The sequence below is a fragment of the Chlorocebus sabaeus genome, chromosome 25 (genome assembly GCF_047675955.1).
Source record: "Chlorocebus sabaeus isolate Y175 chromosome 25, mChlSab1.0.hap1, whole genome shotgun sequence".
Lineage (NCBI taxonomy): Eukaryota > Metazoa > Chordata > Mammalia > Primates > Cercopithecidae > Chlorocebus > Chlorocebus sabaeus.
The window spans coordinates 47,174,378-47,312,400 of record NC_132928.1 but is presented as its reverse complement, the minus strand read 5'-3'; the positions used below and the strand labels follow the sequence as shown (position 1 = coordinate 47,312,400).

General features: G+C 40.3%; 2 protein-coding genes across 3 annotated transcripts; both read left to right on the top strand.

The window, feature by feature from the left end:
- Nucleotides 1–13,653: 13,653 nt before the first annotated feature.
- Nucleotides 13,654–14,828, top strand: LOC103230469 (transmembrane epididymal protein 1-like). Its single transcript, XM_007989278.3, has one exon. The coding sequence runs from the start codon at nt 13,654–13,656 to the stop codon at nt 14,434–14,436; it is 783 nt and encodes a 260-aa protein (XP_007987469.1). The 3' UTR covers nt 14,437–14,828.
- Nucleotides 14,829–21,804: 6,976 nt separating this feature from the next.
- Nucleotides 21,805–122,914, top strand: RGSL1 (regulator of G protein signaling like 1). 2 transcript variants are annotated; one of them, XM_037985854.2, is made up of 22 exons: nt 21,805–21,817; nt 25,575–25,657; nt 30,436–30,510; nt 35,597–35,726; nt 43,921–44,025; nt 45,034–45,195; nt 46,222–47,189; nt 56,237–56,299; nt 56,718–56,940; nt 60,716–60,823; nt 87,398–87,503; nt 92,926–93,119; nt 95,564–95,681; nt 96,106–96,226; nt 97,995–98,124; nt 107,347–107,521; nt 115,470–115,608; nt 115,853–115,977; nt 118,262–118,371; nt 120,306–120,392; nt 121,478–121,544; nt 122,878–122,914. In XM_037985854.2, the coding sequence occupies exons 1-22, from the start codon at nt 21,805–21,807 to the stop codon at nt 122,912–122,914; spliced, it is 3,339 nt and encodes a 1,112-aa protein (XP_037841782.2). The 2 variants fall into 2 exon arrangements, with proteins under 2 accessions (XP_037841782.2, XP_072867532.1); XM_073011431.1 differs by lacking the exon at nt 43,921–44,025.
- The last annotated feature ends 15,109 nt before the right edge of the window (nt 122,915–138,023 follow it).

The following is a 138,023-nucleotide window of genomic DNA, read 5'->3' as shown; positions in this document are numbered from 1 at the left end:
TATGTGACTTTCCAAGTTTATGTAGTGAGAAAAATTAGGAATTCAACTGGATGGCCCAACTTTGAAAGCCAATTTTTTCGTTACAATATGCTGCCAGTATGAATGCTTAGAGAGGAGAGGACAGGGCAATATTCGATGTCACACAAGAAGGAAATGTGAAAGGGTGCCCAGATTGACACTTTTGTGCATGGAATTAGGTGTTATTGTGGAATCACTGAGAATCCATATTCAGTTGCACTCCACTATCTTTTAAAAAATCATATCTAAGAAACTTCAATTACCCAAAATATAGAGAATGTTCAAGAAAGGACAGGCCAGACGTAGTGGCTCATGCCTGTAATCCCAGCACTTTGGGAGGCCAAGGCGGGCGGATCACCTGAGGTCAGGAGTTCAAGACCAGTGTGGTCAACATGGTGGAACTCCATCTCTACTAAATTCGCTGGGCGTGGTGGTATGCACCTGTAATTTCAGCTACTGGGGAGGCTGAGGCGGGAGAATCGATTGAACCTGGAAGGCAGAGGTTGTAGTTTGCCGAGATCACGCCACTACACTCCAGCCTGGGCGACAGAGCAAGACTCTGTCTCAAAAAAAAAAAAAAAAAAAAGAACAAAAGATTATCCTTAAAAACTTCAGCTAGATTCAATGTTCTAAAGTTTCAGGCAGTGAAAATTATGCAGAAAGCCACTTTACTCAGAGCCAATTTACTTTCTTTAGACACAGTGTTAACCAGTTTGCCTAACTGACTCATTCCCTACATAATAGGAGATTGTAAGAAACATACTAATGGAAGGAGAAATTTGGCAATGACAGCGGACAGAACTAGACAGCAGTCTGACGAGAGAGTAAACTCTGACAAGCAGAACAGAATCCTAAAAAATCTTAACAGTTTGGGGGTAAGTGTAAATAATCACAGCACTCACCCTACATCCTCCTCCCACCGCTCATCATGCTTCTGTATGATGTGGGACAGGACAAGTAAGTGAGAAATAAACAATTAAAAGTTAAGTAAATTCGGCCGGGCGCGGTGGCTCACGCCTGTAATCCCAGCACTTTGGGAGGCCGAGGCGGGCGGATCACAAGGTCAGGAGATTGAGACCATGGTGAAACCCTGTCTCTACAAAAAATAGAAAAAATTAGCCGGGCGAGGTGGCGGGCGCCTGTAGTCCCAGCTACTCAAGAGGCTGAGGCAGGAGAATGGCGTGAACCCGGGAGGCGGAGCTTGCAGTGAGCCGAGCTCGCGCCACTGCACTCCAGCCTGGGCAACAAAGCGAGACTCCGTCTCAAAAAAAAAAAAAAAAAAAAAAAAAAAAGTTAAGTAAATTCAAAATACTTTATCAAAGATGGCAGAGATGGCTCACACACTTTAACAATATTAATGTCTAAAATGGTTTTAAGACTAAAAAAACAAAAACTATTTTCATTCCAGATTCCTAAACAATTTGATGGAAGGTAAATTGAGGTTTCACTGTCACTAAAAAGTGATTCGTGTGCATAGCCATTATTAAGCTCAGAGGACTAGCAGAAGACTCAAATCTCAAAGTCATCACACCTCATCTTCTGGTGTAATAAAGTGAATCACCAAAAACTTAACTTTAAATCAATAAGATATTTCAAAAATAAATAAATAAAAATTTAGCAGAAATGGTTTTTATGCCATCAAAGCATAAGTGGCACAGTATATGATATTTGATTTTTTTTTTTTTTTTTTTTGAGACAGAGTCTTGCGCTATCAGCCAGGCTGGTGGGCAGTGGAACAATCACAGCTCACTGCAGTCATGACTTCCCAGACTCAAGCTATGCTCCCACCTCAGCCTCCTAAGTTGGTGGGACTACAGGCATGCACCACCACACCCAGCTAATTTTTTATTTTTTGTAGAGATGGGGTCTTGCCATGTTGCCCAGGCTAGTCTTGAACTTCTGGGCTGAAGAAGCCATCCTCCCATCTTGGCTTCCCAGAGTGCTGGGATTAAAGGTGTGAGCAACCATGCCTGGCCTATGTATGATACTTAAAAAATTTTTTTTTTCTTTTTTGAGACAGTCTCCCTCTGTCACCCAGGCTGGAGTGGAGCACTTGTCTTGCAACCTCTGCCTCCTGGGTTCAAGCGATTCTCCTGCCTCAGCCTCCTGAGTAGCTGGATTATAGGCGCCTGCCACTACACCTGGCTAATTTTTGTATTTTTGGTAGAGACAGGGTTTCACCATGTTGGCCAGGCTGGTCTTGAACTCCTGACCTCAGGTGATCCACCTACCTTGACCTCCCAAAGTGCTGGGATTACAGGCATGAGCTACCGCGGCCGGCCAAAAAAAATTAATTAAAAAAAACTGAAAAACTGAAAAACAAAAAGAAAGAAGGAATGAAAGGTCTTGTCCTGGGTATACCAAAAGGGTGGCAAATAGGCCTTTGTGTTCCTGAAGTCTGGATCCTTCTAGCCACCCAGTAGAGAAGACAGATTTTTTTGTTTTGTTTTGTTTTTTGTTTTTTCCCTAAAATGCAAGCCCCTTCTGGTGGTACAGTACTCAAACTATTGAAGAAGGGTCAAGATGGACCTTTTGGGTTTTAGGAGGTTAAAAAGCAAACAGCAGTCTGCCCTGCAAGAAATCCCAGGGATTGGGAAGGCCACAAGACTGTGGGTTTGACTGACAGTAGATGCACTCACTCATTCTGAGCAAGACCTCAGAGGAAACAGCAAGAGCTGATGGGATCCAGTGGGACCGAAGGCCCTGAGGCCCACGCAAGGAGCACTGGTGTCAGAGGTGGCCCAGGGTGAATGTGGTCACTCAGAGAGCTGTCCTCCTTCAAAAGCTCCGGCTGGCTTGAGCAGGGACCAAGCTGTGGCAGTCCCTTTATTTCAGTGGGCTACATCACTAGGGAGCTATGGAGTCAGTGCCCTGTGGTAGATGAGGGTGAGAGGTGGAGGGGAAATGGGGTGGGGGCTTGTTACCGTAGCAACAACAAGAGCACTATTCATGCCTCTCCCTTTTCTGAGAATGACTGGCTATTCAACAGATTTTGAGACTGTATTAGCCGTGGGTTTCTTAGAGAAAAGGGGAAATCGAGGTGGGATGATGAAGGGTCCATTTCCTGACAGTCTTGGGGGCTAAAGCCAGTTTTTTCATTTCAGAATTGAGTGACATGGCCAGACACCATGGCTCACGCTTGTAATCTCAGTACTTTGCGAGGCTGAGCATGGCCAACATGGTGAAACCCCATCTCCACCAAAAATGCAAAACAAATTAGCCAGGCATGGTGGCACACACCTGTAACCCCAGTTACTCAGGAAGCTGAGGCATGATAATCACTTGAACCTGAGAGGCAGAGGTTATAGTGAGCCGAGATTGTGCCACTGCATTCCAGCTTTGGTGACAGAGTGAGGCCCCACCTCAAAAAAAAAAAAAAAAAAAAGTGACATTACTTCTGCTCAGAGAGTGTGAAAATGTTTATGTATGTTTTACATCTGCATAGGCAGAAAATCAGGAAAAACGGCTATGTCCTCTCTTGCCTGATATTCACATAGCCAAGCTGCTGATTCTTATGACCATTCAAATGATGAGAGTTATTTTGATGCACCTGAGTCAGCTTTCAGAATGGCCCCAGTAACTACAAATTGTTGCTCTGGGTAATATGGAAGTTCTCACTTCTCTTGATGGGAAACTCAAGCAAGTTTCCTCTTGCAATTGCGTATTCAGGGCCCAGGCCTGATTTTCAATGTGGTGTGGCACAAGGCTGTTCTGGAACATCTTGGGCTGGGTAACTATTAATACTTGGCTAAAGCATCACAGTACCGAATCTTGTTGATGCAGGGGAACTGGTAAGACCACCTAGGAGGGACTTCAGGTTCTCAGAGGCCTTAAAGTAGCACACCCTCATCTGTTTCCCTCACCTGAGAAACTGGGCTGTGTCGTATGGGTAAGTCCGTGGTGGAAATAATGCTAAGGAGAGTGGGCAGGTAATCTTACTTTTGATCTGAAAAGGGTTTAGCGGGCTAAACCTTACACTGAAAAGGGTTTAGCGGGCGATTTCTCGTGCTCTAACCTTGACTTAAGTAGTTTGGATTTTCTGTACCTGGCTCTCTTATGTCTCTCCTTCTAAGGAGAGGAGAAATGGAAATCCTTTCCAGGTGGTCCAGGAGTCCATTCCAGTCCAGCAATGTTCTCCGATTTGTCCTGAGTGTTAAAGGTTCCTGATGAGAATGGACAGGAGGAAAGAAAGTCACACTAAGGACCCTCCTGTGGGAGGAAACTTAGCCTCCAGGAGTAGCTCTTTCCATATTGTGGAACACGCCCTCCCCACCACATGCTCACAATGGCTTGACTGGACCATGCTCTAAGAAGAAAGCAAAGCACCCACGTAGATATGAGAGCTGCCCTGACTCAAACGCCCTTACTTTCTCTAGAAAACAGACTTTTCTGTAATACCTACTCCAAGGACTTCCATTTTCGGCAACATGGCTGGCTGATTTAGTCCCCTACCTCCCACCCCTGCAGGAAAAGACATACTGCATAAAATAAATAAGACGGTTTTAGTCAAGATCTAAAGAAGAAAACCAAACTCCCCAGGTGATGAACTATAACATGTGACTCATAGCTAGAAGACAAGTTCATGAGTTGATCCTGTGACTGGCAGGGTGAGACTGGCCCCAGATGTAAGTCCTAATAGCTGGGGTTTCCATGCAAAAATGGGGACGGGCAGGAGATATGGTCTTAGGGAACTAAATCTCAGATTCCTGCATAACAGCTGGATTAGGAAATTTGGAAATGGGGCCCCTTCTTCGTAAGGGGAGACTGGATGAACTCCTGTCACCAGCTCAAGAGATAGAAGAGAAACTGCTCTCTGCTAAGAGCTCCAGGTGGAAAATAAAACAAAGCTTGCATGAGAATCTGAAACCTCTCTGAATTCATACTCCATGTACAGGGAGTGCATACATCCTAAACTAAGATATCAATGTAAAATCTGATACTGGATTAGTAAAATCCAGTGGTGTCCAGCACAAGCAGATGAGGCTCCCAAAGGACAAAGCAATCCTGACTGAAGTGCGTTCAAAACTGCATTGACAGCCCCCTGCCTAAGGAGACTATATTAGCTTGCCAGGACTGCTGTCACAAAGCACCTCAAATGGAGTGGCTTAAACAGCAGAAAGTTATCGTCTCATGTTGTAGAAGCTAGCATTCTGAGGTCAAGGTGGCAGTGGAATTGGTTCCTTCTGAAGGCTGTGAGGGAGAATCTGTTCCAGGACTCTTCCTCCTTTTCTAGTGCTTTGTGGGCAATCTTTGACATTCCTTGGCTTGTAAGCATTATATATATCTCTGCCTTCATTCCATATAACCTGTGTTACAGCTATAACCTGTGTTATAGCTATAGCAATCTACCTGTGTTATGTCTACATTCTAAATTTTCCATTTTTATAAAGATACCAGTTGCATTGGATTAGGGGCCCACCTACTTCAGTATGCCCTCATCTTAACTTAATTACATTTGCAGTGATACTTTTTCCAAATAGGGTTATATTCTGAGGTACTACAGGGTTCAACATACGGATTTGGGAGGAACACAATTGAACCCGTAACAGAGGCAATTCCAACAAGAAGGGTCAGCAACACACAAACATGGTAGGAGAGTAGCACCCCAGGAAGTGACAGAACAGTCTGAAAGAGGCAAGGCTCTGAAACTCACTCAGACTCAGTTGCCCCAGTAGTCACAGGTGGAGAGCATCCTTCATCTAACACGGCTTTTATAAGGATCAGACTAGATAGTGTACTTGCAAGCACCTTGCAAACTGCAACATACTATGCTAACATTAGTTTTCATTTTTATTACTTTAGTTAATTAAAGATACTGTAATAACTCTTATTTATTCAGGGCTATGCTAAACTCACATTATCTCATTCAATTCTCACCCATAACCCTGTGTGGTAAATATCTTCATTTTGTGGATAACAAGATTACAGTTTAGATAAATTAAGTCATTTGCCTGAAGCCATATGGCTAGTCAGTGGCAGGGCTAGAATTGAAACTTTGGCCTGTCAGGGTCCAAAGTCTCAGCCCTTCTTTATTCTGAATCTTTTCCAGGTGCTGAGGCTAAGTTTTAGGCAGTGGCCAGGGTGAGGAAGAGGCAAAAGAAAGGAGATGTACTCTATCCTGAGAAGGAAAATCCAGTGAGGAGGGTAGATGGAGACTTATTTAAAAAGCAAGTAAGTATGATGTTGGGGACACGGGGCAAACAGAAAGAGAACGATGAATGAGACCCAGTCCCTGCCCTGGATGGGCAAACAGTAGATGTGCATGAGTGCTCAAGGGGGCAGGCGAGCCTTGTGACCCTGGAATGAAGAATGGCTTGGAGGTGCGGGTCAGGAGAGCTGCAGGATGAGGTGATGTTGGACCTGATCTGGAATATTCCAGGGTATGGGCTTGTTATGAATCCCAACTCTACTGTTTACAAGTTGTACGACCCTGAACAAGTTACTTAAATACTCAAAACCGCAGTTTCTTGAGCTGTAAAATGAAAATAATTATTGGTCTTCTTAATAGCCACGTGCCTCTTCTTTCTTCTTATAGAATCCCCATTTTGGTTTTTTGTTTTGTTTTGGTTTGAGACAGGGTTACCCATACTAGAGTGCAGTAGAACCACCTTGGCTTCCTGCAGCCTTGAACTCCTAGGCTCAAGCGATCCTCCCACCTCAGCCTCCCAAGTAGCTGGAACTACAAGTGTGTGCCACCATGGTTTGCTATTTAAAAAAATTTTTTTAAGAGATGGGGTCTCATTCTGTTGCCCAGGCTTGTCTCAAACCCCTGGCCTCAAGCTATCCTCTTGTCTTGGGCTCCCAAAATGCAGGGATTACACCGTGCCTGGCTTATTTATTTATTTATTTATTTATTTATTTATTTATTTAGGTATCTATTCTCCTTCCTCTCCTGTGCCTCAGAGGAGGTGGCCTGGATGCCTGTGTGGCTGCAGAGCCTGAAGCAGATGGAGCGCAGTCAATCATGGAGACTCCCCTTTCCTCCCGTGGTGATACACTGAGGTGTGGGTGGGAAATCCAGGTCTAGTTAGGGAGATGTGAGAAGGGTTCTGCGGCAGGGTCTCTGGATGAAGTCCTCCCTTGTCATAAATGTGAAGAATATAAAGAAATATACTATCTAGTATATAGATACAGATATATATTTATAGACTAAAGCTCTCTTTTCTGCCCCTGGACGTCTGCGAGGATGAGGTAACGGGAAGTGTGGCAGCCATCTTGAAACCACGTTGTTTGCTAATCTGAAGATAAGGTCAATGAGAATGACAGAGAGAAAGCCTCAAAGTAACCTGGATCGCTGACGACTTTGTTCAGCCGCTGAATTTAGCAGCTCAGGCTCTGTACTACCTCTAGAGTTCTTGATACATGAGAAAATAAATGTTTTACTGCTTAAGGTCCTCTATTATTTATAGCCAAAAACATCCTAAATGATTTACCTCATATATCTGTAGGGAGTAAATGAAGTAATCCATATAAAGTGTTCAGCACTGTGAAATGTTAACAATGATCATTAATAGAATATTTTATTATGAAATTATATACTGCTTTCTTCTTTACTAACTTTGGGGCTGGGAACCTGATATCCTACAATATGGCACTTTGACATGCTGAACTGAAGAAGCCTCAAGGTCTCTGCGTTCTTCTCCCCACCCTGCTGTCTTTCCCAAAACCTTTTATCTGCCTGAGATCCAGACCCAAGAGAAACGATTGTTTCTCCTTCCCCTCCCTGTAAGACCAAGAATACACCTGAACAGACTTTTTCACAAGATAATGTACAAGTTAATCTTTGTTCACTGATCCATTCATTCACCTTAGTAATCCCCTCAACGGATCACTCTTCTCTCTGCTCGCATAACCTGTTTTGCCAGGATGGTATATAGGCTTCTGAACCCCGCTGGGAGGTGGACAGTCGCTCTGCGATTCTCACCATGTATACACGGTGAATAAATTTGTATGCCCTTCTATTAATCTGCATCTTGTCAGTGGTTTTTCAGCGAACCTTCAGAGGGCCGTAAGGAACATATTCCTTGCTCCTACACTAATATGTGTCCTATTTCTCCAAATATATGTGAGATTATTTTTGGCCAGAACCCAAGCGGCTGCTTCTTTGCTATCCCACTCAGCTGACAAGCAAAATGCACAGTTGATGTTTAATATTTATTTCATCATTAATCACTACATGTATATTTTCCCTAAGTAGTAAAACTCTGATGGACAATCCAACCCAGATGCTGCCCAATTTTTTTTTTTTTTTTTTTTTTTTTGCAACGGAGTCTCGCTCTGTCGCCTAGGCTGGAGTGCAGTGGTGCGATCTCAGCTCATTGCAAGCTCTGCCTCTGGGGTTCACGACATTCTCCTGCCTCAGCCTCCCAAGTAGCTGGGATTACAGCTGCCTGCCACCCACCATGCCTGGCTAATTTTTTTGATTGTGTCCCCAAGATTGTTTTATTTTGCCACAGAGAAGTGAATTCCAAGAGAATCAAAGTAGTTTGAAAAAGGGGGAAATGGCAGACCTGTCTTAAACTGGAAGTTGCCAGAATCTCAGGCTATCAGGGCTAGAAAGGACTTGGGAATCATTTGGTCCATCCTCATTTTATAGTGGAGGCCCAAAGACTTCCTTAAAGACACAGCAAGGTGCCAGCCTGGGACTCCTAACCCAAACCCTTTTCATTATTTTTCATAACTTCTCTAATTTCTCCAGAGTCAACTTTCCTCACAATCCAAATGAAAGGGAAGCCCTCTCCCCAGAGTCTGTTTGGGCTGCCGGGAATCCGTGGGAATCCGTGCATCTACTTCTTACCAAGGTCGCTCTGCAGAGTTACTGCCAGGGACCAGGTGGCCTGGCATGAGATCTGAGATTCGGCATCCTTTGCTGAGTGCAAACATCAGCCCCTCATGCCTGAGGGGTCACTGAGGGCGAGGAGCTGGGAAGAGCCCTCTCCCTGTCCACAAACTGATCAGCTCCTAGTGTATTCTGGTGACAAGGATCATGAGAGACTCCCCAGCCTCGTCTGTATCAGTGCTAAGGGGAGCGTGGCACTGATAGGCTGGGTGTGACCATCCATCCCTGAGTGAGATCTTGCTCCCTCTGTCCTAGGTTGGCTCTTCAGGGGGCCTATCTCCCACCTCACAACCAGAATACTCCTATGCTCACCCGCTCCCCACCCCCAAGTTCTTGGCCTGTTCCACTTAAATTTCAATGCAAATGTCTACTGTTGCATAAGGATTTCCCTAACTTTCCCCCACCAAAATTAACCACATCCTCCTCTGTGTTCCCATTGCACTTTTTAAAAATACCACCATTATAAAATTAAATTCAAGATGATTTTAGTTCAGTCTTTTCTGCTAATCAGTCCTTTTCAAACTTTATATGCATACAAATCAACTAGGGATTTGGTAAAATGCAAATTCAGATTCTGTAGGTCTGGAATGGGGCCTGGGATTCTACATTTTTAACAAGTTCCCAGGTGATACTGGTAGCCTATGGACCATACCTTGGAAGCTGCTATTACAAAGATACGTAAAATATGTTACTTAGCCTTAAAGAATTCAAAAGGTACTGTTCTTGAATTCCTTAAGAATATGGGTAACATATTTTATGTATCTTTTTAATGCCAGCTTTTAGTACAGGATCGGGCTGATTATAGTTGGTTAAGAAATATTCGATGAATTGCAGTGGAGTAGGTTAAGGTTTCTGGGGTGTTCCTTTTATACACAAATAAGTAATTTCTTTTCTTTCAAATTAGTTTATCTTTATCTTTATTATTTATTTATTTATTGAGACTGGGTTTGGGTGTCACCTAGGCTGGAGTGCAGTGGCAGGATCATGGCTCACTGCAGCCTTGAACTCCTAGACTCAAGGGATCCTCCTACCTCAGCCTCCTAGGACTACAGGCTAGTGTAACCATGCCTGGCTAATTTTTAATTTGTTTTTTGCAGAGATGGGGTTTTGCTTTTTTGTCCAGGCTGATCTTGAACTACTGGCTTCAAGCAATCCTCCCACTTCACACTCCCAAAGTGCTGGAATTACAGGTACGAGCCACTGCACCAGACCCATTTTATCTTTAATAACCTGGTATTGATTTAAAATATGAAGAAAAGAGTCAAACTTGTTCCCTTCATGGGAGATGCTACCATGATTGCCTCACACAAGCATGATCAAAGACCTTGATAAGAATGAATTCCAAAGGGCACGACTGGTAAAAAGGCTTCATGCCTCACAGATTGAAGACTTTGTTTACAGAGTTTCTGAGGGGTAGCAGGCATCAGAAGAAACAGGAAATTTAAGAGATCCTCAGAGGAGAGGTCACAATTATTAGGTCAGGAGCACCTTAAAGTGTTTCTTTTTCTTTTCTTTTCTTTTCTTTTCTTTTCTTTTTTTTTTTTTTGAGACGGAATCGCCCAGGCTGAAGTGCAGTGGCGCCATCTTGGCTCACTGCAACCTCTGCCTCCTGGGTCGGAGCAATTCTCCTGCCTCAGTCTCTTGAGTAGCTGGGATTACAGGTGTGCGCCACCACACCCGGCTAACTTTTGTATTTTTAGTAGAAACGGGGTTTTGCCATGTTGGCCAGGCTGGTCTTGAACTCCTGACCTCAGGTGATCCACCCACCTCAGCCTCTCAGTGTACTGGGATTACAGGCGTGAGCCACTGTGCCCAGCTGAAGCATTTCTTAATGGTGCCTCGGTGTCATCCACAAGCATACCTGGAGGGTTGTCTCAGGTCAGGTAGAGGCCATGTGTAAAGGTTGTGCAACATCAGTTGGTAAGTTTGACCACTTGCTGCATCCCCATCCTAGGTGTCAGTGGTACATCTGGCTCAATAGCAACAACTCCCTGCTCCTGCCACCTTTGGACACGCAGAGTGATGTTAAGTCTTCATAGGGAGAATGTGGTGAGTAGAAACATGTTGAAAAGGCTTCTTAGGGGCACAAATATGAAAAAAAAAGTGTTAGAAAACACTGGTTTATGCAAAAAGGTCTGTGTCTCTGGCTGAGAAGTTATAATTAAGCCAAGTGTTCCACATCTTTTCATTCTGCAACTCTGTGCCCAAAGACAAAGGAGTCAAGGTTTGAACTCTCATATCATAGACTCTTCATCTTGTTAACTAAGAATGATCATATATGCCCTGATTCTGCAGTTGGAGTGAGCACTCTTCTTTAATTGCATAGCTCTGGTCATTTTTTCCACTCATTTGGCACTTAGCACTTAGCAAACAGTGACCTGACATTGTTTGTATGTATCTGTTCTGTCTTCATAACTAGATTATAAAGCCTTTTATGGTAGAGACTACATGATAATTTGATAGTTTACTCACTTATTCATCCATCAAACATTTATTGAGCACTTCCAGGCATGGGGCTAGATACTAAAGAGGCAAAGATGACAAGACATAGTCTCTGACTTTATAGACATCTCCATAAATAAACAGTTATGAAATGGCATAACCAGCACAATGATACAGATATGTACAAGTTGCAGACAGAAGTATTCTGCCCGGCTGGGAGGAGGCAGTGCTTAAGCTGAACCTTGAAGGAAAAAGGAAGAAGAGGAGTTCTCCAGATATAGATGGTGTAGAGGATAGAAAGAGGATTCCAGGTTGAACTAGAAGCTTCTGATAAGCCTGGGGCAATGGCACATATGGGAAGGGACTGGAAATGAGACCAGGCCAAAGCATAAGGCTCCTTGAAGCTTATTCTAAAGGCATGGATTTTATCTACAAGGCCATGAGATTCCACTGGATAACTTAAATTAGTCAATATCGTGATTAGCTCTCAATTCCCAAAGCTCATCTATCTGTTATTTGGAAAGGAACAGATGAGTATTCGAACCTGATTAGACATGTTTCAATAACTCAGAGTTGGTGATACCTGAACACGGGCAGTGGGTGGAGATGGAGTGGAAAGAACTGCCTGGAAAGCTTACTTGTTGTAAACTTAAAGTATTTATTTATTTATTCTTATTTATTTACTTATTCTGTTTTCTGTTGCTATAATAGAATATCACAGACTGGGTAATTTATAAAGAACAAAAGCTTATTTGACTCACAGCTCTGGAGGCTTGGAAGTCCAAGAGCATGGCACCAGCATCTGGTGAGTGAGGGGCATCACAGAAGGCATCACATGGTGAGTGAGTGCATGAGAGAGAGAGAGAGAGAGGAAATTGGGCAGAACTCATTCTGTGTATGAGGGACCCACTAAGTATCCACTCCTGTGATAATGGCATTAATCCATTCTTGAGAGTGGAACCCTCATTACCTAATTACCCCTTAAAGGTCCTACCTTTTAATACCGTCACTATGGCAATATTACATTCCAGCATGAGTCTTGGAGTGGGTATTCAAATCACAGTGAAACTGCCTTTGAAAAAATTACAACGGTGAGAGAAATCTAACCTAACTGACTCCATCTTGCATCTAGACTCACAGGCTGACTGTCCTTGCTCATTCCTGGGTATAGGCCAAGCTAACCCGTGGGAGGAATTTAGTTTACAGTGTAACTTTGAAGCAAGAAAGATAACAGTCCCTCCCTAAAACTGACTCCCTCCTTGTCTGGAGACTGAAACTACCTTTGTTTTTCTTGTTGTTTTTTTGTTTGTTTGTTTGTCTGAGACAGAGTCTCACTCTATAGCCCAGGCTGCACTGCAGTAGTGCAGTCTCTGCTCACTGCAACCTCCGCCTCCTGGGTTCAGGTGATTCTCCTGCCTCAGCCTCCTGAGTAGCTGGGATTACAGGCATGCACCACCATGCTCAGCTAATTTTTGTACTTTTAGTAGAGATGGGGTTTCACCATGTTGGCCAGGCTGGTCTTGAACTCTGGATCTTAAGTAATCCACCTACCACGGCCTCCCCAGGTGTTGGGATTATAGGCGTAAGCCACCATACCCAGCCTGAAACTACCTTTGTAAGACTAATGAAAGGCCACAAGATTAGGTGATCATGGCTCTCTGCAGGCTTGACCTCCTGGGCTAAAGGGATCCTCCTGCCTCAGCCTCCAGAATAGCTGAGGCTACAGGTGCACACCACTGCACCCAGCTAATTTTAAAATAATTTTTTTGTTTTTTTATTGGGTAGAGATGAGGTCTCACCATGTTGCCCAGGCTGGTCTCAAACTCCTGGGCTCAAGCAATCCTCCCACCTCAGCTTCCCAAAATGCTGGAATTACAGGCATGAGTCACTGCATTTAGCCAAATTTCTGGTGTTTATAAGTTACAAGTTTATAGTATTTTGTTATAGTAGCCTGAACAGACTAGTACAGGAGTGAGGTAAGGAAGGTATTGATGTGGTCAAGGGTTAGCGGGAGGAGAGGCAAGAGGGGGCCCCTCTAAACATGATCTCTGAGAATGGCAGACACCCAAGCATTATGCTGGAGAATATGCTTATTTCATTGTTTGTCAACGGTTTGCTGATTACCAATGAACCAGAGCAGAAGACCAGACGGAAACCATGATACCCACCCCACCATAGGTTTGGGCCTCCTCCAAAACCATTTCCTTTCTGTATGTGGATTCAGTGGGCTGGATAGAGAATATAAGTAAGCCGCAGGAGGCTCCCTCCACATTCTAGAGCCTGAGGTGGCCCTGCGTGAATGGTCATTCCTGAGCCTTTTGCTTCTGCCTTTGATCAGACCTACTTTCAGTTCAATGGGAGGCTTTGAGGGTCATCTGTACCCAGGGCTGTCTTTCTTCTTCTACGGACTTTATCATGCACAACTTGTCTCCAGAGCCTTGATATGCAATGCCCCTGTCCAGTATCCACCACGCCATCCCTGGAGCAAAGGAAGATGGGCAAGGCTATGGCAAATATACTACATTGGGTTGCTGAAGATACTGAGTGCCTGCATTTTAGTAGCCCAAGAGTTGCACAGCATTCCTAGACAGTTTGTACTTATCAGCAAGATGTATCATCAGAGGAACTTTATGTTCCGCAAACAGTGGCAGCATCTCACTCTCTATATGACTTTCTTGCTGAGTGGGTGTGTAGACATGGTGAGCCAGAACCTGCTGCCTAAGAGATGTGCTGCTCTGGAGCAAGGTGCCCAAGCTCTGGGCATGTTCATATTTCTGCCCCTGATGGTGTCTCACCTGCAGGACACAGAAGGAGTGGAGCTTCAGTCTCACGTGCTGCTCACCCAGGCCATGTTCCTGCTGACTCTGATGGTGACCGCAGAGCTATGGGCTCCCAACATGCTGCTGCTCTGGATCCTGAAGGCCTTTTTGTATATGATCACAGGCTCTTGGCTGATGCACATAGGCTTTATGCTGTTCAAACCAATCTCTGGCTATCAATGGATGGATGATGACAGAAATGACATTATGTTTGTCACCACCTTCTTCTGCTGGCATGTGATCTTCAGTGCCATTTTGATGATCTGGATCTATGGCTTCTCCTTTTGGTGGTATTGCTACATTTTTGTTAAGGCCTGAACCTGGATGTGCCACAATTGGTTCTCATTGCCTGCATACTCCAGGACATCTGCATGAGAAGTTGTGGGAGATGGAGCTGCCAGAGAGGAGAATCCTGCATCCTTCTTTCAGAGGTGTCTCATCCTGAGGCATCAGACTTCTCTGGGACAGGCATACCCTCCTTCCCCTTCTGGTTTCTCTCAGTCTCATTTCCTGAGCAGTGTGCAGAGGACAGGAGAATGAAACAAGGCATGCAACTGTGACCCTCACTCTTAGATCCCCAAGTATTTCCTTCCCCTCCCCTCTCTCCTCAATTCTAGCAACAGTAATCTGTGTGCCCTGCACGTCTCTGCATCCCTCATTCTCCTCCCATGAGGACATTAAAATAAATTCATGATATCCTGCCTTTGGGCCTTTTTATAAATATCCTTCACCCAGCACATAGAATTCCTACTACTAGTCATATTTAGTACATAATAATCTACCCATTACAATAACCACCTCTTCATTCTTTCTTGTTCTGGACCTCTTCAATTCTCATATTGAAGAGACTGTTTTTGACTTTACAAAAGTCCTAGAATGTTCTTGAGGTCTTTCCTTTGATTACTTTGTGATTTATCAAATGAAACATTGAACCCTTGAAGGTAACTTCTTCTGCAGGATTTTTTGTTTTTGTTTTTGTTTAGACAGGGTCTCACTCAATTGTCCAGTTGGAGTGCAGTGATGCAATCACCACTCACTGCAGCCTCAATCTCCTGGGCTCAAGCAATTCTCCCCTCTCGGCCTCCCCAGTAGCTGGGTCTGCAGGTGCAAACCATCATGCCATGCCCAGCTAATTTTTTATTTTTGTAGAGATGAGTTTTCCCTACGTTGTCCTGGCTGGTCTCGAACTCCTGGGCTCAAGTGATCTGCCTGCCGCTACCTCCCAAAATGCTGGGATTACAGATGTGAGCAGCCATGCCCGGCCCTCTGCAGGGTTTAATAGAGCAAAGCAACACCCTGCATGTAGTGAGAGCTCAGAGGCTCGTCTGCTTCCAGACTTTCTTCAGCCCAGTCTCCCCATGTGTAGAGTCTGGAAAATTCTTCTTCCAGGCCTTTCAGCCCATTGCTCTGTACATATCTCATTGATTCCCAAGCAGTAGACTCTTCTGGAACCACTCCTTTCTGGTTCTCATGTATAATAAAGTTCAATGGCTTGTTTATGCTGCATATTTTTCTTCTTAATCCTCACAAATGTCTTATCAGAGAGGTTTAGAGCTGAGTAATCTGAAACTCAAAAGGGTTAAGAAAGTGGCTTAAGGTAGCTAGATATTTAACTATGTCACATAATGCTATAGCTGGGTGTCAAGGAGGGTAGAACTCCAAATAGAGTTTAATTATTGGGGACTTGCAAAGAGTGCCTTCATGCCTCCACTTCTGCTTCTCCTCTGCTTTTTTTTTTTTTTTTTTTTTTTTTTTTTTTTTTTTTTTTTTTAGGCAGAGTCTCACCAGGCTGGAGTGCAGTGGCACAGTCTCAGCTCATTGTAACCTCTACCTCCTGGGTTCAAGCGATTCTCCTGCCTCAGCCTCCCAAGTAGCTGGGATTACAGGCTCCCGCCACCAGGCCCGGCTAATCTTTGTATTTTTAGTAGAGGTGGGGTTTCACCATGTTGGCCAGGCTGGTCTTCAACTCCTGACCTCGTGATCCACCTGCTTCGACCTCCCAAAGTGCTGGGATTACAGGCATGAGCCACTGTGCCCGGCCACTCCCCTGCTTTCTCCAGAACATGAAGAATCTGTCAAGCTTCCCACACTACTGACAAAACTAAAGCATCCAGTTAGGACAGAGGAGGGTGAGAGCAGGGACTCTCGAGTATTATCATCCTTCTTGTTTCCTTTTTTTTTCTAGTTCCTAGAGCAAATGCATCCTTTGGTTCTGGCCCTACTCTTCCTTTTTAATTTTCTCAGCCAAAAGCGAAGGTGCAGCAGGAATGAGTTGTTTGATTGTCAGGGACCTTCACCCCCTGGTTTTGGGGGTTGGTGGGCATTCTGAGTTATTGTGGGGGTGGAGGGTGCTTCCCAATGTCGTTGAGAGGTGGGGACTCAGCCACGTCTCAGAATATGGGATGGCATGCGTGTGCTGGATGTTCGGCATGTGACCAGCAGGCAGCTTCCACAGAAGGCTGACACTTGCGTCGTTGGAACGATCAGGCAACAACGCTGCTCCCCGCTGGAGATGAACAGCGGTCCCTGGTGTGGAAATAAAATATGCCTCAGGTGCCGTTCAGCTTCCGTGCTTCTCTCTGGTCCTGGGGACCAGTGGAGCTCTGCAGCATCCCCTGTAGGTTCTGCCCTTTTCCTGGTTGTCACCTCTGGCTCCCAGCCCCTTGCTTCTCCCCCACAACCTTGGATATATTTGCCTTGGCCAAGCCTTGCAGCTCCTTCTTCCTCTAGCTTTGTTGAACCTCCTCTAGTACCCTTGAGGCTGAGGGGGCAGGGAATCTGCTCCTCTGTACCTGCTTTCCCATTGATATGGTAAAGTTGGTTTCTACTTCACTCAGGCCTCCCCCTGACTTTTTTTTTTTTTTTTTAGAGAGGGTTTTGCTCTATCACCCAGGCTGAAATGCAGTGGCACCATCTCAGCTCACTGTAGCCTCGACCTCCTGGCTCAAGCAGTTCTCCTGCCTCAGCTCCCACACAACCCACAAGTCACCCCCAGTAGCTGGGATTACAGGTGGCACCACCACACCCAGCGAATTGTTTTTTCTTTTTGATTTTTGTAAAGACTGGGTCTTGTCATGTTGCACAGGCTGGTTTCAAACTCCTGGGCTCAAGTGATCTTCCAGCCTTGGCCTCCCAAAATGCTATGAGCCACCACGCCAGGCGACACCTCCCCTTTTTGATATTAAGAGCATATTTTAGATTTTTTAACCTAAAATTGACTTCTTGTTTTTTGCTATTATAATCTGACCTAATCTTGATGCAATATCTTTGACTAAATAGAGGAAAAGTCATCTGTAAGGGTTGGGAAGCAAAACCCAAGTATTAGTATTTTAAAATATTATTTCTCCACAAAGATGAAAGTTGAAGAAATACCAAAACCACGTGTTAACCCTTAGACCCGTTCCATTTTGAGTACTTTTGAAGCCTTGTTAAATACTAACAAATTCATCTCTTGTAGTAAATGATTGCCTCCAAATATTATATCTCACAACATGTGTCTTCCAGGTAAAATAATATTAGCAGGGGCCTGCAAAGCCACAAAGAATTATAGTTAAGGCCAGATACGATGGTGGAATAAGCAGATCTACTATTTGTATGATAAGGGCCTTTCTGTACTCCTCATGTCACAGCAGGTGTGAGCACTCTGACAGTGATCCTAATTACTTTGGAAAGTAAAACGAACTGAAGATTATGTCTGGGGAAAAACAAAAACAAAACCTTCAAATTCCAGAGTGGAGTTTTGAAAAGAAAAGTGTAATGTTCAACACCATGCACCAGAGGGCACCATATTTACATGAGCCTGGAAGGGCACTTGCTCTCCATTTGGTATTGAATGACCCATTTAAACGAAGTGGTAGAGGGATAGAGAGAAGAGCAGGAAAAGTATATAAGTATTGTCCAAGCACCCAGTAAACATCATGTAGTTCTTCTTCCTGTTAAACTTAGATGCATGTGACTCAGCACAGAATTCAGTTAACATAGAGATATGTGTATATATCTCAAAAAACTTTTGGTCACTCACTCTCTGACCATTTGTTTTATTTGGAGTGAAAATTTATTGCGTGAGTCTTGGAGGGACTGTCTCCCACTATGGATGACAGAGGGGACCAGACAGTCCCTCTCTTGGCCCTGGCAGTAAGGACATGGATACCCTGTCCTAGACTCAGCAGTCAGACCCTCCACCCAGAACTTTTCTTTATGTATATACATTTATATTTATAAATTCATATTTAATTATATATAATGCATATTTAATTTTTAAAATTAAATATATGATATATAAATGTAATTTTTAAAATTAAGTATATGATATATGCATTTAATTTTTATTTTATTTTATTTTATTTTTTTTGAGACAGAGTCTTACTCTGTCGCCCAGGCTGGAGTGCAGTGGCGCGATCTCGGCTCACTGCAAGCTCCACCTCCAGGGTTCACGCTGTTCTCCTGCCTCAGCCTCCCAAGTAGCTGGGACTACAGGTGCCTGCCGCCACGCCCGGCTAATTTTTTGCATTTTTAGTAGACATGGGGTTTCACCGTGTTAGCCAGGATGGTCTCGATCTCCTGACCTCGTGATCCACCTGCCTCAGCCTCCCAAAGTGCTGGGATTACAGGCGTGAGCCACCGCACCCGGCCTGCATTTAATTTTTAAAATTAAATATATAATATATAATTAAATATAGAATATATACACATTTAATTTTAAAAATCATTTTTTAATAGAGGTGGGGTCTTACTATGTTGCCCAGGCTGGTCTCAAACTCCTGGACTCAAGTGATCCACCAGCCTCAGCCTCCCAAAATGCTGGGATTACAGGCGTGAGTTACCATGACCAGCCCAAAACTTTTCATCTTGAAGGAAGACTCAGAAGCTCAGGAGCAATGAGAGGTTATGCACGGCAGTGCCTATGACAACAAACACTCAATAGTGGTGGTACTAGCAGTAGTGGCACAATGGGGATAACCACAGATGCTGAAAAAGATGTGTTGTAGTTGAAATTGGCTCTGATTTCTACTGGAGATCGTATTAACCATCAAAAACAAAATAAGAGTAGTTATCATAATAGGCAGTTGAGCCCGTGCAGATATCCAAATGATCTAACCCATAGATTCTTTGTGGTGGTTATTGGTCATGGGGTTCCTTAAAAAAATGTGTGGTCATTCAATAAGATTCTACCGGAGAGTATAAGGTCTGTGATGGCAAGGATTTTAGACTGTTTATTCAGTGATGCATCCCAAACACCTAGAACAGTTTGTGTCACATAGACATGCCCAATAAATACTTGTTGAGTGAATGAATGAATGAACAGGAGCTTAAAATGAGCCATCGTGGCAGAGAATCAGGCCCCTCATCCAATTTTCAGCCCTGAGTCAGACCTAGAAGCTCTGAAATGAAAAAAACATTTTACCCATTAGGAAGAATCTTGAAATATTTTGCAAGTGTTTACTGTGAATATTCTTCCTAATCTTTGCCAAAGAGACCTGCTGTCATTTCCAGGGTAACTGTGCACTTGGGAAAAGGAGATGCCCAGAGTTTTGCATACCAGATCAGATCTAGTAAATATCAGATCTGAGATGTGAATGCAGCTTTGTTTCATTTAGAAACCACTTTTTTTTTGTTGTTGTTGAGACACAGTCTGGTTCTGTTGCCTGGGCTGGAGTGCAGTGGCGTCATCTCAGCTCACTGCAGCCTCTGCCTTCCAGATTCAAGCAATTCTTGTGCCTCAGCCTTCTGCGTAGCTGGGATTACAGGTGCGCACCACCATACCTGGCTAATTTTTTTGTATTTTTAGGAAAGAAGGGGCTTCCCCATGTTGGCCAGTCTGGTCTCAAACTCCTGTCCTCAACTGATCCACCCACCTTGGCCTCCCAAAGTGCTGGGATTATAGACGTGAGCCACTGCATCTGGCCCCAATATTTTCTATATTTGCCTGATGATAATAATTATCTGCGGCACTTGGAAAATATACAGACTCCTGAGCTCCAGCCCTTCTCAATCAGAATTGCCAGGGGAAGGTCCTGGCAGTTTAGGTTTTTAACAACAACCCTATCAATAAGATAACTCTTATTACCGCACATTTGGGAGACATCTGGTGCCCTTTTCTTTTGGGAACTAGAAGGTTATGAAAGGGTCGGGATCTAACCATTATGCATTTCAAGTTTTAGCCAGTGATACTGGCTTTTCCTCTTTACTGATTTTAGAGTGACCCCATTTGGTTGTCAATGGCTCCAATAGTCAGCCTTTTTGAGCAGTGGGAAAGATGGTGGGGCAGCAATTAGGACTTAAGAGTAGGTGCACACAGCTTGATTGAAAACATGCTGAAAGCATTCCGTCTTAAGGAATGTGAGCATATGTTACTACTGTATATGCCATTATTTTAGGAGGAGACCATGACTCTATTTATTTTGCAAAAGAATTGATAATTCATGGAATTATCCTAAACCTAAACTGCCGGGACCTTCCCCTGGCAATTCTGATTGAGAAGGGGTGGAGTTCAGGAATCTGTATATTTTCCAAGTGCCCCAGATAATTATTATCATCAGGCAATATGATGATATGTAGAATCCATATGTACTGTATGGAATCCGATATTGTAGAACCATGCAGTGCTTCACACTGAACTCTCTTAAGATGTGTGCATGTTAAACTGACTAATGAATAAGGTAACTGATAACAGACTGAAGAAGTATGGTAAGCTACAAACTCATCTTGCAATACATAAAACATCAAGATGTAAAGCAAGAATCTCTTCTCACTAAAATCACTGTAGAATACAGTATTTGGTCTTTATATATTCTAAAGAAAGTATAGCACTTTTTCAAATGTAAGTGATATTTTATTGATGATTCATTACTAACAATAATCCTTCCAGTTTTCAGTTTTCCCCCCACCCCCCATGGGAAGGCCTTTTGGACATTATATAAGCTTCCCTACAATCCCAAGACTTTCAAATTCTTTAAACCCTCTCTGGTTGAAGAATTCTATTCTCAGTAATTCTTGGCTAAATTTTGAAGAGTTATAGGGCTTTTAGTCTTTCATCTTAATATTTACTTCCTATTAGGGAAGAACAGGAAAAATGAAGAGTTGTTTAATGAGAAAACCAAGTGCCTGAAGAGCCTTCAGAGAAAGGGAATTCAAGCCTCTTGGAAGCTGATGTTTTAATTTTAATTTTTTAAAGATGAGGTTTCACTCTGTTGCCCAAGCTGAAGTTCAGTGGTGTGATCATAGCTCACAGCAGCCTTAAACTCCTGGGCTCAAACAATGGAGGTTGATGTTTTAAATGGGCAGAATATCCAGGAGATACTGCTTATTAAAATTACATCAAATGTAATCGTTTACAAGACCCTTAGGAGCTGAGTTTAGCAATGCAAAAGTCACCTTAGCATGGGAGAGGTTGGAACAGACAAGAGATCTTGGGCACAATTATAAAGAACTTGTCAAATAAAATATTATGAACTAAAGGCTTAAGTATAGGAAGAGTCTTGTATGTCCAAGGGGATTCAGCAGATTAGGTAAGATAAAGACTTATCTTCAGATTAAGGCCTACACCAGAAGTAAGTAGGTCACGCCAGATAGAATCTGGAATCCCTTAGAGAAGGCATCATTACCTGTTCACAATGGATAAAGTTCTGTTGACTGGGGGATAATTCTGCCCCTAACAAATTACTGTGTCAGGAAAAGCATGGCAACATGAGCAGTGCTGGTGAGTCTCTGCGAGGGATGTCTCCAAGACCTTGAGTCTCTCAAATAAGGCAAACCATTCATCTTCCCAGTGGTTAATATATCTGAGCCATTCAGGGGCACCATGGGTGACTTTTGTGTTATTCATGCCTTTGTTTTCCTTCTCTTTCTCCTTCGTCCCCTTCCTCCTACCTTCTGCCACCAAATCTTTGAGGGTAGGTCAGGGCCTTATTCATAAGACAACTAAGAGGGAGGAAGTAAAATGTGGATTGGGCCACCTCTCCTCCAGAGAGAAGACTGGTATGGGGTTTGAGATTATGCAGTGATTTAATTTGTTGCCAAGTCAATATTATTATGGTGTGGAATGGGTGCTAAAAGCCTTCTCAAATTATTAGGAAGTTTGAAGGCAGAACAGGTAAGAAGGAAAAACAAGAATGGAGAAATGAGAGGATGAGGAAGGGAAGGATGTACAGAGTTTTGTTTCTATATCTCCTTAAGACTGTCTTGTCAGTGGCAAGCCCTAGCATGGTCAAGCCCCTTGCCACCAGCAGTGTGTGTAGCTATGAAAAGCAATCACTGGGGAATTTCTGCCAAATCCCACTTTTCTGCATTCAGATGAGCTCAGTAATGTACTCATTTAACAAATCCATGTTAGACTCTATGAATGATAAACAAACAAAAGTCCAAAAGATTGAAAATCATTGACTGGGAGCATTGGCTCATCCCTGTAATCCCAGCACTTTGGGAGGCTGAGGCAGGTGGATTGCCTGAGGTCAGGAGTTCAAGACCAGCCTGGCCAACATGGTGAAAGTCATCTCTACTGAAAATACAGAAATTAGCCAGGTATGGTGGCAGGCACCTATAATCCCAGTTACTCGAGAGGTTGAGACACAAGAATCACTTGAATCTGGGAGGCAGAGGTTGCGGTGAGCCAAGATCATGCCACTGCGTTCCAGACTGGGTGACAGAGCGAGACTTTGGCAAAAAAAAAAAAAAAAAAAAAAAAAAAAAAAAATTGAAGATTATCTTTTGAAAGAACAATTTATTCTACATTTACAGAACTTAGACATTGTGGAAACACTTTTAGAGCCTAGAAAAAGGAAGGTGAAAAAACAAAATCCCTCCTCTCTCATGCTCAGTTTGATGAGGAAGACAGATAAATCAATGAATGAAAACAGTAAGACTTGTTAATTGTAATAATGGAGGATATACGTGATCGTGTAGGGAGATAGTCATTGTGGTAGATTCTACCATTCTTGGTTCACCAAGAAGATTATATGTAAACCAGTTCTTAATGGATGACTATTAATTTGTGAGCTGACTGTGCTTGAGAAAACATTTTAAGCAATGGGAATATGGGAACAAAGATGTGGAGGTTTCAAGTGAGAGTACCTAGCACATGCAGAAAATAGCAATGCCTTGGCTTAGCTTGCAAACAGGAGGCAGAGTGTGTGGAGAGGCAGGAAATGAGGCTGGGAGGAAACTCAAAAGCCAGATGGGGTGAAGCCTCAGATACTATACTAGAAAGTTTGAATTTTACCTTCTAGGACATCGAGGAGATTTTGAAAGACTTTAACAATAATATCAACAGATTATGGTGGCAGTATGTGGAGGGTGGTTGGAAGGACAAGAAATGGGAGCTAGGGAGACCATTTAAGAAGCTGATGCGATAGTCTAGGTGAGAGAGCATAGAGACCTATAATGGAAGAGTAACTTTATGGATGGAAATGAGGAGACAGATTCCAGAGATAGGTACAAAGAGAAATCATATAGCATGGTCCTCCATTGCATGTGGGGGGCGTGAAGGGGAGAGAGAGAGAACAAGAGAGCAAGAGTGAGAGAGATTGAGAGTGAGAGTGAGACAGGGACAGAGACAGAGAGAAGAGTCTCAGTTTTCTGGATTAGATCATTTATAGAATGATGATTCCAGTAACTGGGACTGGGAATGTAGGAAAAGAAGCAGGTGGGAGGTCTGGACACATTGAACAAGTTGGGATGAAAGTGCCTGCTGGATGTGCACGCAGATCTGGCCCATAGCTCATGTATATTTAAAACCAGAGTCAAGAAGAGAAGTCTGGACTGAAAACACAGATTTTGGAATCATCCATATGGAATAGATTAAATAAATCAAGGACTGCTTATAAAAAGAAGAGCAGAGGGGAAGGGTACAGATAAAACACACATAACACTTAACAGCAAGAAAAAAGATGTATGTGAACAGAGGGCAAGTGCTGATACCAGCTCTGTCACTCACAATAGTGTTTGTCTGGGTTTCCTTTTTTTTTTTTTTTTTGAGACAGAGTCTCACTCTGTCGCTCAGGCTGGAGTGCAGTGGTGTGATCTCAGCTCACAGCAAACCTCCACTTCCTGGCTTTAAGCAATTATCCTGCCTCAGCCTCCCAAGTAGCTGGGATTACAGGCTCCCGCCACTACGCCTGGCTAATTTTTGTATTTTTAGTAGAGACAGGGTTTCATGTTGGTCAGGCTGGTCTTGAACTCCTGGCCTCAAGCAATCCACCAGCCTCAGCCTCCCAAAGATTACAGGGATAAGCCGCCGTGCCTGACCAGGAGTTTCTAATTCTATTTCTATTATATGAAGCCAACAACCACCCAGTGTCATCAGGAAAAATGATCATTTAGTTTTCTTATGTTATCGTAACTACATGTTTGTGACTGTGCATGGCACTTACTGTCCTCATCAGATGCTATCCTCATCAGATGCTTAGATTGAGAGATGAGCTTAGGGCATAATATTCGGACCCATTTTTCAGTCTTTCATTATGAACTTTGGGTATGACTGAGTAATATCGGGCCATTGATCAAACAATTGGTTTATTATTCACTAGTTGACCATTGTCCTCTAAGGAGCATAGACAGTAAATTAAAGGAAGGAGTTAGTTGCTTTGTTCACCTGGGGTCTCCGTGTTTGGCTTTATGACGTTCAACATTCATCTCCTTGACTTAACTTGGGCAGCACGATGATCACACCTGAGAGAAGTAGTATGTTGCACGATGAAATTAACATTCAAGAAAGCTCTTGTCAGGCTGTAATGCTGGACCAAACCTACCAAGCTGAAATTTGACTGGAATAAATGTACATTCCTGCCCCTGGTTTCTGAAATGTGACTGCATAAGTAAAAGCATAATGGAGTTAATAGTGTAATATGAGAGCCCCCAAAGCTAACTGCATTTTAGGCCCCATTACATTAGCATCAGATGCAACCTAGGCAAGAGTTCTCTTATGTTCTGCTCTGGGAAGCATTTGAAGTGTTTCAGTTGTGAGTGCCACTCCAGCCAATGACAGAACCAGACGGAGAGAAGGCTGTGTGATGAATGGGTTGAAGAACTGCTTGGTGACTAGCCCGTGGGGTTGGTGGTAAGCAGACGTCTGTGGTGTCTTTAGAAATACTGGAAGCACTGTCTCTTTTAAGGGGACTTAAGTGAATTCTGTCAAGCTTCAGAGGGCATAATCTTTACATATAGAAGGTAAAGGATTATAGTCACAGTAGGAAAGAAGAAATCTACCACTTCGCCTTCTTCATAAACGGAATGGGCATACCTGTGAGTGAGTGAGCTCCCCACAGCTGGAAGTGTTTAAGCAGAACGATATTGAAAAACAGAGTCCAGGAGAAGGGGAGAAATTGAATTGGATGACCCTAAAGGCTGTCATCATGGTGAGATTTGGCAATGTGAAATGATCCATTCGATTGCTTCATTTTCTGAACCTGAATGCAATTCTGATTCACGTTTTGGTTTTTTATTTCTCTCTCTCCATGTAGAGATAATCGGTTCTACAAATCTTATAATTCTGCTAGAGGATGAAATCTTTGCCGATTTTTTCAACACATTTCTTTCCCTCCCGGTAAGCATTCTCAGCTTTAAATACAAATATTTCATTAGCAGCTGAATAGTGAATCTCACAGAACTGAGTGACTTTTTTGTTTGCTTATGGTTATTTGGGGTTTTACTAAATTTCTTCTTAAATAAAAAAACTCTTTTAATTTGAGCAAATAAACATGAACCAGAACCACCTTTAAAATCTCCAAAAGCTTCCCATTGTTGATGTCGTCAGATCCTAAATCCCCAGCCTCCTTACTTGCTTTTACCTGTCCAAAGTTACTTCCCATCACACCCTCTGCTGATTCTCAGTGCTCTGGTGACAGAGGCTCTACCCTCACTGGGTATACCTGGCATTCACCCACCTCTGAATCTCTGCTTGGGCTATGTTTGTTTTCTGCCAGGAATACCTTTCCCATAGTTCCACCTATGAAAATCTTAAATATTCTTCAAATACCTGCTTAAATTCCATTCTCCTTAAGGAATTCCTAGGTCCTCAGCATTGAAACCTCCTGATGGGAACTTCTCTGCTTCTGAGCCCCTTGGCACTTTGCAACTCTCTTGAGTTGCGTGTGTGTGTGTGTAGCCCAGTAGATTATGAGACAGTGAATTCCTGCAGGACAAGGACTGAGGATTATTTATTCTGCTCTACTCCCTTTACTAGGTGTTTAGCACATAGCAATGGTTGTTGACTGGAACAAGCCTATCTATTTCCTTAATCTATGCAACTAAAACAAACCTCAAATATCCAAGTATTCTTAAACCCAAACCTGGACTTATCCTGAATCTGTTTTGGTTTAAATGCTCGGTGACATTTTAACACTGGTGCCTTTTGAATTGTGGCCCATCTTGATGCACCATTTCCCATGAGAGGGTATATAGTAAAAGGCGAAATTTCAGTCAAGTGGGAAAAACGCCCTCTATATCCCACAAGTGGTTATCGGGTGGTAACTTTGTGCCAGCCCCTGGGCTGGGCTTAGTATTGGAGAGGCACATATTAATGACACCATCCCTGCATCCCTGTCCTCATGGAATTCCCAGTCTAGTGGGAGAGATATTTAGAAGGTCTGGGTGACATGACAGAAGTTTTCAGGAGGCAGTGAGAGTACAGTACTCACGAGACAGAGAGATCATCCCTACCTGGAAGAGTCAGGAAAAGCTGACACAAGCCAAATATTGAAAGACAAGGAGGTACTTGACAGTTAACTGGAAGCAGAAGGTGAGGAGGAAAGGATGAATAAAGAAATAGGAGGAGGCCGGGCACGGCGGCTCACGCCTGTAGTCCCAGCAATTTGGGAGGCCAAGGTCAGGGGATCACCTGAGTTCGGGAGTTTGAGACCAGCCTGGCCAACATGGTGAAACCCGTCTCTACTAAAAATACAAAAATTAGCCAGGCGTGGTGACGGGAGCCTGTAATCCCAGCTACTTGGGAAGCTGAGGCACGAGAATCACCCGAGCCCAGGAGGTGGAGGTTGTAGTGAGCCGAGATCGCACCATTGCACTCCAGCCTAAGTGAGAGCAAGACTCCACCTCAAAAAAATAAAAAATAAATAAAATAAATAAAAACAGGACGAAAAGACTACGGAGTGAGTAGCAAGAAAAGCAAAAGCCTTATAGACAGAACAGAAAGTAAAGGCACCAAAGAATACAATCCTTTGATACTTTGGGGCAAATCGTAAGTAACTCAGAAAGGCTGAAGAACAGTTGTGAGGGTGAGACACCACAAGAGATCACAAGACACCACAAGCTGCACAGGCAGGCTGCGCCAAGCCCTGGAGATCAGGCAAACTATGCCTAGGAGTTTGGACACTACCCTAAGGCGTTAGAGAGCCATCGAAGGATTTGAAGTAAAGGAGTAACATGTTCAGGCTTTCATTTGAGAAAACTACTCTGCAGAGGTCTGGCCAATGGGTGGGCAGGAGACCTTAAAGGAGGAAGGGAAAGTGGTTAGGAGGTTGTTTCAATCATCTAGGTGGCAAGTAATGAGGGTCTAAAGGGAAAGGGGAGAGGAGGATGGGATAAGTAGAGGAGACTGTTAACAAAACAAAATATAGGACCATGTCACTGTTTAAATATTGGGCGAGGTGGTAACAGGAAGAAAGGAAGCAAGGGTAATAGGTTTGGGTGCTTCGATGGATGGTGGTGTCAGGCAACAGGATTAAAATCAGGATAAGGAAGAGGCCTCTCTGAGAGTGGGCCTTTCCTGTGTTTCTCACTCTTACTATTGTCTCTGCCACTGTCTTAATGAAGGTTTCAGAAGTAATCTTTTTTTTTTTTTTTTTGAGACAGATTTTGCTCTTGTTGCCCAAGCTGAAGTACAGTGGCACAATCCTGGCTCACTGCAAACTCTGCCTTCCAGGTTCAAGTGATTCTCCCACCTCGGCCTCCCAAGTAGCTGGGACTACAAGCGTGCACCATCACGCCCAGCTAATTTTTTGTGTTTTTAGTAGAGATGAGGTTTCTCCATGTTGGTCAGGCTGATTTCAAACTCCTGGCCTCAGATGATCTGCCTGCCTCGGCCTCCCAAAGTGCTGGGATTACAGGCGAGAGCCACCACGCCCAGTCAAGAAGTAATCTTAAGACCTGTTAATCAGTCAATTCACCAACACAATTAAAACAGCTCACAATAATGTTCTAGAAATAGAGAGTGATGTGGGGAGGGAGTTCCAGCCAAGAGTATAAGAAAGTCCTGGCCACTTAGGCAGCTATGGCCTATAAAGAGAGACAGCAGTAGTAGTTCATATTGAATACTCCTTAAGTTTACAAATTTCTACCACTTAATTCCCATAGTCACCGTGTGAAGTAGGAAGTATTTTCCCTTTTTACCAGTGGATCTCAGAAGTTAAATGATTTGCTGTAATCCTAGCATTTTGGGAGGGCAAGGCAGGTGGATCACTTGAGGTCAAGAGTTCGAGACCAGCCTGGCCAACATGGTGAAACCCCATCTCTAATAAAAATATGAAAATTAGCTAGGCATGGTGGCACATGCCTGTAATCCCAGCTACTAGGGAGGCTGAGGTAGGAGAATCACTTGAACCCGGGAGGCGGAGGTTGCAGTGAGCCAAGATTGTGCCACTGCACTCCAGCCCAGGTGACAGAGCGAGACTCCATCAAAAAAAAAAAAAAAAAAGTTAAATGATATGCCTAAGATCACACACTGAATCTGGGGCAGTTCTAGGAGCTGACCAGGTCTGCTGGCTCCAGGACTGATGTGTTTTCCACTGTAGCCTCTGCCCTCTGTGGTATAAATGTCGGGTAGTGAAACTGCTTCCAAACCCCATTCCCACATAATCTCACAACTTCACAGTCCTACGGCCACTCCTGAAAGGTAGCTTAACATACCAGTCAGGGTGTATTGTGTTACTGAGTGCAGAGCAGAGAGAGATCCCTAAGGACTGAGTCTCCTTTACAGACTTTTAACTGTAAAATGCAGACAGCAACATCACCTTTCTTCAGCACTTCACAGTCAGGGACAAGGGACAAATGGGATTGAGGGAAGAGGGCCATACACTAACAAAAGTGTGGGGCTGTTTACTTGGGGAGATAGTCAGACTGATATGATGTGCTGAGAGTTCAGTTAGGAATTGGAGCTTCAGCCCCTCTAGTTTTCTGCAAATACTTCTGGGACACTTTGAAGACATTTTGTTGTCCATGGTGAGACTGCTTAAGTTTACATACCTGTAAACATTGAAGTCCTTTCCCATCTATTTCAAAGGTGGTTGCCTAGGTGACAGTCTCTTTTCCATGACAAAGGGGGATGGTATACTAGAATTAACGTCATCAATTTTGGACACTCTCAATGCCTCCCTGCCAAGACCAGCTCAGTCAGGGAGACCCTAACCCAGTGGTGCTGGAGGAATTAAAGACACACACATAGAAATATAGAGGTGTGAAGTGGGAAATCAGGGGTCTCGCAGCCTTCAGAGCTGAGAGCCCTGAACAGAGATTTACCCAGATATTTATTAACAGCAAACCAGTCATTAGCATTGTTTCTATAGATATTAAATTAACTAAAATATCCCTCAGGGGAAACGAAGGGATGGGCCGAATTAAAGGAATAGGTTGGGCTAGTTAACTGCAGCAGGAGCATGTCCTTAAGGCACAGATGGCTCATGCTATTGTTTGTGGCTTAAGAATGCCTTTAAGCGATTTCCACCCTGGGCAGACCAGGTGTTCCTTGCCCTCATTCCGGTATACCCACAACCTTCCAGCATGGGCGTTATAGGGCCATTATGAACATGTGACAGTGCTGCAGAGATTTGATTTATGGCCAGTTTTAGGGCCAGTTTATGTCCAGATTTTGGGGGGCTTGCTCCCAACACCTCCCTATGTAATCTCTATCCCCAGTCTCCACATCTTTAGTCCTCTCTGTCTTCTCCAGTTTAGGTAAATCCAAAGCTATTTTTCACTGGGAAAACATTTTAGACATTTGCTTTAACTCTCTAAATCCAGGGAGAAAAGTGAATACTGAATACACAAAGTAAATACATTCTAATATCATGGGCCTTGGCCTTTGCACACAAGCAAATAGCTCTCAGGTTGGCTCAGGCTCCACAAGAAAGACAAGTCCCAGGTTGGGGCATGGTGGAGCCAAAAGATAAATGAATCTTGCAATTCAGTCTGTTTAGAGCTTTTTTGCATGTGTGCAGGGCAAGATGATGCAGTAGAATAAATTTAAGAATTAATGTCCCTTGAAAGAAAAGAGCTGTGGAACCTCCCTTCCTCTGTGGCTGCAGATGGACTGTGTCATATACATGAAGAGAAGCTCTACTCCCTTGACTGTTTCCTAGCTTTCTTTTGCAGGTTTTTGGTCAGACACCATTTTATACTGTTGAAACTTCACAGTGGAGCTTGTGGCCAGAAATACCTTGTAACTTGGTGAGTAAAATTCTTTAGAGGTACAGGGTTTAGGGTGGAGGATACAGGAACTATATTTTTGTTGTTAATTTGTTTTTGTTTTTGAGATGGGAGTCTATTCGGTCATCCAGGCTGCAGTGCAGTGGTGTGATCTTGGTTCACTGCAACCTTTGCCTCCCTGGCTCAAACAATCCTCCCACCTAAGCCTCCCAAGTAGCTGGGACCACACAGGCATATGTCACCATGTCTGGCTAATTTTTTGTATTTTTGGTAGAGACGGAGGGCTGGTCTCAAGCTACTGAGCTCGAGCAATCCACCCGCTTCGGCCTCCCAAATTGCTGGGGTTACAGGCATGAGCCACTGTGCCTGGCCTGAGGGAACTATTTGATATGTGAATTGGGAGAGGGAGAAAAAGAGGAAGTCCAGAGGGTAACTATAGGAGAAACTGTAAAGCAGGTGAGTAGAACTAACAACATCAATCCAGGTCGACATTTCTTCTTTTTACATTTTTTACTTCTTATCCAAGGAATTGCTGGTGAATTCTTTCCATTATATTCTAGTCCATAGTTAGCAAATGCAATTCTCACATCTACCGTGATAGGTTAGACACTTGGGAAACTGTTCTAAGAAGAACTTTAAGGGCACATCTAAGCAAGAAAGAGTCTGGGAATTGACTGGCAATGTCTGCAATGGGTGTGGGATGGAAAGTGGCAGCCTATGGGCCACATAATTATTATCAGTATGCATTATCAGATGTAGATTAAGATAAGATGCTTCTCTGCAATTTCTTTTTTTTTTTTTTTGTCTAAATAGTTTAGCATCTTTTTTTTTATTATTCTACTTTATGTTCTAGGGTACATGTGCACAATGTGCAGGTTTGTTACATATCTATACATGTGCCATGTTGGTGTGCTGCACCCATCAACTCATCATTTACATTAGGTATATCTCCTAATGCTATCCCTCCCCTCTCCTCCCACCCCACAACAGGCCCTGGTGTGTGATGTTCCCCTTCCTGTGTCCAAGTGATCTCATTGTTCAATTCCCACCTATGAGTGAGAACATGCGGTGTTTGGTTTTCTGATCTTGCAATAGTTTGCTGAGAATGATAGTTTCCAGCTGCATCCATATCCCTACAAAGGACATGAACTCATCCTTTTTTATGGCTGCATAGTATTCCACGGTGTATATGTGCCACTTGTTTTAATCCAGTCTGTCAGTAACGGACATTTGGGTTGGTTCCAAGTCTTAGCTATTGTGAATAGTGCCGCAATAAACATATGTATGCATGTGTCTTTATAGCAGCATGATTTATAATCCTTTGGGTATATCCCCAGTAATGGAATGGCTGGGTCAAATGGTATTTCTAGTTCTAGATCCCTGAGGAATCGCCACACTGTCTTCCACAATGGTTGAACTAGTTTACAGTCTCCCCAACAGTGTAAAACTGTTCCTATTTCTCCACATCCTCTCCAGCACCTGTTGTTTCCTGACTTTTTAACGACCGCCATTCTAACTAGTGTGAGATGGTATCTCATTGTGGTTTTGATTTGCATTTCTCTGATGGCTAGTGATGAGGAGCATTTTTTCATGTATCTGTTGGCCGCATAAACGTCTTCTTTTGAGAAGTGTCTGTTCATATCCTTCACCCACTTTTTGATGGGGTTGTTTGGTTTTTTCTTGTAAATTTGAGTTCTTTGTAGGTTCTGGATATTAACCCTTTGTCAGATGAGTAGATTGCAAAAATTTTCTCCCATTCTGTAGGTTGCCTGTTCACTCTGATGGTAGTTTCTTTTGCTGTGCAGAAGTTCTTTAGTTTAATTAGATCCTATTTGTCAATTTTGGCTTGTGTTGCCATTGCTTCTGGTGTTTTAGACATGAAGTCCTTGCCCACACCTATGTCCTGAATGGTATTGCCTAGGTTTTCTTCTAGGGTTTTTATGGCTTTAGGTCTAACATTTAAGTCTCTAATCCATCTTGAATTAATTTTTGTATAAGGTGTAAAGAAGAGATCTAGTTTCAGGTTTCTACTTATGGCTAACCAGTTTTCCTGGCACCATTTTTTAAATAGGGAATCCTTTCCCCATTTCTTGTTTTTGTCAGGTTTGTCAAAGATCAGATGGTTGTAGATATGTGGTATTATTTCTGAGGGCTCTGTTCTGTTCCGTTGGTCACTATCTCTGTTTTGGTACCAGTACCATGCTGTTTTGGTTACTGTAGCCTTGTAGTATAGTTTGAAATCAGGTAGTGTGATGCCTCCAGCTTTGTTCTTTTGGCTTAGGATTGACTTGGCAATGCGGGCTCTTTTTTGGTTCCATATGAACTTTAAAGTAGTTTTTTCCAATTCTGTGAAGAAAGTCATTGGTAGCTTAATGGGGATGGCATTGAATCTATAAATTACCTTGGACAGTATGGCCATTTTCATGATATTGATTCTTCCTATCCATGAGCATGGAATATTCTTCCATTTGTTTGTGTCCTCTTTTATTTCATTGAGCAGTGGTTTGTAGTTCTCTTTGAAGAGGTCTTTCACATCCCTTGTAAGTTGGATTCCTTGGTATTTTATTCTCTTTGAAGCAATTGTGAATGGGAGCTCATTCATGATTTGGCTCTCTGTTTGTCTGTTATTGGTGTATAATAATGCTTGTGAGTTTTGCACATTGATTTTATATCCTGAGACTTTGCTGAAATTGCTTATCAGCTTAAGGAGATTTTGGACTGAGATGATGGGGTTTTCTAAATATACAATCATGTCATCTGCAAACAGGAGCAATTTGACTTCCTCTTTTCTGAATTGAATACCCTTTATATCTTTCTCTTGCCTGATTGCCCTGGCCAGAACTTCCAACACTATGTTGAATAGGAGTGATGAGAGAGGGTATCCCTGTCTTGTGCCAGTTTTCAAGGGGAATGCTTCCAGTTTTTGCCCATTCAGTATGATATTGGCTGTGGGTTTGTCATAAATAGCTCTTATTATTTTGAGATACATTCCATCAATACCGAATTTATTGAGGGTTTTTAGCATGAAGGGCTGTTGAATTTTGTCAAAGGCCTTTCCTGCATCTATTGAGATAATCATGTGGTTTTTGTCTTTGGTTCTGCTTATATGCTGGATTACATTTGTTGATTTGCATATGTTGAACCAGCCTTGCATCCCAGGGATGAAGCCCACTTGCTCATGGTGGATAAGCTTTTTGATGTGCTGCTGGATTCAGTTTGCCAGTATTTTATTAAGGATTTTTGCGTTGATGTTCATCAGGGATATTGGTCTAAAATTCTCTTTTTTTGTTGTGTCTCTGCCAGGCTTTGGTATCAGGATGATGTTGGCCTCATAAAATGAGTTAGGGAGGATTCCCTGTTTTTCTGTTGATTGGAATAGTTTCAGAAGGAATGGTACCAGCTCCTTCTTGTACCTCTGGTAGAATTTGGCTGTGAATCAGTCTGGTCCTGGACTTTTTTTGGTTGTTAGGCTATTAATTATCACCTCAATTTCAGAGCTTGTTATTGGTCTCTTCAGGGATTCAACTTCTTCCTGGTTTAGTCTTGGGAGAGTGTATGTGTCCAGGAATTTATCCATTTCTTCTAGGTTTTCTAGTTTGTTTGTGTAGAAGTGTTTATAGTATTCTCTGATGGTAGTTTGTATTTCTGTGGGGTCAGTGGTGATATCCCCTTTATCATTTTTTATTGCATCTATTTGATTCTTCCCTCTTCTTTATTAGTCTTGCTAGCGGTCTATCAATTTTGTTGATCTTTTCAAAAAAACAGCTCCTGGATTCATTGATTTTTTTTGAAGGGTTTTTTATGTCTCTATCTCAGTTCTGCTCTGATCTTAGTTATTTCTTGCCTTCTGCTAGCTTTTGAATGTGTTTGCTCTTGCTTCTCTAGTTCTTTTAATTGTGATGTTAGGGTGTCAATTTTAGATCTTTCCTACTTTCTCTTGTGGGCATTTAGTGCTATAAATTTCCCTCTACACACTGCTTTAAATGTGTCCCAGAGATTCTGGTATGTTGTATCTTTATTCTCATTGGTTTCAAAGAACATCTTTATTTCTGCCTTCATTTTGTTATGTACCCAGTAGTCATTCAGGGGCAAGTTGTTCAGTTTCCACGTAGTTGAGCGGTTTTGATTGAGTTTCTTAGTCCTGAGTTCTAGTTTGATTGCACTGTGGTCTGAGAGACAGTTTGTTATAATTTCTGTTCTTGTACATTTGCTGAGGAGTGCTTTACTTCCAACTATGTAGTCAATTTTGGAATAAGTGCGATGTGGTGCTGGTTTCTCTGCAATTTCTAATGACTACTCGACTATTCTCCAGAGGCATATTTTTCTCCCAATTTTTTTTCTTTATGGCCTTTTTCTTTTTTCTTATTTTTCCCCTTGTCCCCACTCCTGTTTTCCTTTTCCACTATGTAGACCTTAGACTTACCAGTGGCTTCCACATCCCGTACAAGGGGCATATAGGATCAGAAAGACCACTCTAAACCCTGATAACAACAAGGTTTTGCTTTCCATGAGTTCTGGAGAGTTGAGAAGAGACATTCTATGCTGATGCTTACATTTGATTTCCCAAGGATAACCCTGAAAACTGAAAAAAAAATTACCTCCTTTCTCTGCGGCTTGATCCCTCAGGAATACATCCTGTGTTCTAAATGATGATATGTGTGAGTCTTTGTTTTTGTACATGTTGTGCAATTGATAGGGGTTATGAGCTTGTTAGAAATTATGAGTGTGTTTACAAAGAAGCAAGCTGAATAAAGTTGTGATCTGACACCACAGACCCAAATCTTTTCTGCTTTTCTTCTGTCAAGCAAGACTTAGATTTTTGCTTTAACAACTTCACTCAGGAATAAGAAATAATTTTTTCATGAAAGATGAAGCTTTTTATTTTCTACCGATCCATTTACTTCTTTGCAAATCTCTGCTCCTTTTTGATATTACTTTTTTTTAAGTCCAGGTTCTAGGTTTATAGAAATTATTTTTAATCAACGCACCTCTCCTTCTGGCCAGACACTGCAAGTGTGAGACGATTAGTTGCCCCTTACTAAGTTGTATTTTTTTTTAGCAATTCAGTTTCATTAGCATTTTTGTTTCTATTTTGCTTCGACTCTAGATTGCCAAATACAAAGGGTTATTGACCTGGTTGGAAAAACACCGATTGCCTTTCTTCTGTAAAACAAACTTGTGTTTCCATTACATTCTCTGTCAGGAGCTCATCAGTTTCATCAAGTCCCCAGAAGGAGGTAAGCATTGGTGTGCATGTGTGTGTGTTTGTGTGTGTAGAAATATAGGAAGTCACATTTCAAAATGATCTTATGCCTGTCAGTACTATAGTAAGGTATAAATATTGGCTGAATTTATAGATATGTGCATAGCTCAGCCCATGTTATGGCAATAGGTAAACTCTTAGCTGGAAATATTGGTATCTAGAGAAATATGCAGTAATCTGATGGACTGGGCTGTTTATCTCACTGTAGTCAGAAATGAGAAAATTAATGGTGGCCACAGAACATAGTAAAATTGCCTAATCTAGAACTAACAGATTTCACCACTTTCATTACACCATCTGGTTTAAGCCACCAGAATTTCTTACCTAGTTAATGAAATCATCTCTTAATTTGTCTCCTTGCTTTTACTCTTGCTCTCTTGCTCATAGAAGCCATAGTGAGCCTCTTAAAAATTAATTGGTGGTGGTGCTGGAGGGACTCCTAGGAAGATGATGAAATAGGAAGCACTAGGAATCTATTTCCTCATCTAGACAACAATTGCACTGGCAGAATCTATATGATGTCAATATTTTGAAACTAGAGTCTATTGAAGCTTGAAACTTTCAGGGGGAAAGTTTAGACAGTAAATTGTAGTTGATCTCATTCAATTTCAGCTCTTTGCACAGTAGTAGCTACTTACGCTCAACCCCAGCCCCATGGCACAGAGTTGTGCACATGTTCCTGGGGCAGCTTACAGGAGCTAGGGTGGGCAAAAAGAACCTTGTCTTCCAAATATTAAGGATCTGTGATTTGATTGCTACTTCTGATCACAGAAGTCCAGGCAAAGATGTTGGCAGTCATTACTGTTGGACTTTCCCATTGTTGTAAGCCCCTCTCCCTCTAGCTGAAATGATTTTTAGGGGATTTACAGAGCTGACATCTTCCCCTTTCTTCGTTTTTCTCTTTTTTCTTTACTTTTGGGAGGCAGATCTTAAGGATTAGGGCATTCAAAAACAACTGCATATATGGAGAAAATTAGAAAGTAACTGCCTATGCTTAAAGAAAGTTGCAGGCTCGGAAAAGATATAAGAAGACAAGTTTACACCTCAGGCCAATTCTTGGCACAGAGATATCCTACAATAATAATAAAAAATTAATAAAAATAACAACAACAACAAAACCCCAGCAAACTCTGTGAAAAGGAGGGAATCTGATTTCCAGAGTTAACACATCATTAGGTTCAAATACTGAGTTTTTAACAATAACAACAACAACAACGAAAATCAGAAGGCACACAAAGAGGAAAGTATGGCTAATTTAAAGAAAATAAAGATAAACCTAAAGAAGTTGTCCTTAAGAGAGTTCTGATGGTAGATCTACTAGATAAAGACTTTAAAACAACTGCCGTAAATATGGTCAAAGAGAAAGTCGGGAAAGTGATAAATGAACAAAATGGAAATACTAATACAGATAAAAACCTTAAAAAAAAAGTAATTCTGTAGCTGAAAAGCATGACTAAAATGAAAAATCTAGAAAGATTTAAAGGCAGATTAGAGCAGGCAAAAGAAAGAATCAGTAAACCTGAAGATAGGACAGTAGAAACTATTAAATATGACAAACAGAAAGAAAAAGGTTTAAAGAAAATTGAACAAAGCCCTTTGATGGGACTTGTGGGGCACCATCAAGCAGGTCAACACTCACACATTATGGAAGTCTAGAAAAAGAGTAGAGAAAGAAAGGTGCAAAGAGAATATTTGAATATATAATGACTAAAAACCTCTCAAACTTGATGGAAGACATGAATATAGACATCAAAGAGCCCAATGAACTCCAAGTAAGATGAAAGCTGAGGGAGCTTTCCTGCAAGAAATGCTCAAGAGAGTCCTACAGGGTGAAATAAAAGAACACTAGACAGTAACTTGAAGCCATATGTAGTAAAGATCTCAATAAAAATAAATTTAATACCAACACCATAAAATAATAAAAATAATATTTAAAAGCTATCATCATTATAATATTTATAACTGTACTTTTTTTAAGATTTAAGAGATTAATATATGTTTTAAAAGAATACTCGTCTAAAAGATAGTATTATTGTAACTTTGGTTGGTAACTCCACATTAAATTTTGTTTTCCACATAATTTAGGATGTTAATGCATGTTAATGAATTATTAGTTTATATTTTGGGGAACACAATGTAATTTTGTGACATTGACAACCAAAAGAGGTGGAGTTAGAGCTGTCAAAGAAGCAAAGTTTTTTTATGTGACTGAAATTAAGCTGGTATAAATCAACTTAGAATGTTATAAACTTAAAATGTTAAATGTAATCTTCATGATAACTGCAAGGAAAATAGCTACAGAATTTACACAAAAGGAAATGACAAAGGAATTTAAGTGTTTCACCAAAAAATCAATTAAACACAAAGGAAGACAATAATCCTGGTAATGCAGAACAAAAGAGCTATAAGGTGTATAGAAAGCAAATAGCAGCATGACGTAAGTTTCTTAATAGTAAATTACTTTAACTGTAAATGGATTAAACTCTCCAATAAAAAGACAGAGATTAGCAGAATAAATTTTAAAGCAAGATCCAATTACATATTGTCTGTAAGAGACTTTACAGTCAGAGACATAGATTGAAAGTGAATGGACAGAAAAAATATTCCATGTAAATAGTAACCAAAAGAAAGCAGGGGTGCCTATAATGTTATCAAACAAAACAGACTTTATTTAATTTATTTTTATCCTTCAAAAAATAGACTCCCCTTCCAAAGTAGACTTTAAATTTTTAAAAAAAGTTTACAAGAGACAAAGAAGGATATTACTTGTTAATGCAAGGTTCAACATATCAAGATGTAACAACTATAAACATCTACACACCTAATGACAGACTCTCAAAATATATGAAGCAAAAATGGACAGAACTGAAGAGAAAATAGACAATCCTAAAATAATCATTGGAGACTTCAATACCCCACTCTTAATAATGAATAGAATAGTAAGAAGATAGGTAAGGAAATAGACACTTAAACAATACATTAAACTAGCTAGATCTAAGACATATACAGGACACTCCACTCAACAACAACAGCATACACATTCTTCTCAAGTGCACATGGAACATTTTCCTGGATAAATTCTATATTAGGCCAGAAATTCTCAACAGATTTTAAAAGATAGCATGCAAAGTATCTTCTCTGACCACAAACGGATGAAATTAGAAATAAATAACAGAAGTTAAAGTAGAAAATTCACAAAATTGTGGAAATTAACACAGTCTTAAACAATGGATCAAAGAAAAAATTACAAGAGAAATTAGAAAATACTTAGAGATAAATGGAAATGAAAATATAACAAAACTTGTGGGATAAAATAAAAGCAGTACTAATGGGAAAATTTATAGCTATAAATGTTTACATTTTAAAAAGAAAAATCTCAAATAACACAACTTTACAACTTAAGGCTCTAGAAAAAGAACAGCAAATTAAACCCAGAGCTAGCAGAAGAAAAGAAATAAAGATTAGAGCAAATAATGAAATAGAGAAAATCAATGAGATCAAAAATTGGTCCTTTGAAAAAGTCAGCAAAATAAACCTTTAGTTAAGTGGATTAAGAAAAAGAGAAGACTGGCCCAGTGTGGTGGCTCATACCTATAATCCCAGCACTTTGGGAGGCCGCAGGGGGACCAGCCTGACCAACATAGTGAAACCCTGTCTCTACTAAAAATACAAAAATTAGCCAGGCATGATGGCGGGGTCCTTTAATCCCAGCTACTCATGAGGTTGAGGCAGGAGAATCACTTGAACCTGGGAGGCAGAGGTTGCAGTGAGCCGTGGTCATGCCACTGCACTCCAGCCTAGGTGACAGAGCAGGACTCCCTCAGAAGAAGAAGAAGGAAAAAAAAAGACTATAAATCACTAAATTCAAAATGAGTCTGGCCATGGTGGTTCATGCCTATGATCCCAGAACTCTACAAAGCCAGGGTGAGAGGATTGCTTGAGGCCACAAGTTCAAGAGCAGCTTGGGCAACATAATGAGACCCAGTATCCACAAAAAATGAAAATAAAAAATCCAGACAGGTGTCATGCGCCTGTAGTTCTAGCTAATTGGGAAGCTGAGGCAGGAGGATTGCTTGAGCCCAGGAGTTTGAGACTGTAATGAGGAGTTTGATCATGCCACTAGACTCCAGCCTACGTAACAGAGCAAGACCGTATCTTAAAATGAAAATAAAATGAAAGTGGGGACATTACTATCAATTCTACAGAAATAAAAAGGATTATAGAAGAGTACTCTGAACAACTGCACACCAATAAATGTGGTAGCCTAGATGAAATAGAAGGATTCCTAGAAACACAAAATCTACCAATGCTCAATCAAAAGATATAGAAAATCTGAGTAGACCTATAACTAGCAAAGAGATTTAAATGGTAATCTAAAATCTCCTGACAAAGAAAAGTCCTGGACCTGATGGTTTTACTGGTGAGTTTTACCCTAAACACTTAAAGAAGAATTAATACTAAACTATTCCTAAACTGTTCCAAAAGATTGAAGAGGCAGGACCACTTTCTGACTCATTCTTTGAGGCCAGCATTACCCTGATACTAAAGTCAAACAAGGCATTATAAGAAAAGAAAAGTATCGGCCAATATTCCTGATGACCATCCATGCAAAAGTCTGCAATGAAATACTAGCAAATCACATTCAACAGTATATTAAAAGGATTAAACACCATGACCAAAAGGAATTTTTTGTACCTGGAATGCAAGGACACCTCAGTATATGAAAATGAATGAATGTAATATACCACATTAACAGAATGAAAGAAGAAAACTACATAATCATCTCAATAGGTGCAGGAAAAGCATTTGACAAAATCCAACACCTTTTCATTTAAAAAAAAAATCCAATAAACTAGGATTAAGAGGAAACTATCTAAACATAATAAAAGCTACATATGAAAAACCCATAGTGAACATCATACTCAATGACAAAAAACTGAAAGCTTTTCCTCTAAGATCAGGAATAGGAAATGCCTGCTTTCACTACTTCTATTTCACACCATACTGGAAACTCTCACCAGAGCAATTTGGCCAAAAGAAGAAGGAAAAATAAGAGACATTGTAATTGGAAAGAAAAAGGTCAAATGATCTTCATTTGCAGATAATTTAGTATTTTATAGAGAAATCCAAAGATCTCACACACACACACACACAACTGTTAGAACTAAGAAATGAATCCAGCAAAGTAGCAGGATACAAAGTCGACAAAAAAGAAAAAAAAATCAGTTGCACTTCCATACACTTACAATGAACAATCTGAAAGGAAAATTATAGGAATAATTTCATTAACAATAGCATTAAAAAGAATAAAATACTTAGGAATTCACTTAAGGAGGTGAAAGACTTGCACAATAAAAACTACAAAACATTGCTGAAAGAAATTAAAGAAGACATTTAAAAAATGCCTCCCATGTTTATTTATGGATTGGAAAACTTAATATTGTTAACATGCCAATACTACCCAAAACAATCTACAGATTCACGCAATCTCTGTCAAAATCCCAATGACATATTTTGCAGAAATAGAAACGTCAATCCTAAAATTTCCAAGAAACTCCAAACAGCCATAACAGTTTTGAAAAAAAGAACAAAACTGGACGACTCACCTTCTGATTTCAAAACTTACTACAAGTTTATAGCAATCAAAACAATGTGGTGGCATAAACACAGACATACGAAAAGATGGAATAGAATAAAAAGCCCGGAAATAAACCCTCACATGTATGGTAAAATGATTTTTGACAAGGGTGCCAAGACCATTGCACGGGAAAAGGACCATCTTTTCAACAAATGGTCCTGGGTAAACTGGATGTCCACATGTGAAATAGTGAAATTGGACCTTTACATAACACCATATATGAAAATTTACTCAAAATGGATCAAAGACCTAAATTTAAGGCATAAACTGCAAAACTCATGAAAAAACATACGGAGGGCAAAATCTTCACAACATTGGAATTGGCAGTGATGTCTTGGATATGATAGGAAAGGAAGAAACAACAAAAAAGAATTGGGTTTCATAAAAAATTAAAAAATTTGTGCATCAAAAGATACTATCAAAAGTAAAAAGGCAGCCTAAATAATGGAAGAAAATCTTCAAAATCATATATCTGAGAAAGTATTGATATCCAGAATATACGGAGAACACCTAAAACCAACAACAACAAAGAGCAACATGATTCAAAACTAGGGAAAATACTTAATTAAACAACACATTCCTCCAAAGACGATATACAGATAGCCAATAGCACATGAAAAGATGCTCTACAGGACTAATAATTAGGGAAACATAAATCAAAACTATAATGAGATACCATCATACACCCATTGTGTACCAAGAAAAATAAGATAACAAGCATTGGGGAGGATGTAGAGAAATTGGAACTCTTTTGCATTTGTTGGTGGGACTGTAAAATGGTACAAATTGTGGAAAATAGCATGGAGGTTTCTCAAAAATTAAAAATAGAATTACCATATGGTCTGGCAATTTAACTGCTGAGTATATACTCAAAAGAATTGAAAGCAAGGTCTGGAGAGATATTTGTACATTCATGTACATAGGAGCATTATTTGCAATAGTTAAGTGTGGAAACAGTCCAAGTAACCATCAATGGATGAATGGATAAGCAAAATGTGAGAGAGAGAGAGAGATATATGCAATGGAATATTATTCAGCCATAAAATAGAAATTATGACAGACTATGACATGAATAAAACCTGCAGACATTATGCTTATTGAAGTAAGCCAGTCACAGAAAGACAAATACTGTATGATTTTACTTATATGAGGTACTTAGGATAGTCAAAGTCATAGAAAAAGGAAGTAGAATGGTGATTGTCAGCAGCTGGGAGGAGGGGGGATGGGGAATAGGGAGTTACTGTTTAATGAGTAAAGGAGTTTCAGTTTTGCAAGATGAAAAGAATTTTGGAGGTGGATGGTCATGATGGTTGTACAAAATTATTAATACACTTAATGCCACTAAACCATACATTTAAAAATAGTTAAGATGGTAAACTTTATGTTATATGTATTCTCCCACAATAAAAATATTGGAAAAAATGTATTTCAGATCACATTATTTCCTCACTGTCTGCACTACTTCTCAACACCTCCAATACTACCAATGACTCCTGTGTCAATGAGAAATTCAGCACCCCTACAGTGATCTTCAAGATCCTAGAGAGCGGGCCCTATTTCCTCTCTTACCTCGTCTCCTCCTACTTCCCTCCTCTCACTCATTCCATTCCAGTCACATTGGCCTCCTTGCAGTTCCTCAAACATGCTGGACACATTTCCACTTAAAGGCTTTGCACTGGCTTTTTCCCCTACCTGGAATGCTGTTTCTGTAGATACTCACATGGCTCCTTCTCTCACCTCCTCAACTCTTTGTACAAATCTTGTCTCATCATTGAAGCACTACCAATTTCTTTTATCCTGCTCCACCTTTTTTCTATTCTGATTATAACCTTCAACCTCACTAGATAATGTTCTTATTTATTATGCTTATTGTGTGCCTGTCTCCTTCACAAGAATACAGCCTCCTTGGAGGCAGGGATTTTTTGTTCTGTTTGCTGATGTATATCAAGCACCTATATTGGTGCCTGATACTTAGTAGGCATTTAATAAACATGTATTGAAAGAATGGATGAATAAAATTTTCACCTAAAGTTGAATTAGTCACTTTTGGCTCACTAGCCAAAGGAAACTGAATATATTTCACCCCAGGCAAATTTAAGATTCAGGAGTATTCACAGAGTAAAATGTTGTAAGAAATCACCTGCTATATTCAACTAACCCCCATATATATATATATATATATATACATATATATATATATATATATATATGTAAAGTTGGATTAAAATGCACACTAAGGGCAAAGTCCCTGTCAGGTTGAGACTGTAGAAGGGAAGGGGCTTTGGTTGGAGGGTGTTTATGAGCTGTGAATTGTGCGCATGCTTGTGCGTCCCTCCCATGAACCTTAACATGTGTCACCGGATGGTGCCCAGCTTCAAAAGCACCACATAATCTGGACCCTATTCATCTAACTGGTCACAATTTGTCCTCACCACACTAAACAAATGGGGGTCTGGCAGTGTGCAAGGCTGGGAGCGGGGCCAGGGGATGAGTTCATTCTTTCTCTCTTATGATGGAATTTTCCTGGCAGCCAAGATGATGAGATGGAAAAAGGCAGACCAGTGGCTACTCCAGAAATGCATTGGCGGGGTCAGAGGGATGTGGCGCTTCTATTCCTACCTCACAGGCAGTGCAGGTGGGTTCTTGGGGTTGTTCCTGGGGCTTTTGCAAGTTCTTAATGGTTTTCAGGTTGCCCTAAGCCCCAGTTAACAGTTATGTGTGTCTATGGTGAATATAAAAATGTTTAATAATGCAGTTTGGATAATAATCTTTGAAAACTGAAGTCCATAGTGTAGGTTAAGGGAAAAGCAGTCAGAGTCCCTTTTACTCTTTTATTCATTCATTCATTTAACAATATCATTGGGCACTGCTATGTGGCAGCCACTGCGCTGGTAGCTTGGGTTACAAAGTTGAACAAGAGCCATAAGTCCTTGCTTCACAAAGCTGCTATTTTGGTGGGGAGACAGACAAGGAACAAGTAAACAAATCCCGGTAATGGGAGTGATGGGAACACTGGCTTCTGTGCTATTGAGTCCAGTAGTTTCTGAGTTCTGGGAGACTGGTAGCTGGCCCTGGCTGACACTCCAGCTCAACAACATTAAGTTTTATCCAGGCCTTAGCCCTAATTTTGAGGGTGAAATCCTGGATTTCCAGGGAGCAGGTAGGGAAGATATAGATGGACTACATCTTTCACTTTGCCACTCAGAGTTCAGGCCTTACCAAGGTTTAACAAAAGGGGATGTAGTCTTTGACATCTTTTGGCTCCAGTGTCCTTCTGCAGGCCATTCTCAGTCCATGATCTAGGAAATGTGTTTGTTTTCCCCCATCTTCATTTTTTTGGACAAAATTTAATTATTTCATAATCCACCCCCAGAGTCTTGCAGTTTTCCCTCCAGTGATGGTTTTTCTAACACCAGCAACAAAAAGTCAAAGGATTCCCATGCATTAAGCCTCTTCTCCCCATGCCTCCAATTCTCCCCCACAGTAGAACTTTTCTAGAGATGATACCTTGAACCAATCACCAGGAATGATGATTGATGCAGTGGAACAGGCTGGTGGGGGATGTCAGATGATTCACCCAGATGCAACCACCAAAGGGGCAAAACTGGGGTATAGCTCTGTGCCTCTTCTGTCTCACCTGTAGGTGAAGAATTGGTGGATTTCTGGATTCTTGCTGAGAAGATCCTGAGCATAGATGAGATGGACCTGGAAGTGAGAGACTACTATCTGTCCCTCCTCCTCATGCTGAGGGCCACCCATCTGCAGGAGGGCTCCAGGGTGGTAACCCTCTGCAACATGAACATCAGTAAGAATTATAAAGCATATTTTGGGGGGGATGCAACAAAAAAGTAAATCCAGTGTCTGATAATCCTCAGTCTCCTTCTTTGCAGGAAACCCCACCTTCTTTCCATCTTTGATGTATCAGAGATGCTAGTGGCAACGCCAACCCTTAACCAGGAAAGTGTTGAAAGACACCAGTTGTCTTTAAACTGGCACTTGCCTTTCTGTGAGATATTACCTGCCAATGAAGGTTGATTGGAAGAAAGGAGGAGGAATTGGGGCAGGATACTTGAAAAGCACCTGTAACATTTAAGCCTACATACTTTTGTATTTTATTTTTTTAATTGGGATTCTCTAGAACAAACTGCAACCCACCAGCCAAATGCAGTGTACGTGGCCTGTGAGCTAAGACCATTTTTACATTTTTATAGGGCTTTTAAAAAAAGAAGGAAATTTTATGTGATTTACAGAGCCAAAATATTTACCAGCTGGCCCTTTACATAAAATTTTGTCAACTTCTTCTATAGAACATAAGATTTATTTATATTTGTTTGTTCGTTGATTAACTGAGGAGGCATTCCTAACTGGAATACAGATATGTTCCAAAAGATGTGCAGTTTGGGATTATTCACACTCCTCTCTACTCACATAGGTAATTGAGAATTGACAACATTAAAATCAGGGCGAGTTCTACTTATCCAAACCTCTTCATCAAAAATCCTGTTCAGACATAGATGTCTCTTGTTCTTAATCATTTTTCTTGTGCTTTTGCTCTTCTTTGAAGTAACATTTAATAGTCTAAAAAGCAACTAGAAGAATCCCGTAACATGGCTTATTTCTATGGAGAATAAGATAAAGGGATCACTGTGTGCCGAGAAAACCATAAAAATGTGTCGGCTCTATATTTTAACTCTTCATACTCCAGGATTGTGTGAGGAACTAATAAAATGCTATACAAAGACATGTGAACAAATTTAAAAACCTCTCCAACATCATCATCACTGCCATCATCACATCATTTTCACCCATCATTTCTCTGTATTATTTCCAGAGTCACTCCTGAGCATCTCCATCTGGCATCCCAACCAGTCAACCACTAGGAGGGAGATCCTGAGCCACATGCAGAAAGTGGCTCTGTTCAAACTCCAGAGCTACTGGCTTCCCAACTTTTACACCCACACCAAGATGACCATGGCCAAGGAGGAAGCATGCCATGGTCTGATGCAGGAGTACGAGACTCGCTTATACAGCGTTTGCTACACCCACGTAGGAGGGCTCCCTCTGAACATGAGCATCCAGAAGTGCCACCACTCTCATAAACGGTACTCAAGCAGGAAAGCCAAGAGGAAGATGTGGCAATTGGTAGATCCTGATTCTTGGTCTCTGGAAATGGACCTCAAGCCAGATACTATTGGTACGCCCCTACAGGAGACATGTCCTCAAGAGAAAGTGGTTATACAAATGCCTTTCCTGAAAATGGCTTCTTCAAAGGAAACAAGAATCAGTTCCCTGGAAAAGGATATGCATTATGCAAAAAAATCCAGCATGAAGAATAAAGCCAAGAGCCACCTCCACATGGAAGGCCTCTTTGAGTCAAAGGTCTCTACTCACCTGAGGACCATAACCCCCATCATCCATCACTCCTCCAAGATGACAATTCAGAAGGCCATCAAGCAAAGCTTCTCTTTAGGATACATCCACTTGGCCTTGTGTGCTGACTCCTATGCAGGGAACCCTTTCCGGGACCACCTGAAGAAGCTGAATTTGAAAGTGGAGATCCAACTTCTTGACCTTTGGCAGGACCTGCACCATTTCCTCAGTGTCCTTGTGAATAACAAGAACAATGGGAATGCAATCTTTCGTCACTTGCTGGGTGACAGAATCTGCGAGCTCTACCTGAATGAGCAGATTGGTCCACGCTTGCCACTCAAATCCCAAACCATTCAGGGCCTGAAGGAACTGTTGCCTTCTGGAGATGTGATCCCCTGGATTCCCAAAGCCCAGAAGGAGATTTGCAAGGTAGGCCATGCCTCACAGAAATGAGTTAGTATCTGGCAAATTAGGACAAAACTGACTAAAAATCCCATCTGGTCACCTATACTGGCTAAGTAACTACATAATTACCCACATAAACCTTCACATATTGAAGAGTTGGTTGTTCTGTTAAGACAGGGGTCCCTAGACCCTGGGCCACAAATCTGTATCAGTCCGGGCCTGCTAGGAATTGGGCCGCACAGCAGAAGGTGAGCAGCAGGTAAGCAAGCATTACTGCCTGAGCTCCATCTTCTGTCAGATCAGTGGCAGCATGAGAGTGCAAACAGTATTGTGAACTGTGCATATGAGGGATCCGGGTTGCATGCTTCTTGTGAGAATCTAATGCCTGATTATCTGAGGTGGAACAGTTTCATTCTGAAATCATCCCCCCAGCCCCCAGTTGACGGAAAAAAAACTGTCTTCCACAAAGCTAGTCCCTGTGTCAAAAAGGTTAGGGACCACTGTCTTAAGGCACACATTTTGCAACTTTCCCCAAATCGGCCAAAAACTCTAAAGTACAGTGGAGGTAGGGAGTGGTTGATGTCCATTCCTTCTTCACTTTCTTGTTTTATGAAGCCTCCCCAAACCATGAACCTCAGAGTATTCTATGAGGAAAGTTTTAAATTTCTGTTATAAACATAATGTATTGAAAACAAGGTCTCCTTTTACTAGACTAGCCATCAAGGAAAAGTCCAATTAGGATGAGTTTATTCTCCACAATAGATCATGTGCTAAGTCACAAAAAGGTCTTAACAAATTTAAGGTTAAAAATATTCCATAGCCAAATGTGGTGGCACATGTTTGTAGTCTTAACTGCTTAGGAGGCTGAGGTGGGAGGATCACTTAAGCCCAGGAGTTCAAGGTTACATCTATGATCACACCACTTCACTCCAGCCTGGGTGAAAGAATGAAACTCTGTCTCTAAAATAATAAAATGAAATAACATTACAAGTTTTTTTTTTTTTTTTTTTTGAGACAAAGTCGCACTCTGTCACTCAGGCTGGAGTGCAGTGGCGCAATCTTGGCTCACTGCCACCTCCCTCTCCTGGGTTCAAGCAATTCTCCTACCTCAGCCTCCCGAGTAGCAGGAATTACAGGTGCCCACCACCATGCCCACCTAATTTTTGCATTTTTCTTAGAGACGGGGTTTCACCACATTGGCCAGGCTGGTCTCAAACTCCTGACCTCAGGCAATCCACCCCCATCAGCCTCCCAAAGTGCTGAAATTACAGGTGTGAGCCACCGCACTTGGCCACAAGTAATTTTTTTTTTTTATCATCAAGTGCAATGGAGTGAAACTAGAAATCAAGAATAGAAAATGGGAAAATTTATAAATACACAGAATTAAACAACACACTTTTAAACAACTAGTAGCTCAAAAAAAAATCAAAAAGGGCATTTGAAAATACTTGAGACTAATGAAAATAAAAACAACATACTAAAACTTATGGGATGTAGCAAAAGCAGTACTAAGATGGATGTTTATGGCAATAAATGCCTACATTAAAAAAGAAAAATCTCAAATAAACCACCTAACTTTACACTTCACAGAACCAGAAAAAGAAGAACTAAACCTAAACTTATCAGAAGGAAGAAGAGGATAAAGATTAGAGAAGAAATAAATGAAATGGAGACTAGAAACTCAATTTTTAAAAACATAAAACTAAGTTTGTTTTCTTAAGCAATAAATGAAATCAACAAATCCTTAGCTAGGCTTAAAAAAAGAGAAGATTAAATAAATAAAATTGTAAATGAAAGAAGAGACATTACAATTTATTCCCACAGAAATAAAAAGGATAATAAAAGACTATTATTAATAATTATACACCAACAAATTGGACAACCCACAAGAAATAAATTTCTAGAAACATACAACTTACCATGACTAAGTCGAGAAGAAATTGAAAGCCTGAACAGACCAGTAACAGTTAAAGAGACTGAAGAAATAATAATAAACTTCCCAAAAAAGAAAAACCAGGGACAAGATGGCATCACTGGTGAATTCTCTCAAATATTTTAATAATTAATACTAATCCTTCTTAAACTCTTCCCAAAAATATAAGAAGAGAGAACATTTTCAAAGTAATTTTATGAGGCTAGAGCCACCCTGACACCAAAGCCAGACAAAGACACAAGAAGAAAAGTAAACCACGGGTCAATATCCCTGAGGAAAACAGATGCAAATATTCACAAGAAAATACTAGCGTGGCCAGGTGCAGTGGTTCATGCCTGTAACCCCAGCCCTTTGGGAAGCAGAGCTGGGAGGACTGCTTGAGCCCAGGAGTTCGAGATCAGCCTGGGCAACATGACAAAACCCTGTCTTTATAAAAAATAAAAATATTATCTGGGCATGGTGGTGTGTGCCTGTGGTCCCAGCTACTTGGGATGCTGAGAAGGGAGGATTTCTGGAAGAATTTGAGGCTGCAATGAGCCATGTTCATGACACTGCATGTCAGCCTGGTGACAGGCAAGATGCTGTCTTTAAAAAGAAAAGCAAAAAATACTAGCAAACCAAATACAACAGCATATTAAAAGAATTATACACAATTACCAGGTAGGATTTATCCCTGGGTTATAAGGATGGTTTGACCTATGCAAATCAATCACTGTGATGCAACACATTAACAGAATTAAAGATAAAAATCACATCATCAACTCAACAGACACCAAAAAATTACTTGACAAATTTCAAAATATTTTTCTCTCAAAAATTACATATATAAGGAAGGTACTGCCACACAATAAAGGCCATTTATGAAAAGCTTGCTGCAACATCATACTCAATGGCGAAAAGCTGAAATCATTTCCTCTAACATCCAGAACAAGCTAAGGATCCTCATTCTTGCCCCTCCTGGTCAACAGAATACTGGTAGTCCTAGCCAGAGCAAGTAGACAAGAAAAATAAAAAATAAAAGGCATCCAAATATAAAAGGAAGAAGTGAAACTATATAGAAAAAGTAAAACTATCATGCCTCTGTTTGCAGATGACATGATCTTATATGTAGATAACCCTAAAATTACCAAAAAAAACCTGTTAAAACTAATAAGCAAATTCAGTAAAGTTGCAGGATAAAATCAATATTCAAAAACAGTTGTGATTCTATACACTGACACTAAACCTGCATACTATTTTTCACGCTGGATGCCCAAATTTATATTCCTGTTTGTGGGAGTGTAAATTGGTGTGACCAGTATGGAAAACAGTATGCAGGTTTCTCAAAAAATGAAAAGTAGAATCACCTTTTGATCCAGCAATCCCACTTCTGGGGATATATCCAAAGGAATTAAAATCTGGATCTTGAAGAGATATCTGCACAATCATGTTCATTGCAGAATTATTCACAGTAGCCAAGATATGAAAACAACTGAAATGTGCATCAAAAGATGAATGTATAAAGAAAATGTGGTGTATATGATGCAGTACTATTCAGTCTTTAAAAAGAAGGAAGTCCTGCCATTTGCAACAACACAGATGAGACCTGGAGGACATCATGCTAATTAAAATAAATAAGACACAGAAAGACAAATACTGCATAATCTCACTTATGTGCTGAATCTAAATGAGATAAATTCATAGAAGCAGAACTATCACAAGAACAGAAAACCAAACACCGCATGTTCTCACTCATAGGTGGGAACTGAACAATGAGATCACTTGGACTCGGGAAGGGGAACATCACACACCGGGGCCTATCATGGGGAGGGGGGAGGGGGGGAGGGGGGAGGGATTGCATTGGGAGTTATACCTGATGTAAATGACGAGTTGATGGGTGCTGACAAGTTGATGGGTGCAGCACAGCAACATGGCACAAGTATACATATGTAACAAACCTGCACGTTATGCACATGTACCCTAGAACTTGAAAGTATAATAATAATAAAAAATAAATTAAAAAAAAAAAAGAAAAAAGAATGACAGTTGCCAGCGGCTTCAGGGAGGTGTTGATTAAACTGTACTATGCTTCAGTTATGAGAGATAAATTTACTGTACAACATATCATTTAACAATTCTATATTGTACACTTAAAATTCACTGAGAGAATAGGTCTTGTGTTAAGTGTTTTTACCACAAAAGAAAAAAGAAACACAAATAAAACCAAAGGGAACAGGAAGAAATTTTTGGAGGATAGGTTTGTGGTATTGATTGTGATGACAGTTTAATGGGTGTATACTTATCTTCAAAGACATTAAGTTGTATACATTAAATTTCTACAGGTTTTTGTATGTCAATTATACCTTAATAAAGGGCTTAAAAATAATTTTTAAAATACATACATAATATATGTGTGTGTATATATAATAAATGTATAATTCTCATACTGTATATGAATACATATATGCATATAATGTACATCTATTATGTATACATAAAATATACTAGTATTATATTTCAAATGAGACATAATGTGCATATGTAATATTTATAGACATGTATTTCTATTGTTTTGCTTGTTTTCACTTTTTAGCTTTTATTTTAGGTTCGGGGGTACCTGTTCTGGTTTGTTACATAGGTAAACTTATGTCACAGGAATTTGTTGTACAGATTAGTAGCGCTTGGGTCTTGGGGTACACGTTCACTTATGTAGAATGGTTGGATGTAGGCTGCCCACAGAGCCAGGATATGTGACTCTGCAGCACTGCCTAGTAGCTCAAGCCCAGGGGTTCGGTTGTAACTGTGATTCTACCCTGAGGGACAGAGCACAGCCCTGGCCCAGCGTTGGGGAAGAAGGGGTACCCTGGAGGTTTGGGCCCACAGAGTGGGTTTGGGAACCTGAGCCAATAGGGCTCAGTGGCAACTCAGGTCCTTAGGGATGAGGCACCATGTAGTGGTGACTCTGGACCCTGGGATGGTGGGGCTCAGACGTATCCCATACTGTGAAGCCAGCTACAGTGGCACCAACTATCCTAGAATACTTGGGATACAGTGAAAGGGATGTCTTAGCAGCTAGGACTCTGGAGGGCTAGTTCAGCTCCAGGGAAGCACAATACAATAATTCTTTTGGCCTGTAGTGTGGGGTTCCTCAGCTCAGCCACTGTTCTGTTTCCCTGGGACCCGGGGTACTATGCCATCTTAGCCCTGGAATGCACAGCTGCTCAGTGCCACTTCAGCTTAGGGCCAGGGGTGTGACTATTCCAGGTAGCCCAGGCACTATTTCCCTGGGATGTAAGATGCCACTCAGCTTAGGTATTGGTGTACATGACCACTCTTCTGGGAGGCAGGACACTGTTTTAAATCAGGCACTGAGAAGATGTGACTGCTCTGAACAGCCAAGGTTCTGTTCTCCCAGGGGCCAGGGTACAGTAGCAACTGGGAGAGGTAGATGGAGGAGTTCCACCAACGCATCATTTTCCCAGGAGGGTGTGTGAAACTTTGGCTTCAGTTCACAGGTTCCGGGCTCAGCAGTGACTGGGAGAGAAATATGGCGCAGTTGCACCAAGGCGCTGTTTCCTCAGGAGGAAGTATGCCGTTTCAGTTCAGGCCCCTAGGGGCAGAGTGCAGCTGCGGCTGAAAGTGGTAGATGAAGCAATTCTACCAAAGTGCCATTTCCCCAGGAGAGAGTGTAGAGCTTAATGTTCAGCCTGAAGGAGTTGGGTAGAAGTGGGCAGAGCAGTTCCACTTGTGGTTGGCCCCAAGGGAAAGAGTGTGACAGCTGCCTGCAGCTTGGCTTGGGGATGTTAGACCATCGCGTGGGGGTAGTTTGGCAGCAGTTTACCCTCAGGGATGAAGAGAAGTTGTGGCTGCTTGCCCCTAGAGCAAGATACATTCCAGCAGTAATATCAGGTCCAAGATGGTATAGCACAGTAGTCTTGCAGGCCACAGTGGGCAGGGCACAGTGTCAACTCCTTCTCTTGGGGGAACATAGCTGTGTGGCCATTAGGCAGCTCCCTCGACTGGGCTTAGTGCCTGTGAGGACTGCAGGGGACCCCAGTGGTGAGCACTGTAGGTGTCTAATGTGTTAATGAGGGCTGTTGAGATCCTCTAGCCTAGCTTTTCACAATAGGGAGAGGTTCCTCCTGGTCCCCAGCTGATCTAGGCTTGGGGAGTGGGTGGTGGAGACCCAGTGTTTCCTTTCATTCTCTCTGTGGCTATCCTGAGTTTCTGTGTTCATCAGGGTTTCTGTTACTCCTTCAATGTACACTTTCCTTTCGTTATTTTTACTTTTATTAGAATGTAGTTATTCGTGTATTGTTTCAGTTGTGTTTATGGAGGCATGGGCAAGTGCTAGGGGCTTCTAGTCAGCCATCTTGCTGACATCACTCAACCTGATCCTTGGTTTTCTCATCAGTACATTGGGGATCATAATGGCTGCTTCAAAGACACTCTATATGCAGCGCCTGGTAATGAGTAGGTAAATACGTGTTCATCCTCTTCTGACCTCTTTTCAGACACATATAACCTTAGAATAAGTCATTAGAGGTTCTGTCATCCCTTCTTTCATTGTACAGCTGATGGGTCAAATTCTCAGGTCTCACTGCTATTTACTGACAAGTGCAGAGCCAGTGTCCAGATTCCTGTTCAGTCTATTGCAAGGTTAGCAAACTACAGTCTGGGCACCAAATTCAGCTTCCCACATGTATTTGCATGGCCAGCAAGCTAGGGATGGTTTAACATTTCCTTATAGTAGAAAAAAATCAAAAAAAGAACATATTATGGCACATGATTAATACATGAAATTCAAATTTTAGTGTCCATAAATAAAGTTTTATTGCAACAAAACTGTGCCCGTTTGTTTACATACTACCATGTCCTACAACTACACAGTTGAGTACTTGCAATAGACTATATAGCCTATAGTAAATATCATAAAATATTTACTATCTGGCACTGTATAGAAAACGTTTGCAGAACCTTGATCTATTGCCTCACACACTGCTCTGAGAAGGGGCCAGGAGGGTTTATCAAGTGATGGACAAGCTCAATTCTAAAGACAATCCTAATACATTCTAACAAAAAACTATTATAGGGTTTTTAGATGCTGTTTTATCATATTTATTATTTTTGGTTACTATTTTAATGCATATCTGGTTGTTTCTTTTAATAGAAAATGCTCTATTAAGCTTTGTTTCTTAAGAAATAAATGTATTTATCAATTAATTATTAGGTAGAGTCTTAATTTTTTTTTTTTTTTGAGACAAAGTCTCCCTCTGTTGCCCAAGCTGAAATGCAGTAGCATGATCTTGGTTCACTGCAACCTCCACCTCCTGGGTTCAGGTGATTCTTCCACCTGAACTCCCTAGTAGCTAATTTGTGGTACTCCCTGGGGGTGGCATGCGCCTCCCACAGGTGCACGCCACCATGCCCAGTTATTTTTTTTGTTTTTTATTTTTTGGTAGAGCTGGGGGTTTCACCATGTTGCCCAGGCTGGTCTCAAACTCCTGGTCTCAAGTGATCTGCCCACCTCAGTCTCCAAAAGGGCTAGGATTACAGGCGTGAGGTGTGAGTCACTGTACCCAACCTGAGTCATAAATCTTTTTTATTTATTTATTTGTTTGAGATGGCATTTCACTTTTGTTGTCCAGGCTGGAGTGCAATGGCATGATCTTGGCTCACTGCAACCTCTGCCTCCTGGGTTCAAGCAATTCTCCTGTCTCAGCCTCCCAAGTAGCTGGGATTACAGGCATGCATCACCATGACTAGCTAATTGTGTATTTTTAGTTGAGACAGGGTTTCTCCATATTGGTCAGGCTGGTCTTGAACTCCCGACCTCAGGTGATCCGCCCGCCTCAGCCTTCCAAAGTGCTAGAATTACAGGCGTAAGGCACCGTGCCCGGCCTAGTCATAAACCTTTTAAACCAAACGGGATGTTAATAGGGTGCTCATTTCACACATGCTTTTTGATTATTTATATTTAATATATATTTCCAGTTACTTATTAATGAGTAACATTATATGACATTACATATTGCTCAGATTCAATCACTGAACTGAATTGTCTCAGGAATATACTTCACTCAAGTTTCCCAGGAGCCAAGGAGATTTGTTAAAGCCACTAAAATTTATATCCCTAAACTCACCTTTTGGCTGCATGATTGAGGCAGTTGGCGGAGATAACCTTACATTCTTAAAAATTACTATCAACAATTCATTGCCTACAAAATAATCCCCCGATTACTCAGCAAGTCATTCAAGTCCCTCATATATAATTCCAATGCATCTCTGCTTCCTCTCTTGCCACTCCCCCATCCCTGGGCTCTTCACATGAATGCTACATTTCAGCCCACACTGGACTACTCATCATTCCCAAACGTGTTCTTTCCCATCCCCATGCCTTTATTTAAGCTCTTTCTATTGCCTGGCATGATCTTGACTCAACTTCCCTATGATGAGCTCCTACTTATCCTGCAACGTGCACATTAGATTAAACCTCCTTACCTTTATGAATTCTTCCTGGATTTCCCTGACTGAATCAGAAGCTTTGTTCATACCCCTGTTAGAGCATGTATTATGCTGCTGTTCGTGCTGGAGGTTGAGCTCCTTGTACCAACACTTGCAGCATGTTGATCTCTATATTGCCAGCAATTCGTAAAGTGCCTGACACATAGGAGGCATTCACAAAGCATTTGTCAAATGAATGAATGAGTGAAACTGAGAGCATGGGTTAAAATATCTAGCTAAGCACTAACTCACAGGTTTTGTTGTGAGTTGGTGTGGGAGATATGAGTAGACACACCGAAGAAAGACGCTTGGTTTTCAGGGCCATTTTGAGAAAAAACAGGATATTACTTTGGAAAAGAATGAAATAATATGCAGATGTTAAATAATAGTTCTGTAAATTATTTGTCATCTCTCTTCTTAAGTAAATATTCAGTACTTTTCTCTGAGACTTAGAGAGAGGCTGTGTTAGCTGCTCTATTCAGAGATAAAAGAATGCCTCCTAGTTGGTCATAGCTAATGTTTGCTGTTCCATTAGATCTCCCAATTACAGAACCCAGAATCTTCAGCCTACTTTGCTCCCAGGTGAACATATTCAGGAAAGATGCAGCAAGCTGACCATCCACCTCATAATGCGTAGGCTGTGTTTGGCTTTCAGATGCTGAGTCCCTGGTATGATGAGTTCCTGGATGAAGAGGACTACTGGTTTCTCCTTTTTACGGTAGGAGGGACTTTGAGTTGGGAAGGAATCATGAGGATGAGGGAAGAAGAGAGAGTAATTGCTGTTTTAAAAGGCCTATGTGTTAAAGTAAATGAAATTGTTATTTTTCCTAGAGTCAACCAAAGATTGGCATGGTCCCTGTTGTTCTAAAGCTAAACCTCTCAAGGAAAAGGACTCAGTGCATAAGATGACTTTGAAAAAGTCACAATCATAGAAAATTTCTCCCTTATAGAAAATGAGTTCAATTAGAAAAGGGTGGGGGTTGGCATGTAAAGAAGCAATGGTTCTTAACAATTGAAAACAACCTGCGTAATAGCCATGTGACAGGGAGGCATGGAACACTGAGTTATTACAAAACTATTGCTTCTGGTCTAATTCCTGTAACAAATACAGTCTTCCCCTCACCCTCTTCTCTTAGACACAGAATAAGTTCATCAGCTCCAGACAGCATAAAAGAGAATTTATAGGCAAAGAAGAGAACATTCTTCTTTATAAGAGGATTCAGCATTCTCTAGAGTTAAGCCAGGCTTTGGCTGACATGAAAGAAATGGACTATATGCAGTGGCAAAAGATAGCTACTGAGGACCTGAAACAAGGAGGGTCTCTTCAGGTAGAGCTGACATCTCCAGTGTTTCTAACAGGTCAGAGCAGTCACTGTAATTTTTTTGACCTTTACATATAGGCAACTGGAAAATAATATTTAACATTTACTAATTATTTACTAAGCGTCAGCACTATGCAATGCAGAGATTACCTCATTTGATCATCAAAATAGCCTATGAGGTATGTACTAAGTAACTGAGGCACAGAGAGGATGTGATCTCCCCAGGATCAGAGTAAGTTGCAGTCAGGATTTGAATCCAGACAGACTCACCATGGAGCTCCCTGCTGGATCTGAGGGAGCCAGGGTGCTCACGTGTAGCTGGACTCTTGCCCACCAAAGCATCACCACAGTTGATGCTGAATACTTCATTTCATGCATCTCATAAGCATGTTCCACCTCACCACATTTCCTCCAGAATAGGGTCCAAGTGCATTTCTGTTAGCATATTTTACAGTCGCCCGCTTCCCTAACATAACACACCAGACCCCCAGGCAGTGGAGAGATGTCGTTAGGAACAAAAGGCTTTGCTGTCCCGGAAGTCTGGGGTTACACCCGTGCTCTCCTATTGACTTGTATGCTTGAGCAATGTATTTAACCTCTCTTTGACCCCCAGTTTTATCATCTAAAATGAGAATAATAACAAACTTGTTGTGCAGGTGACCTGAGATCATCTATGAAAGCTATTAGTACAATGTTTGACAATCACTTAAGAGTTCAATACTGTAAATGTTAGTCATTATTATTCAAATTGAGCATACTGCTTTAATTATCTATGTTGAGACCGTTGGAATACTGCATATCTCTCAAACTTTGATCCACAATAAATATGTTTGACTTCATAATTACTTAAACACAAGTGTTTACGTGTACACATATATATGGAAAAAAAATTTCCAAAGCAATACTTGCCCTTATTACATAAGATGCTGTACTCCAACATTCTTTATTCTATTATGTTTCATGTCATATAAAAGCTAACAATGTCACCATTTATTTTTTGGCACACTTGTGAGTCATGACCTACACTTTGAAAAACATGGATAAAGAGTAAGCAAAAGCTTTGAAAATTCAGTTGTACCATTCATATGCTCTGTGAGCTTTGGCAAGTTACTCCATCTCTCTGAACCTAATTTCTTTATCTATGCAGTGGAGATAATGGCCCCTAATTTGCTTAGGATTAGAGGTAATGTATTTACATAACAAGCAGGTGCTAAGTAAATTAGACTCTTTTTTAAAACTTTAATATGCACTCTATATACAAACCAAGATGCCCTGGATGCTTGCCTCTCAGAGCCATGCTTGGGCATAAAATATTTAAATCTAGCATGAACAGGCCCTCTTTTTTAACCATAGAGATTCCACTCTCTCTCTCTAAATCCTGAGGATCTTAGATTCTTTCCCAGGAATCAAGACCAAAGTAGAAGAAAACATGGCTGGTAAATTTCACCACACATATGTTGGGCAATGGGCATTACTTTGGGTGGCTATGGGATAGCCAGTAAGAATGTGAAGCACCCTCCATGGAAGCTCCTTGTCCCTCTCCAAAGCACATATCATTGCTTTCTCTATCACTGCTTTTTTGGAGCACAAGTCTGGCCTAATAAAGGGCCTTCTTTGCATTTGGCCAAGTCAGGACCCTGAATCCCAGGTAGGCTGGTGTCTCAAGCTGTACCCTAAACTCACAGAGTACCAGAGCTAGAATACTATCTTTTTTTTTGAGATGGAGTGCAGTGGAACCATCACAGCTCACTGCAGCCATGACTTCCCAGACTCAAGTGATGCTCCCACCTCAGCTTCCTAAGTTGGTGGGACTACAGGCATGCACCACCACACCCAGCTAATTTTTTATTTTTTGTAGAGGTGGAGTCTTGTCATGCTGCCCAGGCCAGTCTTGAACTCCTGGGCTGAAGTCATTCTCCCGTCTTGGCTTCCCAAAGTGCTTGTATTAAAGATATGAGTGACCATGCCTGGCCTATGTGTGATACTTTTAAAAAATTATTTTTTTTGTGATGGCGTTTCCCTTTGTCACCCAGGCTGGAGTGCAATGGCGCTATCTTGCCTCACTGCAACCTCTGCCTCCCAGGTTCATGCGATTCTCCTGCCTCAGCCTCCTGAGTAGCTGGGATTACAGGCACCTGCCACCACGCCCTGCTAATTTTTGTATTTTAGTAGAGACAGTGTTTCACCATGTTGGCCAGGCTGGTCTCGAACTCCTGACCTCAAGTGATCCACCTGTCTTGGCCTCCTAAAGTGCTGGGATTACAGGTGTGAGCCACCACACCCAACCACTATCATCTTTTATACAGGGAAACATGACTTCCAGAAAGGTGAAAAGACTTGCCCAAGGTTGCTCAGCAAGGAAGGAATTGATACAGGACTAGAAACCTGGATCCACTGCAGAAATAATCCACTGCTCTTAACACTTATGGTCAGATTCCCCTTGATTATACATGATGAAGATGATGATGATGAAGATGATGATGATGATGATGATGATGACATAAGAATAACTCACTCATGAGTCCACACCCCAGTACTCTTTTTAGACTTGAATAGTATAGCTTCAGAAAGTACTGAACTACCTAGAGAGTTCCAGGAGAACTCTGTGCATTTAGATATACTCTAAATCCCAGAACTCACAACCCAAATGAATATTTCTCCTCGATAGGAAGTAAGGTGCTACTATTCTGCTTCTGTTACCCAGATCATTGTTAAAACTTCTCTTGCTATCTCAGCCTCATTGTCTCACCACATTTTGGATACAAAAACGTATTCCCTCTCAATTCATGATGCATAACTTAAGATGATATATGGCTCTTTCTAGAAAACAATAATCCACTCCAAAGGACGATGATTTGTAACTATTGATAATATTCAGATATGTAAGTTAATTCTGAAAGTAATTCCTGAAGTCAGAGCTGAGAAAGGGAAAACATAACATAGCATGTTCTTTGCCATTTGTTATTCTTAGGGGCTTCAATTTTTTTTGAAGCAATAGTAGAATGTTTGAAATGCATTTGTAGGTGTGGTCTCACGCCTTTAATCCCCACACTTCAGGAGGCCAAGGCAGGAGTATTGCTAGAACCTAGGAGTTCAAGACTAGCCTGGGCAACATGGCAAAATCCCGTCTCTGCAAAAGAACAAACACATTTGCTACTCAATCCCTCAACAGATGGATGCTTTGCAGGAGAAGCCATTCATTTGTATGAGTTACTTCTCATATATGAATTAAAAAATAGTAGCTCTTTCAAGTCATATCTTGGTTACCCTAGCATCTCTCAGGCAAATAATCTCCATGGGTCAGTTTTCCTTAAGAAGGAGAGGATCTTCTCATTCCGGAGGGGAGAGGAGGCTTATTTCCTTGCTTATAATTTAGCTTAGGGAACTTGTATTATTTCTGTAAACATCCCATTAAAACACTATTGGCCTCTTTAAATAACTTTTTTTTTTGAGACGGAGTCTCCCTCTGTCGCCCAGCTGGAGTGCAGTGGCCCGATCTCGACTCACTACAAGCTCCACCTCCCGGGTTCATGCCATTCTCCTGCCTCAGCCTCCCGAGTAGCTGGGACCACAGGCTCCCGCCACCACGCCCAGCTAATTTTTTTGTATTTTTAGTAGAGACAGGGTTTCACCATGTTAGCCAGGATGGTCTTGATCTCCTGACATAGTGATTCGCCCATCTCAGCCTCCCAAAGTGCTGGGATTACAGGTGTGAGCCACTGCACCCGGCATTTTAAAGGCAATACCTTCAACAAAAGTTGAACCTAGACTTTGGACAACTAAACTCTATCTCTGTTTTCCTTACTTCGCAGACGTAACTAAAATGTCCTTTGAGGAGCTTTGCTACAAGAATCCAAAGATAGCCGTGGAGAAGATCAGTGACGACTACAAAGTATACTGTGAGAAAGCACCTAAAATAGGCAAGTGTTTAAAATCAGGGATAGACGAGGCAACTAGGTTTTTTCAAATCTAAGAGAACATCTGTAATCTTATGTTCCTTAAGGAACATAAGCCAAAGGAGGAACCATGCTTTGTTGGAAATGGAGAGGTGGTTAGGGGGTAATGACTATGTCTTTTTTCTCCTACAAAACCATAGAAGGGCATCATGAAAATAAGATGTAATCGTAAATGAATGAAGTGATGATGGTCAAGATTGTTCATTTCTACTTTCCTATCTAGTTATCACTCTGGGGTTTTAAACAATGTGGATTCTTCTTCTGTCAAGTTACTTGGAGGCTGAGATTTGTGAAGGGATGTTTGTTAAGGAGTGCTCTTGGGAATAATACCTATAATCTCTATATAATACCTATAAGAGAGTGAGGAAGGCAGGACTGGGGAGAGGCAGATGCTCATCTGTGGAGCAATCACAACAGGTCTCAGCAGATGCCATGAGAAGCTCTGATGCCAGCGTGGCCCTTTAGAGTTGTCCCTCGGTGAGGTAAGAAATTTAATTTGGGCTTTAGTTCTTCCACACTGATCCATAGGAGATGTGAATGCCCCTGCGGAGGATATAACCTAGGGTTTATAGCCAGGCAGTTTCCTTTGGCTGAAGCAACTTCCAGAAGGGGCCTCATCTCTGGGTCATCAGCAGAAAACACTCATGCATCTAGGGAAATGAGCGCTTTGGCCCTGAAGGGAGATTCTGGGTAGTACCCAGTACCACCCACTACTGTCCATTTGCTTTGTATAGAAATTTCACCTCACCTTGGAGTAGCTCCTCCAGGAATCTGATGGTTTCTTGTCCTGGGAAACGTATTTGAGAAAGGCAGGCTCACATTACACTACCTTATCGGAAGACCATTGCTAATACTCCTCTTCTTCCTCTCCTGCTCCCCATCCTAGATTCCTCTCATGCTCAGCTAGCACCTCTGCTGGTCTTGGGGTCTTACTAGACTCTCTGGGATATCTGAGCCCCTGGTCATCATGACTTCTCAGGCTGTGACTGCTTCACTTGTGAACCTATCATACAAATTGGGCCAGGGAATACCAAAAGTGGCAAGTGAATTGTCCAGTATCCCTGCTATGTACCATGATCTTAATGATTAGGATCAATTACCCTATCAGTACAGTGACTCCTTTGCTTGCCTGCTGACTTAGCATAAGGAGCTTAACGCGACTGAACACCTACTATTTCCTCTAGTAGAAGCATTCTGCCTCTAGGAACTAGGATCTCTAGACTGGCACTGTCCATTACAGAAGCCACTAGCCCCATATGGCCATTGAGCACTTGAAATGTGACTGGTACATGTGGGTAAATAAAATACACTGTTAAAATTAATTTCACCCTTTTCCTTTTAGCTTTTTCAACGTGACTACTAGAAAATTTTAGATTATATATGTGGCTCACATTGTATTTTTATTGGACAGCCCTGGTCTAGACCTACAGAACCTAAAGGTATAAAGATGACAAATTTCTCTAAGTCAGTCACTGATACTGAGAGGTAAATGGAACACTTCTTTCATTCCTTGGTATCTGGGCCCATGTATTCTACTACTGAAGACATACCTTATAATGGTCTTTGATTTATCCTGGAAGATGATGCCTCATTTTCCCAAGGTATGATCATTCACCCCCAGTATTCTGGTAGCTCCAAGCTGCTTTCACAGTTATGCCTTCAAAAAGTGGCTCCATCACTCTATCAAGCCAGTAGCTCTCAAAGGAAATAGAATTAGTAGATCTCATCCTCATGGTACCCATTGGCCATTGCCACACCTTCTTTGCTATGAAGTGTATCCCTTGGTCAGAGGCAATGTTATGTGAGATCCCATTGAGGGATCAATCACTTGTAAGTCCCGAGGTGGTGATGCTGTCTGAGACCTTGCAGGCAAGATACATATCAGTTCCAGTCAAAACGAATTGCTGCTCCTTCCAGAGTAGAAGGGGTTCAGTGTAATCAGTTTGTCACTAAGTGGCTGGTTTTTATTAGGGATGTTACTATACTGGGGGCTCTGCATTTGTTTCTGTTGCCTGCAACTTGAGTATTTGGCACTCAAACATGGGCACATGCTGTTGGTCTGTACATAGCCTCCATCGCTGCCACCTAGAGCTCTGTCCATGAGCTCACTGTGCCAGCACTGGAGTGGCTTATGACAGAGCCTTGCTGGCATCAACCGGCAGAGTGTCATTTTGTCTGCTTGGTTGTTTAGTGCCACTTTCATGGTAGTTGTTTTTTGGTGGGCTTTAAGACAGAATACAAAGATCTTCCCACGTCATGTTTATTCTCATCGTTCCATCCACATGTGTATATTCCCAGACCTGTTCTTCCCCAGTATTCTAATCTTCCTCCTTTTAAGCCCCTGGCTTACCAGTCAAGTTATTCATCACTGCCCATGAGTATGTATATGTTCTTACCCTGGGCTACTTCTCTTTCCACACAAACGAATGCACAGGTTCACTGCCCAAAGTTTTGCTCATGGGGTCGCAGGGGATTTTCTCTCCCCATCATCTTTCAGGATCACCACTGAGAAGGGCTTCGGCTATTCATTTTCACCAACATATTGAGATGGTCCATTCATGAAACAGGTTCAGCTTTTTTCCTCGTCTGTCAGCTGGTCATCAATGTGACCAGCCATAGATGTGATGACAGTGAAGTGGCAGTGCCACAGTGGTAATGACATGGGTGTCTGGGTCACCTGCTTAGGTAGTTTCTTGTACCTTCTGACCTGCCTCATGCCTGATTCCAGATGTACCATTTCCATTTTATGATGAATTACTGTTGGGCCACCTATGACTGGGTGATCTTGAAAAACCCAGCTTATGATGGTATAGTAGTCTATTCTCACACTGCTATAAAGAAATACCTGAGGCTGGGTAATTTATAAAGAAAAGATATTTAATTTGGCTCGTGGTTCCACAGGCTATATGGGAAGCATAATGCTGGCATCTGCTTGGCTTCTGGGGAGGCCTCAGAAACTTTACAGTAATGACAGAAGGTGAAAGGGGAGCCAGAACTTCACTTGGTTGGAGCCAAAGGAAGAAAGGGGGAGGTGCTACACACTTAACCAATCAGATATCATGAGAGCTCACTCATGATGGTGAGGACAGTACCAAGGGGATGGTGATAATCCATTCATAAGAAACCATCCCATGAGCTAATAATCTCCTACCAGGCCCCACCTCCAACATTGGAGATTACATTTCAGCATGATATTTGGGCGGGGACACAGATCCAAACCATATCAGATGGGTAGGTCTGTCTGTCTGCTCACTTGATATCACATGGACAGGCTCTCTTACTTTACCATAGCTCAATAGCACATTCAAGTATTTTTTGAGTAGTGTAGTTTTTTGCTGCAGATAACAGTCTTACTCCAGAACTTTACGGATCTATTTCAAAATTATCCTTTTCAGGTTTGTCATAAACTCCATTGTCTTTTCCCACTACTGATACTCCTAAAACCATGGGCTCTGTTGTGTTGTATGGCCTAAGTGGTAGGGCTATTTATACCAGAACCTTGACTTGCAGCAAAAATACTTTCCTACTCTGGGTCCCCCTAACATCTGGCAGCCCTATATTTCAGAAAAGTATTTTCAAGTGTGAAATATGCTGTTTCTAAAACATAAAGAAGTCTACCAGATTTTATGCTTCCTTCTTAGTAGTGAAAGATGAAATGCAATCTATGTCCTTTATTTTGGAGAGGATGTCCAAATATGCACCAGATCACACTGGATTCTAGAACCTTTACTGATATGGTGGACCATTCAGTCTTGGTAGGATTTATTCACCTCTGGAGCATATGTGTCTTACTAAGGCCCCAAAAATGCTTAGCCTTTATTGTTTATCTTGCCCAATGTATATGGTACATGTGATATGATGCATATGATACTATTGATAATGTGGACTAATATAGTATCCAGATGGTTTGGGGCCCATTGAATTACATTATGTCAGAGGATAGAAAAGTTAATATAATAATGGCAAGACAGTAAATACATATGCTGTCCTTCCTACATCAGTGTGAACTGCTTCTTGTCCTTCTTTATGATAGGAATGAAAAAGAGAAAGATAGAGAGATAGATAGATAATAGACTGTGTGTATGTGTGTGTGTGTGCATGTGTGTGTGTCTGTGTATCTTTTTCAGGAGATATATATTTTATATATATGTATCCTGATATGTATTTTATATCTCCTGAGATATTCAGGAGACAGATATATACATATCTGAAAATGACAACTAACTTATAGAAAAAAAGTACAGGAAAAAAATCCTGTATTGAACCACTTGAGAGTAGCTGTCAACCTAATGCCCTATCATCCTCAAATAATTCAGTGTACACTTTCCACAAACAAGGACATTCTCCTACAAAGCCACAATACAATGATCTGAATCAGGAAATTAACACTGATACATTACTACCACTTAATTTTCAGACCAAATTCAATATTTAGTGAATGTCATCTTACTCAGATTTTCTTTGACTTTTATATCCTTGACACTTTTGAAGATTCCAAGTCTATTTTTACAGATGTCCCTTCATTTTGTTTCATGTTTTCTCATGATTAGATTCAGGTTATGCATTCAGGTTATTCAGAAATATCATTGCAGTCTTTTCATTGCAGCAAGTAGTGCACGATTTTGCTTTGTTCCATTATTGATGATGTTCCTACCCCTCTTTTTGTAGAAATGGAGTCTCACTATGTTCTCCAGGCTGTTTTTGAACTCCTGGCCTCAAGAGATCTCGCCTTGGCCTCCCAGAGCACAGAGATTATAGGCATTGATCTTCCCTTTGATCATTTGGTTGATGCGGTACCTGCCAGGATTCTTTGTTATAAATTTAATATTTTTCCTTTCATGATTAATAAGTATTGTGGGGGGTGGACTTTAAAATTATGTAAATATCTCATTCTTACACTCTTAATTAATTAATTTATATCCGTATGAACTCTTTTTTTCATTCAATGGGTTATAATTCATTACTATGATTATTCTGGTGCTCAAATTTTCCCCAGTTGGTAAGTGGCACCCATTTCAAGCTGGCTTATGTCTCCTTTTGAAATGTCTCTTGAGCATGTTCTTGCTTTTTTGTTTATGCCTCCCAGGTGCATCTTCTACTTTACCTTCTCCAGCTCTAGAATCAGTCATTTGTTCGAAGAGTCTCATTCCTTTTCTTGGAGAATAATGCTTAAAAGTCAAGATCCAGAAACTAGGTTAATTCATTGCTATTGGAGTGTCACTGCAATCAGATCTTTTTAGTGGATAGAGCTAAAGAATGTCTGTGTCCCAGAGATTCTGAAATGTTGTATCTTTGTTCTCATGGGTTTCAAAGAATTTCTTGATTTCTGCCTCAATTTTATTGTTTACTCAGAATTCACTCAGGAGCAGGTTGTTTAGTTTCCATGTATGGTTTTGAGTGATCTTTTTAGTGATTTTCTTAGTGATTTCTATCTTTATTGTGCCATGGGCCAACAGTGTGGTTGGTATACATTCAGTTTTTTGTTTGCTGAGTTGTTTTATGGCTGATTATGTGGCTTTTTTTTTTTTTTTTTGAGACAGAGTCTTGCTCTTGTCGCCAAGCCTGGAGTGCGATGGCACGATCTTGGCTCACTGCAACCTCCACCTCCTGGGTTCAAGCAATTCTCCTGCTTCAGCCTCCTGAAGAGCAGGGATTACAGGCGCCCGCCACCACACTTGGCTAATTTTTGTATTTTTAGTAGAGATGGGGTTTCACCATGTTGGCCAGGCTGGTCTCGAACTCCTGACTTCAGGTGATCTTCCTGCCTCAGGCTCCCAAAGTGCTGGGATTACAGGTGTAAGCCACTGCACCTGGCTCTTATGTGGCCAATTTTAGAGTATTTTCCATGTGCAGATGAGAAGAATGTATGTTCTGTTGTTTTGGGGTGAAAATGTCTGTAGATGTCAGTTAGGTCCATTTGGGTCAAGTGTTGTGTTCAGGTCTGGAAAATGTTTGTTAGTTTTCTGCCTCAAATATCTAATACCATCAGTGGGGTGCTGAAGTCTCCCACTGTTTTTGTGTGATTGTCTAAGTGTCTTTGCAGGTCTCCAAGAACTTATTTTACGATCCTGGGACCTCCTGTATTGGTTGCATACATATGTATTTAGGATGGGTAAGTCTTGCTGAATTGAACCTCTACCATTATGTAATGCCTTTATTTGTCTTTTTTGATTGTTGTTGATTTAAAGACTGTTTTGTTTGAAATTAGAATAGCAACCTCTGCCTTTTTTGTTTGTTTTCCATTTGCTTGGTAGATTTTCTCCATCTCTTTACTTTGAGCCTATGGGTATCATTGCATGTGAGATGATTCTCTTGAAGATAGTAAAGAGTTGGGTCTTGCTTGTTTGTCCAACTTGCCACTCTGTGCCTTTTACTTGGGACATTTAGCCTATTTACAGTCAAGATTAATATTGATAGGTGTGGATTTGATTCTGTCCTCATTAGCTGGTTATTATGCAGACTTGATTTTGTAGTTGCCTTATAGTGTCAATGGTCTATGTACTTAAGTGTGCTTTTGTGGTAGTCAATAACAGTCTTTCATTTCCATATTTAGCACTCCCTTAAGGACCTCTTGTAAGACAGATCTGGTGGCAACAAATTCCCTTAGCATTTGCTTGTCTGAAAGGTTAGATACTAGATTCTTATCAGATATATGATTTGCAAATATTTACTTCCATTCTGTGGGCTGTATTTTCACTATCTCGATAATGTTCTTTGATGCACAAAAGTTTTCAATTTTGGTGAAGTCCAATTTGTGTTTTCTTTCATTTTTGCTTGTGCTTTTAGTGTCATATTTAAAAATTTTTGCCAAATCCGTGGTCTTGAAGATTTACCTCTTTGTTTTATCCAAGAGCTTTAAAGTATTAGCATCTACACTTAAGTTTCTTATTCATTTTGAGTTACTTTTTTTGTGTGGTGTGAGGAAAGAGTTTAACTTCATTCTTTTGTATATGGATAGTCAATTGATCCAGCACCAATTGTTGAAGAGACTCTTCTTTCCCCCCATTGAAAGGTGTAGACATGCTAGTCAAAAATAAATTGACTGTATATGTATGTTTTTATTTTTGGAATCAAAATTCAATTCCACTGATCTCTATGTTTATTTTTATGCTAGTACCACACTATTTTGATAACCATATTTTGTAGTAAGTTTTAAAATCAGGAGATGTGAGTCCTTCAATTTTATTTTTTCAAGATAGTTTTGGCTATTTGGGATAGCTTGCAATTCTATGTGAGTTTTTGGACCAACTTTTCCATTTCTTCAAAAAATAATCATTAGGGTTTGGATTGAGATTGCACTGAATCTGTAGATCATTTTGGGTAGTATTGCTGTATTCAATCTTCCAATTTATGAACACAGGATTTATTTTTCTTTAATTCTTCTTTAATTTCTTTCAGCAACACTTCGTAATTTTTAGTTTACAAGTTTTACATTTTCATGATTACATTTATAAGTAATTCTTTCTGATGCTATTGTAAGTGGATCTATTTTTATTTCATTTCAGATTGTTCATTGTTAGTATATAGAAATACAACTGATTATTGCATATCGAACTTGTATCCTAAAACTTTGCTTCATTTGTTTACTAGGCTTAAGAGTATTTTGTGGATTCTTTAGAATTTTCTATACATTGGATCGTGTCACATGTCACCTCTGAATAAAACAGCTTTGCTTGTACCTTCCCAATATGGACATTTTTCTTTTCTTTTCTTGCATAAGTGCTCTGGCTAAATGCTCTGGCTAGAACTTCCAGTACAATGCTAAATAGAAACAGTGAAAGAAGGCATCCTTGTCTTCTTCCTGAGCTGAGGGGCAAAACTTTCAGTCTTTCACCATTGACTATGTTTCCTGTGACTTTGCCCTTTATCATGTTGAGGATGTTTTCTTCTTATTTCTAGTTTGTTGGATGATTTTATCATGAAAGAGTGTTGGATTTTGTCAAATGCTTTCTCTCCATCAATTGAGATGATTATTTTTCACTGAGTCTTTCTTTCTTTCTTTTTGTTTTTGTTTTTGTTTTTGTTTTTGTTTTGAGACAAGGTCTTGCTCTGTCACCCAGGCTGGAGTGCAGTGGTGTAATCTCAGCTCACTGCAACCTCCACCTCCCAGGTTCAAGCAGTTCTCCTGCCTCAGCCTCCGGAGTAGCTGGGATTACAGGTATGTGCCATTATGCCTGGCTAATTTTTGTATTTTTAGTAGAGATGGGGTTTCACCATGTTGTCTAGGATGGTCTTGAACTCCTGACCTCAAGTGATCCTCCTGCCTCTGCCTCCCAGAGTGCTGGGATTACAGGCATGAGCCACTACGCCTGGCCTTGATGTGTAACCTCCTCTTAATATTCTACTGGATTTGATATGTTCACATTACACGTATTGAGGATTTTTGTGTCTATATCCATAAGGAATGTTGGTCCATAGCTTTTGTGGGTTGCCTTTGTCTGATTTATTATCAGGATCATGCTGACCTCAGAATGAATTAGGAAGCATCTCCTCCTCTTCAATATTTTGACAGAGTTTAAGAAGAATTGATGTTAATTCTTCTTGAAATGTTATGTAGAATTTATTAGTGAAGTCATCAGGTCCTGAGCTTTTCTTTGTTGGGTGGTTCTTGATTATTGGTTCAATCTCCCATTCGAACTGTTTATTTTTTCTTGGGTAAGTTTTAGAAGTTTGTGCATTTCTTGAACTTTGTTTATTTAGATTACTTAATTTGTTGCCATACAATTGTTTATAGTAGTCTCTTATAATCCTTTTTATTTCTGTAAGTTTGGTAGTAATATTTTCACTTTTATTTCTGGTGTTAATAATTTAATTCTTTTCCCTTTTTTCTTGATAAGTCTAGCTAAATGTTTGTCAATTTTGTTATCTTTTCAAAAGAAAAAGCTGTTGTTTTTGTTGATGGTCTCTATTGCTCTCAGAGAGTAGATGCTTCTGCTCCCTATTTTGTTTACCTCCATTCTGGTCTTTATTATTCCTTTCTTCTGCCGGTTTTAGATTTAGCTTGGCCGGGTGCAGTGGCTCATACCTGTAATCCCAGCACTTTGGAGGCCAAGGCAGAAGGATACCTTGAACCTAGGAGTTTGAGACCAGCCTGAGCACATAATGAGACCCTGCCTCTACAAAAAATTAAAAAATTAACCAGGCGTAGTGGCACATGCCTGTAGTCCCAGCTACTTGTGAGGCTGGGGTGGGAGGATTGCTTGAGCCCAGGAAGCTGAGGCTGCAGTGAGCTATGATCATGCCACTGTACTCCAGCCTAAGCAACAGAGTAAGACCCCATCTCTAAAAAAACAACAACAAAAACAGATTTAGCATCCTCTTCTTTATCTAGTTCCTGAAACTGTAAGGCTAGATTATTTACTTGGTATCTACTTTTTTACTATCTGCATTTATAAGTTTTTTTTTGAGCAGTGTTTTCACTGCATCCCATAGGCTTTGGCATGTGATGTTTTTATTTTCGTTTAGCTCAAAATTAAAGTACTTTTCAAGGTGCCCAACATCATTGATCAGAGAAATGCAGATTGAAACTACAATGTGATGTCATCTCACCCCAGTTAGCAATAATAAATGATGGCAAGGATGTGGAGAAAAAGAAACCCTTGCACACTGTTGGTGGCAATGTAAATTAGTACAACCGCTATGGAGAACAATTTGGAGGTTCCTCAAAAAACTAAAAATAGAGCTATCATATGATCCAGCAACACCACTGCTGGGTATAACCAAAAGAAAGGAAATCAGTTATCGAAGAGTTATCTGCACTCTCATGCTTGTTATAGCACTGTTAACGATAGCCAAGATTTGGAAGCAACCTACATGTCCATCAAGATGGACATGGATAAAGAAATGGATCCAGATGAATGGATAAAGAAAATGTGCTCCTATACACAATGGAATACTATTCAGCCATAAAAAGATACTATTCAATCATGTGCAACAACATGGATGGAACTGGAGGTCATTATGTTAAGTGAAATATGCCAGGCACAGGAAGACAAACATCGTGTGTTCTCACATATGTGTGGGATCTAAAAATCAAAACAATTGAATCCATGGAGATAGAGAGTAGAAGGATGGTTACCAGAGGCTAGGAAGGGTAGTTGTGGGGTTGGAGGAGGGTGGGTTGTGTAGGGTGGTGAGGGGGAGATAAGGATAGTTAATGGGTACAAAAAAGTAATTTGAATGAATAAATTCTAGTATTTGATAGCACAACAGAGTGACTATTTTCAATAATAATTTAATCATACATTTTTAAATAACTAAAAGAATATAATTGGATTGTTTGTAACACAAAGGATAGAAGCTTGAGTGGATGAATACCCCATCTTTCATGATGTAACAATTATATATTGCATGCCTGTATCAAAACATCTCATATATCCCATGAATATATACACCTAAGTACTCACAAAAATTAAAAGTTAAAAAAAAAAATTATCGTGCTTTTCAGCCCCACAATTTTTATTTGATACCTTTTGTAATTTCTCTCTCTCTCTTTTCTTTTTTCTTTTTTTTGAGACAGAGTCTCACTCTGTCACCCAGGCTGGAGTGCAGTGGTGCAGTCTTGGCTCACTGCAATCTCTGCCTCCCAGGTTCAAGCGATTCCCCTGCCTCAGGCTCCTGAGTAGCTGGGACTACAGGTACACACCACCATGCCCAGCTAATTTTTGTATTTTTAGTAGAGATGGGGTTTCACCATGTTGGCCAGACTAGTCTCGAACTTGTGACCTCAGGTGCTCGCTTACCTACAGCCTCCCAAAGTGCTAGGATTACAGGTGTGAGTCACCATGCCCGGCCAGTTTGGTACTCTCTTTTGGTGAGACATCATTCTCCCGGGTGTTTGTAAGTTTCTTTGTCCATGGTTTCCTTTAGTTCTTTGAGCATATCTGAGACAATCGATTTAAAGACTAGTAAGTACAATGGCTGGACTTCTCATGGACAATTTCCATTGGTTCTTTTTTCCTGTGAATGGGCCATGCTTTGTGTGTGTGTGTGTGTGTGTGTGTGTGTGTGTGTGTGTGTGTACCTCATAGTTTTTTGGTTGAAGACTGGACTTTTTAATATCATAATGTAGCAATTGTGGAAATTAGATTCTCCCAAGGAAATTAGAAACTCCCCAGGATTTGTTGTTCTGCCTTTGGGGTTGGTGGTGTTTATTTAGTGACTTTTCTCAACTATTTTTGTAAAGTCTGTATTCTTTGTCATATGCGGCCACTGAAGTCTTAGTCCTGTTAGCCTGTGGTCATATAGTGTTTTGACAGTTTCCTTAAATTCTTGGAGCCAAAAAAGAAAGCAAAAGAAGAAAAAAATAAATTACCAGTCTTTGTAGATTGGCTTTGTGTTGGGATGCTCTTTCAACACGTAGCTAGCTAGGCCACTTATGTAACTCTTCTTTAGACTTCACTCCTCGCTTGCCTGGAAACTAAATTTCAGCCAGAGGTGAAAGTTTTGGGTCTTCTAATGCCTTTTCTGAGCATACATCCAGTTCTAGGTATGTATATGGACTTCTTGATTCTCTGGTATACATACAAGCTTTGAAAACTCTTATTACCCCCTATGTATCCTTCCCCAACTTCATCTTTTCCCAGCTTTTTGGTCTGTCAAATGCTATCCCAACTGTTGTCCCTAAGCCCAAGCTGTGGTGGTCAGTACTTGTGTCCTTAAATTCTTTTAGTCATTTCACTTGGGAAGCCTCCCCAGCCTTGGAAACACTCCAAGTATGGCAAAATAAAGGCTAGTCCTTGTGTCAGTTGTTCAGGGAGCCAGATAACTTTAGGTCAAAACAAACAACCACAATTTTTTGAAAATAAGATTCATATTTTGCCTTCTGGCACTAGCAACCTGCATTACAATATGGGCTGCTGTCATCATGGCCACCACTGATGTGGAGATTGGGGGTGGGGGGTATGTGGACAATTTAAAATGCCACACTTTCTTTTACCATGATGCATCCTCATCTTTCTTCACCAAGACTTTCCCTGGTTGTCATAAGTTCTTGACTAGCTTCAAGAATTCTCCAAAGCTCTGATTCTCACCATTTTTGTCATATCCTTAGTTGCTTTTGTGGAGGGATGAAGTCTGGGAGCTCCCTCCTTTGCTATTTTCTGTGACATCATTTCCTGCTATATCTTTTAATCCATGGATTTGGCATATTCCTCCATTTATTCATGTATTCATTAATTTCTATTTAAAACTAATAATTTTTATAGTTTTCCACTTATTATTATATATTTTCTATTATATTTATTTCTAGACCTTTGATGTTTTCTGATGCACTTATAAATGATGTTTTCTGATGTACTTATAAATTTTTAAAGTTTTATTTTTAACTTTGTCTGGCATATAGAAATATAATTGATTTTTATGTAATAGACCAGTGTTTCAAAACTGTACTGAATTAGCTAATTCTACAAGTTCATCTGCAAATTCCTTTGATACACACAATTATGTCCTCTGTGAATAAAGAGTTTCATTTTTTAAGATATTTATATATTTGATTTTCCTTTATTACCTTATTGCTCTTCCTAGGTCTTCCATTACTTTTTTAGATAGATGTGGCATTACATTGAGACACCCTTGCCTCAATCTCAATCTCAATTTAATCACAGATTTAATCTCTTCAAAATATATAGGACTGTTTAGATTTTCTGTTTCTTTTTATGCCATTTTAGTATGTTGTATATTTTATGAATTTGGCAATTTCATTTGACATTTCAAATATACTGACATGAAGTTACTTGTGATACTCTCATTATATTTAAATGTCTATAATACATGTAATGTTGAGTGCAGTATTCTGTATATGTTAGTTAGGTGTATTTGGCTAAGCACATTCACATTTTCTATATTTTTACTGATAGTTTTGGTTTTCATTTCTATCAGTTAGAAGAGACATTACTAATCTCCCACTCTGGATTTTTTTCATTTATCTTTTTAGTACTTTCAATTTTTGCTTTATTTGAGTCTACATTATTAGATGCAAGCAAATTTGGAATTACAGACCCCTGCTAGAATAATTCTTTTTCTCTAATAACACTTCCTGCTTTATAGTCTTTGTCTCCATTTGAAGAGTCATTACCTTTTTTCCCATCTTTTTATTGTTTAATATCCCTTTGTTCTTATATTTAAGCTAAGCCCCTTTTAAGCCTAATCTTGTTTCTTATATTTTTGTTTCCATTTAAATCCAATCTGACAATTGCCTTTTAGTAAGCATATTTAGTCCAATTACATTTGATATTATTACTCCTACATTGGGTTTAAAACGCTACCTTACCATTTCAAGTTTTTTTTTTAACGCTGCTGTAATAGATGTACATAGTTTCAGGGTACATGTGACAATTAAACACATTCACATAATTTGTAAAGATAAAATTAGTATACTTGGGAGATCCATCACCCTAAATATTTGTTTTTCTTTGCACTGGAACCATTAACATTCTTCTCTTCTGGCTAGCTTGAAATATATAATAGATTGTTGTAAGCTATATTGCTATATTCACCCTGCTCATCTTTCTCTTTTTTTTTTTTTTTTTTTTTTTTGAGACAGAGTTTCACTTTTGCTGCCCAGGCTGGAGTGCAATGGCACCATCTCGGCTCACCGCAAACTCCACCTTCCGGGTTCAAGCGATTCTCCTGCCTCAGTATCCCTAGTACTGGGATTACAGGCATGCGCCACCATGCCCGGCTAATTTTGTATTTTTAGTAGAGACACGGTTTCTCCATGTTGGCCAGGCTGGTCTCGAACTCACGACCTCAGGTGATCTGACTGCCTTGGCCACCCAAAGTGCTGGGATTACAGGTGCGAGCCACCGCACCTGGCCTCACCTTGCTCGTCTTTCTAACACTAGGTCTCATTTCTTCTATCAAACCACATATTTATACTCATTAATCAATTTCTTTCTTTCCTCCTTCCCCCTAATCTTTGCAGCCTCGGTAATCACCAATCATACTCCTTGTCTTCGTGAAATCCCTTTTTTACTACCACATATGAGTAAGAACATGTGATATTTGTCTTTTTGTGCTTGGCTTATTTCACGTAACATAATGACCTCCAGTTTAATTCATGTTGCTGCAAAAGACAGGATTTCATTCTTTTTTGTGGCTGGATAATATTCCATTGAGTATATGTACCATGTTTTCTTTATCCATTCATCTTTTGATGATTACTTAGGTTGATCTCATATCTTAGCTATTGTGAATAGTACTACAATGAACACTGGAGTGCAGATTTCTTTTTTCTTTTTTGGGACAGGGTCTCTCTGTCACTCAGGCTGGAGTACAGTGGTGCAATCATGGCTCATGGCAGCCTTGACCTCTTGGACTCAAGCAATTCTTCCACCTCAACCTCCTCGGGTAGTTGGGACCACAGGCACATGCCACCACACCCGGCTAATTATTTTATTGTTTTAGAGATGGGGTTTTGGCATGTTGCCCAGGCTGATTTCGAACTCCCGGGCTCAAACAATCCACCCACTTCAGCCTCTCAACGTGCTGATAGTGTGAGCCACCATGCCCGGCCCAGATGTTTTTTTTGATATGTTGATTTTCTTTCTTTAAAATACATACCCAGTAGTAGAATTGCTGTGTTATATGGTAGTTCTATTTTTAATTTTCCGAGAAACCTCCATACTGTTTTCCTACTGGCTGTATTAATTTGCATTCCTACCGACAATGTGCAGGTGTTTTCCTTTTTACACAATCTCACCAGCATCTGTTACTCGGTCTTTTTGATAAAAAGCCATTTTAACTAGGATGAGATCATATCTCATTGTAGTTTTGTTGCTGTTGTTATTTTTGATGTTGGTGGTGGTTGTTGTTGTTGTTGTTGTTGAGATGGAGTTTCCGCTCTTGTTGCCCAGGCTAGAGTGCAATGGTGTGATTTTGGCTCACTGCAACCTCTGCCTCCCGGGTTCAAGTGATTCTCCTGCCTCAGCCTCCTAAGTAGCTGGGATTATAGGCACCCACCACCATACCCAGTTAATTTTGTATTTTTAGTAGAGACGAGGTTTCACCATGTTGGTCAGGCAGGTCTTGAACTCCTGACCTCAGGTGATCCACCCACCTGGGCCTCCCAAAGTGCTGGGATTACAGGCGTGAGCGACTGTGCCTGGCTGTCATAGTCTTGATTTGCATTTCTCTGATGATCAGTGATGTCGAGCATTATTTCATACACCTGTTGACTATTTGCATGTTTCTTTTGAGAAATGTCTATTCAGATTTTTTGCCCATTTTTAAATTGGATTATTTGGTTTGCTGTTGAGTTGTTTGAGCTTCTTATATATTCTGGTTATGAATCCCTTTTCAGGTGGGTAGTCTGCAAATATTTTCTCCCAGCCTATGTGTTGCCTGTTTATTTTGATGATTGTTTTTGTTACTGTGAATAAATTTTAGGATGTAATCCTATTTGCATATTTTTATTTTGGTTGCTGGTGCTTTTGAGGTCTTACACAAAAAGTCTTTGCCCAGACGAATGTCCTGGAGCATTTCCCCAATGTTTCAGGTCTTAGAAGATTTTTGTCTTTAATACATTTTTATTTGATTTTTGTATACAATGAGAGATAGAGGTCTAGTTTCATTCTTCTCCATACAGTTATCCAGCTTTCTTTCTTTTTTATTTTTTATTTATTTATTTATTTATTTTTGAGACAGAGTTTCACTCTTGTTACCCAGGCTGGAGCACAGTGGCGCAATCTCAGCTCACCGCAACCTCCGCCTCCTGGGTTCAAGAGATTCTCCTGCCTCAGTCTCCCAAGTAGCTGGGATTACAGGCATGCACCACCATGCCCAGCTAATTCTGTGTTTTTAGTAGAGATGGGGTTTCTCCATATTGGTCAGGCTGGTCTCAAACTCCCGACCTCAGGTGATCTGCCCACCTCGGCCTCCCTAAGTGCTGGAATTACAGGTGTGAGCCACTGTGCCTGTCCAGTTATATAGCTTTCTTAGCACCATTTAATGAAGAGACTGTAATTTCCCCATTGTATCTTCTTTGCACATTTGTTGAAGATGAGTTGGCTATAAAGGCATGGATTTATATCTGGGCTCTGTGTTCTGTCCCGTTGATCTATGTATCTGTTTCCATGGTGCTGATTTGGTTACTGTAGCTTTGTAGTAACTTTTGAAACCAGGTAGTATGATGCTTCTAGCTTTGTCCTTTTTGCTTAGGATTGCTTTGGCTATTTGGGGGTCTTCTGTGATTTCATATAAATTGTGGGATTAAAAAAATTTCTCTGAAGAATGTGATTGGTGTTTCGATAGGATGAATCTATAAATTACTCTGGATAGTACTGTCATTTCGACAGTATTAATTCTTCCAATCCATGAGCATGAAGTAACCTTTCATTTGTGTATATCTTCTTTTTTGTTTCTTTCATCAGCATTTTGTAATTTTTCTTGTATAGATCTTTCATTTCTTTGGTTAAATTGATTCCTATGTATTTTATATTTTTGTAGCTATTATAAATGGGATTCCTTTTTACTTTTCAGATTGTTCACTGTTGGTGTATACAAATGCTACTAATTTTTGTATGTTGATTTTGTATCCTGAAACTTTACTGGATTTGTTTATCAGTTCTAACACTGCTATTATTGTATTACGGTCTTTCTCTCCTTTTACATCTATTAGTACTTTGATGCTTTGGTGTTAGGCACATAGATATTTAATTGCTGTATCCTCTTGCTAAGTTGACCTCTTTATTACTCTATAGTGACTCTCTTTGTCTCTTTTTATAGTCTTTGATTTGTTGTCTATTTTATCTGATGTAAGTATAGCTATTCTTACCTCTTTATTTCTGCTTGTATGGAATATCTTTTTCCATCCCCCACTTTCAGTCTGTATATGTGAAATGGGAGAGTTCCCTGACCCCCCCCCCCCACCGGCCCCACTGCAGAACGTGCAACAGGGGTGTGGCTCATCTGTTCGGCTGCTGCATGCTCAAACCCCTTACAGAAGGAGGGGTATGCAGACAGGCAGGTGCAGGAGCCAGGGCGAGCACTTCTGGGCTCCAGCCCCACAGTAGCTTTGACAGGTGGGTTCCTGCAATTATCAGAGCCCCAGTGGGTGTGCCACAGTGCCGTTTTAGCTCTACCGTCCAGAGACAGCTTAAGTGTTAACCAGCTCAGTGCCCTCTTTGTACCTGGGTTCTTGTCTGGTGTCCGGCAAGAATCAGGGCACACACAGATTTGAAGGATGGTGCATGATGGAGATGACTCTCAGCAGAATGGAGGTGGAGGTGAAAAAGGGATGGAGTGGGGAGATGATCTTCCCCTGGAGTTTGGCTACCCCATGGCTGATCTTCTGACTGTCCCCAGCTGAACTCCTCTCAACATTCTGATGCTCCTTCTCTCCTCTCCTTCTCTGCTGTGCCACTCTTCTGCTCCTCTGCTCTTCTGTTTATCTGCCCATGGAGCCTGGGGTTTGGGGTTTATATGGGCGCAGGACGGGGGTGGGGCATGGCAGGCCAAAAGGCAACATTTGGGTACGAAAACAGGAATGCCTGTTCCCATTTAGCAATGTAGGTTTCCAGGCCTAGGGGTAGGGCCTTTGCCAGGGAACTGCCCTCTTCTGCCCAGTATTTCCGTATCTCCAGTCCATATCATTTTCCCCCTCTGAAGAGGCACATCTAACTGCCATTAGAATATGGATGATAACCAATCTTAGCTACTTCCTGCTGACAGGGGCATTGTTTTGGGGAAATCAGAAGTCAGATTCCTCCCAGATCTATCTAAGGGTCTCTGGAAAAACGAAGCCATCATCCAAGGCTCTGGTTGCCTGACCATTTGGAGTTTGATAGCCTAGGTGAGAGAGAAAAAACAAGTTTTATAAGGTTAAGTATGCATGGGTTAAACATGTGTATTGTACAAGGAAAGAATCTAGTGCCAAAGACTACAGAAGTAAGAAGTGAAATATACTAACAACTTGTACCCGAAGCTGTTTTACCCTAGTGAAAGAAATTAAACCTTGTACGGGAGCAGTCATATTTTAGAAGAGAGATAACTATTCTTGCCACATCTGTAGCAGTTAACAGATGCATTCTGGGAATTCTGGGGTTTGCGGACTTGCATGGTGGCCCTTAAAGCTTCTGCCTCTTTCTTGTGTCTCCCTGTCTCTATTGTAAAAGACTAAGGCAGCCACTTCCAGGAGGTTCTCCAAAGTACTATCTGATCCCAGGACCCGTTTCTGCAACTTCTTCCTTGTATCAGGGGCTGCCTGAATAATAAATTTATCCTTTGGGGTTAGCTGTCACTTGACAGAATCAGGAGATAGAGAGGTGTACTTTACCAAGGCCCTTCTTAGCCTCTCTAAGAAAGCAATGGGATTTTCTTTTCTCTCTCTCTCTCTTTTTTTTTTTTTTTTTTTTTTTTTTTTTGAGACAGATTCTCGCTCTCTTGCTCAGATGAGAATGCAATGGCGTGATCTTGGCTCACTGCAACCTTCACCTCCTGGGTTCAAATGATTCTCCTGCCTCAGCCTCCTGAGTAGCTGGGATTACAGGCACCTGCCATCATGCCCGGCTAATTTTTGTATTTTTGTAGAGATGGTGTTTTACCATGTTAGCCAGTCTGGTCTTGAACTCCTGACCTCAGGTGATCCACCCACCTTGGCCTCCCAAAGTGCTGGGATTACAGGCGTGAGTTACCATGCCCAGCCTGCAGTGGGATTTTCATTAAATCCCTGGTGTATCATGGATAGCTTGCTGTAATTGAGAGGCTTGGTCCTCGTCCTACATAAGCCTTCCATTATGCATACCTGAAAGTCTCCTCTTCCAGTCTCCCATCTCGTCACTGGGATCCCATTTAGGGTCATTCACTTGTACTTCTTCTCTTCCAGTTGGATGAAGTTTGCCCCCTTCCCTGATGCTATATGTGATAAAAAGCTCATCCCCAAATCTCTCTGCCGCTTGTAGAGTGGCCTGCTTCTCAGTGTTCTTCAGGGTCCATTCAAAAGTAACATCACGTCTCTCCAGGAGAGTGCAAATATTTGGGTTAAATTCTGGAAAGCCTCTATATATCTGTCGGGGTTATCTGGAAACCTGCTAAGATCTCCCTTAATTTGCTTCAAGTCCTGTAGAGAGAAGGGGACTTGGACCTTATTAAAACCAAATTCACCAGGCATCTGCTGGAGGGCAAGAGTGAGACTGGGGGTCTACAGGGAGGACTTCTAGGAGGGGGCAAGCATGAGACTGAAGGAGGATAGGACCTTTTCTACAGAAAAGGTCTAATCGCCAGATGGTGTCGAAATGAATGGTTCCTTCCTGAGACTAAGCCAATCCTTCATAATTTGGCCAAACTTTTGTGCAGAGGGATATGAGGCATTTTTTCCTCCAGATTCTGAGGGTCAAAGCAGTCCCAGAGGTTCAGGATACACTCCAGAGGAGTATAAGCTGGGGGTGGTGAAGAGAGCAGGTTGTCCATTTTGAAAGACAGGAAAATAGAAGTGTTCCTCATTTCCTTTCCTTCTTTCAGTGAAAACTCAGGATGTGAGGGAGAGAGAAAACAGACAGTCCTCCTTTCTCTTCCATCTTTTCGTCCCCGAGTCCCAGTAACCACGGCAGGTGCCACCCATGGGTGTCACTGAGTCCCAGTAACCATGGCAGGCGCCACCCATGGGCGTCACTGCCGCCTGCATCCATGAAGCAGGGAGGGCCTAGAGAATAGGAATTGTCTGCATTCACTTATGTCTCCATCCCACTACTGTTGGCAACTTTGGGTTCCCTGGGCCTTATCTATGCCATGGAGCATGGCCTCCTTTCATGAAGCAGGGATTTAGTCGGCAGGAATTGGTCTTGCCCATTTACATTGTGCCTGCTGCCTGGCTTTGAATCCCTCAGATCTGGTTTTCCTTTCTAGGGCCGCAACCTGGAGCCTGGAATCGAGTTTGGGACAAAAAAAGTATTTCAGAGGCTGCATGGATCTGTTTAGATTAAGTCTCAAATGGGCCCTGGTGGATTTGCAGTTATCAGTCAACAGGGGTTGCTGCTCCCTATCATAAGCAGAGTGCATGGGGGAAGGAAAGAAAAGAAAAGAAAACAGTTTAAAGTACTAAAAAAAAAAGGAAAAGAGAGACAGAGAGAGAGACAGAGGGGGTGGAGGGAGAACCTCTTGCTTTGAGCAAATGGGTTCCTTTAATTATTGTATCTTTCCCCCAGTTTAGACCAGTGAGGATCCTTCAGCCATGGGGGGAATGGCTCTGCTGGCACGGCAAACAGGAGGCACTGGCCAGCTGCCTATGCAGGGTCCTAGCGGCAGCCGTGGTTTTTTTCTACCCCCCCCCCCAACCCCGCGCCCGTGGCCATTGGGCGCAGCTGGCACATGCTGCAGACTCGCCCAGGTGCCCTAGCCAGAAGGGGAGGGGATAAGGAGAGGAGCCACTGTGCGTGGGACCCTGTGGCCATGGGTTGGGCTTCAGGGTCGCACCAAACAGAAACCACATCGTTCTGAATTGCACCTCTGATGGCTGGGCCAAATGCTCATTCTATTTAATGTCATTGCCACAGTCTGTAGTAAAATCCTTAACATTATAAAAGAAGAGATAGGAGCCATTTCAAACCGTGAAAGAAGAGATAGCACAGCAAAGTCCAGGTATCTTGGCTGATGGAGTTCAGTCTTGGGGTCTTCCAGCAACAAATGATGCCTTTGTTGCCCTAGGGATTCACTTCAGTCCTATGCGATGGCTAGACCTCCGTGAAGGGAAACAGCCAATGTTCCTTTACCCACAGGAAAGAGAGAGGTGGCAGGCCAGAAGGCAACATTTGGGCACAAAACCAGAAATGCCTGTTCCCATTTAGGGTCGTGGGTTTCCAGGCTTGGGAGTGGGCCCTTTGCCAGGGAACTGCCCTTTTCTACCCAGTATTTCCCATCTCTGTCTCCTGTCCATATCATCTGTATGGGTGAAGTGAATTTCTTGCAGGTAGCATATAGTTGGGTCTTGTTTCTTTATCCGTTTAGCCACTCTCTACCTTTTAATTGCAGGATTAAGCTCATTTACATTCAGTGTTATCAATAAGTAAGGACTTACTACTGCCGTTTTGTTGCTTATTTTTCTGGTTGTTTTACAACTCCTTTCTTCCTTTTTTCCTTGCTTACTGTCTTTCTTTGTGGTGAAGTGATTTTCTCTTGTAGTATGTTTTAATTTGTTGCATTTGATTTTTAGTGAATGTATTATAGATTTTTGCATTGTGGTTACCATAAGGCTTGCAAAAAACATCTTATAGATATGTTATTTTATAAAGAAGTTAATCTATCTTAGATCATAAAGAATAAAAACAAGGAAAATATTTTTTTAAAGCTTTTACACTTTAACTCCATCCCTACCACAGTTTGACTTCAGTTATCTTAATTTACTTATTACTAATGTTTTAACAGTTTCTGTAGCTGTTATCATTTTTGATAGTTTTGCCTTTTGGGTTCATACTAAGTTATGAGTGGGTTGAACACCACAATTATAGTATTAAAGTATTCTGGGTTTGTCTGTGTACTTAATTTTATCAGTGCGTTTCATACCTTCAAATGTTTTTTCATTTGTTTGCTTTTTTAAGTTTTCTTTTCATGTTAGTGTTTTTTCTTTCAGATCAAAGAATTCCCTTTAGTGCTTCTTGTAAAACGAGTCTAGTGTTAGTGAATTCTTTCAGCTTTTGTTTGTCTAGGGAAGACTTTACCTCTCCTTTATAGTTGAAGGGTAACTTTTCCGGATACAATATTCTTGCATGGCAGTGTTTTTCTTTCAGCACTTTGAAAATCTTGTTCAACTTCCTGCTGGTCTGTATGATTTCTATTGAGAAGTCTGTTACTAGATGAACTGGAGGTCTCTTATATGCTATTTGCCTCTTTTCTATTTCTGGTATTTATTTATTTATTTATTTATTTATTTATTTATTTATTTATATTTTTCTCTCTGTCCTTGACTTTTAGGTGTTTGATTATTATAGTCCTTGGGGTAGTCTTATTTGGGTCAAATCTGTTTGGTGTTCTCTGACCTTCCTGTACCTGGATATTTATCTCTTTCTCAAGTTTTGCAAAGTTTTCAATTATTATTGTTTTTTAAATAAATCTTCTATCCCTTGCTCTTGCTCAAGTCCTTCTCAAACACCAGTAATTCAATTTTCTCTTTTGAAATTACTTTCTATATCTTGTAGGCAAACTTTGTTGATTTTTATATTTTTTCTTCTTTTTTCTCCTCTGACTGTGTATTTAAAATAGACTGTCTTCAGACTCACTGGTTCTTTCCTCTCCTTGATCCATTTTGCTTTGAGAGCCTCTAATGAATTTTTCAGTTCAGCAAATGTATTTCTAAGTTCCAAGATTTCTGTTTAGTTTTTTTATTATTTCAACTTATTTGTTAAATTTCTTCAATGGATTTCTGAATTGTTTTTCTGTGTTATCTTGGAGATCACTGAGTTTTCTTAAAACTGCTATTTTGAATTCTTGGTCAGAGAGCTCACATATCACCATCTCCTTAGTGTTATTTTCAGGTTCCTTGTTTTGGTCCTGGGAAAGGAAGATTGTGGTTCTCTGTTTGCTCTTGTTTCTTGTGGGTCTACATATGTGTCTTTGCATTAAAGGGTTATTTATTCCAGTCTTTTCTGTCTGGCTTGTTTTGTTTTTTATTGAATATATTTGCTTAGAGGATTTTTTTTGTCGCTTGTTTGTTTGTTTTGATATGGAGTTTTGTTCTATCACCCAGACTGGAGTGCAGTGGTACAAACATGGCTCACTGCAATCTCAACTTCCTGGGCTCAAGTGATCCTCCTGCCTCTGCCCCCCAAGTAGCTGGGACTACAGGCAAGCACCACTATACCCAGCTAATTTTTTTTTTAATAGAGATGAGGTCTCACCATGTTGCCCAAGCTGACCTGCTAGGTCACAGCCTCCTTTTCAGCTCTAGGAAGTATCTAAACCTCAGAATTGCCTCAGTTCTAGTAAAGGATTGGAGCACTGCTCTTCCCAAATGGAGGGGATCCCAAAGGGAATATCCTGGCAGTGTGGGAAGGCTGGTTAGGGGTTTGTGCCTATGGGACCTGTGGGACAAACCTCCGACAGTGTGATGTTGCTGAACAATCACTCTAATTTGATGTCTGCTTTGACTGATTTATAGAGCAGAGTTTCCAGAACTGGGGATGGTGGTCCCACCTCCCCGCTTTGCCTGTCCTCAGGAACAAATTTCCCTTCAGGCACTCTGAGTTCTTCCCATGAAGATGTTTCCCCTGCCAGAAAACCCAAGATGGTGGAGAAGCTGGTTTTAAACCTCAATCTCACTTTTCCCATGGTAGAAACAGCAAGTTGGGGGAAAATTTTCCATGCACTTGTTGCTGGGCATAATGTGGGGAGGGGTGTCTCAGATGTGGAGGTCCAATTCTCTTACCATCTGCACAGAGTTTTTTCACTTCTCTGCATCCCTGAGAACTGTCTCATATTATATTTGAGTTCCAGGATATTTCTGGCAACAATCTTAGCGTTGTCCATTTGTTTTTGTTTTTCTGGGTTGTGGTGGGTGGAGAGTGAAGCCAGCATCCTTCCATGCTGCCATTTTGGTACTCTATGTTACTATTTTTTATTTGTCCCTTCTGTTCTATATTTCTTTTTCTTTCCTTTTCATTTTCTTTTAGATTAAGATGGGGGGATACATCAATAATTTCTATATTTTTTCTCTAGTAATGTGTTTTCTTCTTCTTTTAGTGATTACCATATTGATTTCCAAATGCATCCTTGACATACTGGAGTTTGATGTAAACCAGTATTCCTACTGAATATGTATTATTGTTTTATGAGTCAATATTTATTTAGGCTAACTCACATATTTACCTTTTTCTTTCTTTTTCATTGATTTTTGCTCCCCCAAGCTGCCATCTAGAAATTTTTTTTATGTCTGAAGAGTACCCTTTGATATTTCCTTTAGTGTTCATCTGAAAAAGTCTTTATTTTGCTTTTATTTCTGAAGAATATAGTTTCTGGTTGTAGAATTCTTCTTGGAGTTGTTTCTTATTAACACTTTAAAAATGTTATCCCATTGTCTGTTGGCTTCCTTACTTCAATTTGAGGATTCACCTGTCAGTTTTCATTGACATTGCTTAGTAGAAGAAAATAGTTCTTTTATCCCCCCCTTTTCTTTACTATAATATGCCTTAGGTTTCATGCCACTTGTAGCTTTGGAACTTCTGGACTAGATATCTTTTGTCAGTTTTAGGGAATTTTCAGTTATTATCCCTTTGTATTTTTCCTGCTCCATTCCATCTATTCTGATAATTTTATTTTACATATTTTTGACTTTTTAAGTATATTTCGTATACTTTTTCTGTATTTTTCATTTTTCCTCCTCTGTGTGTTTCAGTCTGGATATGTCCTTTGCATCTAACTCCTAGTTCAACAATTTTCTCTTTAGTTGTGTATAATCTGTCATTCAACTCATCTGCTAGTTATTACTTTTCTTACTTGTAATCATTAAACTTTTTATTTCTAGAATTTCCATTTTTTTATAATATTATCTATTTTGATATTTTCCTTTTTGTCTTATAATTACTTGAACTATACTAATAATAGTCACTTTAAAGTTCATATTTGAATTTTCAGTGCTTATTTCAAGTACCATTTCCCCCCTCCCTTGGTCTTTGGAGAAATCTTTTAAAATATCTTGTTATTTCTGCTTGATTTATGAACATCATTGGTGAAAATTTGTAGAGCCAATTTGAACCTCTGGATGAAGTTATTTTCCTCCAGAGAGGATTTTTACTTCTGACATACACTAAACTATTAGCATCCAAATAACCTTAATTTACTCAGGGATTAAGTTGTTTCAAAGCTAGTTCTCATTCCCTTGATGATGAGCTGTTTCTTGTTTTCTCTGCTCTTTGGAGTTCCAACTGAAAGCTTGGGGTGTTTATCAGGGCCTCTTCTCCTTTGCTGTTTTGTAATTTTTGCCCCCTTTTGCCCTGAGAATCTGCCAAAAGCTCTGCTAAATTCCCCAGTAGCAATTTGTTTACATAATTGTCAAATGTCTTAAGAATAAAAGCTATGTCCAACGTTTTGCCCATTTGCTAAAGACCTATGGCTTTGTCTTGTGTCCCATTGTGACTTTAACACTGTAAATGCCTTTAGGGTGGTGAAAGTATTGTTATAAACTGACATGCCTGGTTTTTAGCATCCTCATTGTTTCTAACCTCTATATATTGATGTTGTTTTGTCTTAATTTTTTATAAATTTACTTTCACTTTGAAAGCGTATTATTTTTATCCAGTATTTCTAGGTGTTTTGTATTGGGAGGGTTTTTGTTTTGTTTCATTTTTATTTTATATATGGTCTTCCATAGTCTAGATTTTATTTTTTCACTTAGTTGCATTTGTTTAGATCCAACATATATTTCTATTGCTTTTAATACTTTTTGTATGCTTTCTGAAGGTATTGCCAAGCTACACACAAATTTCCTGTGTGGGTACATTCTATTTAAAAATTGTTTTAAAACAATAACTATATAACTAGGTCATGTTCTAATTTCTATAAGTCAGATGAGTAACACACCATCTATACCTTTGATGAGTTCATAGTCTATGTTTTCTTCTACAACATCAACTGCAAAGGGCACTTACAATACTGAAATTCATGAAATCTATTGTTCTTCAATAATAATGTTTTGTTTTTATTATTTAAAATTATTTTTGTAGACAGAGTCTTACTCTGTTGACCTGGCTGAAATGCAATGGTGTCATCATAGCTCACTGCAGCCTCAAACTCCTGGGCTCAACTGATCTTTTTGCCTGAGCCTTCCAGGTAGCTAGGACTGCAGGTGCACACAACCACTCCCAGTTAATTAGAGATGGGGTCTCACTGTGTTGTCCAGACTGATTTTAATATCCCAGCCTCAAGTGATCCTCCCACTTTGGCTTCCCAAAATGCTGGGATTATAGGCATGAGCCACTGTGCCCAGGCAATAATGCTGTTTTGATATATGCGAGAGAATAATGGTTTCTAAATGGCAATAGGGAACCAGACACCCATTCTGAACTTGTATGGTGTGCTAGAATATCATTTGAGAAGCTTACAGGGGAAGCAGCATCCTTGGGAAAGAAAATGGTTTTTATTAAAACAAGAAGATGGAGGGAACTCTTAAAGAAGAAGTCAACAATCTGTGAAAGTTTGCTTATTACAAAGCAGGGATTCCAGGGGACAAGTGGAAAGATTTAGGGTAGGATAATAGAAGGGTCAAGGAAGACAGAATGTCATGTGGAGTATGGTCTAGTAAAAACAGCTGATCGGAGGAGGCCTGACATTTGGCATTAACTAATGTGACGAGGAGAGAGACAATCTCTCTGAGGAAGGTGGGCACTAGACCTAAAGGCCAACATACTTAGGTAACATAACCGGGACGGATGTTCATGTCAGGGGTATCAGTCATTCCTAAGTCTGTTCCTAACACTAATGACCTGAGATGGCAGCAGTTGTGGGGACAGTGGTTTTTTCACATGAACTTAATGTCTGAAAAATGTCTTTGCTACTTTTTCTCTTTTCATTGCTTATAATATAGTGTTCTCCTACTTAGTGATTTTTTTCTTTTAGATTTTAAAGTGGAAATTATCAAGGAACGAAAGAGATTTTCACGCTCAAATAGGAAAAGGTCCTTCCTCAAAAAAGCTCTTGTAAGGAAGCCATCAATGAGACCCAGGTGAGATATAGAATCTGGCTACAGCAACATCTTCAGGCACATGCTTTTGAAAAATCTCAATATGTCTAATGGTAAACTTATCTCTCTATGTGTAGGTTTTCAGACCCTTTTCCATATACAATACATAAGGCACAGATACTCTTAGTATTTTAAATCATTTATTTTCTAAAATCAGCACTATGCAATGTATATATGTTATACAATAACTTTCCAAACTTAAACCATCATAGACATCTCATGTCAGTATGTGCAGATCTACCTCCTTCCATGAGTGTACTATAACTTATATAGACATTTACATTGTCTTTAACTTTTTAATTGCTATAAACAGTATCACAATAAACATCTTTGTCCCTGTTTCTTTGCCTCTTTGTGTCTTCTGGATTATGTACTGCTGTAGTAGCCTCCTAACTGGTTCCTTACTTCTTGTCTCTCTCCACTTATAATCAATCTGAGAATCAAACTCTGATAAGGTCCCACACTAGGCAAAGACCCTGTGGCCTTTTCTTTCAGGAGTGCCCACCCACCTTTCTGTCCATGTACCTCAGCATAAGTGCCACCTATACATAAAAATTTCTCCAAATATTATGTTTGCTATAACTTCCTTCTCTTCTGAAACCCTAAATGTCTAAAGTACAGTATAAAGCATTTATATGTACTACTTTTTACTGATCTTTACTTTTTAGGTATGTTTTCCAACTTCTTGACTTGACTATAATTTTCTTGTGGGCCACGGCATTCACTTACTCATGTATTCATTTTCATTCAGTTACTATCTACTATCTGTCATGGCTAGCTATATGAAAAGTCCTCTTCTAGATGAGGATATGGTAGAACATACACATTTGCTAGTCAAAATCTCTGGCAGAATATTTTGCATAGAAAAAACTCCCACAAAACATTTTCTTTTTTTAATTAATTTGTTTTTCTTGAGACAGAGTCTTACTTTTTGTGTCCCAGCTGGAGTGCAGTGACTCAATCACAGCTCACTGCAGCCTCAACATCCCTGGGCTCAAGTGATCCACCTGCTTCAGACTACAGGCACATGCCACCATGCCTGGCTTTTTTTTTTGGTAGAGACTGGGTCTTGCCATGTTGCCCAGGTTGGTCTCAAACTCCTGGGCTCAAGTGATCCTCCTACCTCAGCCTTCCAAAGTGCTGCGATTACAGGTATTTGGATCCAGCCAAGAATGTTTTCCTTTATTGATGACATTCATTGAGGGTGATAAGTCTTTTGTCTCATCTAACCACTGTAGATAGATCTTCCTCCCTTTCAGCAACTGAAATTATTCTCTGAGGTTCAATCATTTGTCGTTTTTGCTTTTCCAATTTGTTCTAGTCACTGATCTCCAGTATGTCTATAGAAATACTTAGTTTTCAATTTCGTTAAGCATGAATACCACGGAAGTCTTAAATCACGTATCTGTAAGATCACTGAGTCCTAGAAGACATATCAGGGTCATATCGTCTAGTTTCGTGACTTCAGTTAAGACCAAGCAGAATAGCTAATGGATACCACAGCTGCAATTCTCTTAAACCTTTTCCCTATACCTTATTCAATAAGTAAATGGCTATTGATTATATACTGTATTCTAGACACTCTGAGTTCTAATGATGTAAAAATAAGACATAGTCCTTGCTCTTAATCTAATTATGTAACTAAAGAAAATGCAAGGCTGACCTTAAAATGTCATGATACAATATTAGCTAATTACTATGGGAGTGAAAGGAGAGAGAAATTTTGAGTGAGGATCAGGAAAAGTTAGAATATCAGAAGATGCTCAGAATAGCATGTGCAAATTCAATTGCAAAGAAATTAGAGTATTTTGTAGGTAGGGATAAACCTTACTCAGAGGTGAAGATAAAACACAAAGCTATAAATTCATAAATATAAATGTAATATTCAAAGACTTGAAAATAGTCCAGTGATGTTGAAGTATAGAGTGCATGTGGCGAGGGGACATAAAACATAAAAAGCCAAATTGAGACCAAATAATTAGAAAAAGGTATTGGGTAGATTATTAAAGAATTTGCATTGATTAAATGGCAATGAGGGTATTCTTTGGGGTTTGCTGGAGCAGTGGGTGGCAGAAATATCGACTATATAGATTTTTAAAATATTACTCTGACAGAAATGAGAGTATAAGGAGTCAGACATCCAGAGGTTGAAGGCAGAGATAATGTAGTTGGAAGGTCTTTGCAGTGTTCAGGAAAATGATAAAGATTTGAGGTAAACAGTGGAAGTAGAAATGGAAGGGAAAATACAGATGTACAAAGCAATGAAGGGAGAAAATCAGACTTCTGGAATGGTAGAGCAAGAACCTTGTAAGTAGTCTCTCCATAAAAGTAAAACTGGGAAAGCCTGTCAAAAAGAATTTCAGAACTCTGTAAATTAACTGAAGGCATATAACAAATAGAAAATTGCTCATCCAAGAAAACTACCAAACCTCAATAAGAATAGTGTAATCTGTGCCATTTTAACTTGTAATCACTCAGATCACCAACAAGCTTCATAGTCATGAGTACCAGCCGTCTTGCTGCCAGCAGAGGGCACTGATATGGTCTGGAGCTCCACAAAAAAAGCCAATGACCAGGAGCACTGTCAAAACCAATAGTAAGCCTCGTGGCCCAAAAATTGGGAGGCCACTTAAGGCAGTGATACTAGTTCGGCAAGCAGTAAAACATTTAAAAGTAAAAAAGGGAAATCTGGGAGCAAGATATTCCCAAGGGACTGTGCAAATGCTGTGCAGATGCGCTCAAGGGAGACCAAAGAGGAACCCAGTGATCTATTTATCGTTGGGTTATCATAAGGCCCTGAAAACTAGTATAAAAAAGAAAATTAAGAATTAAAAAGAGAAAAAACTGAGCAGACACTTTAGTAGCCACACACTTCAGGGGAGATATACGCCACAGAACTAGCCCAAGTAAGACATTTAACAAAAAACAAAATATAAAAAGCAAACAAAACCATCAACAGCAGCAACCTTTGGTGGATGAGGGATGGGGTGTAAATTCAGACTCCAGGATTGCGATAATATATTATCCCAAATTCAACTTTAAACAAAAAATTATAAGACACACACACAAACAAAATCCCAGGAAAGTATGGTCCATCCACAGGGAGAATAAAGGCAGTCAACAGAAACTCTAGGGTAATTCAGATGTTGGACTAAAGACTTCCAAGCAATAGGTTCAAAAAACTAAAGAAAATCATGTCTAAAGAATTAAAGGAAAGTATGATGATAATTAATCAAATATAGAATATCAATAATGAGATAGAAATTATAAAATATAATGAAAAAATCTGGAGTTGAAAAGTACATAACTGAAATGAAAAATTTACTGGAGGCAATCAATAACAGATTTAAGTTGACAAGAGTCATAGAGATCCACACATAGACACATCATAATCAAACTGTTGAAATATAAAGACAGAAAAATCTTCAGTGCTACAGGAGAAAAAGAACATATATTCAATGGAACTACAGCAAGATTAAAGTTTATTTCACATTAGAAACAATGATACCAAAAGTAGTGAGATTATACATTTAAACTAAACTCAAAGAAAATTAATAATAACTGCTAGTGTGTAGTACATAAAATAAAGAGAAAAACATAGAAAATCCAGGTAAATAAGTTAATTCTTTGTAGAGATCAATAAAATTGTTAAACTGTAAGATGTATTGACCAGGGGAAAAAAGATGACACAGATAATCAAAATCTGGGTTTAAAGGGGGCATATAATCACTGCCCTGCAGAAATTAATAAGATTGTAAGGAAACGCAAGAAACAAACTAGGCAACTTAGATGCAATATATGCAATATATAAATGTCTAGAAACACCCAAATCATTGAAAAAAGCTAGCTACTTTTCAAGGAAAAGTAGAAAATGTTAATAAATCTATAATAAGAAAAAAATCAAATTAGTAATTTAAAATTTTCTCACATAGAAACACTCAGGCACAGACAGCTTCACTGGAGAACTCTATGAAATATTTAAAGGATAAATAATGTCAATAATCCATGAACTCTTTGAGGAAACAGAGAAAGAAGGAACACTTGCTAACTTTTCTATGAAGCCAGTATTTTCCTGATCCCAAAGCCAGACCAAAGACGTCATAAGAAAAGAAAACCACAGACCAATACTCCTTCTAGTTTCTAATGAAAACCTTCCATACAATATTAGCAAATCAAATCCAGCAATATATAAAAAAGATCAGTGGACAGGCATGGTGGCTCATGCCTATAATCTCAGCACTATGGGAAGCCGAGGTGGGCAGATTGCTTGAGCTCAGGAGTTTAACGCAAGCCTGGGCAACATGGTGAAACTCCACCTCTACAAAAAAAAAAAAAAAAAAAAAGCAAACATTATTAGCGGGGAATGGTGGTGCACGCCTGTAGTTACAGCTACTTGGGGGCTAAGCGGGGAGATCACTTGAGCCTGGGAGGTCAAGGCTGCAGTGAGCTGTATTCATGTCACTGTACTCCAGCCTGGGTTACCAAGTGGAATTTATCCTAGGAATACAAGGAATGCAAAAACCAGTTAATACACCACATTAATAAAATAAGGGGGGGAGAAATTCACATGATTATCTCAGTTGATGTAGAAAAAAAGGCTTTTACAAAATCCAACACACACGTGTGACTTTTAAAACTCTCAATAAAATTAGAATAGAAGGGAATTATCTCATTCTGATAAAGGGCATCTATTAAAAATCTATGGCTAACATTATACTTAATGAAATAGGTGTATAAAGGAAGAAGTTGTTGGTCAAGATGTGGGTGTATGTAGAGAGGTTTAAATAATAATTATAACATAAAGATGAGGTTTGATGTGGGCAGTTGAAATGCAGAAGTGGAGCTCATGGGAACTGGAGATATAAATTCACTATATCAATAAAATTTAAAATCACTTCCTCATATCAATAAAAATTGAAATCACAGAGGAGGCACAGATTTCCCAGGAAAAACCATAAAGCAAAAGAATAGAAGATTAAGGATGAAACATTAGGGGCACCTTTATTCCAGGAGCAGTGAAAGAAGAAATCAGCAAAGAAAATTCAGAATCATTAATTGAAAACTGCTAATCATGCTCCACCTCACAGAAATGACTGCTAATTAGGAGTTGTTTTGAATCCATAATGTAAAAAGAGAATTCCCTTGAAAAAATTGTCCCCGTTAAAATATCTACCTTCATCTTCCATTGGGAAGGAAGATATTGGACCAAGCTTAGAAACGGTACATAAAAGTTCAAGTTAATCACCAAAGAAATAGACAGATTTAGCCAATCCATCCACAATGCTCTTCACATATGGCTAAAGGTCTTATAGCCTGGGCAATGCCCTTCCACATTTTCTAATTGAAACAGAATCCAGAATCATCATTCCTTTCTCTCTACCAAAGATGCTTTCTTGTTTTCCAGAAACTTGACAGAAGTCCTCTTAAATACACAGCACTTGGAGTTCTTCAGGGAGTTCCTCAAAGAACGGAAGGCTGAAAGCCCATTGCAATTCCTCATAGCTGTACAGAAGATCAGTATGGAGACCAGTGAAAAGATTTGCAAGTCTCTCATAGAAAACGTAATCAAGACTTTCTTCCAAGGCCAACTCTCTCCTGGTATGCATCCTCTTCTGATCCTGTTTTTTCTCTCTCTTTAGTATCTTAAGAGAATAACCTGTCTCGTCTGAGCCCCCAGAGAGAGTGGTACAGAGCAGCAGCCACATGGGGCAATATTGAGACAGATTAAGAGGGAAGGCAAAAGCAGAGAACAGTAAAAATAAATCCAAAGTCTTAATACAAGTTGTATTACTCTGTTCTCACACTGCTGTGAAGAAATTCCTGAGACTGAGTAATTTATAAAGAAAAGAGGATTGACTGACTCACAGTTCCACATGGCTGGGGAGGACTCAGGAAACTTACAATCATGGCAGAAGGCACCTCTTCATGGAGCAGCAAGAGAGAGAATGAGTGCCAAATGAAGGGGGAAGCCCCTAGTAAAATCATCAGATCTCATGAGAACTCACTCACTATCATGAGAACAGCATGGGGGAAATCATCCCTATGATTCAATTATCTCCACCTGGTCCTGCCCTTGACACGTGGGGATTATTACAATTCAAGGTAAGATTTGGGTGGGGTACACAGAGCCAAACCACATCACTCCACCCCTAGCCCCTCCCAAATCTCATGTTCTCACATTTCAAAACACACTCATGCCCTTCCAACATTCCCCCAAAGTCTTAACTCATTCCAGCATTAAGTCCAACTCCAAAGTCTCATCTGAGATAAGGCAAGTCCCTTCTGCCTATGAGCCTGTAAAATCGAAAGCAACTTAGTTACTTCTAGAAACAATGGAGATACAGGCATTGGGTTAATACACCCATTCCAAATGGGAGAAATTGGCCCAAACAAAGGAACTCAGTTCCCATGCAAGTCCAGAATCCAGTAGGGCAGTCATTAAACCTTAAAGTTCCAAAATGATTTCCTTTGACTTCATATCTCACATCCAGGTCACACTGATACAATAGGTGGGCTCCCACAGCCTTGGGCAGCTCCACCCTTGTGGCTTTGCAGGGTGCAGCCCAACTCCCAGTACCAATTTACTGTATTAGTCCATTCTCATACTGCTATGAAGAAATACCTGAGACTGGGTAATTTATAAAGAAAAGAGGTTTAATTGACTCACAGTTCCACATGGCTGGGGGGGCCTCAGGAAACTTTCAGTCATGGTGGAAAGCACCTCTTTACAGGGTGGCAAGAGACATAATGAGTGCCCAGCGAAGGGGGAAGCCCTTGTAAAACCATCAGATCTCATGAGAACTCACCCACTATCACTGAAACAGCATGGGGGAAATCACCCCCGTGATTCAATTATCTCCACCTGGTCCTGCCCTTGACACGTGGGGATTATTACAATTCAAGGTGAGATTTAGGTGGGGACACAGAGTCAAACTATATCACTAGTAAAAGGAGCCAAGTCTAAGATACTTTCACATGTATCCTCTCATTTCATTTAATTTTATTTAATTCTAAAAATAGAATTTTATTTAATCCCTGTTATATAGGGATAGGCAGCTCCACTTTACTAATGAAGAAAAGGAAACACAGAAAAGTTAACTAGCTTGTACACTTGGTAGAACTTGAATTCAAATTCAAGTCATTTGACCATTAAACCAACTAGCCTGAAGTTAGATACAAAAAGCAAGAGTTAACTGCCTACAAAGGTAGAGTATCCACCACCCATGAACTGTGAAGAGAGTTGTACTGGGAAGGAGAACTGTATGCCTGAAAATCTTTGTTTCATAAGTTGTGTCTTATATTGTTTCCTAAGGTGGGAGGGTAAATATGGTAAATAAAATCTTGTCTAAAAGCAGAAGTTGCAAGTAATGCAAAGCAGTGAAGATAAAGCCTCCTGTTTTGTCACAGATGGTATTTTTGTGTGTTTGGTTTTTGCTTGTAGTAAACCAAGATAAGAAAATAAATTTTTATGAATATAGAAAATATAGAAAAATAGGTCAAATTAGCAAATCTTTATTTGTAAGCAATATTTATTTGTTGATCTCAGGATGTTGAGATCTGTATAATATTTTGAATGAGCTAGAAGAGGAAGAGTGTTCACATCCTATCTTTGATTATTTTCAAGTCTCATTAATGAACACAAGTTTCTGAACAACTGGAGAACCATACTGCCCTCACAATACTTACCTGGAATCTTGGATTCCCCATCTGCCCAGCAATCTAACTATAATCCTTCTTCTCTCTCTCTAAATCTGAAATTTTCAAACCAGCTGCAGAAATAAGTCCTTTGAAAATTTCTTTCCCCTTAAGCACTCATCCTCAAAATTTGAATGAAACTAAATGAGGAAAAGCTTTTGGTTTACAAATGCATTTGACCATAACATTTCAAATATGCTTTGGAGATTTTCAAACAAACTATGGCGGGATCAGAGTCTAGCCAGATTGAAAATGGGGGCTGTGAGACTCTAAGATAAAAAAACCACCAGCTATCTCAGAAATGGTAGATGAGGATTATGGCTTCTTTTCTCTCTTGCATTTTCTAGAAGAAATGCTGCAGTGTGATGCCCCTATTATCAAAGAAATCACTCCCACGCGTCATGTCACCACAACCACCCTATTAATTCTCCAGGGATATATTATGAAATCTATAGAAGAAAAGTGGTGAGTATACTCAATGAAGGAAAGGATCCTTCCTGGAGTTGCTCCTTGGCTTCTGAAAGCCATATTCATCAAGGGTTTCATAATCCATTTTCATAGCTCATTGACAGAGCCTCTCTACAAAATAAAAAGTCAAACTTACCTTGAACTTTCCTACCTATCTACCTGACACACACACAAACACACACACAAACACACACACACACATTTCTGTTCATTTACATTAACAAGAAACAATACAGTGTTGCTCAGGAAGGTTAGGCTGACATTAACACAGGTCTGATAAAGAAGATAATTTTTCAATATTTTACCATTCCCCAATTACCACTGAGACTTCCTCCAGAGGCTGAGGTAGGTTTGCCTGGACCGTTATCTTTTATGTGCTGGATTTTTGTCCTGTTTGATATTCCTGATGTCTTTCTGGCAGGTTTAAAGATTATCAAGACCTGTTCCCACCTCGCCCTGAGGAGGTGGAAGTGCAAAGTGAAGTACGAGTTTCGTCTAGGAAGCCCTCAAAGATAGTGTCAGCTTACCTACAGGAATCCCAGGTTAGTGAAGAAGAAAGTGAAACAAGACATTAGAGACAAGAAAACCATCGTCTTGGGGGTAGGTTTTTAAATCCCCATTTTGCAAAGGAGGAATCTGAGACTCAAATTATTATACTAGGGATTTAAGAAGTCCCTCTCTTCTCTACCTGTGATTGGAATCAACTGAGTAATAGGTACAGGGGTTGGACACATGGAGTTCTTCTAGTTGAAAGTTAGTGTGGAGGACATGGATTGGCAATGAAGCAAAGTGATTTTGCTGGTCCTCTGCACCCAAATTAAACTTACAAACCTTGTCACTGGTCTAATGGAACAACTTAGACCTCCACTTACCAGGGTGAGCTTCTTACTGTATAACAAAAGGTGAGCTTGAAACAGGTGTCTTGCAGACAAACAAACCAGAGAGAGAATGCAAAGTACTGAGAACACCATTTCCTTCTTTCAAACTATCTAGCTCATTCTTTGTCCTATGGGAGGACAGAAAAAAAGGAAGAAAGAGGAGACAGGAATGTTACTCAGGAAAGTCTCTATATGGTTTGAGAACAACAACAAAAAATACATGCCCCGTTAGAGAATCACTTGCTCACTGTGTTTTAGAGTTGGTCAGTATCAGAAAAATTTTAGCCCAGCTTGATCTGACTCCAAAGATCATTCTAAGATATCTCAGAAAATAATGCCTAAGTCCATTGATCCAATACTCAGGGATGAAAATGTGTTACTCTTCCTTTTCTCCTCTGTGTTTCCTCCATATATGAATAAACTCCATGTCAGGGCACCATGAATGGTCATATGGGCTACTAAAAAGAATACTGTACCCAGAACCAGTGCACTTGGTTTAATTTCAGACCTTCTAGTTCTTAGAAAATAAGATAAAAGGAAACCAACACGTACTTAATACCTACTCTTTGTCAAGCATTGCATTGGGGTTTACATGTAACCACTAAGTCTCACTGCAACCCTGAAGGGCTATTGTTTCTAGCTTACACATGGAGACATGGAGACATAGGTTAAGTAACCTGGCCCAAATTACACAATTCGGTTCTGAGAAGCTGAGCTCCAGACTCAAACTTTTTGATCCCAAATTCAGTGCATTTTATACTTCACTGCTTTCTGTCTAAAGCCATGCTTATGTTGTTTCCCTCTCTGTAGACTGAGATAACTGAACTAGTTAATCAACAAGAGTCTTTCTGGCTCTAAGTATCAATTTCTTGAAGGACAAATAAAATGTACAGTGGTTCCTAGGTACCTATTAAAAAACAGATGAAGAAACTTATGAAATTTATGTGCGTGTGTGTGTGTATGTGTGTGTATGTAGCTGTATGAGTGGGTGCAAATAATTATATTTTCTTTTTTAAATGCTTAGAAATGGTTTTGCTCATTTTCTTATTCCTTCAGTGTTTCCAAATTTGCCTGAGCCTTTGGTTCTTTATTTCTGTCCTCTTTTCTTCCAGTTTTTAGCTCTCACGCTCCCTCTCCCAATCACAGCATCTCACATCTTCACTGTTGAAAGGCTATGGTAGAAGGAGCATGGGCAAATGGCTCCAGTCTGTTGAAGCTGGAATCTTTCACCCTCCAGCTACTTAATTACGGGCAGATTATACAAGCTCTCTAACTTGAGTTTCCTCACCTTTAAATTGGAGCTGAAAATTATTCCTTTATGGAGGTGTTGTGAGGATTAAATGGAATGAATGCCAAGTTTTGGCACACAGTAGACTCTCGGTGAACAGCAACTATACTAATGAACATGTTATACTCCTCTTTCTTTCCCCAGAAGAAAGGCTGGCTGAGAATGATCAGCTTTATCAGGAGCTTTTGCAAGTACCGCAGATTTATGTTGAATCCTAATAAGCGCCAGGAATTTGAAGACTATCTTCGCCAGGAAATGCAAAATAGCAAGGAAAGTAAGTCATTTCTGTATTTACCCCCACTCCCTGTTGATATTTTAGCCATGAGGGTCAGCCCACATAAGAAGCTTATTGCTTTGTGTCATGCCTGTGGCAGCCTGGAGTCTAGCAAAAAAACCCCAGGTCCTGTGTGCAAAACCAAGCCCAGGCCTGCCTAGAGAGGATGCAAGCCCGGAAGTCTCTGCTTAAGGAACCAGCAAGGGTAGGGAATAATTAACCTAAGGCACTGCAAAATCTTTCATTTTACAAAATAATTTCCTTATGTTTTTGAATTTGCTCTTTAAAAATTATTTTCAAAATTTTTCTGCTTATAAAGTAATACATGCTGTTAATAAAGAAAGGTAACAACAATTACAGAAATATATAGAATAGAAGTGAAATTCCCTCAAGAGATAACATTGTTAATGCTTGTAAACCTACCTCCTAATTATTTTTCTGTGTATGTATCTTAATATTTACTTTTCCCACAAAATTGATCCCATATATTTGATTTGTAATTTGCTTTTTTTTTTTTTTTTTTTTTTTTGCTCAACGATTTGTCTTGGACATCATTTTATATCAGTACACATATATCTGACTTGTTTTTGACTGCCATAAAATGTCCACTATATGGATTAATTCAACAGCTTCACTCATTCATTCATTCATTTAACACACTTTTCAAGAATCTGCTATGTGGCAAGCAGTTTGCCAGGTGCTGGAGATACAGTAGTGAACAGTAGTGAGCCTGCAGCAGAGGATCTGCCCTGTAGCACCTACAGATTTCAAACAGAAAATTCAAGCCACAGATATTGGAGCCAGAATGCCTGGATTTGAATCTGCTACTTTCTAGTTGAAGGACCTTGGGAAAATTACTTTGTATCTCTGTTTTCTCATCTGTAGAATGGAAATGAGAATTGTTTCTATTTCACAGGGTTATTAGAACTATGCTTGGCAATAGTACATGCTATAAGAGGGTTAGCTAGTGTTACTGCTATTATTATATAATTGTGATGAGTGATCCCAATGATAATTGCAGAGAGATCCTATCAGTTAAGGCACAGGGCCAGTGAAAATGTCTCCCAGAAAATGACATAACATTGAGTTTTCAGAAATGGCCAAGTTAGGTAGGTGGGATGGGAGGAGAGTGATTTATAGGTATGCACAGAATCATAAAATAAGAAAGAGGAGGGTGCAATTCAGAAACTGCAATCAGGCCAATTGGACTAGAGATTAATGAGATGAGGCAAATGCTTGAGATGAGACTGGAAAGATTGGCAGTGACAAATCATGACTCTTTTGATGACATTTGTGTTGTTCCAACTTTCACTTAAACAATGCTGCAACCATAAAAACCTTAGAAGACAACCTAGGCAATACCATTCAGGACATAGGCATGGGCAAGGACTTCATGTCTAAAACACCAAAAGCAATGGCAACAAAAGCCAAAATTGACAAATGGGATCTAATTAAACTAAAAAGCTTCTGCACAGCAAAGAAACTACCATCAGAGTGAACAGGCAACCTACAGAATGGGAGAAAATTTTTGCAATCTACTCATCTGACAAAGGGCTAATATCCAGAACCTACAAAGAACTCAAACAAATTTATAAGAAAAAAACAACCCCAATAAAAAGTTGGAAAAGGATATGAATAGACACTTCTCAAAAGAAGACATTTATGCAGCCAACAGAAACATGAAAAAATGCTCATCATCACTCGCCATCAGAGGAATGCAAATCAAAACCACAATTAGATACTATCTCACACCAGTTAGAATGGCAATCATTAAAAAGTCAGGAAACAACAGGTGCTAGAGAGGATGTGGAGAAACAGGAACACTTTTACACTGTTGGTGGGACTGTAAACTAGTTCAACCATTGTGGAAGACAGTGTGGCGATTCCTCAAGGATCTAGAACTCGAAATACCATTTGACCCAGCCATCCCATTACTGGGGATATACCCAAAGGATTATAAATCATGCTGCTATAAAGACACATGCACACATATGTTTATTGCAGCACTATTCACAATAGCAAAGACTTGGAACCAACCCAAATGTCCATCAATGATAGACTGGATTAAGAAAATGTGGCACATATACACCATGGAATACTATGCAGCCATAAAAAAGGATGAGTTCGTGTCCTTTGTAGGGATATGGATGCAGCTGGAAACCATCATTCTCAGCAAACTATCACAAGAACAGAAAACCAAACACCACATGTTCTCACTCCTAGGTGAGAATTGAACAATGAGATCACCTGGACACGGCAAGGGGAACATCACACCCCTATTGTGGGGTGGGGGGAGTGGGGAGGGATAACATTAGGAGATATGCCTAATGTAAATGACGAGTTAATGGGTGCAGCACACCAACATGGCACATGTATACATATGTAACAAACCTGTACGTTGTGCACATGTACCCTAGAACATAAAGTATAATAAAAAATAAATAAATAAATAAAAATATAATAATGATTAAATTTTTTTAAAAAGCTGCAAAACATACATATTTTGCAATTGTGTGCTTCTATGAAACAAGTTCCTTAAAATGGGAATGATGGGTAAATGGTTAAAAACAGTTAAATTTTGGCCCTCCAAAAACATTGCACTAATTTAAACTCTTGCCAACCATATAAACTAGTGTCTGGTTTCTCACATTCTCATCAACACAGTGTGTTGTACATTTTTAAAAACTGCCAACCTGGTAAATAAAAAATAATGTGCCAGATAATCTATTCTTATTTATATTTCTTTAGTAGTTGAGCATCTTTATTTACTGGCCATTTGTATTCTTTCTTGAGCTGTTTATGCCGTTTGTCTATTTTTCTATTGGTATCTTAATATTATTTATTTTAATTTGAAAAAAGTTTGTATATATCTTTTATGAACTGCTTCACAACCAAATATTTTGGCTTCAATAATAGTTCTAGCAGACCAGGCATGGTGGCTTATGCCTGTAATCTCAGCACTTTGGTAGGCCAAGGTGGGTGGATCACTTGAGGTTGGGAGTTAGAGACCAGCCTAACCAACATGGTGGAACTTCATCTCTACTAAAATACAAAAATTAACTGGGCGTGGTGGTGTGCACCTGTAATCCCAGCTACTCGGGAGGCTGAGGCAGGAGAATCGTTTGAACCAGGAGGCAGAGTTTGCAGTGAGCCGAGATTGCACCACTGCACTCCAGTCTGGGTGACAGAGCGAGACTCCATCTCAAAAAGAAAAAAAATAGTTCTAGTTCTTTTGTTTCTTCTTTTAAATAAAACCAGCTCAAGCCCTCACGCCCCAGAATGGTAGGAAGTCCTGTTTCATCATTCTTTGACTTCCTACTTCTTCAATATTATGTTAGAACCCAAGACCTGCTGGGCGCGGTGGCTCACGCCTGTAATCCCAGCACTTTGGGAGGCCGAGGCGGGCGGATCACAAGGTCAGGAGATCGAGACCATGGTGAAACCCCGTCTCTACTAAAAAATAGAAAAAAATTAGCCGGGCGCAGTGGCGGGCGCCTGTAGTCCCAGCTACTCGGGAGGCTGAGGCAGGAGAATGGCGTGAACCCGGGAGGCGGAGCTTGCAGTGAGCCGAGATTGCGCCACTGCACTCCAGCCTGGGTGACAGAGCGAGACTCCGTCTCAAAAAAAAAAAAAAAAAAAAAAAAAAAAGAACCCAAGACCTGTACTTATCCAATTCAATAGGAGGTCTACCAGACTTCCAATTCCCCTTAGATACAGGGAAGAGCTTGTGACAGTCAGCCTGCCACTGGTCTAAGTTCTTTTATTTGAAATATACCATACTTATAAGTGACTATATGAGCAGCTGAATACCCATCATCCATGCCAAGAAATAGAAAATGGCGTAACTCAGATGACACCTGGTGCCCCTTTACCCATCACAGATGCAACCCCTATCTTGAACACAAGCATTTATTTTACTATTGCCTTTTAAAATGTACATGTGTTTTCATACTCGTTCTATAGTTTCCTGCCTTACACAAACTTTGATTCCCATTGGAGCTTCCACTCCATTCATCTTACTGATTTTCTTAGGAGTGTGTGTGTTTAGTATCTGAGAAAACAGAAGCAATCAGAAGAGAAGTTTAACAGCTTTCCTCCTCTGAATCACCTGGTCAGCCTCCTCTGTATTCACAGGCTCTGGTCACTGAGTAGGCTGCCTGTCCTTGTTCCTAAAGAGCATCCAGGCCCTCATCTACTCAAGGGTATTCATCCAGTCATTTTTACTTATTCTCCTGCATCATTTTTATTTTCTCTGCTGGATTACTCAGTTGGCACCAAATATGACACAGTACCTCTCAAACAAAAATTAATAATAAATTCTCCCTGATTCTACATTCCCCTCAAATTATCTGGCACATTTGTCTGTTTCCCTTTTAAACAAAACTCCTCAAGAGTTACGCATTCTTGCTGCTTTGTTTTCTTTTCTTTCCATTTATTTTTAAATTACTTTTTAGAATCGCTTTTTAAGCTACAATTTTATACAGTAAAATTCACCAATTTTAATTGTGCAATTTGAGAATGTAAGTATCTCTGCAGTCATGATATAGAATACTTGCTTCATCACAAGAAATTCCTTTATGTGTCTTTTTAAAAAACACCCTTCCCCTTCCACTACTACTCTCTGGTCTGGCAACAACTGACCTACTTTCTATTACTACAGTTTAGTCTTTTAAGGAATTTAATATAAATGGAATCAAGCAGTAGTCTTAGTGCATGCATGCAATAGTCTCTTGTGACCAGCTTCTTTTATATAGCATGATGCTTTTGAGATTCGTCTATGCTATTGCATATATCAGTAGCTCATTCCTTTTTATTGCTGGGTAGTATTCCATTGTACAATTTGTGTACCATAGTACAATTTGTTTATGCATTCACCAATTGTTACATATTGGGTTGATTCCACTTTGGGGCTGTTATGAATTACTCTGCTATGAATATTCAAGTACAAGTATTTGTGTGGATATATGTTATTTCTTTTGGGTAAATATCTGAAAGTAGAAGTGCTGGGTTATGTGGTAAGTGTATGTTAACTTTATAAGGAATTGTCAAGCTGTTTTCCAAAGTGGTTGTACCATTTTTGCATTTTCACCACCAACGTAGGAAAGTTTCAATCATTCCCCATCCTCACCAACCTTTGGTATTATCCATCTTTTTAATTTTAGCCATTCTAGAGGGTATGTAATGGTATTTTGTTTTCGTTTAATTTTTATTTTGTCTAATGACTAATGATGTTGAGTATGTGTTCATGTGCTTGCTTGCCATGTTAGTCCATTTTCACACTACTGATAAAGACATACCCGAGACAGGGAAGAAAAGGAGGTTTTAATGGACTCACAGTTCCATGTGAGTGGGGAGGCCTCACAATCATGGCAGAAGGCAAGGAGGAGCAAATCACATCTTATGTGGATGGCAGCAGGCAGACAGGAGGTTGTGTAGGGAAACTCCCCTATTTTAAAACCATCAAATCTCATGAGACTTATTCACTATCATGAGAACAACACAGAAAAGACCTGCCCTTGTGATTCAATTATCTCCCACCAGGTTCCTCCCACAACACATGGGAATTCAAGATGAGATTTGGGTGAAGACACGGCCAAACCATACAATTTGCCATACATATTGTGCTATTTTTAGTGAAGTGTCTGTCCGTATCTCTTGCCCATTTTTTAAGAACTTTATTGTCTTATTATTGGATTATAAGAATTCTTTACATAATCTGGGAATATTTTTGATGGATATATTTCGAAAATATTTTCTCTCGGTTGATGGCTTGCTTTTTCATTTTTTAAGTAGTGTCTTTTGAAGATCCAAAATCTGAAATCCTCCAAAATCCAAAACTTTTTGAGTACTGATATGACACCACAAATGGAAAATTTCACACCTAACCTCATGTAACAGGTTGCAGTCAAAAGGCAGGGAGGGGTGCAATACACAATTTTTTCAGTGTCCCCAAGGAAAAAAATAAAATTACCTTAAGGCTATATGTATAAGGAATATACAAACATAAATAAATTTCGTGTTTAGATTTGGGTTCCAGGCCCGGCGCGTTGGCTCAGGCCTGTAATCCCAGCACTTTGGGAGGCCGAGACGGGCGGATCACGAGGTCAGAGATCGAGACCATCCTGGCTAACACGGTGAAACCCCGTCTCTACTAAAAAATACAAAAAACTAGCCGGGCGAGGTGGCGGGCGCCTGTAGTCCCAGCTACTCGGGAGGCTGAGGCAGGAGAATGGCGTGAACCCGGGAGGCGGAGCTTGCAGTGAGCCGAGATCGCGCCACTGCACTCCATCCAGCCTGGGAGACAGAGCAAGACTCCGTCTCAAAAAAAAAAAAAAAAGATTTGGGTTCCATCCCCAAAATGTCTCATTGTGTATATGCAGATATTTCAAAACTCCAAAATCTGAAACACTTCTGGTCCGAAGTATTTCAGATAAAGAATAAGAACCTTAAAATAGGTTTCCAGACATTGTCAATTTTATCTTTTTAGGTGTTGGATATTTTTGTCTTCCTATAAAATATGCCTGAACTTTGTTCAGGGATGCAGTTAAGTTACTCGAAAATAGTTTTATTCTTTTGGATCTTCCTTTAATCATTGGTTAAGTGAATCCAGAGCCATGTTATTTGTATGGCTATTCTCCACTACTGAGGTAAAACCTTCCTGAGTATTCTACTAGATTCCTCATAAATTATGAGTTTTTCTAGTCTCCCGGTGGAAACAGGCACTATTTCTGCTTCTGTGTGAGCACCAAGGACCGTTCTTTAATGCTTGCAGATCCCCCTACGCTCAAGCTTTGGGTAATTTCCTCTCATCTTGAGCTGGTCAGCACTCTGCTGAGTACTTGAGGGAACCTCCACAGATTTCCAGGTTCTCCCTCTCCTCTTTGAACTCTGTCTTGTAAACTCTAGCCATATTGGTCTCACTGGACTCTCAGGTCCCTCTCCTCAATTCAGAGTCCACCGAACTTGATCTGGGTTTTCCCTCCCTGACTGTGGAATGGATCCTATCTCAAGGTGGTAACGTGGGGCAGAAGTAGGGTTCACTCATTTTTCCCAAATCTTAGTGATCACTGTCCTTAATTCTCTGATAGTCAGTGTCTTAAAAACTGTTTCAATATATTTCGTCTGATTTTTAAAAATCGTTTCTGCAGGGAAGATAAATCCAGTCCTTGGCACTCTATCTTGGACAAAAGTGGACGTTCTGATAAAAAAGTTTCAGCAGGCTGGGAGTGGTGGCTCAAGCCTGTAATCCTAGTACTTTGGAGGGCAAGGTGGGTGTATCACCAGAGGTCAGGAGTTCGAGACCAGCCTGACCAATATGGTGACACCCCGTCTCTACTAACAATACAAAAATTAACCGGGCATGGTGGCACATGCCTGTAATCCCAGCTACTCAGGAGGCTGAGACAGGAGAACTGCTTAAACCCTGGAAGCGGAGCTTGCAGTGAGCTGAGATCGCACCATTGCACTCCAGCCTGGACAACGGAGCGAGACTCCCTCAAAAAAAAAAAAAAAAAAAAAATTCAGCAGATTAGTAACAGTAGCCAAGTTAGAATGATCATCCTGACTGTAATGTAGGGAATATACTACACAAAAGCAAAATTAAGTGTAGGAAGCACAGTCAGGGCTAGAACTAGGGTAAGGCAAGGGAGGCATATAACACACAAAAATTAAGGAGGCACTGACCGTCAGGCTCATGCAGATGCCAACCCCGCACTTGTAACACGTTGATCGTGAATGCTTCCTTAAACTGTGTCCTAGGCACCTACCTCACCTTAGCAGGTCAGGGCCCTAGTCCTGACCCCGAGAACACTAAAGCGGCTTTTGGAACAAGTGAAAAATGATGATGCTTTAAACAAATGTCACTGCAAGGAAGACCAATAGTAGATACACTTGAAATATATGTAGAAAGTAGAATCAACAATATTTGGTGACTAATTGGATGTGGAAAGAGGAAGAAGTCAAATACGATTCCCAGGTAATAGTGAGTTGGAGCTGCTCATACTGGCTGGTAAGAGCCAGCTTTTAAATATCCTGAAATTTTGTGAGCTACTGAACAAACGTCAGTAGCTAAAAATCTATTACAGTGAGAATATTTACTACCTACATTAGCGAATAATACAAATTAGGTCTCCCCCTCTACTACCAGAGCCAGTTTACAAGCATCCGATGGCTTCCAGGTTTATTGGGTGAATTTATCACCCTCTTTTCCTAGAATCCCTAACCATCATATCAATTTCCACTGTTATCTAGACTTTTTTTCCCCTTCAAACTCAAGTCTAAGAGAGAAAGATTGAAAGACAGTAGGTGAGGGATCTTATTCAGTATAGTAACCCTAGGGTCTAGCACAATGTCTGAGACATAACAAGTGCTAGGTATTTATGGATTCTTGTAGTTAGCCTCCCATTCTATATACAATACTGCACCAAAAGGAATCCCACCTGTGCCATAGGGAACACCACACCGACTTCAATAAATCCTGAACAGCACTCCAGAATAAAGGATTTGCAGACAGAATGGTAAATTCTAGAGCCAGATTAGACATTTTTCTGAAACCCAGCCAGATAATTAACCAGGGTCTATCTGTCAGATCCAGCCCAAACCTGTTCTTTTCTCAGACTTGAATCCCTATGAAGAGATGTCTTTGGATATAATTTAGTCAAGAAACTTTCTAAAGGAAGCATTTTATTTTTCTGACACACAATCCAAATCTTCTAGTGGCTCTTGTGCTCTCCGGTACTCGTTACTCTCTTTTGTACTCTAGCTTTCCACCCTCGGTTTCCTTAATAAACTTCTTTACTCCTGATATTTTGACTTTTTCTTTGTGCTGCTTTCCTCATTTGCTCCTAAATTACTTCCTGATAAAACTTGAGTAAGCACCATCAGTGCTACACACTCCATTTGGAAGGTCACATCTGCATGTTTCATTTTCACAGTCTCTGCAGAAACCTTAGGGATTAGCATAACTGTGGTGTGATTCTATTTCTATGAGATAAGCACCTTCAGTGCTCAGTTGACTTATGTTTTATGTGTGTTGTCATACTATCTGAGTAGTTGGATTTTTCAAGTCCAAGTAAAAGGTTGAGCCCAATGGCAGAAAGTGACTATTTCAGTAGGCCAAAAGGGTAGATTCACAGTCTCCTTTCTTCTTTTTGTTATGCCCAGGTTGAGGGTAAGAGTGACTTGATCAAACAAGATTGTAATTCCTTCTTCTTTCTCTCTCAGATTTCACCACATCACACAACACATTGGGACGTTCAGCTCCATCCTCCACAAATGTCCGGAGTGCAGACCAAGAGAATGGAGACACAACCCTTGTAAAGCGTCGTATATTTGGCCACAGGATTGTCACTGTCAACTTTGTGATCAATGATCTATATTTCTTTTCTGAAATGGAAAAGTAAGTTTCCCACCTCTCTTTCTTCTGCCCTGAAAATGACTTTTCATCCTTAGGACTACCCAGCAGAAACTGGCTTGATCTGTTAGAGACACAGTGATTTCAGCCCTGTCCAGTAAGAATCTCTCCTTCTGAAAATCTTACTGTATGCCATCACTCAGTTGATTTCCATCTTTCTATTCTTTGGGTCCTAAAAGCTCTTCAGTATTCCAGAAATTCCACTGTTAAAATGCAGTTGCTTAGTCCCAGAAAAGGGAAGCATGTTTTTCTCCATTATTTATAAATGTGGAAAAGTCCTATTATGTAACACCATGGGACTAATATTCTTTAGTTAAAGCCAGGAATTATGATATGTGTCTGTATGACATTAAACAGATATTTTTAAGTTAAGACATATTAGTGTACATTAATTCACCTGTCAAATTTTTTATGTAAAACCAAAGTCAATCCACAATGGAAGGTCTATAAATTTTTCTTGTATAGACTATACCCTGAAAGCTGTCTACTAATTTTTTTTAATTGATACATAATAGATTTACATATTTTGGAGGTGTATGTGATATTTTGATACATTCATATAATGTGTAAAGATCAAATCAGGGTACCTGAGATATCTATCATCTTCTTTATTTTATTTTATGCTAGACAGATTCAAATTATTCTCTTCTAGATATTTTGAAATGTACGAGAGATGATTACTAACTATAGTCACCCTACTGATCCATGGAACACTAGGTCTTACTTCTTCTATCTAACTGTGTATTTGTACCCCTTGATCAAACTGACTTCCTTCATCCTCCCACCCCCTACCCTTCCCAGCTTCTAGTAACGACCTGAGATCCACTTTTTTAGCTCCCACATATGAGTGAAAACATGTGATATTTGTCCTTCTGTGTTTGACTTATTTCACTTAACATAATCACCTACAGCTCCACGCGTGTTGCTGCAAATGACAGGATTTTGTTCTTTTCTGTGGCTTAATACTATTTTATTGTGTATCTGTATACACCACATTTTCTTTAACCATTCATCCACTGATGGGCACTTAGGTTGATTCCATATTCTGGCTATTGTGAATGGTGCTACAATAAACACGGGAGTGCAAATATGTCTTCAACATACTCATTTCCTTTCCTTTGGATATATACCCAGTATTAGGATTGCTGGATCACATGGTAGTTCTATGTTTAGCTTTTTGAGGAAGCTCTATACTGTTTTCCACAGTGGCTATACTAATTTACATTGCCACCAACCAGGTACAAGGTTTCCCCTTTTTACATATGCTCACCAGCATCTGTTATTCCCCGTCTTGTTGATAATAGCCACTTTAACTAGGGTAAGATGATACCTCATTGTGGTTTTGACTTGCATTTCTCTCATGATTTGTAATCTTAGCAGTTTTTCATATACCTTTTGGGTATATGAAAGACAAAAGAAGACAAGAATGTCTTCTTTTGAGAAATGTCTATTCAGATCTTTTGCACATTTAAAAAATCAGATTATTTGGGTTTTTTGTTATTGAGATGTTTGAGCTCCTTATATATTCTGGTTATTAATCTCTTGTCAGATGGATAGTTTGCAAATATTTTCTCCCATTCTGTGGGTTATCTCTTTACTTTGTTGATTGCTTCCTTTGCTGTACAGAAGCTTTTTAGCTTGATGTGATGCATTTGTGTATTTTCGCTTTGGCTCCCTATGCTTCTTACACAAAAACCTTTGCCCAAACCAATGTCCTGCCGTGTTTCCCCAATGTTTTCTTCCAGTAGTTTCACAGTTTTAGATTTAAGCCTTTAATACATTTTTATTTGATTTTTGTATGTGGTGAGAGATAGGTGTCTGGTTTCATTTTGCTGCATATGGACATTCAGTTTTCCTATCACCATTTATTGAAGAGACGGTCCTTTCTCCCATTGTACATTCTTGGCACCTGTGTCAAAAGTGCATTGGCTGCAAAGGCATGGATTTATATCTGAATTGTCTATTCTGTTTCACGGGTCTATGTGTCTGTTTTTAATGCCAGCACAATGCTGATTTAGTAACTATAGCTTTGTAGTATATTTTGAAGTCAGCTAGAGTGATGCCTCCAGCTTTGTTCTTTTTGTTCAGGATTGCTGTGACTATTCAGGGTCTTTTGTGCTTCCATGTAAATTTTAGGATTGTTTTTTCTATTTCTGTGAAGAATGCCATTGGTATTTTGATAGGGATTGCACTGAATGTATAAATTTCTTTGGGTAGTGTAGACATTTTAATAATATTATGTTTTCCAACCCATGAGCATGGAATATACTTCAATTGTGTGTGTGTGTGTGTGCCTTCTTCAATTTTTCCATCAGTGTTTTCTTATATATATTTTTCAGTTCTTTGTTTAAGTTAATTCCTAGGTATGTTATGCTTTTCGTAGCTGTTGTCAATGAGATGGCTTTCTTGATTTCTTTTTCAGATTGTTCATTGTTGTATATAAATGCTTCTGATTTTCATATGTTGATTTTGTATTCTGCAACTTTACTGAATGTATGAGATGTAATAGGCTGTTGGTGAAGTCTTTAGGTTTTTCTAAAGATAAGATTATGTCAGCTGTGAACAAGGCTAATTTGACTTCTTCCTTTCCAGTTTGGATGCCCTTTATTTCTTTCTCTTGCCTAATTGTTCTGACTAGAACTTCCACCACTATATTGAATAAGAGTAGTGAGAGTGGGCATCCTTGACTTGTTCCAGATCTTAGAGAAAAAACTTTCAATTTTTCCCCATTCAGTATGATGTTAGCTGTGAGTTTATCATATATTTGCATTAATTATTTTGAGGTATATTTCTTATATACCCAATTCGTTGAGGGTTTTTATCATAAAGAGATGTTGAATTTTATTGAATGCTTCATCATCTATTGGAATGATCATATGGCTCTTATTCTTGATTCTCTTAATGTGATATATCACGTTTATTGATTTGCGTATGTTGAATCATCCTTGTATTCCTGGGATGAATCCCATTATATGATGGTGAATGATCTTTTTAATGTGTTGTTGGACCTGGTTTCTAGTATTTTGTTGAGGTTTTTTGCATCTGTGTTCATCAGTGATATTGGCCTATAGTTTTATTTTTCTCTGCTGCATCCTTCTCTGGTTTTGGTATCGGGTTAATGTTGGCCGTGTAGAATGAGTTTTTAATATTCTCCCCTTTTGCATTTTTTAAGAGTTTGAGTAGAATTAATATTAGTTTTTATTTAAATTTTTGGTAGAATTAATGCCATCAGGTCCTGGCATCTTCTTTGATGGGAAACTTATTATGGCTTCAATCTTATTACTCATTATCTGTTCATTTGAATTTTCTGTGCCCTCATGATTCAACCTGGTAGTTTTCTCTGTATCCCAGAATTTATTCATTTCTTCTAGGCTTTCCAATTTGTTGGTGTATAGTTGTACATAATAATCTCTAATGATTATGTCTCTTTTTTGTTTCTGATTTTATTTATTTGGGTCTTCTCTCTGCCTTTATCAGTCTAGCTAAAATCTTAATGATTTTGTTTATATTTTTTAAAAACCAACTTTTTGTTTCATTAATCTTCTGTAATTTTTAGTCTTAATTTCATTTATTTCTGCTCTGATATTTATTATTAATATTTTATTCTTTCTACTAATTTGTGTTTGGTTTGTTCTTGTTTTTTAGTTCCTTGAGGGCATCATTAGGTTGTTTATTTAAAGTCTTTCTACTTTTTTGATGTAAGTATTTATTTTCTAAACTTTCCTCTTAGTACTGCTTTTGTTGTATCCCATAGATTTTGGAATGTTGTATTTCCATCTTCATTTGTTTCAAGGAATTTTTAAATTTTCTCCTTTATTTCTTCATTGACCCATTGGTCATTCAGGAGCATGTTGTTTAATTTCCATGTACTATAGGAAACAGTTTCCAAGGTTCTACTTGGTATTGGTTTCTAGTTTTTTTCCATCATGGTCAGACAGGATGCTTGATTTTATATCTACTTTTGGAAATTTGTTGAGACTTGTTTTGTGGTATATTTTGAAGAATGTTCCATGAGCTGATGAAAAGATTGTATATTCTGTAGCAGTTGGGTGAAATGTTCTGTAAATGTCAGTTAGACCTATTTGGTGTGGTGTGTAGTTTAACTGCAATTTTTTGTTGTTGATTTTTCTCTCTGGATGATCTGTCCATTACTAAGAGTGGGGTATCGAAATCTCCTACTATTATTGTATTGCAACATTTCTCTCCCTTTAGATCTTTTAATGTTTGCTTTATATACTTGGGTGCTCTCATCTTGAATGCATCAATATTTATAATTGTTATATCGTCTTACTGAATTGACCCCTTTATCATTGTATAATAACTATGTTTCTTTTTAGAGTCTTCAGCTTGTAGCCTATTTTATCTGATGTCGCTAAAGGTATCCCAGCTCTTTTTTTGGTTTCTACTCACATAGAATATCTTTTTTCATCCCTTCATTTTTAGTCTATGTGTGTTTTTATAGGTGAAGTGAGTTTCTTGTAGGTAGCATGTAGTTGGGTCTTGTTTCTTTATCCATCCAGCCACTGTATGTCTTTTAATTAGAGAATTGAGTCTATTTATAGTCAACATTCTTATTAATAAGTAAGAACTTACTACTGCCATTTTGTTGCTTGTTTTCCAGTTGTTCTTGAACTCCTCTCTTCGTTTCTTACTGTCTTCCTTTGTGATTAAGTAATTTTCTGTGGTACTATATTTTAATTCATTGCTTTTTATTTTTAGTGTAACTGTGATAGGTTTCGGCATTGTGGTTACTATGAGGATTACCAAAAATATTTTGTGGATATAACAAATTATTTTAATGAGATGACAGCTTATCTTACATCACAAAGAAAAGAAGAGAAACAACAACAACAAAAAACTAAAATGAACCTCTACACTTTAACTCCATCCTCTCAACATTTGGACATTTTGTCTCAATTTGCATATTTTTTATTGCTTGTCTCTTATCAGATTGCTTCAGCTATTGTTCCTTCTGATAAATTTGTCTTTTAGGCTTCATACTAGAGTTATGAGTGAATCGCACACCACAATTACTATATTAGAATATTCTGGGTTGGTCTATGCACTCACTTCTACCAATGAGTTTTATACCGTCAAATGCTTCCTTCTTGCATGTTAGTGTCATTTTCTTTCAGTATAAAGAACTCTCTTTAGCATTTCTTATAAGATATGTCTATTGGTCATGAATTTTCTCAGCTTTTGTTTGTCTAGGAAAGGCTATCTCTCCTTCATAGTTGAAGGATAGCTTTACTGGATACAGTATTCTTAGATGGTGGTTTTTGTTTTGTTTTGTTTTGATTTTTTAGCACTTTGAAAATATTTTCTCATTTTCTCCTGGCCTTTATGGTTTCCATCGAGAAGTCTGTTGCCTGATGAATTGGAGCTTCTTTGTATGTTATTTTCTTCTTTTTATGCTTTTAAGATTCTCTCTTTTTCCTCGACCTTTAAGAGTTGATTACTATAATACTTGGGGTAGTCTTATTTGGGTCAAATTTATTTAATGTTCTCTGACCTCCCTGTACCTGAACATGTATGTCTATGTCAAGTTTCAGAATGTTTTCTGTTGTTGTTTTGAATAAGTTTTCTTTTCCTTGCTCTTGCTCAACTCCCCCTTGAACACCAATAATTTTTAGATTTGCTCCTTTGAAGTAATTTTGTATATCTTATAGGTGTCTTCATTACTTTTCATTCTTTTTACTTTTTTCTCCTCTGTCTCATTATATTTGAGTTCTGAGATATTGCTGATAATAATCTCAGTACTATTTGTTTGTTTTGAGTTTCCATATGGGAGAATGAAGCCAACTTGCTTCTATGCTAACATTTTGGAACCTAGAGTGTCTGTCTACTGATTTGAATTTTTATTTCTTTAAAGTGGAACAGAATTTAAAGATTACTGTGAAGCAATTCAATCCTTCTGGATTTTTATACCTTTTTCTTATGTTTTAAACTGCCTGGCCACACCTAACTCAACAGTCTTTTGTTTTTGTTTTTATGAGACGGAGTCTCACTCTGTCACCAGGCTGGAGTGTGGCACCATCTTGGCTCACTTCAACCTCCGCCTCTCGGGTTCAAGCGATTCTCCTGCCTCAGCCTCCCAAGTAGTTGGGACTACAGGTGCATGCCACCATGCCCAGCTAATTTTTGTATTTTTAGTAGAGATGGGGTTTTACCACGTTGGCCAGGATGGTCTCGATCTCCCAGGTCTGATCGCCCACCTCATCCTCTCAAAGTCCTGAAATTACAGGTGTGAGCCACTGCACCCAGCCAACAGCACTTTTTTAAAAAGCTACTTGCCTTCATTAGAATTTCCAAAACTTTCTAATTTGTTTTCATAGAAATAATAACTTTTCTTTCATGTTCATATTTTATCAGTTTTCACAAGTTACTAATTACAGAAATTATAGTTACTAATTATCTTTACAATAGGGAAAGATACTTGGGAAGAAACACAACTCCTGGTACACATTCACATCTACTAGTTTGAGAAAGGTGAGAGTGTACTAAAGATGTCCCTCTAATCTATGCAGTCAGCATGTCATGGGCATCAGTCAGTGTGTTTTTCAAAAATGTGGACACCTGGTAACTCATGCATCGGTTAGAAGAGTTTGGTTAAGAGATCTTCTACTGCACTCCAGTGATGGATTTAGCTCATTTCCACAAATGCTTGTTGATTGCTCACTCTTTACTGAACACTGGGTTTGACACCGGATATACAAAAAACAACTAAGACGTGCTCTCTACTTCTAAGATATACAAAAAACAACTAAGACGTGCTCTCTACAAACTAACGAGAATGGCAGAAAAGACACAAACAAAAGTTAGGAAGTGTCTCAGGATGATAGGTGCTATGGGAGATTCAGGCGCAGGAAGAGTATTTAGACAACTGTAAGTCCTCAGGTATGGTTTCTTGGGAGACCAAAAATTCTTGGGTAATCTAAGCTAAGGAAGAGTAGGGGTTAGTCAGATAATAAAGGATGTAGGGGGAGGCAATGGAGGAGCAGAGGGAGATACTAGTCAGAGTGAATAGCCTCACCTGCTGCTGCTCCCATTCCCACCACATTGCCTCTTCTTCCTCGCTTGACCTTTACAAACTATTCTCTGTATAACAACCAGCATAGCCTATTAAAAACACAAACCAGACTAGATCATTCTCCTGCCTAAAATGTTCTACTGGTGGCCGGGCGAGGTGGCTCACGCCTGTAATCCCAGCACTTTGGGAGGCCGAGGTGGGCGGACCACGAGGTCAGGAGATCGAGACTATCCTGGGTAAAAAGGTGAAACCCTATCTCTACTAAAAAATACAAAAAATTAGCCGGGTGTGGTGGCGGGCGCCTGTAGTCCCAGCTACTCGCAAGGCTGAGGCAGGAGAATGGCGTGAACCCGGGAGGCGGAGCTTGCAGTGAGCCGCGATCGCGCCACTGCACTCCAGCCTGGATGACAGAGTGAGACTCTATCTCAAAAAAACAACAAAAAAAGAAAATCTTCTACTGGCTTTCCATTACCACTGGAATTAAGTCCAAACCTCCTTTCATTGCCTTTAAGTGCTCTACAGGAGTGGGACCTGCCTGCATCTCAGGGCTTGCCTCAGGCCAGCACAGGAGAGGGAACAGCAAGATAGTCCTTAGGCCTTTAAGTCATTAGAGGTGCCAATGCTGCAGGGCCAGAATGGGTGAAGAAGGGAAGGTGGGATGAACAAGGGGATTTGTGGTGAAGGAATTCAGTGCGCTTGAAGGGGCACTTGACGTGTTATCTGACCTGTGGTAAGTGCTCAATATTTGCCAATGGATGAATTATGACTGAATGAATAAAGTCACAACCTGGCCTAGAGCTGGCCTTGCCTTTTTTGGGCCAGAAATGAGTCTAGGCTGGGGGCCTTGTTAGTCACTGTTTTCATCTTCTCCTCCTGATTTCCTACTTCACATTTCTTTTTTAGATTTAATAATCTGGTAAGTTCAGCCCACATGCTGCAGGTCAACCGGGCATACAATGAGAATGATGTGATCCTAATGCGGTCCAAAATGAACATTATCCAAAAACTCTTCCTGAATTCTGACATCCCTCCAAAGCTGAGGGTAAGAAAGACTCCCACTCCACTCTGGCCTTTCACCAAGAAGCATTTCCCCCACAAGGACAATTAGAAAGCTAATTATCAGGCACCTCGTAAGTCCTGGTCAACTAAATATCCTTTACCTAGCAACTCCATGAAAACTATCTGCCTTTTGGAGAGGGGTTGGTCATGAGGTTCTGGGGGCCAGGAGAGGTTTTCTGCCTTCCCTTGGAGCTTCCGTCAGTGACAGGCTCCCACTCTGCGGGTAGGTGAATGTCTCTGAGTCCCAGAAGGATGCCATCCTTGCTGCCATCACAGAGGGCTACCTAGATCGGAGCGTCTTCCATGGGGCTATCATGTCTGTCTTCCCCGTCATTATGTACTTCTGGAAAAGGTAAGCATTTCTCCTTATTCAGTGACTGCCAGGTCAGGAAAACACATTTAGTTTGGAGAGAGTTTTCTGTCTTCCTCTAGCACTCTGTTTCATTTTTCCAGTTTCTAGGGGGAACTGAGATGGTGTTTTCTTATCCTATTCACCTCACTCCATCCCTCACACAGAACACCAATCACTGAATCCACAGATGGAAGGCAGAGTAAGACTGAGAACCAAAATGCCTGGTTTCCCACCCCTCCTCTTTCTATGCTTTCTTGGAGCAAGAATGTGAGATTTTCTTAGGCCTGGGTTTCTCACAAGAAGATAAGACTGAACCACAGCCACTTGGGGAGAAATTCTGTTGAGGCTAACACAACCGCTTGTGCTTAAGGAGCTGCATGAAGAAAGTAAGCTGGAAGTGTTTTGCTCTGCTGTGCTCAAATCCCCATAATTACCACTGAGGGGGACACAGTTGCTAGATACTGCAATTATCAAGAGGAGCTAGACATTCAAATGTGTATTTCATCTCTTCCAAGGTTAAAGTGGCAAATATGGCAACTAACAAAACTAAAACATGGTGAAGAAACTGTGAAGGCCAAAAATCAAAAATGAAGCAAGCAAAATATATGCAGATATTTCGTGGCCAAACGCAATCTGTGGCCCACTGGTTTCTAACCTGTCTTGTGGAGATTTGGCCTGAGCCCTCTCAGCTGGTTATTTCTTCTATTTATTCCTGTGGTCTGCCAGAGTTTCAGCTCATATCTTCCACATGGTGAATGGCAGTGCCTTGGGTGGTAGTGACCAGAGGACACCTGACTGAAATGTTCCCAAACAAAGATAATCAGGACACTTAGATTATAAAGTGACTTTGACTCTTAGAATTTCCCATCTTCCACCAAAAAAAAAAAAAAAAGTTACTTTATTAAAACAGAAGTGTGAAATTGCTTACCAGTCTCTAACCTTTATTTTAAAATCCCTAAGACAATTATTTAATACAGAACTGAGAGAAGTACAAAAATCTAAGTTCAAGACAAGCAATTTAACATTTTGATCATCAAATGTTGTCTAGAACTTAATTCTAGTTCTCCTAGCAAGGACTAAATAGATATTCACCCAGAGACTTTTGGAGGGATTGGGAACCTCTGAGAAATATATGCTTCTCTTGAATGAGCCAGTGTTCAGCTGTCTCCTATGCGCTTAGAAAAATGAGACATGCTTTAGGGAGGCTTTGGATTCCTGTTCCTCCTGTAGTTTCTTTACTTACTTTCCTACATACTTATAAAGAAATTTATGTTATGCAAATTGTGTTTACATATATTATCTTAAATGAACCTCTCCACGACCCTATGCAGTGGGTGGGGAGGAGTATTATTATCCCTGTTTTACAGATGAGACTGAGGTTCAGAGTGGTTGAGGGACTTGCCTAGAATCACGTGGTAAGTGGTAAAACCAGCATTAGAAACCAGGTCTCTTGGTCTCTCATCACCATAAGTAATGCATGTGTGGCATATTGGGAGGTCCATTAGGGGAAGGAGACCCAGTTCAGCAAGTGAAATGGGAAAAGTCTACTGGGATAGAACAGACTGTCCCTCAGAGAGAGGGGAGGAGGGCAGCAGGCAAAACCACCAGAGCCAAAGTGCCATAGAAAATAAATTCAGTCTTAGCCGAGATTGACCTCCAAGGGGTCCAATCCAAGGACTGGCTGAAGGTAGGGATAACAAGGGGCTTGGAACCAGGAAGGAAGAGATGGTGGTGAGTATTGCACAGGCTTCTAGAGAACATAAAAGTCATAAAGAGTATATAAATCTGAGTTCACATGAGAAACCAGGTCTATTCTAGGGAAGGGCCTGCTGGGAATAGAGTGAGGTGGTCAAGGCTCTCAGTAAGGGTCAGGGTGGAAACTAGGATTAGGACCTGAGCAAAAGCCCTTCGGACACTCTGGCCATACCAGGTGGGGTCAGATAGGGATGACAGAGTCTGATGCTGGGGTGCACCTCAGGGGTTAACCTCACCCCAGGCCTCGGGATAGCAGGCCCTTTACAGGCTCCATTCACTGAAGGTTCCAGAAAGAAGTCCCAACAAACTGCCCATGCCAGGCCCCCACTGGAGCCAGGTTTGGACAAAGAGGAGGCCTCAGAACAAAGGCCACTGGCAGGTAGTACTCCAAGGCCAGGATGCTCTCCTCTTCTCTGTTGGACACCCATATTCTCTGAGGACTGGCCTGGTCCCGTTTCCCCTGTGCTCGGTGCTTCAGCCCCCTCCACTGGGGGTTCCCTCCTGTGACCAGAAGCCTTTCTTCCCACAGGTTTTGTTTGTGGAAGGCGATCCGCTCTTACTTACAGTACAGGGGGAAGAAGTTCAAGGACAGAAAAAGCCCTCCTAAATCTACTGAGAAGTATCCTTTCTCGAGTGGAGGTAAGCTCCACCATGACTCACAGCCCCATTCTCTAGCAACCAAGACTTGCGAAGACAAAGCAAGGACCCAAGGGGCCAAATTCAAGGCTTCCTCCAGGGTGTTTGCTGGAGCCGGGACAGCTCATTTACTTGGCCCTCAGGGAGACGGAGGACTCAGGGTAAAGCATGAATTATCTGTCACTAGCAGTGCTAGCAGAGGGTACCTCTCCCCAGCAATAACTCCGGGACACCTCTGTGCATGCCGGTCACAGTCTATGTTGAGGGTACATGGAGAGGATGATCTGCTTTTCTGCTGCTTAAGAAGCCCCCTGCTCTTATCTCCATTAAACCCTCCCATTTAGAAAGCATTTATTTTATAGCGTTAAGCGACAACATTAAAACCTGCGTATATAGTTTTAATGTGATAAATATGTTTTTATGTATATATAATTTTTATGAAAGTCGACATATATATAAAAAAGCAGATATATGAAAGCATACACATATTTACTTATGTACGAATTCACAAAAAATAAATATGCATATATATATATACACACACACACAGCCATGCACCACATAATGATGTTTCAGTCAATAATAAACCACATATACAATGGTAATCTCATAAAATTATAACACTGTACTTCTACTGCACTTTTGCTATGTTTAGATATGTTTAGATGCACAAATACCATGGTGTCACAATTGCAACAGCATTCAGTACAGTAGCTTGCTGTATAGGTTTGTAGCCTAGCAGCAATAGGCTATTCCATAAAGCCTGAATGTGTAGTGGGCTCTGCCATTTGGTTTGTGTAAGGACATTCTATGATATTCACACAACCACAAAATCACCTAATGACACATTTCTCAGAATGTATCTCTGTTATACAGCTATGATTGGTACTTGAGCACAAGGGAATTTTAACAAGGAAGAGGATAGTGAACAGGGCAGTGGCTGGTGAGGACAAGGCTGAATGTCTTTCAGGGGAAAGTTCTGAAAACCAAAGAAATCAGGTCTGTGAATCTGGGAACAACATCAGAGAGTCATCATGTACAAGTTGCAAGACCTTGAGCATGGTGCTCCCCTCTCTCAGCTTCACATCCTTGATCTCATGTCTCAGTCCATTTTGTGTTACTAAAACAAAATACCTCATATTGGGTAATTTATAAAGAAAGAAATGTATTTGGCTCATGATTCAGGGGACTGGGAAGTCCAAGAGCATGACACTAACATCTGGCAAAGGACTTTATGCTGCATCACCCCATGGTGGAAGGCAGAAGGGCAAGAGAGTATGAGAGAGAACAAGAGACGGCTGAACTCACCTTTATAACAAACCCACTCCCAATGGCAATAATCCATTCATGACAGCAGACCCCTCGTGGCTTCATCATCTTTTTTTTTTTTTTTTTTTCCAAGACGGAGTTTCGCTCTTATTGCCCAGGCTGGAAATGGAGTGCAATGGCGTGATCTTGGCTCACCACAATCTCCACCTCCTGGGTTCAAGCAATTCTCCTGCCTCAGCCTCTCACATAGCTGGAATTGCAGGCACACACCACCATGCTCAGCTAATTTTGTATTTTTAGTAGAGATGGGGTTTCACCATGTTGGTCAGGCTGGTCAAACTCCTGACCTCAGGTGATCCACTCGCCTCGTCCTCCCAAAGTGCTGGGATTACAGGCGTGAGCCACTGTGCCCGGCCAGCCTCATCACCTTTTAAAGGTCTTGTCTCTTAATACCATCTCTGTGGTGATTAAACTTCAACATGAGTTTTGGAGGTGACATTCAAACCATAGCATTTCACATACAAAGGTTTAGATTTAGATAATGTTTTATCATTAACATTTTGTAATCTAAGGTGTGTTAAACAAGAGCTTTATTACTTACTTAGAAAGATTTATTTCAGTAAGAGTTGTTGCAAGTGATTTTAATGCTTGTTTTTGTCCTTCCCCAGGAGACAATGCCATCTTAAGGTTCACCTTGCTCAGAGGTATTGAGTGGTTGCAGCCTCAACGGGAAGCAATAAGTTCAGTTCAAAATTGTGAGTTGGAATTGGATCCCCACTGACAGCAAAAGTTTGCTACTCAATCAGAGGGTGACTTTAAAACCAGCTTGGCCAATCCCCTTATTGACTGTAAGGAGACTGAGACCCCCAAAATGTAAAGTAACTTGCTGAAGATCACATAGCTTGTGAGTGGCAGAGAGGAGGTGAAAATTGTGTCTCCTGACCTCCTTCCATGGCTCTGTGGGCAACTCTCATCTAAATAATTCTATCTTCTTGGTTTTTGTAACCCCAGGAAGGCAGGTACCTTAAGCTTCTCTGTATCTCTGCTGACTCCTCATTTCCAGGCATGGTGTATGATCTTTATTAAGAGACTATCACAATGTCCTAGTTGTCACTTCTCCCTCACACTGAGACCAGCTGCTGGTTTGAACACACCATCTCATACCTCCTGCTTCCTAAAGGCTCTTCTATGCATCTCTTCCCTGTCACAAACCCTTCAGTTCTAATCTCACATACTGAGGCCATATTATATCCTTTTTCTTCCCCATCTTCAGTCTTAAGGAGTCAACCCCACTCCCACACACTAACCCTGCCTTTGTTTCCACATGGTCTCTCCTAACAAACCTTCCCTTTCTATCCCAACTGCCAGCTTCTATTAGGGGAAGAAGTTGGAAATACTGCTTTTCTGCATCTTACAGGCATGAAATGCCAGCATACCTGACCTGCCCATTTGTACATGTTTCCTCATTGTTTCAGGGGGGAGGCCACTATGGAACACTGCCTGTGATCCGTAGGCTCCAAACAGTCCTAAAGTCTTGTGATTCTAGTGTTCATCCACCCTAATCTCCTATTTTACTTCCCTGGGTCGATGTGATTGACATCATGGCCTTCGTGTCCAGCCGAAAGGTCTCCTGGGACACACACAAACACACAAATTGCAGTGTAGAAACCAGGTCTCCTGAATATCCCTGGAACAGGCCTGCTTTACCTTCACTTTCCAACCCCTGCCCTGGAGGTGTCCATGGAAACCCTCCCGGCATGGTCCTCCAGGCTGGAGACCTTTCAGTGACTGCGTCTGTGTCATGAGTTCTGATGCAGTTTTTCTCTGTATTTCTCTTTAGCTTCCTCAAGCAACCTTACTCAGCCAAGACTCGTGGTATCTGCCATACAGCTGCATCCTGTCCAGGGGTAGGCATGAGCTGGGAATCCTCTTCTTCAGTTCAGAGCTGCTATGTCCAAGCATGCAATGGGAGATGGTATAAACTTTCCAGAGACTAGCCTCGTACCCTGCCTCTCCTCAGCATGCAGAACCTAGAAACTGAACTTACTGCCTCTGGTGGGAAGTTAAGGAGGTGTTTCTCTATGGGGGTCTTTTCTTACCTCCAATAGGACAAGCACTTTTAAGAAGTTGGAGTCTCTGACCCACTTTTCAATAGAATGCTACTGCTGTGGAAGTGTCCCAGATGATCTTTGATTTGTATTTTTAATTTTTGTCCATTTAAGGAGTACAAGTGCAGTTTTGTTACATGGATATATCGGGAAGTAGTGAAGTCTGGGGTTTTAGTGTAGTCAGCATCCAAATAGTATACATTGTACCCATTAGGTAATTTCTCATCCCTTACCCACCTCCCACTCTTGCACCCTTCCAAGTCTCCAGTGTCTGTTATTTTGCTGTCTATGTCCAGGTGTACATATTATTTAGCTCTCACTTATAACTGAGAACATGCAATATTTGACTTTCCTTTTCTGAGTTATTTCACTTAAGATAATGGTCTCCAGTTCCATCCATGTTGCTGCAAAAGACATGATTTTATCTTTTTATAACTGATTAGTATTATATTGTGTATATGTATCCTACATTCTCTTTATTCAGATGATCTTTTATTGCCAGCTTTCCAAATAGTCCAGGCTGCTCAGGGCAGGGTGCATAAGGTGGGAAAGAAAGAAGATCTGTTCTTCTGCTTGGCAGGATATTGGCAATAAGAACAGAAGGGACTTGAGTCTGTTAAAATCTGCTTCAGCTTAACTCACTTCTGCACAAGCTTCCAAGTGAAACTGATGCTAAATTAGGGCTCTGAGAGAATCCCCAGGGGTCATGAAAACCATAGCTGATGAGTGCCAAAGAGTTATTTGAGGGCCAAAGTGGTAGACAGCAGCCTCTGAATGACAGGCCTGGTGTCCTCGCCAGCCATGTCACTTATCAGGCCTGTTTCCAGACCTGCCCTTCCAACAGGGACTTGGAGCTGCCCAGGCATTATTTGCCAGTGCCAGTGCCAGTTCCCAGAAGACAAACCAGATACTTTGAAGCTCTTTACACTGGAAAAGCAATGCATGGCTTCAGAGTTTATAAGACCTTGGGGAAGGTGAGATTAAGAATGTGAGAAGCCCTATTCTGAAGCCTGAAGGTTTCAGTTTTGGCTCTTGCCATTCCTAAAGGAAATGACAGCAACAAACCAACAGAGAACACAACTTCAATTACTGCATCATAATTGTGATAACTGGTTGTTCTCTCTCCCTTCAGACAAAAATTATCCTACACCAAAAAAGAGAAGAAGTAATCAAACCAGATCCCCAGCAGAGGCAAATCATCTCTCAGAGGCCTCCTAACACTGACAGAACCTTTTCTGCTCAAAAATGAAAGGCCCCGGTGCCATCTTCCCCAGAAATGATCAAGAAGGGCAATGGGGTGACAGCCCAGATATGGCAGGACCAGACTGCAATGGGTAAGACTTGGGCAGAGCATGAGAGGAAGCGCTTCTTTCCACAGTGAGCTGGGTCGGGAGACCTGGGCTCTAGGTCTTGCTCCACAGCTTCGCGGCTGTGTGCAAACCCTGGCTCAGGTTGTTAAAGAATCCCATGAAATGGATGTAGAGATCACTGAAGGCAATCAGGAGCAAGGTGCTATAATTATCAGCAGGGACAGATGGTGTCTTTTAATGGTAGGATCTCTCATTTAGACAGTGACTCACACCCATTGTCTCAGAAAGTCCTCACAACAACCCTGTGGGCAACCATGTCAGAAATCATTTATTTTTAAACAGTTAAAGAATCTGACTCACAGAGAAGGTAAGTGACTTTCCCAAGATTACTGGGCAGTAAATGGCAGCATCTGGACTAGAACACACCATTTCTGATTTTTTGTCCTGTTTTTGTTCTATGCCAACCTTTTACGCAACTTTTCATGCACAAAAAGAATAGTTCTTTCTGAGAGTTCTGTTCATTTGCCAACTAGTAGATTAAAAACCTTTAAGGTTTTTGACCTAAATCCCTAAGCCGTTGTCGTAATTTTAAATGAATAGGCCTATTTTCTCTCCTTTGAGAAAAAAAATCAGAAGTAAAATGAGTCAGAATTTCCTGAACAAGCCCTCCACCTGAGGTCACTGAGGTGAGGTTGGCTTGTCATCTCTGTGGGTTACAGAACAGGAAAGGGCTGGAAAGCTTTTTGGAGAATCCTTTCAAATTTCCAGCCAAAACTTCCTGCTGTGCCGATGTTTTTTATTTCCCGGACTTTTCACAAGGGTGAAAAAGGCGATGTTGGAGCAGAGCTCATGAATGCCTGAGACTCTGAGGTCACCTGGTGGGGCTGTGATTGCAGGAGATCCAGGCAGACTGTAGGCAGACGTGACTCTAGAGGAGGCTGAAGAAAGGTCAGGTGTGGAGAGCCCCCTGGGCCCCTGGGAGAAGGCCCAGCAAGACAGGAAGGCCTGGACAAAAGGATATGAGACTTCCCTTCCCTATCAGGGCTAGAGCTTTAGAACAGGACTGCAATTAATAGAAGGAAGAGTGGGCATGAAACAGAATCCCACTTCCTAAAAATCAGGCAAAAAACTAAAGCAAGAACCCAGGTAAGGAACAAAGAAGAGCTCAGTTAGTGAAATTGAGGTAACAGGGAAGCGCTTCATCAAAAAGGAGCAAGTCACAAGCCCCATGCATGAGACTAGAGGGGATGTTAGGCCAGCAACAAGGTGACTGACGAGGATCTAGCAAAATACTAACTCATGGTCACATACTGAAATACACTCACATTGGAGTGGGACATGGCTGAACCTGCATCTTGGCAATAGATGGGCCCCACTTAAGGAAAAGAAAGGTACTTTTCCTGATCCATTTTAACTTAGATCTTTGCACCATCTTCCTATTTCTTAATTATCTTTGCCTCCACATTCACCATGAGTATACTCATGTGTAGGTATACAAACACACAAACATGTTATTTAAAAGGATTCATGATACTTAATAGGTCATCCTTGAGTTGGAAAAAAAAAAAAATCTTCTCCTTTATTAAGTCTTGGTGATTGCTTCTTTCAGTTTCTTACATGTTCCCTTCAAAGATCCCAGATATAGCATGTTCTAATGCCAGTTAGGCTAGTGTCACTAAGTCAGTCACCTGTAGAATACAGGCAGGGTGTATAAATGAATAAAGCAGTCCATGAGAGATAGGAGGGAGTGGTAGAGACTGCGGTGAACTGGAGAACGTGTCCCAAAGGGGTCAGAGACAGTCCGCTCAAGTCAGCCAACCTAGTATTGCCAGAGCTTCTACTTCCGAAAAAAGGAAGGAAGGAAGGAAGGAAGGAAGGAAGGAAGGAAGGAAGGAAGGAAGGAAGGAAGGAAGGAAGGAAGGAAGGAAGGAAGGAAGGAAAAAAGTGAGAAATTAAAAATGTCTGTAACATTACAGTTAAAACAAAACTTAGCTAGGGACAAGACCGACCCACAGCCCAACAAATTGTAATCTTTGCTTTAATTTTTTTCTTTGCCCTTGAAATTAGATTTGGGTCTTGGGTCTAGTTTGAACAAAAAATATGAGAGGGGAGGAAAAGGAGTCCCAATAACAGATCCAGGGGCCACTGCCATCTAAGGAAAAGGCCAAGAAAGAGGGACCAGGTAAGGAACCTGGCCCACTTCAGTTCCTGTGTTAGTTTCCTTTTGCTACCATAACAAGTTACCAGAAACTTACTGGCTTAAAACAACACAAATTATTATCATACAAGTCTGTAGATCAGAAGTCTGACCTGGGACTCAAGCTAACATCAAGGTGTCTGGAAGGCTGTGTTCACCTCTGGAGGCTGTTGGGGAGGATCTGTTTCCTGCTTCATTCAGGTTGTTGGCAGAATTCAGTCTTTGTAGGTGTAGGACTGAGGTCTTGCTTCCTTCCTGACTGTCAGCTGAGAGCTGTTCTCAGTTTCTGAGAAGCCACCTGCATTCCTTGGTTCATGGCCTCCTTCCTCTGTCTTTAAATCCAGCAATGGTGTGTCAAGTCCTGCCCGTTCTTTGAATTTCTCCTGCCTCTTCTTCTATCATCACATCTCTCTGGTTCCTTCTTCTGCCTCCCAACTCCCTTTTAGGGCCCACCTGGACAATCCAGAATAATGTCTCTGTTTTAAGGTCCTTAGCCTTAATTCCACCCACCAAATTCCTTTTGCTATGTAAGGTCACACATTCACAGGTTCTAGAGATTAGAACATGGATATCCTAGGGTGGTCACCTGAAATTCTACCTACCACAGTTCTAGACCACCTTCCTTAGAAAAGAATGTATGAACTCACAATCTGGGCCTCTGATGCGATTACTGCCTCCTAGAGACTTGGGAACACCATTTTTTTCTTTCTCTTGTCGTACTTCTGACTATTCTTTCCCATTCTTCTGCTTCTTCCTTAAATGTCAGTGCCCCCTGTGGCTCTCCTGTTGAACTTACCTTCTTACAATGCACTCTCCCATTTGCTTGAGATCCCTAGCCCCTAGCTTCTCCTCTAATAGGAGCCACTGCAAATTTAATCCATTCTAACAGGGTCCACAGCACAAACTAAATGTGTCCCAAATCAATTTTGGCCCCTTTATTTCTTTTCTCCAATCAACCCCATCTTCCAAGCTAGAAAACTCAGAATTATCCTCAACTCATTCCTCTGCCTCCCCTCCCATATTTTACCTGCAGGAATGGGAAGTTCTACCACTCTGCCGTGGACATGTCACTGCTATCCAGGCCTTCCTCTCTATCCCACTGGCACTGCTTCTGTCAGGCCCTCGTCGCCATCACTGGCCCTGTGAAGTCACCACACTTCCCTCTCCACACACACCCAACACACTCTGCTTCATCCCACACACTGAGAACAAATCTGACCTGCTCATTTCCTCAGTGTGAAAGCTTTTATTCCCCTCCTTCACCTGGTTGGAAAAGTCTCAACTCCTTTGTGGGACATGCAAGGCCATTGCTAATATGGTCTCAGTCCAGGTTTCCAGCTTTATCTTTCCCTCTTTCTGTCTCATACACCCTGTTCTGCAGCAACTTGGTGATCATCTAAAGGGCCCTTCCCTTTCTTCTCTGTCACACAGACATCACACTGTGATACCTCCTGATTCTCCTTTTTCCTCTTACTCTCTCCTCTTAGTTTTGGAGACACATTTTTTCCTCTCCTTGAGATACTTATTCATGTATGTGTCTCACCTACTAGACTACATGCTTTTGTAGTGCAGAGACCAACTCCTATTTTTATTTGTACCTAGAATAGAATAAGAACTATTTTTCACCTTACCTAGCACAGTGATATGCAGATAATAGTTGCCTCATAAATACATATTGAATGCATGAGTAAATGAATTGTGCTGGGTGCTGGAAATGCAGTGGAGAAAACAGAATGTGAAGTTCATGCTTTCACTGACCTTATAGTCAGACTGTGCTATTAACAGAAAATCAATTCGACTATCAATCACAGTTGTGGCTACCACCATAAAGAAGAAATAGCAGATGCTATTGTCTTCAAGAATTTTTTTATATTCCAATAAATCTTGATGCTTTAAGAACTCTTTGTTTTTTAGGAATCTCATACAGAGCATTCAGACTAAAGGGTGACAGAAAGAGGCAGAGGAAAGCAGAAAGAGCAAGAGTGACTGAGACCTGCCTTCACCTTCATAGAAGCCTTTTCTGATACATGTCAGAGAGTGACATGAAGTCTCCCCTCTTTATACAGAAGTATGAAAAGACATCTATCCCTCATTTTGAGAGCCTCCAACTGATCCAAGTGTCATCCAGAGGAGGAAATGGCCCATGTGTGCAGGACCTCAGGGTGCCAGCCCTCACCCATACACCTCCAGGGCTGCAGGTCATTAGCCAGAATAAAGGATGTCCACATTCACAATCTGTGGGCCTGCCATCCTCTTCTTAAGTAAAAGAGCACAGGGAAAATGATAAGTTGCTCCCAAGAGGGCTCCCAAAGCCATTTCCAATCCAAATGATTCGTGGATACAATACTTCTCTTCCCAGATGAAGATCACAAGCCAGCTAGTCCCACCCAGTGACTTTGACAAGTGGTCCCTCCCCCATCCAACAGAGTACAGACCAGGAGGCCCTGCACCCTCCTTCAGAGCTCATGGTTTTCCATGAGGCAATCTTGTTTAAATCCCATCTCTGCTCCTAGCAACTTTGTGATCATCAGCAAGTTACTTACCCTCGCTGACTCCCAACACTGTATTGTGAAATGGAGCTGATGATGTCTACCTCATAGGGTTGTTTGAGGACTGACTGCATATAATGTAGTCCAAGAGCACAGCATAAGGCCAGGAACAGATGGAGGGTGGGGGACTTTAGTTGCTTTCCCTCCTTCTATCTTTTCCCCAAATTTCCCAGGACATGAAGGAAGTGGTTGATCAGGAGTGGTATAGTGAATAATTTATTCCTGGGAAAATTCTGAATGTATTTTCTCCAACAAATTATATGGTCCTTGGGGGCAGAATGAAAAGGGCATCACAAGTCCCAGCTACATGGGAGGCTGAGGTGGGAGGATCACCTGAGCCTGGGAGGTCGAAGCTGCCATGAACCGAGATCGTACCACTGCACTCTAGCCTGGGCAACAGAGTGAGATCCTGTCTCGAAACAAAACAAAACAAAACACAACAAAACCCCACAAGATCCGTTTAATTCCTAACGCAGATGTAGTCCTTCGGAGGATACCTGTGTGTTATATGTTTATTATTAATAGGGAGCAATAAGACTTCTTTCCACACCCTCTACACGCACACCCTGAGTTACTGACAGATACGTGCTTTAAAAATATTAGTGAGCCTTTATTGCGCACTTACTATGTGACAGCAGGGCTAGGAATTGCAAGCCTCATTCTACAGGCAAAGTAATGGAGGCAGGAAGATGCCAGCACTACACATCTTGTCAGTGGCTTCAAAATATGTGATGCTTCCTGGTGTCACGTGGAGATTCGGAACACAAAGACTCAACAATTTGCTTAAATGTCAGAGGAAAATCAGAGAGTCTATACGAGTCATTTTTTCAAGAATTGTATTTGTGTCAAAATATGGATTTGGGTAGGTGGAAATGGGAACAGTAGAAAAAAAAAAAGATTGAAGAGATGTAGGACTGCCAGACTTAGCAAATAAAAATACAGGCACCAGGTTGAATATGAATTTCAGATAAGCAATGAATACTTTTTTAGCCTGAGTATGCCCAAATATTGCATGAGACATATTTAGCTGATACTAAAAAAGTTATCTGTTGCTTACTTAAAATTCAAATTTAACTGAACATCCTATGTTTGATCTAGCAACACCCCCTGTTCCCCGCCTCCAACCAAAATGGGATGGATCTGGGAATTTGAATACTCAACACTGGAGCTGGGACTGGGGTTGGGACAGGGTCCCAGCAGAGATGAGAGGAGCATCTGCTTTGGTGGGGGAATTACTCTTCTCTAGTCCTGCCTCCCGAGGCCCCATCCTGGACTTTCTGAGGGTGAAAGCGAGCTGTGAGTGCTGAGTCCCTGCAGGTGAAGGGAGGAGCACGAAAAGTCCAGGGGGCTACAGAAAGTGGGGAGGGAAGGGGAACCACAAGTCCTCTGGGCACCTTCAGGAGGGGAGAGGATGGCTGGGTGTAAAACTTCAATTATTCTTGGTCTAAATGGGCACTGATGGCCTCATCTGACAAATTCAGTGCTAGTGATGGTATTGTTTCTGTGAGACGTGATGATTCTACTTCCAGCTCTCATCTGTCGAAGAAATTTGGAAATTAAACCCATTCATATGCTGCGAACTAGGGACTGGTGTGGCGCCATGGATAGTGAGGAGGGATAGAGGCCCCAGAAGAACACAGGAAAGGTCCCAGCAGAGGAGAGATGGCACTCTCTGATTAGGGTAATCTGAGGTGGTTTAATAAAGGGACAACTTACAAAGGCAGCGGAGAGTGCAGGGAGGTTGTGAGGGAAAGTACAGTACCCAGAGCTAGTTACACAGGGGCTCCAGGACCAACACTGGGCTCTGAGGATAGGGTGCCTAGTAACTGCATCCAAGGACAGCACTGGGAAATCAGACCTCTTTGCCAGGGGTTTGGGCCATAATCATGAAAGACACAATCCCAAACACTATAATCTTGAAGGCTGAAATCCTGAAAGATCACAATCCCTAAAGTCTAAAATTCAAAAAATCACAAGCCTGAAAGATCAAAACCCTGAAAACACAATTCTGCAAAAAAAAAATTTTTTTTAGTTCTTTAAAAACATTTATTTACATTTTAAAAGGGGATGTATTTGGGAGACATAAAAACACAGCAGAACTCTTCATAGGCCACTTGACAAGATAAAATAGACAATAATAACATTTTTGTCAGTGTAAATACTCAGCTATACTAATGACAGTCACACAAACATAACAGTATGAGCAGACGAACCATAGTCATAAGGAAGTCAGTCAAAAGCAAAATATATAATGCATATCACTATGCTTGGTAATGGTGTGCACCCAGCTTTATAACTGCAGTCATCTGAAATATTATGACACACAACCTAAGTATTTTGACAAGATCAATCAAAAAACCACACTAGGCCACTACTACCATATACGCAGTTGCCCGAAGAGCTAAGATCTTGAGAAATGTTATCTGTCATAAAAGCAGGTATACAAAAAGGACATCTCTTTATTTACTGAGAAAGTTTCAGTGTTTTTACATACATGGACAAAGTCAATGAAGAAGTCAAATTTGCAAAACATGCATAAAACAAATTAGAATTCTCTAAAAGTCTTTACACAATTTATACCCCCAGTATTGGAAATTTTGCAAAGATGGAATACATAACAAATTGTCAAAAAATGATGACAATTTAAAATGGTAGGGGAACAAAACAAAACAAAAAAACTTTTAAAATTCAACATATGTAAAGGTATATTACATATTATGGGCAATTGCTCGGAGGTAGTCCATAAGAGTGGACTGACTTTTATGATCATGATATTTTGAAGTCTTGCACCTTGAATAGCTGTTTCCTTTTTATCTTTTAGGGTGTGTCTCTCCTTGGAGAATTGTTCACACTCATTTTCTATATGGCACTACTTTTTTTTAAATTCTTCTATGATTTGATATAAATGGACATGAGTACTCCCTATTAAATTTTCTCATCTTCTATGCCACGCTTCTGTGTTGCTTTGGGTATTCATAAATCCCTTCTGCACGCATTCATATATAAGACCACAAATTTGGCAGAAACAATCTAGTGTGCAAACAGCAATACCTTTGTGTGTCTTCTTATTCTACTGTGTGTGTAACTGTTTTCAAATCTGTCAGTAACTTTGCTGGTTTCTTCAGGCAAATGCAACTTTAATTCATGAAAAGCTCCTGGAACTTCAGCAGTTGGAAGGAATGCCAATGCAGAAAAATGATGTATTTTTAAATGGAGTTTTTGTCGTTGCTATGTAGTGTGGTCAATCCAACTTATCTGAATTTTCCGCCAAATTCAAATAAAGACAATAGTAAGGTGACAGATTTGCCTAACCTGATGCAAATAATGATGCAACTACCTTGTGTTTAACGGAAAATTCACTAACCCCTTCCCCAGAACTCAGCTTTCAGGATTTCAACACTAAGGATTTTGTTCTTTTGGAACTGTGATTTTTCGGGCTTTTAGATGTTAGAGATTTTGATCTTTAGGAATTTTTGTCTTTCAGGATTTCAACATTTGGGATTATGGTATTCAAGATTGTGTTTTGGGGGGTGATGCAGGGCAGTACTTTCAGGTGACTGAATCTTCACAGCTCCAGGAAACCCTGGAAGGGGGAAATAAGTACCCAGACTTTGTCCTTCTCCTTTTCTCGGATTTCCTACCAAGACTTCCCATTGGTTGAATTCATTCATCAGCCAGAGTGAGGAAACCCATTGATGTAGTCCACTGAGGTTGGCTGTGGGGATAAACCTCAGGGTAGAGAAGGGTAGATACTGAATGTGGAGCAGCAGATTGAAGATAAGCAGCAAATATAAACAATCCACACTGGAGTCAGGGAAACTTCCTCCAGGGAACATGCCTGAGCCAAGGCAGGGGAGAAACAGCAATCCCACACACAATCAGGAAGGGGGGGGTGAGCTGGGAGGTGGTTTAGACTATAGAAGAAGCACACATCGTCTGAACATGAGCAGGAGGCCAGCACGTTCTCAGAACCACAAGAAGTTTAGTAAAACCTGTGTAGACAGGAAGGGTAGTGGAGAGAGTGATGATAATTACAGGATTCCAGAATGTGATAATTAGCATTTATTGAGGACTTACTATGTGCAAGACAAGTGCCTAACACTTCACTTGTGTTGCTTATTCATGTATTTATTTATTTCAGAGCAGGAGTGGAAGTTTATTTAAGAGCTTTAGAGCAGGAAAGAAAGTACACTTGGAAGAGACCCAAGCAGGAAACTTGAAGGACAAGTGCACACATATGTTATTTCATTTTCCCAATAAACCTGTGAAGTAAATACGTTCATATTTAATGAGTAAAAAGACAAAAGCTTACAAAGTTTAAGTAAACATCCAAGGTTCCACAGTTGGTAATTGCAGATCTGAGATTTCAACCCTGGAAGCCTGTAAACCATGCCTGTTACCACTATTAACTATGACTCTTTTCTGCTTTTTGTATACCATAAAAGAACTTTGGCCCCCCCCCCAATCTTGCTGTACATTGAAATTCCTGGGGGAGTTTTATAGATAGATGGGTAGATGATTGATAGATAGATAGATAGATAGATAGATAGATAGATAGATTTTTTTAAGCAGTTTTAGGATCACAGAAAAATTGAGCAGAAAATACAGGGAGTCCCCATATACTCTGTTCCCACATGCATAACCTCCCCACTATCAACAACCTGCACCAGACTGGTACATTTGTTACAGTCGATGAAGGTACTCTGACAGATCATCATCCAAAGGGGTTAGGAAGATTCTTGAGCCCAATGAATAGGCAGAGCACTGAGGATTTTTTGGACAATGTAATTATTCCATATGACACTCTAATGGTGGATGTATTTAATGGTACATTTGTCAAAACCCCTAGAATGTACAATACCAAGTGATCTGTAATTTAAACTTTGTACTTTGTTTGTTTGTTTCTTCTGTTTGATATTCTCAGAGCTTCCTAGATCTGTGGTTTAGTGTCTGACATTAATTTCGGGGAAAATTCTTAGTCATTATTGCTTCAAATATTTCTTTTATTCTTTTCTCTCTTCTCTTTCCATTCTTCTCATTAGGTGTATGTTAACATGTATGTAAAACCTTTTGTAATTGTCCCACAGTTCTTGAATATACTGGGTTTTTTTTTTCCCATCTCTTTCCTCTTTGCTTTTCCATTTTGAAGGTTTCTTTTGACAAATCTTCAAGTTCAGGGATTCTTTTCGCAGACATGCCCAATCTACTAATAAGTCTATCAAAGGCATTCTTCATTTCTGTTACAGTGTTTTTGATCTCTGGCATTTCTCTGCTTACAGTACTCATCTGTTCTTGTATGTTGTCTACCTTTTCCATTAGAGCCCTGTGATAGTTAACTTTAGGTGCCAACTTGGCTGGATTAATAACTACTTTGATAGCTGATAAAGCATTATTTCTGGGTGTGTCTGTAAGAGTGTTTCTGGAGGAGACTGGCATGTGAGTCTGTGGACTGAGTGGGTAAGCTCTGCTCTCAAAGTGGGTGGGCACCATCCTATCAGTTAGAGGGCCAAGACAGAACAAAAAGGCAGAGGAAAGGCAAACTCTCTCTCTCTCTCTCTCTCTCTCTCTCTCTCTCTCTCTCTCTCTCTCTCTCTCTCTCTCTCTCTCCTTCTGTCTCTCTCTCTTTCTCTCACCATCTCAGAGCTGGGACACTATCTTCCTACCCTTGAACATCAAACCTCCAGGCTTTCTTGCCTTTGGACTCCAGAACTTACACCAGCAGACCCCTGGTTGTCAAGTCTCTTCAGACTCAGACTGAGAATTACACTATTGGCTTCCCTGGTTCTAAGGCTTTTGAACTTGGACTGAGCAATGCTATCAGCATCTCAGGGTCTCCAGCTTGCAGATGGCCTGTTGTGGAAGTTCTCAGCCTCCATAATTACATGAGCCAATTTCCCTAATAAATCCCCTCTCATCTATCTATCTATCTGTCTATCTGTCTATACTTATATATCTATCTATACATATATATCTATCTATACATATATATCTGTGTGTATATATAAACCAAATATATATATATATATATATATATATATATATATATATATATATATAGTTTTTAATTCATTGATCATTTCAACATTCCTGCCATATTTGGGCCTAGTTCTGATGCTTGTTCTGTCTTTCCAAACTGTGTTGCCTGTCTTTTAGTAAGCTTTGTAATTTTTTTTTTTTAAGTTGGACCTGATCTACTGGGGTAAAAGAAAATTTGGTAAATAGGCTTTTAGTAGTGTAGCCATAAAATGGAAGAGGAAGGAAAGTATTCTGTGGTCCTATTATCAGGTTCTAGGCTTTTATCTTTTAGTCTGTGCCCTGGGCTGTGAACTTTACAAGTGCTTCTCAGTTTTTCCTTCTTTACCCTCTTTGGTACAGAATGACTAGCGGGGACCATAGTTGAGTATTTCCTTTCCCCATGTGAAAGGCTGGACTGGCTGGAGTTGAGTGTTTTCCGTCCCCCAGGTTGATTAGACTTCGATAAAACTCCAGTATGTTAGGTTCTGGTAAAATAGGTTCTTCTCTTGGGGCAAGTGTTTTTGAGAACAGAACGCTCTGGCATATTTCAAATTGGTTACTTTTTTCCTCCCCAGAGCCTGAAATAATTTTTATCTGATCTTCACTGATAACCATAGAGTTCATGAAGGTAAATCTCACAAAGTGTGGGGCCCCCCTGTGACAGGGTCTCCCTGAAGTTTTTGTCTCTCAGACCTGTCCACACTGAGCCTCCAGAAACCTGCCATCACTGATCAGGCTTTCCTACACAATGTTGGCTCCTACTCAGGTAGGTTTCTGCTCTGGTGAGTTCTGATTCTCTGTTTCTGCCTGTCTGTCCCCCCAGTTTGGGGGGCAACAGTTTGCCCTGTGACCTCACTTCTCTGAAGGATCTAAGAAGAGTTGTTGATATTTTCGTTTTTCAGCTATTTACTTGTTGTTAAGATGGAATGATGACTTCTACGCTCCTAACAGACCAGAGGAGAAACTGGAAGTTCCTGGGAGATTTTTTAATGCTGAAGCCTAAGCCCCACCCAACATTCTGATTTAATTGGTCTAGGGTCGAGCCCAAGTGATTCTAACTTGCAGCCAGAATTGAGAACTATTGATTTGTATCACATACACTTTATTGCTGAAAAAGGAGAGAGACAGGCAATCAGAATGGGCACAGAGGACTTTGTCTTTGGTCAGTCCGGTCAGCCTTCTCCGGACTGGCTACAGTTCTGTAGGTCTTATTAAAAGAAGTGTTATCCATGTGGCATTTGTTGTTCTGTCCCTGGCCCTGCTATTCTCACTGATCTCTGTGTATTTATGCTAGGAATTAGTGACATAGATAGCTTTAGACTTTTCTTTAGTTGTCTTACTGATGATAACTCAACATTTCTGTGACTTCAAGAACAGTACCAGTTTGCCTCAATCTCTTTAGTCTGCAGTGACTCTGGGATTCTCTCCAGGAGCATGACAGCAAATGTACTTTACCAACTTCTTAAAAATGAACATAGTGGTATCTTTCTCCCAAAGAAATATGTTTATAAATTTTTCTCACACCTACATACTGTCTCAATTTAGCCCAATCTCTGTGGCATTTTATTTGGTTTATTATAGCATCACTGTCAAATTTAAAGGTTTTTCTATGACATCATCTTTCCCCAATCTTTATTTAAAAAAAGAAAAAGAAAGAATGTTGTAGCAGGTAGGTACTCCATGAACTAAAATATGTCAGCAATGTCACATTATTTGTATATTTTAAAAGATTTTTTAGCTGGGTGTCAGGGCACATACCTGTAGTCCTAGCTACTCAAGAGGCTGAGGTGGGAGGATCACCTCAGCCCAGGACTCTGAGGCTCCAATGAGCTTTGATTCCACCACTGCACTCCAGCCTGGGCAACAGAGGGAGATCTTGTCTCTAAAATTAAAAAATATATTTTTTAAAAATTTAGCAACTTTATTGAAATACAATACAATTCACCATACAATTCACTTCTTTAGGTTGTATAAGCTATAGTTTTTAACTGTATTCACAGGTTTTCACAGTCAGTACAATCTAATCCTAAAACATTTTTGTTGTCCCCAAATGAAACCCCATACCCACTGGCTATCACTCCCCATTTCTCCTCACTATGCTCCCCAGCTCTGTGCTACCACTAAACTACTTTCCATCTCTATAGGTTTGCCTTTTCTAGACATTTCACATAAATGCAATCATACAATATTTAGTCTTTTGTTAACTGACTTCTTTCACTTAACAGAATGTTTTCAAGATTAATCTAAGTCATAACAAATACTCATTCCTTCTTATCACTGAATAATATTCCGTTATATGGATATACCACACTTTATTCATCCGTTTATCAGTTTATGAACATTTGAGTTGTTTTTCACTTTTTGTCTACTATGAATAGTGCTGCTGTAAACATTCATGTATAAGTTTTTGTGTGGATTTATGTTTTTATTTTCTTTTAGTGTCTATCTAGGGGTAGAATTGATGAGTTATATGGTAAGTCTGTTTAACACTTTGAGAAACTACCAGAATGTTTTCCAAAGCAGTTTCACATTTGCACCAGGAATATAGAAGTGTTTCAATTTCTCCACAACCTCAGCACAATTTGTCATTGTCTGTCTTTTTTATTATAATCATCCTAGTGAGTGCGATGTAAAACCTCACTATGGTTTTCATTTGCATTTCCTTAATGGCTAATGATGTTGAACATCTCTATGTATGCATACCGGTTGTTTGTGCATCTTCTTTAGACAAATGTCTATTCAAATCCCTTGCCCATTTCTAAGTTGGATTATTTTTAGTTTTTTATTTTTAAGTTGTGCTTTTTATATATTCTGGATGCAAGTTTCTTATCAGATATGTGATTTGCAAATATTTTCTCCCATTCTGTAGGTTGTTTTTATACTTTCTTAGCATTACTTGCAGCATAAACTTTAAAGTTTTGATATAGTCAATTTTCTTATTTTTTCTTTTGTAAGTTGTACATTTGGTCTTATATCTAAAAAACCATTACTTAAACAAAAGCCACAAAAATTTACTCCTATATTTTCTTCTGAAGGTTTTATAGTTTTAACTCCTACATTTAAGTGTATTATTCATTTCAAGTTAATTTTTGTGTATGGTGTGAGGAGGGGTATCGATTTCATTCTTTTGCATGTGTATATCCAGTTATCCCATCTCCATTTGTGGAAAAGACTATTCTTTCCCCCATATAATTGTCTTCCATACTCCTGGCAAAGAATCAACTTATGATCAACATAAAGGTTTATATCTGAACTCTCAGTTTTATTTCATTAATCTACATGTCTGTTCCTATGCCAGTACCACACTGTTTAATTATCATAGCTTTGTAATAAGTTTTGACATAAGGAAGTGAGAGTCCTCCAATTTGTTCTGTTTTTTTCTTTTTCCAGATTGTTTTGGCTAAGTTGGGGCTATTGTATTTCCATATTTTAGGATCAGCTTAATTTCTGCTAAATAAATAAATAAGTAAATAAACAAATGTCAACAGGATTTGATAAAGATTGCATTGACTCTGGAGTTCAACTTAGAGTGTATTGTCATCTTAACAGTACTAAGTCTTTCAATCCATGAACATAGGATGTCTTTCCATTTAACATAGTAAAATTGAGACTTATATATTCTTAAGACTAAAATTGGCAGTACAGGTAAGTCTTGCTTTGGATAACAGCTTAATTAACCCATTTTCATATCATCACTTTTTCATAGCTAATATTAATAAATATTCATAGAAATTCTTGGCCACCCTCCACCCATATGTACAATTTAAAATGATGCAAGGCCACATGCCAAAAGTATTTCAGTTAAATTGAAAAGGTAGAACAATTTAAAAAATTCAAAGTGAAGAAAATAATCTTGGAAAGGGAATGACTTTCTAAGCATCACACAAAGGCAAAATACTGAAAGAAAAATAATGATGTATTATACTACTTAATGATCTAAAGTTTCTATTCTTCAAAGTTTCTCATAAACAAAATTAAAAGTACAATTTAGAAAGAAGACTACATAGAAGATACTTGACAAAGTGAATAATTTCAATTTATAAAGAGCTCCTTAAAAATGACAAAATGTGAACACTTCAAATTTTTTGTAATGAAGAAAGAACATGAGCAGTCACACAAATCATTATCTACCAATAGAAAGTGTAAATATTTGGCTTCAGAAGTAGTCAAAAAAATCCAACATAAAGCAGGAGAGTTAATTTCTTAC

Coding starts and splice junctions, on each gene's coding strand:
- RGSL1 (XM_037985854.2), top strand. Junction 35,727..43,920: donor CATCAAGTCCCCAGAAGGAG/GTAAGCATTGGT, acceptor TTTTCCTGGCAG/CCAAGATGATGAGATGGAAA. Junction 87,504..92,925: donor AAGCCATCAATGAGACCCAG/GTGAGATATAGA, acceptor CTTGTTTTCCAG/AAACTTGACAGAAGTCCTCT.
- LOC103230469 (XM_007989278.3), top strand. CDS start 13,654: ATGGGAGGCTTTGAGGGTCATCTGTACCCAGGGCTGTCTTTCTTCTTC.